The 110,963-nt window shown below is 46.3% G+C and overlaps 2 protein-coding genes across 3 annotated transcripts; both read left to right on the top strand.

Moving 5' to 3' along the window:
- The first annotated feature begins 5,194 nt into the window (after window positions 1-5,194).
- RNPEPL1 (arginyl aminopeptidase like 1) lies at window positions 5,195-46,472 on the top strand. The gene is made up of 12 exons (XM_063131820.1): window positions 5,195-5,524; window positions 6,206-6,394; window positions 19,147-19,287; window positions 21,437-21,588; window positions 23,138-23,254; window positions 25,065-25,300; window positions 28,219-28,332; window positions 30,903-31,015; window positions 32,407-32,515; window positions 34,386-34,613; window positions 38,089-38,231; window positions 43,861-46,472. Exons 1-12 carry the CDS (start codon window positions 5,198-5,200, stop codon window positions 44,131-44,133), a joined length of 2,142 nt encoding a protein of 713 aa, XP_062987890.1. The 5' UTR covers window positions 5,195-5,197; the 3' UTR covers window positions 44,134-46,472.
- Window positions 46,473-50,142: 3,670 nt separating this feature from the next.
- CAPN10 (calpain 10) lies at window positions 50,143-82,575 on the top strand. 2 transcript variants are annotated; one of them, XM_063131813.1, is made up of 14 exons: window positions 50,143-50,172; window positions 53,466-53,599; window positions 55,389-55,592; window positions 57,944-58,075; window positions 60,124-60,320; window positions 60,575-60,792; window positions 63,888-64,029; window positions 65,433-65,599; window positions 69,180-69,463; window positions 70,285-70,487; window positions 72,598-72,853; window positions 73,792-73,997; window positions 75,506-75,551; window positions 82,213-82,575. In XM_063131813.1, exons 3-14 carry the CDS (start codon window positions 55,449-55,451, stop codon window positions 82,240-82,242), a joined length of 2,025 nt encoding a protein of 674 aa, XP_062987883.1. In that variant the 5' UTR covers window positions 50,143-50,172; window positions 53,466-53,599; window positions 55,389-55,448; the 3' UTR covers window positions 82,243-82,575. The 2 variants fall into 2 exon arrangements, with proteins under 2 accessions (XP_062987883.1, XP_062987884.1); XM_063131814.1 differs by lacking the exon at window positions 50,143-50,172 and having other exon boundaries at window positions 53,478-53,512.
- The last annotated feature ends 28,388 nt before the right edge of the window (window positions 82,576-110,963 follow it).

Genomic DNA, 110,963 nt, shown 5'->3' with positions numbered 1-110,963 from the left:
AGACCAAGGGTCCATCTAGTCCAGCACTCTGTTCACACAGGGGCCAACCAGCTGTCGACCAGGGATCAACAAAACAGGACATGGTGCAACAGCACCCTCCCACCCATGTTCCCCAGCACCTGGTGCACACAGGCTTACTGCCTTGGATATTGGAGGTAGCCCATAACCATTATTATTATTTATTTATATAGCACCATCAGTGTACATGGTGCTGTACAGAGTAAAACAATAAAATAGCAAGACCCTGCCGCATAGGCTTACATTCTAATAGAATCATAATAAAACAATAAGAAGGGGAAGAGAATGCACCAAACAGGCACAGGGTAGAGTAAAACTAACAGTATAAAAGTAAGATCAAAATCAAGTGTTAAAAGCGTTAGAAAAAAGAAAAGTTTTTAGCTGAGCTTTAAAAGCTGCGATTGAACTTGTAGTTCGCAAATGTTCTGGAAGAGCGTTCCAGGCATAAGGGGCAGTGGAAGAAAATGGACGAAGCCGAGCAAGGGAAATAGAGACCCTTGGGCAGGTGAGAAACGTGGCATCAGAGGAGTGAAGAGCACGAGCGGGGCAATAGTGTGAGATGAGAGAGGAAAGATAGGAAGGAGCTAGACTGAAAAGATTTGTAGGTCAACAGGAGAAGTTTATATTGGATTCTGAGGTGAATTGGAAGCCAATGAAGAGATTTCAGAAGTGGAGTAACATGGTCAGAGCGGCGAGCCAAGAAGATGATCTTAGCAGCAGAGTGGTGAACAGGAACCAACGAACTGATGTGAGAAGAAGGAAGGCCAGTGAGAAGAAGGTTGCAGTAGTCCAACCGAGAAATAACCAATGCATGAACAAGAGTCTTGGCAGAAGAGACAGACAAAAAGGATCGAATCCTGGCAATATTATACAGGAAAAACGACAGCATTTAGCTACTGCCTCAATATGAGGAATAAAGGGGAGCGAGGAGTCAAATATAAAGCCAAGACTACGAGCTTCCTTGACTGGAGTAAGTGTAACATCATTGACAGTAAGAGAGAATGAGAGATGAGAAGGTTTAGGAGGAAAAACAAGCAATTCAGTAAGCAAGTGTAAGGTGATGCACGTTGAGGCAAAAAACAGAAACCCAACTTCAAGTATAACCTGATGGAATCTGAGCTGGCGGTGACCAAACAAGAAAGCAATCTTGGGGTTGTGGTGAATAAAAATGTCAACCCAGTGTGCGGCCGCTGTAAAGAACGTAAACTCCCATGTTAGGCATTCTAAGAAAAGGAATTGAGAGTAAAACGGCCAGTATCGTACAAATACAAATCTTTGGTGCAACCACACTTCAAATACTGTGTACAGTTCTGGTCACCACACCTAAAAAACGATTATTATACAGCTGGAAAAAGGGCAGAAAAGGGCAACTAAAATGATTAAGGGGCTGGAGCATCTCCCCTATGAGGGAAGGTTACTTCAACTGGGATTTAGCTTGGAAGAAAGGAGGCTAAGGGGAGACATGATAGAGGTGTACAAAATGATGCATGGTGTAGAGAATGTGGATAGGGAGACATTTCTCTCTCTCTCTCAAAATACTAGAACCCGGGCTCATCCCATGCAGCTGATTGGTGGGAGATCCAGGACAAATAAAAGTACCTCTTCACACAGTGCATAGTTAAATTATGGAACTCACTACCACACGATGTAGTGATGGCCACCAATTTTGGATGGCTTTAATCTTTTTTTTTTTTTTTAGTGTGATTGGTATTGCCACATGTCCTCATTCACATTCCTATATAACCTCATGTGTTCACATGTACTGATGAATGTAGGACTAAAGGGTCCTTTATTGGAAATGTAATGTCCACTCAGCAGACTTAGGCACTGTGATTCAACGAAGTAGGAAAATAGCTGCTTTTTAAAGTGGAGAAAGATAGCTCAAATAACCAAGTCCAAACTACAGACTTTATTTTTAATATGTGTGCACACACACATACACACATATCCTGGTTATTTTATTATTATTATTTATTTGTTACATATTTATACTGCCCATCAGCCAAAGCTCTCTGGGCAGTGCACAATTAAAAACCATAAAATACAACAAGTATAAATTTAAAACAATAAAAAGTTTAAAACGCAATATAAAACCAGCTACATTAAAGACCAGGGATAGCTTGTGTAAAAACGCATGTCTTCAGGAGGCGTTTAAAAGATATTATGGTTAATATCACAAAAATTGTGTGGCATAGCTAATACCCTGGAAGACAGAAACAAACTTCAAAGTGATCTTGATAGGCTGCAGTGCTGGGCTGAAAACAACAGGATGAAATTTAATATGGATAAACGCCAAGTTCTACATTTAGGAAATAGAAACCAAAGGCACAGTTACAAGATGGGGGATACTTGGCTCAGCAATACTACAAACGAGAAGGATCTTGGAATTGTTGTAGATCGCAAGCTGAATATGAGCCAACAGTGCGATATGGCTGCAAGAAAGGCAAATGCTATTTTGGGCTGCGTTAATAGAAGTATAGCTTCCAAATCACGTGAGGTACTGGTTCCTCTCTATTTGGCCCTGGTTAGGCCTCATCTAGAGTATTGTGTCCAGTTCTGGGCTCCACAATTCAAGAAGGATGCAGACAAGCTGGAGCGTGTTCCGAGGAGGGCAACTAGGATGATCAGGGGTCTGGAAACAAAGCCCTATGAAGAGAGACTGAAAGAACTGGGCATGTTTAGCCTGGAGAAGAGATGGAGGGGAGACATGATAGCACTCTTCAAATACTTAAAAGGTTGTCACACAGAGGAGGGCCAGGATCTCTTCTCGATCCTCCCAGAGTGCAGGACACGGAATAACGGGCTCAAGTTAAAGGAAGCCAGATTCCAGCTGGACATCAGGAAAAACTTCCTGACTGTTAGAGCAGTGCGACAATGGAATCAGTTCCCTAGGGAGGTGGTGGGCTCTCCCACACTAGAGGCCTTCAAGAGGTAGCTAGACAGCCCTCTGTCAGGGATGCTTTAGGGTGGACTCCTGCATTGAGCAGGGGGTTGGACTCGATGGCCTTGTGGGCCCCTTCCAGCTCTGCTATTCTATGATATACCGATGTTGGATTTGGGGCATCACAAAAGTAAGAACATAAGTGCCATGCCAGATCAGACCAAAGGTCCATCTAGTCCAGCACTCTGTTCACACAGTCGCCAACCAGCCAGGACATGGTGCAACAGCACCCTCCCACCCATGTTCCCCAGCAACTGGTGCACGCAGGCTTACTGCCTAGAATACTGGAGTTAGCACACAACCATCAGGGCTAGTAGCCATGGATAGGCTTCTCCTTCAGGAACTTATCCAACCCCCTTTTAATGCCATCCAAATTGGTGGCCATCACGACATCTTGTGGTAGTGAGTTCCATAATTTAACTCTGCGCTGTGTGAAGAAGTCCTTCCTTTTACTTGTCCTGAATCTCTCCACCACTAAGCTTCATGGGATGGCATATTGTGGTTGTTGTTTTTTTGCTATTTATTATTACTGTAGATAGTACCATCAGTTCTAACAATGCTAACATAAGATTTATTATTTATTTATTACACTTATATACCGCCCCCATAGCCAGGGCTCTCTGGGCGGTTCACAGAAATTCTAAAATTAAGATAAAAACGAGTATACAAAATTTAAAATTCTAAAACACAGAACATACACACATCAAGCATTTAAAAACCGTTAAAAAAACCCTAAACATTAAGATGTGCCGCCATATGCCTGGGCAAAGAGGAAAGTCTTAACCTGGCACCAGAAAGATAGCAGCGTTGGCGCCAGGCGAGCCTCATCAGGGAGATTGTTCCATAGTCTGGGGGCCACCACCGAAAAGGCCGTGTCCCTCATTGCCATACGCCGAGACTTTCTCGGAGTAGGCACCTGGAGGAGGACCTTAGATGTTGAACGTAGAGATAATGACAATTTGGGGGAAGGAGTAGGAAGAAGCCTCTATGGAAATGGCAAAACAGGCAATTGGGGACAGTGATGGGGCCTGGGAAAGCTCAAGTGCTGGTGAAAAAGGGGGCGGGCGGTGGGCGGGGGCAAAACAGATAGATTTAGAGGAGAACAGAAATGCAGCATGTGGTTATAGTTGCCTGGCTTCAAAGTAAGGGGAACGGAAAGCACTTCTTGGTCGGTCACAAATAGTTGGAAAAATACTGCGGGCACGGACAGACCTCCCAGCTTATGGGTTACGAATTCAAATCGGGGTAGTCAATCTTGCCTTGTGGGCAGTGAGGACGCACCACGTTGTCTACAGATGCCCAAGAGTCAGGCTTTGAGATGGGTGAGAAGAGTGAATAAGGTAGGGTGACCCTATGAAAAGGAGGACAGGGCTCCTGTATCTTTAACAGTTGCATAGAAAAGGGAATTTCAGCAGGTGTCCTTTGTATATATGGAGAACCTGGTGAAATTCCATCTTCATCACCACAGTTAAAGCTGCAGGAGCTATACTAGAGTGACCAAATTTAAAAGAGGGCAGGGCTCCTGCAGCTTTAACTGTTGTGATGAAGAGGGAATTTCACCAGGTTCCCCATATATACAAATGACACCTGCTGAAATTTCCTTTTAAATACAACTGTTAAAGATACAAGAGCCCTGTCTTCCTTTTCATAGGGTCGCCTTAAATAAGGTTTATTAGGGGGACACCCCCCCCCCCCCCACACACAAACCGGGCTTCTTCTGAGACCTAACTATACCACGGGACATAACAAGCATGAAGAGAGAGGAGACTGCGGAAAAGGAGCGAAAGGGAGCGAAGGCACCAAGCGCAGGCGACACGAGCCCAATCCGGATCCTTTCCCCCAGTCTGGAAAGCGCTGTTTCTGCCAAGCCAAGCCCGGCGCTGGAGCGCCCCCTGGCGGCCGCTACGGGCTGCTTTCTCGCTCTGGGCGGCTGCCTGCTTCTCTCTGGCGCCACCCAGCGGCCCACGCAGCCCCGCAAGGCACCCAAGCAGGCAGGCCCCGGCGTTGGGCTGGGCTGGGCTGGGCTGGGCTGATCCGGGCCGGGCCTCTTCCTGGCGCTGCTGAGTGGCCTGCTCGAGCCGCCTCCGTGAATCATCCGCCGCGCCGGGGCCTCCTTTGCCCGCCCATGGATTTCACATAGCCTCTGCCCACCGACCCACCCCTCCTCCTCCTCCTCCTCCGCGCGCTCCTCGCCCTCTCCTTCCTCCCCCGCCCCGCTCGGCGGCGGCGGCGGCCTCCATGGCGGGCCCCGAGACCCCCGCGGACGTGGCTTCGGCCTCCAGCTCGTCGCTCTTCCGCCTCCGCCACCTCCGCCTGGGGCTGGATCTGCGGCCTGAAGCCCGGGCCTTGGCCGGCTGCTTGGTGCTGGAGCTTTGCGCCCGGCAGGTGGTGGCCGGTGGCGGCGGCGGCGGCGGCGGCACGGAGGGTCACCAGCCCCACAGCCGCCGCCGCGCCCTGGTGCTCGACACGCACCCGGCCTTGCGAGTCGCCTCGGTCGACTTCCGACCTTCCTCGGCCGGGGAGAAGCGCTGCGGCTTCGTCTTCTCCTCCTCCTCCTCCTCCGCAGCAGCAGCAGCTGCCCCTGCCGCCTCCGCCGCCTCCTCCTTCTCCTCAGGGGGAAGCGGCAGGACGAGCCCTCAGGGTCACGGCCGAGGCGACGTCGAGGATGGCGCCCAAAGGTGCCCCGCGCTGGACCCCGCTTCGGCCTTCTCCTCCTCTTCCTCCTCCTCCTCCTCTTCTTCCCCATCCCTGTCAGGGCCGGAGAAAGCCGACCCGCCCCCCGCCCGGCCCTGGTCGGCGCCCCCGCCCCGCTGCCCTTCGCCCCACTGCCCCCCAGCCCTGACAGGCTGCCCTTCGCCCACGCCCCTCTCCGACCCCCACCCTCACTGCCCCCTCAGCACCCCCAGCGCACTTTCGGCGCTAGGCTCAGGCTGCCTGGCGCCCCCGGACCCCGAGCTGGCCACCCACTGCCCCTTCAGCGCCCTGGCAGGCCTCCACGGCCACTGCCCCACTGTCACCCCTGCTGCCCACCACCGCCGCCACGGTGGCTGCTCGTCCGCCGTGCTGGTGGCCGCCGACGGCACTTTGGCCCGCTTGCCAGGCTCTGGTTCTCAGGACGATGACCCCTCTCCGGACCCCAAGAGCGCCCCAATGTGTGCGGCCAACCCCCACTCCCCCCTCGCCGCCCCAGCTAGCCCTGTTCACCACTTGGCCTATTCCTTCTCCGACGTTCCTCTTGCTCCCGAGGTGCCCCCTCCACCCGTGCCCACCTTTCCAGAGCGTGCTCCGGCCTCCGCCTCCCCTTGCCCGCTTTTCTTCAGAGTGGACCCCTTTACAGATTACGGCTCGGCTCTCACCATCTCCTTACCGTCTTCTCTGGAACCTCACCAGCCTTTCCAGATCATCATTCGCTATACCACAGTTGATGCGCCAGCCGTAAGTATCCCTTTGGTGAACCTTGGCTGTTGTAACCCCAAAGATTGCATTGAGGGTGGTGGGGGATGTTCAAAGAGTGATTTATAATAAGAATGTCAGTAATGGAAGCTCAGCTAGAATGGCTTGGTTCACACGAAACGGTAACCCAGGTTTCTTTAATAACATGGGTTAAACATCAGCAAGCCAGTATGCTAGGCAATCTTTGATTTTGTTAGCGTGACATCCGAACCCAGAATCCTGGCTTGTCTACCGACAAGACAGAGTTGTAGCCCACAGTTTGTTTTTGTTACAACTCTGGCTGGTTGGTTCGGACATATCGAGATCTCTTCTTGATCCTCCCAGAGTGCAGGACACGGAATAACGGGCTCAAGTTAAAGGAAGCCAGATTCCAGCTGGACATCAGGAAAAACTTCCTGACTGTTAGAGCAGTACGACAATGGAATCAGTTCCCTAGGGAGGTGGTGGGCTCTCCCACACTAGAGGCCTTCAAGAGGCAGCTGGACAACCCTCTGTCAGGGATGCTTTAGGGTGGATTCCTGCATTGAGCAGGGGGTTGGACTCGATGGCCTTGTAGGCCCCTTCCAACTCTGCTATTCTATGATTCTATGATAACACTAACCAAGCCAGGGAAGGAGTGTCCTTGGCTGGTTTAAATACTCTCGTTGGTAGGAGGAGCCAAATAGGAGCACTTGAGCTGCATGAAGTAGCAGACTGGCTTACAGTAAAACAGGGTTTAAAAGCACCATGGGTCACCATTGCATGTTTTAATTGTGAACTGCCCAGAGAGCTGAGGCTATTGAGTGGTATAAAAATGTAATAAAGTAAATAAATGAATAAATAAACAAACTCAGCCAATATGTACCACAGCTGAGTAAAGGTACCACCAAGCCTAAGGGGATGCCAGCGTGGTTAATGGGCAGAGTCAAGGAAGGGATAAAAGACAAGAAAACTTCCTTCAGAAAATGGAAGGTCCCTCTAAAGCAGTCCTCCTGCTATGGATAGTTCACAAAGTCTTGTCCAAATTAAGGGAAGGAAAAAAAAACACACTCTGGCAAAATAAATGTAAACTGATAATAATAAGGGATGCCAGGGTAGTGGTTGGACCATTAGATGGGAAGTTAAAGCTGCACTGAAGAAGAGTATGGGGATTTGACAAAAGGTGAACAAATTCTTTGCATTTGTCTTCACTGAAGAAAATGTACAGCACATACCTATGCTTGAAAATACTTTTTCATGGAAGGAATCTTAGGGACTGCAAGAAGTAGTGGTGGCAAGAGGTGAAATTTTAGGATTTATTCAGAACAAGTAACTGGATCTGGATGGCATCCTTTTGACAGTTCTTAAAGAAATGCAAAATTACTGATCTTGTAACAAAAATATGTAACTTGCCCCTAAAATTGGCTTCCATACCAAAGGACTAGAAGGCAGCCAAATAATGCCATTAAAAAGGATTTGGGGATTTAAAAAAAGGTTCCATACAGTTGCAGGGCAATTGGTTTAACAACTGTTTCTTGTAAACAGATGTTAAACCAAGAACAGATCTTAGTGAAAAAGAATCGAGATGACTTCTGGAAAGGTAAAGCCTCCTTCATTAAGTTTTTAGAGTTCTTTGAGAGTGCCAGCATGCATATGCATGGGGTGATCCGACAAACACTGTGTGCTTGGACTTTCAAAAAACTTTTGACAAAAGGCTCTCTGCAAAAGCTCCTGCATAAACTTATCTGTCCTGGGATAAGAGGACCAGTCCTTTCATGGATCAGAAATGGATAAAAGAAAAGGAAGCAGAGAACAGGAGTAAATTAACAGTTTTTTTTTTGGTTGTTTATTCGTTCAGTCGCTTCCGACTCTTCGTGACTTCATGGACCAGCCCATGCCAGAGCTTTCTGTCGGCCGTCGCCACCCCCAGCTCCCCCAAGGTCAAGTCTGTCACCTCCAGAATATCATCCCTCCATCTTGCCCTTGGTCGGCCCCTCTTCCTTTTGCCTCCACTTTCCCTAGCATCAGCCTCTTCTCCAGGGTATCCTGTCTTCTCATTATGTGGCCAAAGTACTTCAGTTTTGCCTTTAATACCATTCCCTCAAGTGAGCAGTCTGGCTTTATTTCCTGGAGTATGGACTGGTTTGATCTTCTTGCAGTCCACGGCACTCTCAGAATTTTCCTCCAACACCACAGTTCAAAAGCATCTCTCTTCCTTCGCTCAGCTTTCCTTACGGTCCAGCTCTTGCAGCCATAGGTTACTACGGGGAATACCATTGTTTTAACTATGCGGACCTTTGTTGTCAGTGTGGTGTCTCTGCTCTTAACTATTTGATCAAGATTTGTCATTGCTCTCCTCCCAAGAAGTAAACGTCTTCTGATTTCCTGGCTGCAGTCAGCGTCTGCAGTAATCTTTGCGCCCAGAAATACAAAGTCTGTCACTGCCTCCACATTTTCTCCCTCTATTTGCCAGTTATCAATCAAGCTGGTTGCCATAATCTTGGTTTTTTTGAGGTTTAACTGCAACCCAGCTTTTGCACTTTCTTCTTTCACCTTTGTCATAAGGCTCCTCAGCTCCTCCTCACTTTCAGCCATCAAAGTGGTGTCATCTGCATATCTGAGATTGTTAATGTTTTTTCCTGCGATTTTAACTCCAGCCTTGGATTCGTCAAGCCCAGCACATCTTAGAGAAATGTAAAGAATTGGGTATCCAAGGATTGGTGGGGCTTTAACTTGTTCACAAATGATCAGTAGTTAGGGCTGAGCAGTGAGTCGTTTAAGTTTCTGGATAACACTGAACTATTCAGGATGATGAAGAGCAAAACGGATTGTGAAGAGCTCTGAATGCATCTCTACAAACCAGGTGACTGGAGAAAAACAGTAATAAATGTAAGACAGTGAAAGCAAGTATACATTCAGGCAGAATATCCTAACCTCACATGTACACTGATGAGGTCTGGGCTGGCAGTGACTAAGCAGAAATGAGATCTTGGTGTTGTAGTAGAGTGCTCAGTGGGAGGTTTCTCACATCACACTAAGACATGGTTTCTCCAGAGCAGTGTGCTCAAAAATACTGCCTGATCACTCCTGCTGCAAACAGGAATAGCTAAATAGACTATAGACCTTTAGTTTGCTTAGGGTGATGTGTGAACCAAGGTCTTAGGCTTGTCTTTTCCCCAACAAGCCAGAGAAATAACCCAACAACAAACCATGGATTACGTGTGAACTGGGACAGTGATGTGCGTCACTGGTCAATGAAAACTTCAATCCAGCGTGCAGCTGCTGTGAAAAAGGCAAATTCCATGCTGGTGATCATTAGAGGGAGAACAAAAAATAAAACACACACGCACACACCAAAAGAGAGAGGAACCTTAGGCCTAGTGGTCGGTCAGGCTCTCTTGGTGCCCCAATCTGGCCCTCTGGGATTCCTCAGAAGGCCACGCCCCTTTCCCCACTCACGCTTGTTTTGTGGCTTCCTGGCTCTTGGGCAGTTTTTTTCTCCAATCTAAAAAGTTGAGATGTCTCTCCTTGGGCTTAGTAGTAACAGCTTTAAGCTAAAATACGCTGGCATTTGGGGTATTTTGGCCCCACCCCTTTTGCCTTTGACCTCGCCCACTACAAATGCACACACACACACCCCCGAGCTTTTTCCAAAATTGAGTTTTGCCCTTGGATTTCTTTATACAAATCTGAGATGTGGCCCTACTTGGAATTGTACAGCTGGAAAAGGTGCGGAAAAGAGCAACCGAAATGTTCAGGAGGCTGGACTACCTCCCCTTCAGAGAGAGGTTACAATGTTTGAGGCTCTTTGGGCCTTGCTAGATGGCAGGTTAGCCCGGTGCGAGGCCTGGGCTCGTCCCTGTGCGTCCAGATGACGCACAGGGGATCCCGGGCTCAGGCAGGGGTCAAACCTCCCTGGGCCCAGGGTAACCTGCACCACTTTTGGCCTGGTTTTTCCCGCAGTCTCAGGCTGAGCTCGAGACCGTGGGCGTGTAGCCCGTTCTGCTGCTTTTCCCGGCTACCGCAGTTACTCCCGAGTAGCCTGGAAAGGCGCCGGATGGGCCGCAGTGCTGCACAGGAACGCTGCGGCCATCAGGGCTAAGGTGGGGACATCGGGGGGCGGGAAACAGAGGCCAGGGGACATCGGGGGGGGGGCAGGAAACTGGAGCCAGGGGGGGATGGGGGGGAAACCGGAGCCAGGGGGATGGGGGGATCGGAGATCGCGGGCGGGCGGAGGGAAATCAGGGGGAGCAGGGAACCCTGTTTTTTGGACTTCAACTCCCATCAGCTCCAGCCAGCATAGCCAATTGTCAGGAATGCTGGGAATTGTAGCCCCAAAATATTTGAAGGACCCCAGGTTGGGGAAACCTGCTGCAATGCATTATAGATAGGGCTGCCCTTGGAAGCTTCAAGCAGTAGAGAATGCAGCTCTCAGAATTCTAACTGGTGTGGCCAGGTGGACTCATATTGCACCTGTTTTGAAGGAGCTGCATTGGCTGCATACTTGCTTCCAGGCTGATTCAAGGTGCTGGTGCGTACTTTTAAAGGCCTAAGTGGTTTGGGACTTAAACACTGAAGAAGCACCTCCTCCCATACCATCCTCTCATGCAATAAGATCTTCAGTTGAGGCTCCCTTCTCTACGTTCCCTTGTTACAGTCCACAAGGGAGAGTGCCTTTTCTGTGTTGGCACCAGGTTTGTGGAATAATCCCGCCCCCGCCTCCAGAAGTATCACTGGCATTGACACCAGACCTTACCTTTTTTATTTGCCCAGGTATTTTAACTTCAATTATGTGTTCTACTCTGCTCTTGTAATTTATATGCCTCTGAAATTTCATTGTGTAGTTTGTTTATTTTATTGTATTTGAGTTCGACATGATTAGTTGAAGGGTGGTTTAAAAATGCTTTCGTTAAATAATGAAATAATCAGACAAAATGATGAACAAGAGGTCTATCAGATATTGTTAGCCATAATAGGTTCTGGGGCAGTTTAGAATCATAGAATCATAGAATAGCAGAGTTGGAAGGGGCCTACAAGGCCATCGAGTCCAACCCCCTGCTCAATGCAGGAATCCACCCTAAAGCATCCCTGACAGATGGTTGTCCAGCTGCCTCTTGAAGGCCTCTAGTGTGGGAGAGCCCACAACCTCCCTAGGTAACTGATTCCACTGTCGCACTGCTCTAACAGTCAGGAAGTTTTTCCTGATGTCCAGCCAGTTTACTTTGATTGGCAGATGATAGAGACAGAGGCCACAGCTAGACCTAAGGTTTATCCTGGGATCATCCAGGGTTCGCCCCTGCCTGAGCACTGGATCCCCTGTGTGTCACCTAGGTGAACAGGTTTGACCCCTGGACGATCCAGGGATAAACCTGAGGTCTAGCTATGGTCATCATCACCTTCTATTTATAAGCTTCCTTGAAACACGTGGCAAGTTTTGTTTGATGTTGTTTTGATTTTTTGAGCGTATGGAAGTTACCAGATTATAAATCGGATAAGAAAGTACTGCTTTTTATACTTTACCTTTTTTCTAAACCTTGTGGCGTTAAACTTCCTTTTCAGTTTGGTTCCCTGCTACATTCTGCTACCTTTTCTCCCTGCAAGCTTTTGGTACAACATAGTTCAGTGCTCTTTTGCCAATAATTCCTGTACCTGCCTATCTCTCCCCAATTTTCCCTGATTTTCAGAAGGTGTTTTGGATGAACGGAAGCGTTCTTGTTCCTCAGCAGTAATTATATTCAGTATTGGCTCAATTCAGTGCCTGGAGCAATTTGCTTCAGATGGAATGATAGATTGAAGTTATCCTATCCTTGAAGCCCAAAGAAGAGACTATTTTGTTGCAATAAACCTCATCTTCAACATCAAGGCATTATTTGACTATTATTTAATGGCCCCATTCAGAAGACGTCAAAATAATGAGGGAGAAACACTATGTGGAACCAATAAAAAAGAGAGATAGACTCTAGTGTTGAAAAGTAGAAAAGTTTTTAATCTCTTTGTCCAAATGTCTCTACTGTTTAAAAATATGTTTTTTTTAAAAACAAACAAACAGTTTTTTCTACTTTTCAACACTAGAGTCTATCTCTCTTTTTTATTGGCCCATTCAGAAGACACCTTAAACCATGGTTTTAACCATGATGGTTAAGCAAGAAAGCAGGGCTGTGTTCAGAAGACACCTTAAACCATGGTTTTAACCATGATGGTTAAGCAAGAAAGCAGGGCTGTGTTCAGAAGACACCTTAAACCATGGCTTTAACCATGATGGTTAAGCAAGAAAGCAGGGCTGTGTTCAGAAGACACCTTAAACCATGGCTTTAACCACAGTGAATAAGGCTTTTTCACTGTGGTTAAAGCCATGGTTTAAGGTGTCTTCTGAACACAGTCTGGCTTTCTGGCTTAACCATCATGGTTAAAGCCATGGTTTAAGGTGTCTTCTGAATGGGGCCACAGAGTGTCATCCATTTGCATGGTGCGTTACGGAATGCAAGAGGGGGCTGCCCCAAGGAACTTACAATCTGAAATTCCACGCAGGAAACAACAAAACGGCACGGGGAGGTGGAAGCAAGGATAAACAGGAGTCGTGTTCATGGACTGTGGCTGAAATGTAATTGCAGTGTGGAGGGGACGAGGGGGCCACTTGCTGGTCTTGCCCCCCACATCCCTGTGTGTGCACCCCACCTCAGAATGTTGGCCATTTTGAGTAGGAAGATCTGAAGGGAACTCCTGCATGTGCTTGACGAACCCTGATAAAGCACAGAAGCCTCTGCTCACGTTTAAGTGAACATGTGTAGAAGCTCCCTTCAGACCTCCCTATGCTCTGTGTGTGGCCCCCTGTGACCTGTACATTCGTTGTAGTTTCCTCCTCCTCCTCCGGCATCAGGCTTGAACAGGACTAGAGGAAGAATATTTAATGTGTTTGGTTAGAAACTTGGGTGTAGCCGGGCATAGGAATGGACTGTTGTTATGAGATGGTAGTTTTCCATGAAGGATTTACTTCAGTATTCAGTATTGCTTCATTTTATTAGGCTTATAAATTCATTCCATCTGGCTTGCTTGGGAAAGATAACAGTTTGCACGCCTAAAAATACAATTACTTGGCATGACATGTCACCACATTAAAATATGTTTGACCCCCACCTGGCCGGTTTCTCTGCAATCCGTTTTAGCTAGGGTCTTGCACTTCTGAAAGGCGTTGAGATTTTGACACTGCTGAGTTTTTCCCCCTTTGTTTTTTCCCCCTGCACAGGGCAGGAAGGGGAGATTCACGATTGGACACCCCTTTGCTTTTGACCCATTATACAGACAGTAAGGCTACACAGGTGTTAAAGCATAAAGCATCTGTCAGAAAAAAGAGGTGGTGACCTTATGGGAGGCATAGGTCTCTAAAAACGTAGGAGCTCGGAACTGGGGCATAGCTACACCACAGGGCTGGGCATCGCTCCTCTTGTCAGGTAATCTTGGGTGCTGCAGTTACGTGAGGGGAGTTTAAATAATCTCTAGCACAGAATTTTCAGCACCCTCACCAAAGTACAGCTGCCAGGATTCTTTGGATGTCACTATGACATTAAATTGACTTTAAAATGATGACATTAAATTGATATGCATTTGTAATACAGATCGGATGTGACGGATTGCCAAATACCTGTGCAGCTATCTTACCCTTTGAGCTAGCCTTTCTCAACTGCGTGCCCTCTAGATGTTTTGGACTACGACTCCCATAATTCCTGACCATTACCCATGCTGCTTGGAACTGGTGGGAGTTGTAAAACATCTGGAGGGCACTGGGTTGGGAAAGGCTGCTCGACCTGTGGTATATGGGCACGTTCGGACAACACAATAGTCAACCGTGCGTTGATTGTCAACTCCACGGTTGAGTCTGTAGGCATGTGACGTCAACGGACGTCGCCACACGACACGATAACCAACGGTTGTGCAAATAGTCAACTCTGCACACCGTTGGTTATTTGCGTTGGTTATTTCAGGCAAATAACCAACCGTGGTGTGGAAATGGCTCACCAGACAATAGTCAACTGTTGACTATTTAAACCACCATTGGCTATCATGGTTGACTATTTATTTTAAACCATCGTTGGCTAGTCAACGAATACAGCAGTGGTTGACTATTTAAACCACCGCTGGCTATCGTGTCGTCCAAATCCAATCATCGTCTCAGTTCTTGCTTTTTCTTCCATATATCATTGGGTTTTAATTAAAGGCTGTGACCAGCTCATAACCAGCGGCTCTGAAAATAGTCTTTGCTACAATCTGACCATAACTGCCAACCAGGCATCTCATAGCATCTAGAGCCCAAAGATTCTGAGAATTGAAGGTTTTTTTTTTTTTTTTAAAAAAAAAGGTTCTATTTGTCTTGTTTAAAGCGGAAAAGCTGAAAGCCTGACAGATGTTAACACAAGTCCTGTCCCCTGGAGGGATCCCTTTGGGTAGTGGCTATCTCCAGTGTGGTGTAGTCGGGAGATCCGGGTTCTAGTCCCCACTCGGCCATGGAAAGCCACTGGGTGACTTTGGGCCAGTCGCAGACTCTCAACCTAGCCTACCTCGCAGGATTGTTGTAGGGAGGATAAAAATGGAGAGGAGGAGGATTTTGTACACTGCCTTGGGTTCCTTGGAGGAAAAAAGGCGGGATATAAATGCAATAATAAATAATTAAATAAATCTCCGATCTGAGATTCCTCTGCTGGAGACCTTTTCATTCTTTTCTCACAATGACCTTGTGAGGTAGATGAAGCTGGGAAAATAGGGTAGATCTTGCAGTGCTTTAGAAAGATGCGTCCATACGTTGGCTATTTTTCTCCAATCTTGCGTGCCCCCCCTTGCCCCCCCCCCCCGGTGCTAATCCAGTAGAGGGCAAAGTATTCGTTGTCACTGCTGTTTTGTTTCTGCTTTATTTGTTTTTTGAAATCCCTTCAGTAATTTTGTACTAAATCTCTTATCTTTGCTGTTGTGTTCTTTTCTGGACAATGGAACAAGCCATACTTGTCCACCAGGCTATAAAAAGAGGCAGTGGGAACGTCCTTTTCTCTGTGTAGCATCTTGGAAAGCTGCCCGTGGTCAAGACAGCTGGAGACCTCTGTGCCATTTCGTTAGACATGTTGACGCAGCTCTGGATTAATTTGCCTTGGGTTCTGTGCACTCCTCCCTTCCGTTCTTCCAAGTGAGAGAGGGACACATTTCTTCTGCATGTTTCATTTCTTGTTGTGCTTTCTGGTGCAGAGCTGGGATTCTTAGTAAAGCCTACAGAGCCTTTACTGGAAAAGTCCAAGTCCATGGCTGCATGGCTTGAAAAATGAAAGAATACGTTTTGATCTAGCGAGATGACCATCGAGGGATGGGCACGTTTCACTTCTGTAGTATGACCCATGTGCTGTTTTGAGCTTGGAATTTTAAAACCGCAAATAGAGAGGGGGCGCAGAGAGATGATCGGTCAACTGACTGCTGATGCCACAACTGTCCAAACACACAACTAGGGTAGAGGGCCAAAAGGAGAGGATTGGCGTAGTGCAGGGGTGTCTGTGTATAGAGCCTGAGTGACCTTGCCTGGGATGATTCCTGAGTTACGCCTTCCAGCACAAGATTAATCATTGAATCAGAAAAAAAGCATGTGAAATGTAATTTGTTTCTGACCATGCAAGAGTTGACTAAAGGTACATGCTGCAGCTGCCCAAAGGCTGGGGGAGTGAAGCGGAATGGTAATGGCCTTGACAAGATTGCGGTGTGGCATCATTGCATCGCACAGTGAAGGTCATTTTACTAAGCATCTCACAGTCACTTTACTAAATGTGATGATACTATCAGGGTGTGCGTGTAACCCCTTGATAAGCTGCTGACCTGTGCTGTGCTGCTGAGTGAGAGAACTCTTACTATTTCCCTGGATTTCTCCCGATCAGGCGTAGGAGCGTAATGCAATTCTCTTCGCTATTTGCCAGGACAATATGGGTGACTGGAGGGTGCTCCCAGAGAGATGACTAGGCATACTACCAGTCAAAAGACATTGGGCTAAACCATGGTTAGCCACTAACCCTTTTGTAGCAAATGGGTAGTGGGCGTGTTTAAACCATGGTTATGTAGCCACCATGGTTAAGGATGGTTCACACAACACTCTTGAGTCATGGTTCACATGACATGCTAAGCAATAATGTTCAGCTCAAAATGCTTGACCACTGTGGCTAAGCGTGTTATCTGAACAGGGTCGTCCTGTCTTTTCCTCCTTAACAGATTTTTTTTTTTTTTTATGAGAAGAAAAGGACCATGCACACAAAAAGAAGTGGTAGTAAAAGCACAGGAAGGTTAGAAGTGGAAGACCGTGTTGTCTGGATTCCCTGTAAAAATCCCAGTGGCACAATAAAATGCTCATTGAGAAATCGAATGGAATGGGGGATGATACGCTAGATCAGTCTTCCTCAACCTGGGGCGCTCCAGATGTGTTGGACTACAACTCCCAGAATGCCCCAGCCAGCTGGCTGGGGCATTCTGGGAGATGCAGTCCAACACATCTGGAGCGCCCCAGGTTGAGGAAGGCTGCGCTAGATGTTACGTACTAACATAAATTATGTAATCGTTACAAACTTTTTAATGGAATGATTTGCCTATCCTTCCGCATGATGGAAAATGAACTTCAGATCCGTCTGTGAATGGATGCTGGAATGAATGATATTGCACGATCCCGAAATACACATGGCTTGGATTTCACAAAATCTGGTTATCCCTAGTTAACACATTGTAAATGCCCATTTGGATTCACGCTTTTATGAGTGGACATATACATAAGCCCTGTTTCTGCTGTTTTTGGCATTGCATTTTAATTACGTTTCTAAAGGCATTTTTACATATTGGGTCATGGGTCAGTTTGGACATCACATTAGTCAATGGTGGACTGTTTAAGCAACAGTTGCTTAAATAGGCCCCCTGTTGACTAACGTGTCATCCGTCAGGGAAAAAAACATGCCATGGTTAGTTATTTTCCAGAAATAACCAAGGGAGATAACACATGATGTGCAGAGTTATTTATCTACACAACTGTTGCTTATCGTGTCATGGGCTCCATGGATTATATCCCGTGTTTACAGAGTCACGAGGCAAGAGAGACAGAAAACCCTGCCACTCTTGCTCAGTAGGGCTCTATCGGCATGGGAAATAATCCTGTCCCTGGAAGCGTTTGGGCAGCCATTGACTATGCTGTCCCTTAGTTGGGCGGAGTGATCTGGGGCTCCCCAAACGCTTTCAGGGATGGGGGCATGCCATCCCTGGGTGGGGCACCGCCAATCAGGGGCCCCACGTGTTCCCAGGGACGTGCATGTCCCTTGCCTCCGCCCCATAACCCATCTGGAGATCAGCTTGAGGGGATAGAAGGAGCTCCTCCTATCCCTTCAAGCTGATCCCCAAATGGATCGCAGGGCGGGGGGGCGAAGCTGGACATGTAACGTTAAAGCATGGGAGAATCGGGGCAGGCGCGCAAGGATCTGTCCTGCAGCTATGACAAGCAGGACAGATTCCTGCACCTCCCATCCCCATTCGACAGGTGGGATTCATGTGCTGCCTCCAGCAACAGCTCCGGCGCATCCTCCCCCTACGCCCCTCCCCACGGACTGGTGGCGCCCCGATAAGGTAAGCACGAACCAGCGCCGCCATTCGGTGAGGAGTGGGGTGAGACAACTACTCAGCGGAATGTGCATACTCTACTCCACGGAGCACTACTTCCGTGTCGCCCAAGTGCGGAATGCAAATAGTAATTTGTGGAGTGGACTATTCCCACTCTGTGGACTAAAGTGATGTCCAAACGTACCCATTGTGATGGTGGCTGCAGGTAAGTCCAGTGCAGCGGATCCCAACTGTGAAGCACTTGGCAAGGGGAGAACAGTTTTCCCTGGTTGCTGCTGACAAGAACACTTAGTTATATGGACAAGGATTTATCTACTTCTACAGAGAGAAGTATTTATTCACTACAAAATCAAGCATAGAGGGGGGGGGATGATTCTGATTTGCCAAATCACAGCAGGAGCAGAGCACCAGGAAGAAAGTAAAAGGAAAGCTTTATTTCCAGGAATACAACACATGTATGATAAGGGTGCGGATCAAAGTCGGGGCTGCAGGACCCACGCTTTCTCTTTTTGGTAACCAGTGAATGTTTGTTTTCATTTATAAAGCTTATTGTCTCTTTTCAGTAAAATAACTGAAGTGATAAAACAGAATCAAAATACTTGTTGAAAACAAAGCAGTGTTGAAAACTAGCTGCAGCAACACACCCACACTAAAAGATGCTGTAATTTGCTTGCAAAAGATGTTCAGGGATGGAGGCTGGTATATTTCTTCCGGGCAGAAAATTCCATGGGGAGGGATGCCACCCTCCCTCCCTCCATCTCCTGGTTCTTTCTCACTGGGCTCTTGGTCTTGCATGGTTGTGTGTGGCAGTGGTGGCGCTGGAAGAGGAGAAGACAGTCCATCTTATCCAGGAACAGAGATGCAATGGTTTCTTTGCCTACCTGCCTGCCTGCCTCTGGCCCTTTCTACACCTAAGGGTTGTCCCAGGAAAATGGAGGGATCTTCCCTTACTGCTCCCAGGATACCCTGTGCATCATTTGGATGCACAGGGACGATCCTGGGGGAAAAGGCAGGTGTAGAAACGGCCTAAGTCTCTCTTCTCTTATGAGTGTTTATCTAACTTATTAAAATATACATATAGTTTGACAATCACTGCTTCCTTGCTGGTTTTGTTTTTATTTCGGTCACTTCTTCACATGCATTCCTTCTTGTTATTCCATCAGATCTGGTGGCTAGATCCAGAGCTGACGTATGGTAACTCCAAGCCATTTGTCTTCACCCAAGGCCATTCCGTGTGCAACCGCTCCTTCTTTCCCTGCTTCGACACGCCGGCTGTGAAATGCACCTACTCCGCCATTGTCAAGGTAGGGAGCCGGGAACATCATTGTTGTTTTCTGAGCGTAAGAAGAACCGTACCGCATCAAATCAGATCATTCTTTTCCCACGGTGGCGATCGAGGAACCTTCAGGAAGCCCACAAACAGGACTTGAGTGCAAAACAAACTCTCACTTGTGTTCCCAGAAGCGAGTATGGAGAGGCGTGATATTACCTCTGTGGCTGGAGGTAGCATATAGCCATCATGACTATATCATCCTGACATGATTGATAGTCTTATCCACCACGAATTTGCCTAAGCCCCTAAACAAACCATCCGGATTGGTGGCTTCGTGGAATGACTGTGGGTTCTGTCCACTTTCTCCACACCATATGATTTCATATCTATCTATCTATCATGCCCCCCCCCCAAATTACTCACCATTTTTAAACTAAAAAACCCCAAACTTTGTAAGCTTTCCTCATAGGGCTTGGTTCAGCCCCTTGATCATTTTGTTTGCCAGTTTCAGCGCTTTTTCTAGCTCGATATAGTAGAGCGTAGTATCTATAGTATATTACACTATAGTCTCTCTCTCTACATGCATGCATGCACGCAAACAAAGGCATATAATAGGCCATAGTAGCGAAGAAGCTGCCATTCCAGTTGCTGCGTTGTGTGAAATTTCGGGCCCCATCTGAACCGAGCCACTTGGAAAGGAATTGGTGCCTTCCCTTATATTAAACTGATAATTCTGAGGTAGAGGGTGCTAAAGGAGGAATTTGGCTCACAACTGGCCCCCTTAGCTGCAGGGTCTGTCGTCGTAGCACTCTATCCCCAGATCATGTGCAGCCTCTAACACCCTCTCCCCCTCTTTAAACTCAGGTTTTTTTTGTCTTCAGAAGGTGGACTTAGCAATTATCGCCCATTTGGGATTTCACTTGCTGCTGTCCCTTATGCCTCTTGAGCTGACATTACTATTGCATGGCTTTGCAATAGTACGTTCTTTGAAAGAACGTATTCTCCCTGATGAGCCTGCCCGTGCTTTGAGATCTTCTGGAGAAGCCCTTCTTTCAGTCCCACCATCTTCACAGGCGCGCTTGGTGGGAACATGGGAGAGGGCCTTCTCGGTGGCTGCTCCAGTGCTCTGGAACTCTCTTCCCGGGGAAGCTAGGCTGGCTCCCTCCTTGATGGGCTTTCGGAAGCAGGCTAAAACTTTTTTGTTCCAGCAGGCCTTTGGAGAATAATCTGGCCCTCCATCTATGTTAATGTCTTATAATTTTGTTGTGTATTTTAAACTATGTTTTTTCTTCTTCTCCCAATGTATGTTTTAAACTTTGTAAGGCCGCCTTGAGGCCCAGCATTGGGCAAAACGCGGGATACAAATAATAATAATAATAATAATAATAATAATAATAATAATAATAATAATAATTTTCTTTTATTATTATTATTAGAATCCCTGTGGCCAATGGATGGGTTTAAAATTTATAAAGCAAGAGTGCACATTCCGGATCTCTTTACAACTAAAGAATAGCTAAACTGTCTTAAGTGCTCAGGAGTATGGACTCTTGCTTAAGAATGTAAGGGTCTGAGTGGATCAGATTGGTTTTTAAGAATGCTAGCACAAGATGTCCATAGGAAACTGCCGTACACCATATATCATCCCAATCGAGGTCAGGGAGCATTTTTCTCTTGTTAGTGTGCCCTTTGCCTCTTGCATGCCCTTTGAGGTTCCCCCCCCCCCATGAATTCGTTTATAGCATCCTGAGACTCTTGTCTCTCTTTGTATGCCCATCCACCTTGCGCCCTTTCCAGACAGATCTGCCTGGCTACCTCAGTGATTTCTTTCTGTCGCTGGAGTTCACTTTAGGGGTGATTCTTGCTAAAGTCACGGGTGCCAGAGAGATGTTAGGATATGTTTTCCAGACATTGGGCTTTAGCACCCTGTGCTGATCTTCTGACCTGTCCATGACGAGCAAAACCAGACCAAGTTTCGCAAAGAAAGAGAAATTATACAGATCTGCTTAATTTGGATAATTTATGTACAGTGCAGAATTTAGGGTTTTGCAAAACCATGTTTGGATTGCCAGGGTGCAGATTTATTTATTTATTGTGCAGACGATACATATTGGATGTTGTTTAATCAGTCTCTTCAGCCCATGGAAGAGCCCTGACAGCTTTTCCATGTTCTTTTCCAGGCTCCTACAGGTATGCAGGTATTGATGAGTGCTACCCAAAGTACCTATGAAGAACAAGAAGGTGTATACCAGTTCTACATGGAGTACCCCATTCCTGCTTATCTGGTGGCATTGGTGGCAGGGGACCTTGTACCTGCAGACGTTGGTCCTAGGTAAGCCACCTTTGACCAATTTAGCTGGGTGCAAGTGAGACAAGGCTTAAGAAAGATGGGTCAGAAAAATTTGATCCTGCTAAGATGTGAAACTGTGAGCTTGTAGATCTGGCCTGCACAACGTCCACACTACTGACTGGTTGTGCTGCAGGAGATTTCTCACACAGCCCTTGCAACTATATATTCTGGGAAATGTGTGACATGCCTAATCAGCACGTACCAGAAGCTTTTCTTAGAAATTGAGATTATGTGCAGATTTCTTTTGGAACATACAAAATTTCATATTAGGGATCTACCCGAACACTACGTTCAACATTTAAGGTCCTCCTCCGGGTGCCTACTCCGAGGGAAGCTCGGAGGGTGGCGACCAGAGAGAGGGCCTTCTCTGTGGTGGCCCCCCAACTGTGGAACAATCTCCCTGATGAGACCCACTTGGCGCTGACATTGTCATCTTTTTGGCGCCAGGTCAAGACTTTTCTCTTCTCCCAGGCATTTAGCAATATGTAATGACCGTGGGTCTGTTTTTTTGGCTCATTGTTTTTAAAGTTGTTATAATGGTTTTAAACGTATGTGTATTTTGCTTGTTTTTGTGGTTTTTAATCTTGTATATTGTTTTTAAGTGTTTTTATCTTATGTGAACTGCCCAGAGAGCTCCAGCTATTGGATAATATTAGGGTGACCATATGAAAAGGAGGACAGGGCTCCTGTATCTTTAACAGTTGTATTGAAAAGGGAATTTCAGCAGGTGCCATTTGTATATATGGGGAACCTGGTGAAATTTCTTCTTCATCACAACAGTTAAAGCTGAGGTGCCCTGGCCTCTTGTAAATCTGGACACTCTGGTATAGCAGAAACAACGTACAATAAAAAGGCCAACTGCGTTTCAACATGAAGTCTTTGTCAGTGGCCAATGCGGGCTGCTGTATGCTTGCTGGAGATTTAATTGGGCTGACTTTACAATTCCCACAGATATGTGGTAGAGGGTGCCACTCCCATTTGAAAATAATGCAGGGCCTCAGCCTTTTCAAACCGCCTAGGTCGTGGTCTTTAGATAAACCACCAGGTCTATAACCATTTATAGAAACCATTGTTTCTGCTAAACATTTGTTTTTGTGCAATATGCTATTGCACTTTTAATGCAATGCTATTGTTAATCTTAACTTTATTCTTGTACATTAAATACTATTGTTCTACTATATATATATATATATATATATATATATATATATATCCTTTACTTTTTGTTTAGTGTTACATGGTGGTTTGTTAAGGACTTCACCTTTCCTTGCTCTTGGTACACACTCTAGTATAGCTCCTGCACCTTTAACTGTTGTGATGAAGAGGGAATTTCACCAGGTTCTCCATATATACAAATGACACCTGCTGAAATTCCCTTTTCTATGCAACTGTTAAAAGATACAGGAACCTTGTCCTCCTTTTCATATGGTCACCCTACTGGTGGTATACAAATGCAGATGATGATGATGATGATGTTCATGCTGGACTCAGCATGACATCGTTTGATTGACTATTGTATTCCTTACAACAGGAGCAAAGTGTGGGCTGAGCCATGCCTGCTGTCAACAGCTATCAGCAAACTTTCGGGCAGGGTTGAGGGCTGGCTCAGTGCTGCAGAGAGTCTCTACGGCCCCTATATATGGGGCAGGTAAGTTTGGATGCTGTAACCGAATCTCCTCATTCACCCTTGTGCGCGAACCCGGATGTGTAAATGTGTGCCCGACAAACATGGAAAAATAGGGATTTTGGGGGAGAGCCGTGGAGCGTAGACTATGCACTGTACTCCCAACAGAATGGGGAAATTAGCTCACTGAAAAAGATTACAAAGAAATAACGCAACTTTTACTGTATATGTTTAAACAAAGAAGAAGGTTAGATTAGTATACCAAGCTCCTAGCGCTAGACTGCAGAAAGAGGGAGGCAGAGAATTAGAGTTCGCCAGATAAGGAAATGGGAGGGTGGAAGGGAAATGGCGAGGCAGGGCTTGGGTGGCAGGCTTTATGCAGCAGGGGTTTCCGCAGGGTGGTCCATAGGAGGGGCAGAACGGACAGATTTATTTATTATAGTTTTACCTTTCCTTTTTCCCCTACAATGAACTTAAGGTGGCTTACGTGATCTTCCTCATCTCCAGTTTATCCTCATAATAACGCTGTGAGGTAGGTTAGGCCGACAGTCGGTGACTATCCAAAGTCACCCAGGGAGCTTCATGGCTGGGTGGGGACTTGAACACGGATCTCCTGAGTCCCAGTCCAGCACTCTTAATTACTATGCCACACTGGCTCTCTAGAGTGGTTTTTGGAAGAAGAGGAAGAAATAGATTCAAAGCGGGTATATTTACCTTATTTCAGTTAAGAGGAGCTCAAAGAACATCAAAGAACATTCAGCTTGTGATCTGCAACAATTCCAAGATCCCTCTCATTTGTAGTATTGCTGATACGTGGCTCAGCAATACTACAAACGAGAAGGATCTTGGAATTGTTGTAGATCACAAGCTGAATATGAGACAACAGTGTGATGTGGCTGCAAAAAAAGCAAATGCTATTTTGGGCTGCATTAATAGAAGTGAAGCACACAGAAAGCTTCGGCTATTGGGCGGTTTAGAAATGAAATAAATAAATAAATATAGCTTCCAAATCGTGCAAGGTACTGGTTCCCCTCTATTCAGCACTGGTTAGACTTCATCTAGAGTATTGCGTCCAGTTCTGGGCTCCACAATTCAAGAAGGATGCAGACAAGCTGGAGCTTGTTCAGAGGAGGGCAACGAGGATGATCAGGGGTCTGGAAACAAAGCCCTATGAAGAGAGACTGAAAGAACTGGGCATGTTTAGCCTTGAGAAGAGAAGACTGAGGGGAGACATGATAGCACTCTTCAAATACTTAAAAGGTTGTCACACAGAGGAGGGCCAGGATCTCTTCTCGATAATCCCAGAGTGCAGGACACAGAATAAGGGGCTCAAGTTACAGGAAGCCAGATTCCGTCTGAACATCAGGAAAAACTTCCTGATTGTTAGAGCAGTACAACGATGGAACCAATTTCCTAGGGAGGTCGTGGGCTCTCCTACCCTAGAGGCCTTCAAGATGCAGCTGGACAGTCCTCTGTCAGGGATGCTTTAGGGTGGATTCCTGCATTGAACAGGGAGTTGGACTCAATGGTCTTTCAGGCCTCTTTCAACTCTTCTACTTCCTGGTTGGCCTCAGGTGTCAGGAAGGAGCCCTCCTCTTCCCTGACCACCTCGTATGCATTGCCGTTTCATAGAATCATAGAATCATAGAATAGCAGAGTTGGAAGGGGCCTACAAGGCCATCGATTCCAACCCCCTGCTCAATGCAGGAATCCACCCTAAAGCATCCCTGACAGATGGTTGTCCAGCTGCCTCTTGAAGAGAGTTTGCTTTGAGAATTATGCCTCCAAGGTCCTGAGAGTTATCTGGGTTCTTTCTTCCTCCTGCCCTTTCCAGGTACGACATAGTTTTCCTCCCTCCCTCATTCCCCATTGTTGCCATGGAGAATCCATGCCTGACCTTCATCATCTCTTCCATCCTGGAGAGCGAGGAGTTCCTCATCATCGACGTCATCCACGAGGTGGCCCACAGCTGGTTTGGCAACGCAGTCACCAATGCCACGTGGGAAGAGATGTGGCTGAGCGAGGGGCTGGCTACTTACGCTCAGCGACGGATCACCACTGAGACTTACGGTAGGCTCTTTGGGTGGGCAGTGCTTCCAGGGTGGGCGGTGCTTCTAGGACACTGGAGAACTCATTTGCTTAATCTGAAGAGAGAACCTGTTTCAGTAGGCAAAATCCACTGTGACCTCAACCCGGGTTGTGCCTGGCACCGTGAGCAGGGGCTCTGGATCACTGCATAGCTGCAGTTCTACTGCAGATACAGGACCAAATACAGTGTCTAGCAGCGGTAGTCTTGATAGGCTGTACTCCTAAGGCCAATGCAGACGTAACGTTGGCTCCCATTTAACTCTTCTGAATGGATTGGAAGCAGGCCTTGGGACCGTATGCTCCTTTTCTGCAACCACTCCCCAGCTGGGAGCTAATTTCACCCTTCCACCCTTCCCCAGTGTCAGTAATGCATTTTGCCAGTATATCAATGTTAGCCATTGTTAATAGGAGGGTTCTCGTTTATCCAAAGATCTGAAACTGTGATATGAAGTGGGTTTTAGATCCTGCCTTAGGTGTAATTCTAGTTAACTGTAACTAAGGAGAATATCAGGGCCACTTAAGAACTATTCTAATAGCAAGAAGAAGTACGCACAGCTAATCTGGAACAGTTCCCCTTTTAAAGAAAAGTGTCTTTTTTCCTATATCTTCATTGTTTCATTTTAGCTGGCTATTTATAGCAGTCATGTTAATCTGTTGTAGCAAATCAACAAAGAGCCTTAAAGTCTTAACAATTTCTTTGTTAGTGTTTTTTTTTTTTAAGCATATGATACTTAGCAATGAAAACAGGCACACACACAACTGTAGCATCAAGGAATATATTTTCCCCATCCATACATTCACACTCACAACCAAATGCCCCTTTCTGGGTTGTCCATCCATGCTGCTCACCTTAAACCTCAGAAAGGGCAAACAAGACGAGTTACTTCAAAATAACAGTGGGCCTGTTCAGACAACACGCTAAGCCATGGTTAGGCCACTAATGTTTATGCAACAAAGGGTTAGTGAGCATGTTTAAACCGTAGTTATGTAACCACCATGATTAAGAATGGTTCACGCAACATGCTAAGTCATGCTTCATATGACACGCTAAGCCAAAACTTTTAGCTCAGAATGCTTAACCACCGTGCCTTAGTATGTCATCTGAACAGGGTCATTGTAGATCACTGAAACTGCAATCACTTAACATCAATTTATTATTTATTTATTTATTTAAGGATTTTTATGCCGCCATTCAGCCAAAAAAGGCTCTCATGGCGGCTTACAAAAGTATTTCTTGACAGTCCCTGCCTACAGGCTTACAATCTAAAAGACATGACACAAAAGGAAAGGGGATTGGGAGGGAGGAGGAGGAGGGGGGAAAGGAAAGCAAATTCAGGCACTACAATCTTAGTTGGAAAGTTCAGCAGTTACAGTTGACAGCAGGAGGAGGGGGCTCTCAGCTGGAGCTGGACCCAGGCACGGTGGAGAGGTGCCTGGCTGCTGCTTCCTCCCTCACTGGTGGCCTCTGCAGAGACAGTTGGTAGCAGGAGGGAGGGGGCTCTCAGCTGGAGCTGGACCCAGGCACGGTGGAGAGGTGCCTGGCTGCTGCTTCCTCCCTCACTGGTGGCCTCTGCAGAGACAGTTGGTAGCAGGAGGGAGGGGGCTCTGAGCTGGAGCTGGACCCAGGCACGGTGGAGAGGTGCCTGGCTGCTGCTTTCTCCCTTCAATAAGACTACTCTGGAGTAAGTGAGCTGTGGGTGGCAGCCGGAGTCTTGATTAACTGACACACAAAAAGAGAGGAAATCTCCCAGTATGTGTGATATACTGAACGGCTCACCAGGTGACGATGGCAGCTACATTGAGTGATTTCAAAGTGGCCTTCTAGTGGTGGCCATAAGGTGTGAACCAGCCTTTCCCAACTTGATGCCTCCTAAATGGGTTGGGCTGCAATGCCAATGAAATGGGGGTTGGAAAAGGGAGTGGTCCAGAGGAAAGAAGACCAAAAGAGAAGGCCAGGGGCTTGTCTATACGGCTTGTTTACCCCGACTTAAATGCACATATTCGCATTTTAGGACATGTGATGCAGCTGTCCATTCGCAGTAGCGCAGGGTTTTTTACGTGATATGCACATCTTTGCATTCATGATTTACCGTGACTTTTAACTCACATCTGAGTTTGCACCATGTTATGGTTATGTGTCTTTGGGGGAGTTAAATCGCATTTTGACGTGTGGGCGGTGCTTTGAGGGTAGGACAACGTGATTGGCTGATTTCCCACCAATCAGCTGCCTCTGTTCTTCGCTCTGGTTTTAGTTTGAATTTTCTGATTTTGCAGAGCACAGAGAAAGCTACTTAAAACATTTTTTTATTTTTTATTCTGTTATTTATTGCATTTCTATACCGCCCAATAGCAGAAGCTCTCTGGGCAGTTCACAGAAACAAAGAGGGGGAAATGGGCAGCCAGAGGAAGGAGACGTGTTCTGCTGCCTCGTTCCTCTCTCTGTAGCCTCGTTCCTTTCCGTCTGCTGCCTCATTCCCACCCACCCCCGCTCCCGGTTTGTCTATTATATGAATCTGCGGAGCTCCACATATAAAATTTATAACTTTGCTCCTCTCTCCTCCATAGCATCGTATATGCGATAAGGCGCATGTGCACATTTATAACTCACAAAAAAATAATAATCAGGAAGTAAATCGGTGTTGCTGCTGTAGTGTAATGCTCTTTAGCTAGATTCGAAACAACGAAAATTCGGGTTTATATTTAATGAAGAACAATCCCGTTGTCGTATAGACGGAGAGCAGGGTAGGAGCCCGAGAGGGCAGGATGATCAGAGAGAAAATAAGCAGAGGGGTGTGCATGGCTAGGACCTGTGATGGCAAGGGAGGCTGAAGATTTAAAATACCAAGCCGAATTTTTGGTTGCAGACCACAAGTCTAAATACATACATTTTTGGGGGACAGGTGCTGCCTTCACCTGCTTGGAGACTGCCTTCCGCCTTGATGCCCTCCACAGACAAATGAAACTCCTTGGAGAGGATAACCCTGTCAGCAAGCTTCAGGTGAAGCTGGAGCCAGGTATGTCTGGAGTTGAGATGAGCAGGTTGGATGTCAGCTTTCATTAAACAAGTCAGGGAGACAGTCGGGAGCCGGCTGTGTAATGTGTAGCTTTGTAGCTGTGTAATGTGCTTTGGCTGCACATTAAAAACTTGTGAGGGGCTGTGATTTTTGCTACAAATTACTCCTGCCCCACCAGCTGATTGAATTTGTCAGTAATGTAACGTTTGAAAGGGAGACCAGCCATGAAAGGTTGGCAGCATATTGAAAGCTGCTTGTCTTCAAAATGTCACTGTAAACTAGGAGCAGGCGATGAGCTTGTGTTAACAATGAACAGAAATGAACAGAATTTCAGCTCAGCCGTCTCTCCCCTCTCATATCTTCCGCATGCAGGGAACCTCCTTCTTTACAATTCTTTGACTCTGCTCCTTTTCCAGCAGTAGCACGTAACCGCCCCTTACCTGGAAGGAAGCCTCATTGAATTCAGTGGGACGTACTTCTGAATACTGCTTTTAAATTATATATCTCGTTTTAACTTGGTTTAGGGTTTAATTTGTTATTAGCTGTGTATATTTATTGTTTTATACTGTATGCTTTTATCTGTACGCCGCCCTGAGATCTTATTGATATAGTGTGGGATATAAATGTTTTAAATAAATAAATAAATAAATAATAAATAATACATGTGCCTAGGATTGCACTGTGAGAATCCCAGGAACTTTGGTCGGGCTTAACCTGTAGATTACTTGATGAAATAAGTAGAGGGACATCCAGCCCTTCTATGCTCAGTTGTCCAGAGGACAAATCCCCCAAGTTTGCCTAAAGCACGCCAATCCCAGCCTGTGTGGTATAGTGACTAAGGTGTTGGACTGGGAGTCGGAAGATCCGAGTTCTAGTCTCCACTCAGCCATGGAAGCTCACTGGGTGACTTTGGGCCAGTCACAGACTCTCAGCCCAACCTACCTCACAGGGTTGTTGTTGTGAGGATAAAATGGAGAGGAGGAAGGTTTTGTGCGCCGCCTTGGGTTCCTTGGAGGAAAAAAAAGTGGGATATAAATGTAATAAAATAAATAAATAAATCCTGTGGGCTGCCTAATTCTGCCAAAGAAGCTCACTCCCAAACTCTGTGTCGGGCCCAATTGTCAGAGATGAGGCAGGAGGCAGATCGACCAGCCAGTCCATCAATTTCTCCTCACTCCCGCAGACCTAATAAGCACCACGTTTCCTTCCCTCATCACCAGTGAGATCTGTTATGAGCATCTCCAAAGAGGAAGCTGCTTCTACGGCTGAAGCCTGGAGGGGCAGAGGGGGGGGCACCTCCTTTTTCTGAAGCTTCTTTCAGCTTCTTAAGAGGGGCCTTAGGAGGACTTGTAAGGAGCCAGATGGAAAGATGGGAACCCCAAGTTGTCCTGCACACGTGAGATTCCTCAGCTGTTACCCAATTTTTCTGTTGAAGATTAGAGCAGCGGGGCTCTCTCCGCCCTTTTAAACCCCACCAGCTGAGTCCATTGATCTTCATCCCCAACTGTATTCATGTTAAAGAACGTGTAGCTGCACTCGCTCAGTGTTCAATGTTCATCCCTCCTTCCATTATCTTCCCCTTTGTCTATTCTAGATTGTAAGCTCCTGGGTGTCAGGGGCCTGTTTTGCTTATGAAACTTTATAGAGCACTAGGTACACGGACTGTGCTGTGTAAGTAAGCCATAAAAACCAATCATTTGAGTGGGAAGAAAACTATAAGCTCCATCGCACTGGGGGTTAACACGCTCCCTTCCTTCGTGTTTTCATTCCTCAGTTGCTTCCTCTTTTCAAAAGAGGAAGGACACAACGAGCTCAAGTTGAGTCCGCTGTTCAGGCAGAAGTAACATCGGGGCCTGCTCCTGCTGGACTCTTCCCCCCCCCCCCAACAGGGCAAACTGCCATCTTGGCCCTGTGGGGAAGAAGAAGGACCGAGGGGACAGGAGCAGGCCGAGGAAACATCGGGGCCTGCTCCTGCTGGACTCTTCCCCCCCCCACAGGGCAAACTGCCATCTTGGCCCTGTGGGGAAGAAGAAGGACCGAGGGGACAGGAGCAGGCAGAAGTAACATCGGGGCCTGCTCCTGCTGGACTCTCTCTCTCTCTCTCTCTCTCTCTCTCTCTCTCTCTCTCTCCTCCCTCCCTCCTTGACTCCTTTTCCTTGTGTGTCATGTCTTTATTAGATTGTAAGCCTGAGGGCAGGGACTGTCTTTTTTGCTAAGTGTAAGCCGCTCCGAGAGCCTTTTTTGGCTGAGGAGCGGGGTATAAGTATGATAAATATAATATAATATAATAATGGCTCTGCTTCTCCTGCACACAGCAGGAGAGAGCAGCGATTCCGAGTTTTAAAAAAATCAGACTTAAAGAGGGTTTTTTTTCCCCGTGCAAGGAGGAGCAGAAGGGATGACGTCAAGTGAGGGACCTGAGCGAACTCCATGAATGCCCCGTATCGAGCGTGCAATAAAACACATGTCGGACGGAACTTTATGTCTCAAAAAAACCTTTGCTAGCATTTCCCTCCTACAGTTTTACCAAGATACTATTGTGTCTCTCCCCACCCCCTCCCCGATTACAGGTGTGAATCCTAGCAATCTCATGAACCTCTTCACATATGAGAAAGGTTACTGCTTTGTTTACTACCTGTCCCAGCTCTGCGGAGACCCAACGCGCTTTGATGCCTTCCTCCAAGTTAGTAATTTGGAATTCAGGGTGGGATGTATCCGTGTGTGTGTGTGTGTGTGTGTGTGTGTGTATAAGATTCTTGCCTGTGTGCATTTCAGTTGCAGTAACCAGTATAAAAAAGAGCCGCAGTACCAAAGGGAGGGGAGAGGGAGGGGCAGGCCTCAAGCAACTGCCTGAAAGTAGGAATTTATAATTCGAAGATTACCCTTCCGAAGGCCGCTGAGCCTTTGTGTGTATTACTCTGGGGCACTAATTAAACTACTCAAAAGTAGTGAGAAAGTCGAAAGAGAGACAAGGGATGTCACAATAGTTGGTTGGCATGGTAACACATCCCAGATAAATCTCTATCGTTCTTCTCAGAGGTGCCTTCTGGCTCTTTCCACCTCTAACCTGAGTCACATGCTCATGTTTGCCCGGAAACCCCCACCTGTAGCACATCTGTGTGTGGTTTCCCTACAACCCACCTGCTACCAGCTTCTGGAGCATTATGTACTTTATTTCAATGTTCAACTAACTCCTAAAGGCTTAGAGTGCACAGTAATTTAAAGAAAGAACTTGTGACAGATGATTGGCCTTTGGTAAATCTCCAGGTGAAGAGAATAACATGATTTGGGATGGTAATGTGTGTCATCAATATCCTTGGTTTATTTATTTATTTACAGTATTTATATACTGCTCCCCATTGAAAATTTCGGAGTGGTGTACAAGATAAAATGAAAATAAAAACAGAAAAAAACACTTAAAACAGATTTTAAAAGAAGCAAATACAGTGACTCATGACTGGACATAAAGGAAAGGCTTCCTGGAATAATGATGTTTTCTTGAGGCTCCGAAAGAAGTACAAAAGTTGGCACCTGCCTGACCTCCAGAGGCAGGGAATTCCATAGGAGGGGGGGCCACCACACTGAAGGCTCTACCCCTGGTAGACTCCAATCGGAAGATGCATCTGTGTGGAACCACCAGGAGCAGATCCTCGGATAACCTCAGTGACTGGGCAGGTTGTTAGGGGCGAAGGCGCTCTCTCAGGTATCCTGGTCCAAAGTTGTTTAGGGCTTTGTACACCAGTACAAGAACCTTAAACCTGGCCTGGTAGCAAATAGGCAGCCAGTACAGTTCCCTCAGCAGAGGAGTTACATGTTTTTTTACATAAACTTTACACCTTCTCTCTCTGTCCGTCTGTCTTTTTCTATTTTTAGCTGTCCCTTCTTTGGGAAGTTGACCTCCCTTGATTTTTACATTTCACTTTGTGCTCTAGCATGTCTTTCTCCACTCCTGTTTCCTTCCTGCTAATTCCCTATATCTCCTTTCCCCTATTTCCGTGACTTCACTTCTTTGCTCTCTTGCTCTCTCCATGAAACTCGCCAACTCTTTAACCCATTCTCCCGGTTCCCTTGCAGGCCTACATCGAGAAGTACAAGTTCACTAGCGTTGTGGCCCGAGATCTCTTGGATTCCTTCCTGGCTTTCTTCCCAGAACTGAAAGAACAATGCATCGAGAGCAAAACAGGTGGGAGAAATAGATATGCCACATGGGCTACTGTGCCATTCTGGCCAGGGTTCTTTCTCACCCAGTTGTTCCTCATCGTATGGACCACTTTAGCACACAGACTCTGTAGTGATTGATCATAGCCCAAGAGAAAGGGAGGGGATGGGGAGAGCTGTCAAGAGGGTTTGCCATGCTTCCCAGGCACAGACTTGGGTGTCTGCTGCTCTTGCACTATTGAATTTTAAGCCAATCCAAATGGCTTAAAATCCATCGCATTGTGTATGTTAATAACCAGTCCATTTTCATAGGTACTGCAAAAGGTTCCTTTTAACCATGTTATTTCACCAGTCATAGGCTGTAGAAGGCAGCTGGACTTGCTCTGACAAGTCCTTTCCTGGGCCCCAAGAGATCCTATGCTGAACCCCACTTGCCTGAAAAGGAGTCTCTCCCAACTCATTATACCCCAGACCAAGGTTACAGTAGCGTACATTTACTTGATTCTTCAGCCAGGAGTGAGAGGCGTAACTCCTTGCCTTGAAAAGGAATTGCTTTGTGTGGGGTGGGTGGGTGGGGGCAGTGCTTGACTAACTAGTGATATAACTAGCAGTTGGATGGCATCCAACAATTACCTGAGCATAGTGTCTTAATGGAGACATCAGGAAAAACTTCCTGACTGTTAGAGCAGTACGACAATGGAACCAGTTACCTAGGGAGGTGGTAGGCTCTCCCACACTGGAGGCCTTCAAGAGGCAACTGGACAACCATCTGTCAGGGATGCTTTAGGGTGGATTCCTGCATTGAGCAGGGGGTTGGACTCGATGGCCTTATAGGCCCCTTCCAACTCTGCTATTCTATGATTCTGTGAGATGCTAGAAGATGGAGGCTGCAGCGTGTCCCTCCCAGGGAACGCATAGCCACACAAACAACATACATAACATTTATGTCAGAACAATATAGTCATATAAAAAATAAAACCCTCCACAGCGACATTTCAGTAGCAGTGGCACAAATATTTCAATAGACATATAGTGCAGTTCAATATAAGCATAAAAGAATTCAAAATAATTTATCAGAAATGGCTGCTTAGCGTCAGCTCAATGTCAGCTGACAGAATCCACCTGGTCAGGGGTTTCCTCACCCAGTGGGCTCTGCTGACTCTGCTTTTCCTCTCAGTAGCATGCACGCATAAGCGCACTGCCCCCCCCCCCCAGCTACCACAGCTAGTCTGGCTCAACCCATTAAACATGCTCAGTTCCTCACGTGTAATATGGGAACAACAATACTGACCTACCTCCCGGATAGTAGCAAGACTTACTGAGATAATGTATATGAGGCATGTTATGAATGAAAAATCATCGTTAGTCATATTGAGTAATTTAGTATTATTATGTGGGCAGAGCTGGCACGTTGTGACAGTCGTGGTTGTCTTATGACCCTCCAGTTCAAAGCACAGGATCTGTAGACTTGAGACCTGTGCTGTGCGTTACTCTGGGGTAGAGCACAAGCTATGAATAGAGACGGTCCCAGTTTCAGTCACCGGCGAAACGCATCTCAGTTAGCAGGCCTCAGAAAGATGTCCGCCTTTGACTTTAAAGAGCCAACGGTCGGTCAGCGTAGGCCAGAAGTGGGCAATTTGCAGGCCAAAACAGCTGGAAGTCCAGAACTCCCATCAGCCCTAGATAGTATAGTCTGGTGAAGGATGATGGGAGTTGTAGGCCAAAACTTCTGGAGGGCTACAGGTTGCCCGCTCCTGGCATAGCCAGTGCTGTGGTAATAGTCTGACTTGGTAGACTGCAGCCGCAAATGTTCTTTGGAGCCTGCCTGCTTTTAGATTGAAAAGAATTGCAGGCGATGTCCCTACTTGATCCTTCTCGGTATGTGTGTGTTGCAGGACTAGAGTTTGAACGTTGGCTCAATGCAACGGGCCCTCCTTTAATCGAGCCAGACTTATCTCAGGGATCCAGTCTGACCAGCCCAGTGGAGACACTCTTCAATCTCTGGACCACGGAGCCTCTGCATGCTGCGGCCACTGCGAGCAGCGTCAACATAACGGAGTGGAGGACATTCCAAACGGTGCTTTTCCTGGACAGGCTATTGGATGGGTCACCGCTGCCTCATGGTGAGTTTCACGGAGTTGGCAGGTGAGCCCATGTGAGGCAGCCCCTCAGCTAGAAGATGTAAAGGCTAAGAGTATAAAGTGGGGGAGTGAGACCCAAAGTATTGGATTGGAGGATGTGGCCCTGCAATAGTATTGCTTTCTTCGTATATGATCAGTAATCATCTCCGATAACCAGGTGACTTAACCGAAGGTGAAGCCCTACGAACTTCTCAGCACTTGATTTCCCAAGAGAGATAGACAGAAGTCATGGCCAGTATAGCATATCCCTTTGTAGCTGAGAGAAGGCTAAAACACACATCTTTTTATAGGCTTTAAGAGACATTTCATGTCCTACAAGGAATCTGCATGCCTGTGGGGAGTTGAGGAAGGGCCATAGCTCAGTGATCAAGCTTTGCAGGCAAAAAGTCTAAGGTTTGGTGCCTTCAGAGGGCTGGGAAAGCTGTCTGTTGGAAATCCTGGAGGGCCATTGCCGGTCACAGTGCTGAGCTAGAGGGACCAATGATCATAAGAACACAAGAAGAGCCCTGATGCTGGATCAGACCAAGGGTCCATCTAGTCCAGCACTCTGTTCACACAGTGGCCAACCAGCCATCGGCCAGGGACCAACAAGCAGGACATGGTGCAACAGCACCCTCCCGCCCATGTTCCCCAGCAACGGGTGCACACAGGCTTACTGCCTCAAATACTGGAGATAGCACACAACCATCAGGGCTAGTAGTTATGGATAGCCTTTGCCTCCAAGAATTTATCCAAACCCCTTTTGAAGCCATCCAGATTGGTGGCCATCACTACACCTTGTGGTAGGGAGTTCCATAATTTAACTATACGTTGCGTGAAGAAGTCCTTCCTTTTATTTGTCCTGGATCTCCAACCAATCAATTTCATGGGATGACCCCGGGTACTAGTATTTTGAGAGAGGGGGAAAAATGTCTCCCTGTCCACATTCTCCATACCATGCGTAATTTTGTACACCTCTATCATGTCTCCCTTTACCCTCCTTTCTTTCAAGCTAAACAACCCCATTTCATGTAACCTTCCCTCATAGGGGAGATGCTCCAGCCCCTTAATCATTTTGGTTGCCCTTTTCTGCACTTTTTCCAGCTCTATAATATCCTTTTTTAGGTGTGGTGACCAGAACTGTACACAGTATTCTAAATGTGGTTGCACCATAAAGCAGCTTCTTATGTCCCTGTGATTCTTATGTCCCTATGAGTTTCCTTTCCCCAGTCATATTGCAGAGAACACAGATGGGCAACTTTCAGCCTGCGGGGCAGATTTGGCCTACTAGGGCCACTGTGGCTGTGAAGGCCTCAGGTGAAGCCCTTCCCTCAAAGAAAATCCATCCCCCATAAACACGGTCATGAGAAAATCCTTTCATAATTTACAGTTTTCTTTCAAATATGAGCTTGCATGATAATTTTTTGCAATCTCAGTTGACATGCATGCCCCTAAAGTTAGAAAGAGTGCATTTATTGAACTTAAAGTGTTGGCTTTTCTTTACAATATTAATTGACTGGCTTTCAGCAGAAAACGGTTCACAAGGCTGTTCACAACAATTGGAAATACACACAAGAAAACAAGCCGTGTAGAATAGAAAAATAACACAACTAAGCTAATAAACAACTGAGAGCCTCCACTAATGCCCAAATGCACCATGGAAAAAAAGGGTTCTCAGCTGCCTATGGAAGAAGACCAGGGAAACTGACAGCAGCCTTTCCCAACCTGGTGCCCTCCAGATGTTTTGGACCACAACTGAGCATTCCTGAAAATTGGTCATGCTGTCCAAGGCTGATGGGAGTTGGTCCAAAACATCTGGAGGGCACTGTGGCGTTACACCGCACAAGTCAATTCCAAATGTATGTCTGCGGTTTATAAGTCTGTGGTTTTTAGAATGTTGGCTTGAGTGGGCAGAGTTAGAATGTCTGGGGAGAGGAGAGGAGTGATATATATAAGGGAAGGACTGAGGGGATTAGAGATCTTTTCAGAAAAGCTTTTCAGGGAGACTTGTTAGGTCCTCTTAGAGTCTGTAGTGCTCTCTGTGTTTATGGTACTTAAGTTCTGGGAAATTTGAGAGTCAGGGTAGTGAGTGGTGTCTTTAGGGTGTGGTGTGCACGTAGTGGAAGGATATTAATCAATACTGATAATAAAGAAAGTTCAAGAGTGATTGTGTGAGAAAAAGGAAAGCGCGAATGTGAATGAATGACCGGATTGTATGAAAGGTTTCAAAAAGGTTTTTAAATGTCGTTATTTGAAACAAAGCTTATGAACTTTTAAAAATAAATTTTGATTGTTTTGTTTTTAAACTACCACAAAAGTCCCACGTGTCTGTTTGGCATTTATCATCTTAAGTTTACACATTTAGCACCCACTCTGACAATCATTCATCTAAGCAGATATAACTCACAGCGCATTATTATATATATTAAAATCCATTCTCCATTTTAAACCCCTTTCTCCACATAGTTTGGAGGAAGGCGGTTCTTATCCCTTGCCTCAGGCGTATCAAGCGGTGGTGCTTGGCTTGAGCAGGGAGTAGCCTCGGCCGGGTCTGGTGTTCAGAGCCTGTGTCACCCCATAATAAGTGGTGGCAGCCGTGAGGCCTGGTGTTCAGAGCCTGTGTTTTGGCATAGGCCCCAGCTCAGGAAAGGCAGATATATGGTTATTATTTCTCAGCATATGTAGTGAAAACGTATGGCAGTGAGTGTGCGCGCCCTTCATTTATATGGATTTTAGAGCAAGCCAAATTTCGCCTAAAATCTAGGAATACTTTTGCATTTTGGTCTGGTTTGTTTGTTTATTTATTTATTTATTATACTTATATACCGCTCCCATAGCCAGGGCTCTCTGGGCGGTTTACAGAAATTCTAAAATTGAGATAAAAACAAGAATACAAAATTTTAAACTCTAAAACACAGTACATACACACATAGAGCATTAAAAACCAATTAAAAACTAAACATGTGGGTAATTAGGATGTGCCGCCATATGCCCGGGCAAAGAGGAAAGTCTTAACCTGGCTCCGGAAAGATAGTAGTGTTGGTGCCAGGCGAGCCTCATCAGGGAGATCGTTCCACAGTCTGGGGGCCACCACCGAAAAGGCCCTGTCCCTCGTTGCCACACTCCGGGCCCCTCTCGGAGTAGGCACCCGGAGGAGGACCTTAGATGTTGAACGTAGTGACCGGGTATATTCACGTTGGGAGAGGCGTTCCGTCACGTATTGTGGTCCCAAGTCATGTAAGGCTTTATAGGTCAAAGCCAGCACCTTGAATTGGGCTCGGAAACATACAGGCAGCCAGTGCAAGCGGACCAGAGCAGGTGTTATACGGTCGAACCTTCTGGTTTGGGCCAGGCTTGCAAATTCAGCCTTCAGAAGGCTCTTCTGAAGGTTGGAGCAATTCCTCTCTTTTAGGTGTGCTTCCTCTGTCCGTGGCACCATGGTTCCTGTTCTGACCCTTTTTTAATTTGTGCTCTTCAGAGGTGATTTCGAAGCTCTCTGAATGCTACTCAGCCCAGCTGGACAGCATGAACGCAGAGATTCGTATCCGCTGGCTGCAGATCATTGTCCGCAACGACTACTACCCCGACCTTCACAAAGTCCGGCGCTTCTTGGAAAACCAGGTACTAACCACTGGATTAAAAAGCCCTGCACCGCTCAGGGCATGAGATTTGAGCATGAAACATGCGACGCGCAACAGACCCAGGAACACCACCTGCTGCTTGGCCAAGTGTGTAGATAAGGTGTGTGGTGTAGTTTGTCTGCTGGGCTGCGGGGGGTGGAAATGAGACAGGACAGTATCGTCCAGAAAGGGCTTGCGTTTCCTTCCCTCGTGCCAGCGATGCTGTTTCCACCGCCATCCACTGCTTTGCTGCTCCTTGCTTTGCTCTAACACAGCCTTCCTCAACCTGGGGCGCTCCAGATGTGTTGGACTGCATCTCCCAGAATGCCCCAGCCAGCGGCTGGGGCATTCTGGGAGATGCAGTCCAACACATCTGGAGCGCCCCAGGTTGAGGAAGGCTGCTCTAACGGGTCTGGGCCTCTGCTCTCAGTCCAGAAGAAGCCAGTCCTCATAATTTCTACTGTTAGTTTTTCCCTACCCTGTGCCTGCTTACCCTTCCCTGTACCTGTTGGCATTCTCTTCCCCTCCTTATTGTTTTACTATGATTTTATTAGATTGTAAGCCTATGCGGCAGGGTCTTGCTATTTACTGTTTTACTCTGTACAGCACCATGTACATTGATGGTGCTATATAAATAAATAATAATAATAATAATAATAACTGTGGACGTTTTTCTCAAACGCTGTCCTCAAGGGGAAACAGAACACACTTGCCCCCTTTGCCTTTTTGCAGTAACCCTCCCGGTGGAGCTGAAGATTTGCAATGGGATCTTGCACCCTTTCAGCAATGTCTCTTGAAATGACTATGAACAGAAAAAGCCTTCTGCATTAAACTAGCATGAAGGTGCGCCAAAAATCTAAGCTCTGCTTTGAAGAATGTAGTAGTGCTTGTGATTTTGTGGACACATTTTCCCCTGTGGGAACATCCTGAATGTCAGATATTTTGGTGGTGTACAGAATAATGTAAGCCTATGCGGCAGGGTCTTGCTATTTACTGTTTTACTCTGTACAGCACCATGTACATTAATGGCGCTATATTAATAAATAAATAAATAAATAAATAATAATAATAATAATAATAATAATAATAATAACTTTTTTTTAAAAAAAGAAAGAACGGGATGGAGAAGTTAAATCCCCACAGTCTATTGATGTGTTTAATTTTTGTGAACCGCCCAGAGAGCTCCGGCTGTTGGGCAGTATAGAAATGTAATAAATAAATAAATAAATATTGATGTGTGTTTAGATTTTCAACGCGAGAGTGAATGCTCCGAATCCCTTTAAGGTAATGCATAACTAATCTGTGTTAAGTAATCCCGACATCCACTCTTGCTGAAGAACCCAAGTGCAATATGGCATAAAACCAAAACCTCGCTTTCCGTTGGTTAAGATACTCGCCACTTTCAGGAGTTTCTACAGGCAAGATCAAAGTTGTCTTCCTGCAACATTCCCGGTTACACAGTTTCTCAAATTCTGTTTACAAAGTGGTCTCTTTCAACCACGGAGGTCAGAGCCTAAAACATATCTGCATATACATGTTTCTATTAAAGAATATCACCGCATTTCGTTACTGATGAAGATGGAAACGGCGTTTACATTCCGGAGTTCCCATTTAGTAGATTGAATGAAATGCTTATAGCTGATTGTTTGAAATGCTTAGACAGATGGTCACATTTGTTAGACAGATAGTCTTCGGCTTGCAAATGGGTCTATCTACGTCTCTTAATTCAGACTGATTGAAGTGTGATATGTATATATTTTGCTGTTGAAAGTATTTGTATTGATAGTTCATGCATTTATAAGTCTATCATACGACTCTTATTGTATGTATTTGATGTCATATAATCTGGTTTCCTGTACCGTTGTAGATAGTTTTACATTCGTGAATGTATTGGTCTGCATCTGCATTCCCTAATATATTTATACAGCATTTATTTACTGGTCAGACTTCACTACTTTCAACAGGTCCCCCCACTCACTCCTGATAAAACCAAAGTCCAGCATTCTTTCCAGTAATCCCGACAGCCAGAAGGTGCTAGGTTATTTGACGGAAATTGGCTACCTGTAGGTGCCCAAGGCTTTCTGTTTGCCCATCCCTCTTCAGCTGGTAGATGGAGTTGGACTTTGCAACATGGGGAACTGGATTCTAGCCTCAGCTCTATAATGGACTCGCTGGAAAACTTTCAGAATCTTTCAGCTGTATCTGTAAAACAAGGAGCATCCCATAGGATTCCAATTAGATTGTAAGCCTATGCGGCAGAGTCTTGCTATTTACAGTTTTACTCTGTACAGCACCATGTACATTGATGGTGCTATATAAATAAATAAATAAATAAATAATAATAATAATAATAATAATAATAAGGGAATGCTAATCAAATATTGTAAGATGTCTAGGAGATTCAAGTTGTAAACCAGAAAGTTCCCAGTTTAAATCTAACCTCAGTAATGAACTCTGGGTGGCCTTAGGCAAGCCATTATTTTTACAGATTTGGCTTTTGCTGAATGTTTTCAAACCATAGTTCAAATATTTAGGAAACCTTTTGCTGCCAGTTAGCTACCCATAGCTGATCAATACACTTCAAAGAAAGCATACACCAAGACTTGTTTTAGGTGCGTTCCATTTTGGTTTTGTACTAACAAGACATTTTTATTAATGATTTGGACGAGGAGGTGCAGGGAACGCTGATCAAATTTGCAGATGACACCAAATTGGGTGGGATAGCTAATACCCTGGAAGACAGAAACAAACTTCAAAGTGATCTTGATAGGCTGGAGTGCTGGGCTGAAAACAACAGAATGAAATTTAATATGGATAAATGCCAAGTTCTACATTTAGGAAATAGAAACCAAAGGCACAGTTACAAGATGGGGGATACTTGGCTCAGCAATACTACAAACGAGAAGGATCTTGGAATTGTTGTAGATCGCAAGCTGAATATGAGCCAACAGTGCGATATGGCTGCAAGAAAGGCAAATGCTATTTTGGGCTGCGTTAATAGAAGTATAGCTTCCAAATCACGTGAGGTACTGGTTCCTCTCTATTCGGCCCTGGTTAGGCCTCATCTAGAGTATTGTGTCCAGTTCTGGGCTCCACAATTCAAGAAGGACGCAGACAAGCTGGAGCGTGTTCAGAAGAGGGCAACGAGGATGATCAGAGGTCTAGAAACAGAGCCCTATGAAGAGAGACTGAAAGAACTGGGCATGTTTAGCCTGGAGAAGAGAAGATTGAGGGGAGACATGATAGCACTCTTCAAATACTTAAAAGGTTGTCACACAGAGGAGGGCCAGGATCTCTTCTCGATTCTCCCAGAGTGCAGGACACGGAATAACGGGCTCAAGTTAAAGGAAGCCAGATTCCGGCTGGACATCAGGAAAAACTTCCTGACTGTTAGAGCAGTGCGACAGTGGAATCAGCTACCTAGGGAGGTTGTGGGCTCTCCCACACTAGAGGCCTTCAAGAGGCAGCTGGACAACCATCTGTCAGGGATGCTTTAGGGTGGATTCCTGCATTGAGCAGGGGGTTGGACTCGATGGCCTTGTAGGCCCCTTCCAACTCTGCTATTCTATGATTCTATAAGAATGAGTAAAGCAAAAATCTTTTGATCTATTTTTCATTTTTATTAGAAATAATACTTGTAACATCACATTGAAATATAACTTGCATAAAATTACATGAAACCATTTGTTCTTGTGGATCAGAGCATTGCTAAAGATTCTTAGACCTTAATAGCTTACCAAGAAATAGACTTTTCTAAATATTTGTTGTTCTTAGACTTTTAGTCCCAATAGCTTAAAAAAGGAGAGATCTCATTCTAAGCACCAAGTTCCCCATTCAATATTGAATTGGCTATTTAGCTGATAAGTACACAAGCCTGGTCAGCTTCTAATAAGAAGCCTTTGCATTCTAAAAACATGAATGTATTTATACCTTTTTGTGTAAAATTTACCTCGTAATTAATATATACTTTCCCACAGATTAGGGCTCACGGTCTTAATTATCTCATTGTTATTAAACATTCTTTAAAAATTAGAACATACAAAAAGGGTTACACTTTCAGGCTAGATAAGATCAATTTTGAATTATAACTTTGAGAACATAACTCTTTACTCAAAATCTGCCAATTAAACCTAAGTCTATATATTTTTCTAGATGTTTATATATCAAGATTTTTGATGTGTATAGCTTATACAAAGGGTGGGTTTAGACAACATAATGTCTAAACCCAATGGTGGTTATCGTGTTGTGTGGAGGGAGCTTTTTAACTAATGGTTCATTATTTGACTGAAATAACCAACGCAAATAACCAACGCTGTGCAGAGTTGGCTAATTGAACCGCCATTGGTTATGTTGTGTGGAAGGTACCATTGGATATTTCCTCAGCCACTGTTGGTTATTTCAGATGCCTCAGAGTCGTAAGACAAGAGTGGTCAAAGTGGTGGCTGCCGCTCTAGTCTAGCTGGCAGGATAGATTTTTGGCAGCAATGGCTGATGGGATACTAGCGGGAGGACTGAAGGCGAAGAGAGGGCAGGGGATGAGTGAGTCAACTCAACATGGACTAATAGTCAACCCTTATCCTAATCCACACCACGGTTGATTATTATCATGTTATGTGGGTAATACACCCCAGATAACCAACTGTCAAGTTGATTATTACCCCACTGTTAACTATTGTGTTGTCTGAATGCAGCCAATATCTTTTGCTCATTAATTGATAAGCAAAAACTTTAAGTACACTTTTGATCTGGATCAATACAGTTTCACACTTGTTCATTACTCAAATAACTGTTTGGCCCAACTGATAGGGCTTTAACGCAGCATTTGGAATCCATCCAGGTCACCTTGACAACATTTGTTTTTATGCAGCATCCAGAATTAATTTTGAATCTACTTGCGTCTGCGTATTTTCCCTTTAATACAATTACTACTTTTTATTTATTTACATGTTCAGATTCTTAATTATTTATCATTAACATTTGGAGTTTGCATTTCGTAATATGAATATCCTCTATTGTTTTAAGAGAGCTGGGTTAGCATTTTTTCAAGTCGTCTTCCCAGCAAATCCAGAAAGCAAAACCAGCTATTTCCTAAAAAACCAGGACATTATAATCTCTAGGTCTCAGTCCCTGTCATAGGATTTTTAAGGACTCTCCCTAAAAAGGCAGGGTAGAAATAAAACGCAAATCAATAAATGGGCATTGCCAACTTATCATAAAGAGCTGTTGTAAGGACTGAAATAAAATATATGAGATACTTTAAACACACTTGAAGCACTATATAAATGCTAACAGTTGGCCTTTACGTATAGCTTTTGGCTGTCCAAAGCGCTTCACATAAATTATCTTGCTGTAATCCTTACAACAATCATGTAAGGTAGGCCAGTATTATGATCCCCATATTGCAGATGCAGGGGCTGAAGCTGAGAAAGAGAGCAGCTTACCTTCGGCCACCTACTGAGTTCAAGGCAGAGGAGAAATTCACACCAAGACTTCCTGACTTGTAGCTCAGACTCTTAGCCCTTATGCTAAATCAGCTCTCTCTTATTTTTGTTTGTTCGTTTGTTTTATTATTTACAAACTAGAGCTCCGGATATTTGTGTGGTGTTCATCTGGTCCTGTTTGTATTGTAGATGTCCCGGATGTACACGATTCCATTGTACGAGGACCTCTGCACTGGCACCCTGAAGTCCTTTGCCTTAGAAGTTTTCTACCAGACCCAAAACCAGCTGCACCCTAACTTGCGGAAAACCATTCAGCAGATCTTGACCCAGGGCTTGAACCCGTTGCTTGGCATGGACACAACAGCTGTTGCTGCGGACGCCCCGGCTGCGGGGCTTGAGGACAACCCCCCCGAAGCTGCACATGGTGCCATTTCTCTCAGGGACGTAAATGTGTCTGCTTAGCTCACCAGCTCATGCCGGGTGTTTGAAGCTGGAGGGGCAGACAGGAAGGGGCGATGTTAACAAAGGGCTGCCGCCTTATCCTTCGTGCCACTGCCGGGGGACTGGATTTCTTGATTTCTCCCTACACACACACGCCCAAATGTGCCTTCAGGTGCCTGTCGCATTGGCACGGCCAGATATCAGGGATGTATCTCCTCCTAGCTGCAAGCAGGAACTGTTACGGGATGGATCTTTTGACTAGCTGCATCATGAATGTGAATTCCAGGGTGACTTTCGTTCTCCCGCTGCAAATGGAAAGAGTTCTGTTCCAGGCACTTGGCAGATGTTTTGCCCTCCGGGCAAAGACGAAATCACCACTGGCTGCACCCTGTCGAGGCAGTAGGGGATGATCAGGATCATGGAGATTTGAAGGTGAGACCGTGCTCTGCAAAGGACATGGCCATTGTCAAAACAAAGGAAGCGGGTTGGTGGGGGGTCACCTGTTCTGTTTTGTGCTCTTTACTGTGTGATTCAGGAGGTGGAGGATCTTGAATAATGAAGAATCTCTTTCAAGCAGTGCCTGGAATTCGTCAAGGTGGCTAGGTCTCGGAGGTTAGGAGAATTGGGGAGGATTCCGTATCCTCTGTCAGTTCTGTTCTGCCATGCCTTTCTCCTTTGCAAGACGTTTGATGGCAAAACCCTGCTAATTTGCAAAGGGGCGCAGGGCCAGGTTCTTCAGCTCTGTTGCAAATCGAGGCCTCCACCTTCATTAGTGCCTGGGAAGCAGCTCTGAAAAGAGGTAGGGTGATTTGGGTCCGTCTCTTCTTGCGAATTAGTACATGTATTGGCAAACATGGGCACAATCCACCAGTAGCTTTCCACGTGTGCTATTGTGGAATTTCTGCCCATTTTTAAAGAGGCCAGCATAAGAGAATCTCCTGGTGGATTGCGTTTCTGGTCTCTCGGTGCTGCCCAAAAAACATGGGATGAAGGACGGGCCTGACCTTTTTATTTCGGAAATGTCTACTTTATGCCCGGATAGGTTTGCGCCTTGCTGAAGACATTTTTTAAGTCTCTCTCTGGTTGAGAAAATGACTGTTAGGTTTGAAAGCCTGCTTCTTCCAAGCCTGGCCCTTGTGTTCAGTGCTATGCTGCTCACCAACAGTGTGCACCAACTATGATGTTCACAGAAGCTGTTCCTCACTGACCCTTAGGCAAAAAGAGAGAGGGACTTTGCAGTGCTTTTCTGGTGCAGAGGCAGCCAGCTTACTTGGCCTCAATCAAAATGAATGAAGGGGCATTGGTGCACCTTTTAGAAAACAACTAAAGGCAGACAAAAGAGGGCGAGGTCAGGCTTTTCTGCCGTGGGAGCGACTGAGTTTTTAAAGTCTCTCTGAGGGCAGGTTGCAACAGCCAGAGAGCTGAAGATCGATCAAATAGGTCTACAAAGGGGTTGCAAAGAAGATCTACCTGTTTACCTATCGAGTGATAGATGGGCTGAAGGGCCGCTTTACACTTTGTGGCCAGGCGGGATCCGCCGATGCGAACGCCAGTAATTCTGCAGAGCGTAGAGGAAGACTTTTGTCCCCGTGCACTTGGGAACATGCGGTGGATTTGCACCTGGGAGCTGCAGTTCGTGGCTCCTTGACAAGTGTTCCCTGCACGTTTGGACACACACGGCTCCCCTTTCACGTGTTTTACCTGGCTGCAGCACAAAGCAGTGAGAAAGCAGCTGAATGTAGTATCCTCAACATTCAAAAGTAACATTAGCTAATGTTACCTACTCTGGGGAAAGATGGCAGCTGCATCATGTCCAGGACAGGCAGGGTTGAGGAATCTCAGGCTACACGTGGCCATATAAAAAGAGAATTTGCAACTGCATGCAGGTGGAGGTGCCTCCTGCTAATATACTCCCCCCCCCTTAGCCATTCCCTGACTTTAAATTTATTTTAGTTTCATATCAGTCTTCGCTTCAGGGATAAAGCAATAATGAAGTTGAGCCTCAGAAAGATGCTTCATCAGTTTCAGCAAGTTCTGCTGTCCTTCACAACAGGGATTAATTTTATTTAATTATGGGGTTATGGTGGGTTTCACGCACAGCCCCCCTCCCCACCTGTAACATTGCAAACGATTGCCCCCCCTCTTGGTATGCAGCACCTTCGACACCAGTTCCAGCCTGGCTGAGACCAGCAACCACTAGCCTCGGCCTCCTGCCGCCTTAGGCCTCTGTTTTATTGCATTTTTATTTTTCCAAGAGAATGTACGTAACCCTAATGGGAATTCCTTTAAAATGTACATTGATGCCTTACAATAACATGACTGATAAATGTTGAATTAAACTAAACTTTGTGACTTTCTGAGCCTTTTGTCTTGTCTTTTCCGCGCTGCACCATCCCCGCTGGCCTCATTCTCACCGTCCCTTTGCCATGGCTCCCAAGTCTGTATTAGGGCAGGAGAATACGGATGCAGGATACTCGGTAGTTTTGCAGAAGGCAGAAGACAAAATTGCTGCTCCACGTCACTCCAGGTCCAGAACTAACCAAGAGCAGTTTTTAAAGCAGGCGGAACACACAGTAACAGATGGGGAGCCATAGGATTGCACATCTGGTTCAAATTTATTCTGCCAGTTCCCTCTTACCCATGAGGTACTGGTTCCTCTCTATTCGGCCCTGGTTAGGCCTCATCTAGAGTATTGCGTCCAGTTCTGGGCTCCACAATTCAAGAAGGACGCAGACAAGCTGGAGAGTGTTCAGAGGAGAGCAACCAGGATGATCAGGGGTCTGGAAACAAAGCCCTATGAAGAGAGACTGAAAGAACTGGGCATGTTTACCTTGGAGAAGAGACGATAGAGGGGAGACATGATAGCACTCTTCAAATACTTGAAAGGTTGTCACACAGAGGAGGGCTAGGATCTCTTCTCGATCCTCCCAGAGTGCAGGACACGGAATAACAGGCTCAAGTTAAAGGAAGCCAGATTCCTGCTGGACATCAGGAAAAACTTCCTGACTGTTAGAGAAGTACGACAATGGAATCAATTACTTAGGAAGGTGGTGGGCTCTCCCACACTAGAGGCCTTCAAGAGGCAGCCGGACAACCATCTGTCAGGGAAGCTTTAGGGTGGATTCCTGCATTGAGCAGGGGGTTGGACTCAATGGCCTTGTAGGCCCCTTCCAACTCTGCTATTCTAGGATTCTATGATTTGAAAGCAGGATTTCAGGAAACTTCCATTGTTAAGAAGGAACCTCATTAGTTTGGAGGTGCAATTCTATATCCCCTTGCAGTCTCATAACTGTACTTTAAATATTCGGAGTGCTGTGCCTTCTTTTTTGTCTTTGGCACTTTTTTAATTCCCCCAGACGTTTTGAACAACCTTGCATTTTTATTTTTAAATCAGATTTTAAGGTCTGGGCTGGGAATTTTTCCACTGCGTAAGGGGAAAATTTAGGAAAATTAATTAATCAGACTCCCTTACTTCTTGGGTTGGGTTTAGAGAGATGTGATTTGTTTTGTGGTTCAAGAAAGTACTGAGTCATGCACATATACAGCACAGTTACTTTATAAATAGACGCTTATAGATTATACTTTAAAACATTTATTAAGAGAAAGCGGATGATATCATGGAACTTGCTGACACAGGTTAAAATATAAAAAGAAAAGAAGGCCTACATTCTGCTCGCTGTAGAGCAGCCTTCCTCAACCTGGGGCGCTCCAGATGTGTTTGACTACAACTCCCAGAATGCCCCAGCCAGCTGGCTGGGGCATTCTGGGAGATGCAGTCCAACACATCTGGAGCGCCCCAGGTTGAGGAAGGCTGCTGTTGAGGTTACCCCTGCCAGGGAGGGTCACGCCCAGTCTCCTTTCTTGTAAAATTTTGCCCTTGAGCATGATATGTGATGCGATTGCTTACTGCACTCTGATTGGCTACTGTACTTTTAATCCCACCTCTTCATATTTATTCACGTTGCTGACATCTTGTTTACTGCTACAGCTCTTCAAAAACTTTCCAACTTGTTCTCTGTGGTTTTACCCAGCGTGAGGCCCTTATGAACCTTTTTGAGCGATAAAACTTTCTTGTAATGTTGTTTCCCCAGGTCAACCTGCCTGCCATTAATAGGCCGAGAACAAACCCTGGCTCAGAAAGCAGCCTTTTTAGCTATAAGCCTCTAATATGACTACTGCCTTAAATATACCTTTTTGCGTTAGTAATTTAAATTTGTCAATAACCGATGGGGAACATTCTAGGACTTGCTGACAACCTAAAAATTAACCAAACCCTGAGCCTGATCAGAAGACCACTTAAACCACAGTGGTTAAGGCTTTTTTGTTAACAAAAACACACATTATTATTATATTTGTATCCCGCCTTTGGCCCAATACTGGGCCTCAAGGCAGCCTTACAAAATTTAAAACATTAAACATTTAAAATACATGGCAATTTTAAAAGTACTTTGCAGACGGAGGCCCAGATTATTTGCCAAAGGCCTGCTGGAACAAAGACGTTTTTGCCTGCTTCCGAAAGCACATCAAGGAAAGAGCCAGTCTAGCATCCTTGGGAAGAGAGTTCCAGAGCACTGGAGCAGCCACCGAGAAGGCCTTCTTCCGTGGGAGAGCCCACAACCTCCCTAGGTAACTGATTCCATTGTCGTACTGTGTGAACAGAGTGCTGGACTAGATGGAGCCTCAGTCCGATCCAGCAGTGTTGCAAAATGTCTAAGAGAAGCCATGAAATTCTTAAGATAACCGAAATCAAGTAAAAGTAGCCCCAGGGAACAGTGAATACTGAAGTAGCGTAGAGGCTACTGTGTCTCTGCTAGAAACCTGGAATGAAAAGGGTTATAAGGTGTCAAGAGAAAAAGCCCAATTGTGCCAAAAAGAAGTTGTGTTTTGGGGCAACAAGTTAACCAAAAGGACTCGGACTTTGGGGCGTGAAAGGGTGCAAGCTATTCAACAAATGCCCCGCTCAGAGAACCCCAAAGCCCTGACAGCTTTCCTAGGACTTACTGGTTTCTGCAGGCTGTGGATTCCAGATTATCGGGGGAAAGCTAAGCCTTTATATGAGTCCCTTACCAAAGAAAATATCAGTAGCTGGAGATGGAATAACGAAAGGAAAAGGGTGCTTATGTTCTTAACTGGGGAGACCAGGGTTCAAAACCCCACTCAGCCCTGAAGCTCAGTTGCCTTGGACCAGTTACTGTCCCTCTGGCTAACCTACCTCACACCTGAGCTTCGTGGAAGAAAGGCAGAATATAAATAGAACCATTAATAATAACAACGGCCAATTTAACTATTTGTACCAGCCACTCACAACCGAACTGACCTTATAATTTATCTTAGCTAGTGAGATGTCTGTTTAAAAACTGGCCTATTTTGCCGAAGAAAATAATCATAATGGAGACAAACGACAGGAAATCAATCACAGAAGTGGAAGCGAAACGTTGGGATTAAAGGCAATTTGAGGGCCAAATTTGGATTACATTTGGCAGTTTGAGTCCTAAATTTTGCTACAGGCAGCGACAGAGTTAAGGCTGCTAATAAAAACCCATCAGCCAGAATTACTAATCCTTCTCATGTCTTGCACTCTTTGCCAGAATTTGCTCTTATATTTAAATAAATAAATAAATAAATAAATAAATACGCGTGCGTTAAAACGCCTCCCCCCTCCCCCGCTGCGCTTTACCAATATCAAAATAGATCCTATCTAACTTTCTTGGAACCTGGAGGATGATTTTGCTTAAAGTGGGGGGGGGGGGGGGGGAGAAGAGGAATGGAGTGGGAAAGTTCCCAAAGGCATGCTGGGACATGTAGTTCCTTTCTGCCAGCAATGGATGCCGGGTACCCGGTGACCCGTTGCTACCAACGCATGATGGGAACGGTAGTTTCCTCGGCTACAAAGGTGGCGCCCTGGAGATGCACGTCTAAGGTCCCCACGCGCGCACATACCCGTGTTTATTAGGCGGCATAAAGGGGTTTTGCCATTGGTGGTGGCTGCGTCGTGTGCTGCGGACCTTCCTTGGGGTTGGCTGGAGAGAGAGGAGATCCTGGCTGCAATCTTGATGAAAGGTGGGACCGGTGGGGAGGGATGGATGGTTGCGCAAGGGCTTGGATGCGGGAGGTGGGGTGGGCTGGCATTGGGTGGGTGGCTAGCTGGGGGGCTTTGTTTGCTAGAGGATGGGGCGGTGGAGGAAGCTGATGCCAGGCAGGGCCTTTCTGGGCATGGCTTTAGGGTGCTGCTGCTGGGTTGGGGATTAGGATTGGTTTCGCAGGGACCTGAAATTTTGCTCTCCCAAGAGGTAGGGCTGAGATGCTTTTCAAAGCCAGGAGTTGGCGAGGATGGGCTGATCAACAGCTGTTGGGCACGAGAAATTAAAGAAAGCCTCCATGCTTCGTGGCCCTGTACTACTGAGTGCTAGATTTGGGGGAGTGGTGGTGGGGAATCGAACAGCCTGACCGAGCTGTTGACTACCTGCTTGTGACTTCCTGAAAGACAACTTGCTGGCCGTTGTTGGAGGCAGGGTACTGGGCTGGAGAGGCCTCTGGCCTGATTTGGCGGCGTTTGTGCTTGGAATAGCTTCAAACTGGGAAGTTTCTCCATTCGGGCAGCCTTCCCCAACCTGGAGCCCTCCGGATGTGGATGGGGCATGCTGGGAGTTGTAGTCCAACAGATCAGAAGGCACCAGGTGGAGGAAAGGTGGCTTAGGGTGATGAGTAGCGATGTGGGGAACGAGGGCTCCTGCGCTTTTGATGGGTGTTTTGGCCAGTGTGGCTTGCATTCAGGGGATTGCTGCTTTTGTTTGTAAAAATAAACATCTGGTACCTAGAATGGAGTGCCTTGGAGCATGTATAGAGTGTCTTTCCTTTGCGCAAGTGGAGCATGTATAGAGTGGCTTTCCTTTGGGCAAGTGGAGCATGTATAGAGTGTTTTTCCTTTGCGCAAGTGGAGCATGTATAGAGTGTTTTTCCTTTGGGCAAGTGGAGCATGTATAGAGTGTTTTTCCTTCGGGCAAGTGGAGCATGTATAGAGTGTTTTTCCTTCGGGCAAGTGGAGCATGTATAGAGTGTTTTTCCTTTGGGCAAGTGGAATATGTATAGAGTGCCCTTGGCTCGTGCTCACTCACGGTGGCTGTGGGCCCCCCGTGGATGTGACACTGGGACTGAGGTGAGATTTGAGGCAGCCATTCTGGCCTACCAGTTCACAGCGGCAGACATGGCTCAACTCTTGACAAACGCACCTTGTGGGGCCTGTCTCCTGACACATTTCGATTGAGTGAGTGGTTCAGCTCCGTGTGCCTGTGCATTCATTGGCGCTGCTTCCTTCAGCTGTGCTACACCAGAGGTGGGGAGAAAGTAAATGGGATCTCCTGGTAGATAGATCTCTGGGTGATTTGTGTTAGACCCACAATAATTTCTGACTCGCAATTGTTAGCAGCAGCAACAGAATGACCCTTACTTAGGCTGACCATGTGAAAAGGAGGACAGGGCACCAATATCTTTAACAGTTGTATAGAAAAGAGCCAGTGTGGTGTAGTGGCTAAGGTGTTGGACTGGGAGTCCGGAGATCCGGGTTCCAGTCCCCACTTGGCCATGGAAAGCCACTGGGTGACTTTGGGCCAGTCACAGCCTCTCAGACCAACCTACCTCACAGGGTTGTTGTTATGAGGATAAAATGGAGAGGAGGAGGAAGATGTACACTGCCTTGGGTTCATTGGAGGGGGGAAAAGGCGGGATCTAAATGCAATAATAAATAAATAAATTAAATAAAAGGAATTTCAGCAGGTGTCATTTGTATACATGCAGCACCTGCTGAAATTCCCTCTTCATCACAAAAGGTAAAGCTGCGGAAGCCCTGCCCTAGAGTGACTAGATACAAAAGAGGGCAGGGCCCCTGCAGCTTTACCTGTTGTGATAAAGAAGGGATTTCACCAGGAGCTGCAGGCATACAAATGACACCTGCTCAAATTCCCTTTTCTCTACAACTATTAAAGATACAGGAACCCTGTCCTCCTTTCCATATGGTCACCCTACCTTACTCCACCCTAAATTATACTGCTGAAATGAAGAAAACTTAGGGTAACCAGGAGTGGATTTTTCATGTTAATCACTATGGTTTTTATTTGAATGTGGTTTTTATGTTCTCAACATTTTATAAACCCTGAAAGGTGGTATAGAAATACAATAAATAAGTAAATGTCCGGCATTGCCCCAGCTTTCTTTTTCAGGTTTTGGATTGTTTGTTGGTTTTAAATCAAGTTACTAGCCCTTATGGGTGGAAGGGTATCTTTATTTTTTCAATTTTTAAAAAAGATAACCTATCTTTGGGCCTCAACATGTTCCTGAAGGCAACTCACAAGAATATTTTATTTATTCATTCATTTCATTTCTATACCGCCCAATAGTTGAAGCTCTCTGGGTGGTTCACAAACTCTAAAATCATAAAGTACAGCTTAAAGTATAAAATATGAAATTTAAACCACAATATAAAAGTACAACCAGAATAAAACTGAGCAGAGATTTAAAATTCAGATTTAAAACAGCAGAGTTAAACGACAAGGATGGTAAAATGCTAAAATACTGGGAAAATAAAAAGGTCTTAAATTGGTGCTGGGAAAAGTACAACTTAGGTGCTGGACAAACCTCTCTTGGGAGCTCATTCCACAACCAAGGTGCCACAGCAGAAAAGGCCCTCCTCCTGGTAGCCACCTGCCTCACTTCCTTTGGCAGGGGCTCACGGAGAAGGACCCCTGAAAATGATCTTAGGGTCTGGGCAAGTACATATGGGAGGAGGTGATCCTTCAGATAACCTGATCCCAAGCTGTTTAGCGCTTTGAATGTTAATACCAGCACTTTGAATTGGGCCTGGAGTATGCTTATATACTAAAGTATGCTTATCTCTTTCTTCAACTGAAAAGGCTTTCAGAACAGCTGACAAATCAGTAAAAGTGTGTCAGTCCTTACAATCAGGTTTATAGACAAAACATCAATTGAAAACAACATCTAACCCATAAAACAAACTGAAACCAAACAATTGAGCTAAGTTTTAGCAACAAAATATTAAAGTCACAAAACGGGGTGGGGGAAGATCAAGTTGCTGAATCAATTGTCCAGATGCCTTAACCGGCCTGCACGGCTTCATGCCTCTGACGTTCACATGATGTAACGTAAGGGGAAAAAAATACATCATTTATATCGGGGCAGAAATTGGGGTTATCCAATGCAGAATTTTGTTTCCGTTTTGTTTTAAAAGCCCAGAGTATACATAACTGTTCCTCCCTCTTCTGGTTGTCTCCGGTTTTCTCAACGCAGAGTGGCGTTCCTTCGCACCTCTTCTCTGATTTAGGCATGCAATCTACTTGCAGGATCGCCAGGAGGGAGCTGTGATGTCTGAACAAGATTGCAGCTGAAGGTGAAGGAACGAGCGAGAGCAAGAGAGCGGACAGGCATGATCCGTGGTTTGCACGTTCCTATACACCAGGGGGAGGAAGAGTGTCCTGTAAGTGCTCTTGAATATGGCTGCAGGAAAGCACCAGCTTGTGCCGTGACTGGACATCACAGTAGGGCGTGAAATGTTGTCACAACCTTAAGCAATGTGCTGGAGTCTTTGATCTCTCTTCCTCCTTAAGAATCTGAGAGGAGCCCTGCAGAAGCAGGCCAGAGGCCCATCCAGTTCAGTATTCCTTTCCCCACAACATTAACCAGCCAGTTACTGTAGGGCCCTTCAAGCGTTTTCCTGTTAGATGCTGCCAATGTAATGTGAACGATGCCTTGTTGAGGCATGTGATGTGGTGGCTTCTTTCTGGTGGGTAGTTATTGCTCGGATACGTTTTCTTTGCCCTAATTGTTTTTATGGTTGTTTTGCAATCGTAAAACCATTAGCCGGATAATAAGGCCAGGTACGCCATCAGATAAGGTAAGAGGAGGGAGTTTCCACCTTGTACATGCAAGAGACATGGGCTGAGAAGACATTCTTGAAAGACAGGATGAAATGGGAGAAAGAATTCTCGTGTCACAAACGCGCCTGTAACATGCCAGGGCATTTGTTTGATGTTGGAGTCATTTGTCTTGGTAAGTTGGAGCGTGTTCAGAGGAGGGCAACGAAGATGATCAGGGGTCTGGAAACAAAGCCCTATGAAGAGAGACTGAAAGAACTGGGCATGTTTAGCCTGGAGAAGAGAAGATTGAGGGGAGACATGGTAGCGCTCTTCAAATACTTAAAAGGTTGTCACACAGAGGAGGGCCAGGATCTCTTCTCAATCCTCTCAGAGTGCAGGACACGGAATAACGGGCTCAAGTTACAGGAAGCCGGATTCCGGCTGGACATCAGGAAAAGCTCCCTGACTGTTAGAGCAGTATGACAATGGAACCCATGACCTAGGAAGGTCGTGGGCTCTCCCACACTAGAGGCATTCAAGAGGCACCTGTACAGCCCTCTGTCAGGCATGCTTTAAGGTAGATTCCTGCAATGAGCAGGGGGTTGGACTCGATGGCCTTGTAGGCCCCTTCCAACTCTACTATTCTATGATTCTGTAAAGTTAGAAATTCAACATTGGTATCTAGACATAAGTTGATTTAGAATAGACATGAATCCAGTTTAATGGATGCCAAGTGAATGTAGCAAAAACAATCTGAACATGTTGAATAGCCTCAAAAGAATATATAAAGGGGATTCCGAACACATGAAACTGGGAGTTCTCTCAAGGAGAACTTACCTCCGTCTTTTAATTTCCTGTAGGAAGAGGCTGGTAAGGTTCCTGCTGTCTTATCATTGCACTATTATTTTTGCTCTGCTTAGGAGCCTTGACTTGAGATGCTGCTGAATGTATTAAGTGTTTGAATCTACGCATGTGAAAGCTTTGTAGTCATTATGCAGATATTTTTATAGTAGATACAAAAGAGCAATTATGTCTGAGATGGTGATTTCTGGAAATGAAAGTTCTATATGACCTACATCTAAAGTAAAGCATTCAATTTTACTCTTAAGGTGGCATCTGGTTTGGGGAGGAATTAAAATACCTGCGGTCAATTAGGTAGGCCAAGGTTGCTTACATACTGGTAACGTATTTTGAATAAACCTCTGAACCAGGACATATACCACAATAGAACTTCTTTTTATCTAACCCACATCTCCCACCAAACACTTTTATGACCTCGAATTCTTGCATTATTAAAAGTTTCTTTTCTGTTCATCTCTTCTTTACTGTCCTCCCTGTGCGTGTGCCTCCTTATAACTATGAGGATCTTAATTTCTCCTCCTGCCATATTAATTCCCCAGTGTTTTGCAGGTTTAAACTGAAGACCTGCAGTCTCTGAGTTAGCTGCAAGTACTTCATCTTTTGTAGAAGATGCTGAGTGATAAGGCACTGTCGGATGTCAAGGGAGATCTTTACAAGGACCTTGCGTTTCCGGCTAATGACGACTCCCTCTTTTTTAACTACTCAACTCCACTGGCTCATTTCCGAGGGGAGATTTGCTGGCTGAGACCTCAGGTTCGTTTTCGATGTTTTGGCAAAATCCTACGACCTCAATGACTAGTGAGTAGCCAAAGACACTTTTCATCCGTCACCCAATAATCGTAATAATCCCAGGATAAAAACAGGCGTAAGATGGCCTTAAGAGCCATCTCCGTTGGGATCTTCGCGATGTGAAGCTGGGTTCTCATTGATAGCTGCAAATAAGATCCTGGATCAGTCTTGTTCCTGTTCAGCTGGGCTCTGCCACCTCTCTCCTCTTTTATATTTAATGTGGCATAGATGTGTTTATAGTACTATATAAGGTGCCAGAAGGCACACAACTACTCCAAACACCAATAAAAAGTGATAATGATCAAATAACCCATTTATTTACAATTTGTAAAGATATGTAAAACAAACTGATGTGTCTCAAGGTGGTTAACAATCACGATGTTGGATACTATAATAATCAATAATATATACCATACATGAAAGAGTACAATTATAATATAGTCCAACAATATTACAGACTTATATAACACTTAGCACCTGAGACAATCACATCAGAATAATATATATACACAAATAGGGTTTCTTCTCATTTGCTATTCTTTTCAGCGTTGTCAATGCATTGAATGACAGGAATTTGCAATTAAACTTCCCGTTTTCGCTGTTCCAGCTTCTTCGGACTCAACGCGGCTCCATTATTTGTTTTAGTCTTGGACAGACCGCGAGCAGCAGCTGAAAAGAATAGAAAATGAGAAGAAACCCTATTTGTGTATATATATTATTATGATGTGATTGTCTCAGGTGCTAAGTGTTATGTAAGTCTGTAATATTGTTGGACTATATTATAATTGTACTCTTTCATGTATGGTGTATATTATTGGTTATTATAGTATCCAACATCGTGATTGTTAACCACCTTGAGACACATCAGTTTGTTTTACATATCTTTACAAATTGTAAACAAATAGGTTATTTGATAATTATCACTTTTTATTGGTGTTTGGAGTAGTTGTGTGCCTTCTGGCACCTTATATAGTACTAATTAATAGCTACTGCTTTCTATTACTTGTATAGATGTGTTTATACACACACGCCTCACAAAGATTCATAAACAGTTGAGACGTTGCTCTGGAGAACGGAGGTTGGGGGGGACGGGACGGGACGGGATGGGAGATGTGTTGTTGATCCAACATGGGGGCTGGCATCAAGGGTCGGCGTGGTTGGGCACCTGCTGAGGGCCTACACCCCAGCAGGGTCCCTTGAGCAAGAGCCCCCAGGATCTGCTCTGCCTCTTCCCCATTGCAACCTGCTGCTTCATCTGCTTCTTGCTCTGGCTCAGACCACAGAGGAGTAGCATCAGATGCCCCATGGCCTTGTTCCCTGGCTCTTTGCCTGCCAAGCAAGCAAGTGGTAGCCACGATGAAAGGAAAGGGATGTTGGAAGTTAACTCTTCTCAAAGATAAGCAGAGTTAGAAGCATCTCTCAGCAGGAATGCAGCAAAGACTCAAAATAAGGCTCAGATACTTTGTTAAGATAAAACAAAGCCTTTACTGGCATAGGAACTTGATTGAATAAATTAGTTACAGCATCACACGTATACTCACAACGATCATATCAGATACACAGCAGTAGCAGTAAAGATGGGGTAATAAAAAATCTACAGTACACAGCCATATATACAGGGCAAAAACTGTACAGTCATCCCAGCCACTAATTGACTAATTGAATAATCATCTCATGCCAATAATTCAATAATTGCATTGTCCAGCTGTGGCCTTGACATTTAGAAAGCATTTCTTCATATTTCTTCATGTCTTCTGCCAGTAGGTTTTTCTAAAGCACAGGAATAAAGTAAAACAGATCCATTCCAGGATCCAACAAGGGAGCCAGAGCAACTGGTGACAATGGCGGTCAGAAGTCAGAGGCCCTGAGAGAGGGGGCCCGTGGAAGGTGTTGCAGTGGGTTACATGGCGAGGAGTATAGTGAGTGTCCAGTCATGGTCATGTAGGCCACGGCTATGGAAATGGACATGGACATGGCTGTGGAAACTCTCTATACTCCTCGCCATTTAACCCACTACAGGAGTCTTGCCCCCAAGGGCTCTCAAAAAGCTGGAGCCGGCACTGACGTCACAGATACCAGCCAATGAGTGCCTACCACAACAGACTTTTCTCCCAGCATACTGCAAACTTGCAGTAGTGTTTTCCCTGCCAGCTGTGACATTCCACCAACTCAAGTAGTGCTAGTGGAGCTCAGCCGAACTCTTCCGTTGCACAAGCGGTTGACCCGTTACTCTTGTGCAAGATCCCATATGCCATGGATGGATACGACGTGATGTTTCCTTTTCCCAGTTTCGCTTTTCTTTTCCCCCCCTCCAGGAGATTTGTTCGACACCTCGCTTATTTTCAGATAATCAGTATGAGTGGCAAGTCAAGCAAGGGATGCTGGGGGATTGCTGGTTCCTCTGCGCTTGTGCGGCTTTACAGAAGAGTAAATACCTGTTGGCCAAGGTACGGGAAGGCACCGTGATGTGTTTTTATTTTTTGCGTCGCAGCCAAACCCTTTCTCCTCGTCAGGACCAGGTCCCTATTGTGTGTTTGGGTGGCATCAAGCCTATTATTATTATTTATTTATTATTTATTTATTAATTACATTTCTATACCGCCCAATAGCTGGCGCTCTCTGGGCGGTTCACAAAAAACCGCCCAGAGAGCTCTACGTCAACTCTCTGTTGTTGGAGGACCATCAGTGTCGCTGTCACTGCCAATTTCACACTGAAATAGATATGTATGTCAGTGATACGAATGTATTCTCTCACATATGTATTGCGTCCAGTTCTGGGCTCCACACTTCAAGAAGGACGCAGACAAGCTGGAGCGTGTTCAGAGGAGGGCAACCAGGATGATCAGGGGTCTGGAAACAAAGCCCTATGAGGAGAGACTGAAAGAACTGGGCATGTTTAGCCTGGAGAAGAGAAGATGGAGGGGAGACATGACAGTACTCTTCAAATACTTGAAAGGTTGTCCCACAGAGGAGGGCCAGGATCTCTTCTCGATCCTCCCAGAGTGCAGGACACGGAATAACGGGCTCAAGATAAAGGAAGCCAGATTCCAGCTGGACATCAGGAAAAACTTCCTGACTCTTAGAGCAGTGCGACAATGGAATCAGTTACCTAGGGAGGTTGTGGGCTCTCCCACACTAGAGGCCTTCAAGAGACAGCTGGACAACCCTCTGTCAGGGATGCTTTAGGGTGGATTCCTGCATTGAGCAGGGGGTTGGACTCGATGGCCTTGTAGGCCCCTTCCAACTCTGCTATTCTATGATTCTCCTAGAGTTGGAAGACCTAAAGACGGTTGTGCATGTGCTGGCAACTTCGAGGCTTGACTTCTGCAATGCGCTCTACATAGGGCTACCTTTGCGCCTAGTCTGGAAACTAGTGCAAAATATGGCAGCCAGGTTGGTCACCGGTACACCCAGGGGTGACCACATTACACCAACTTTAACATCACTTCGCTGGCTGCCAATTAGTTTCCGGAAGAAGTATAAAGTGTTGGTTATCACCTTTAAAGCCCTACATGGTTTGGGTCCAGGTTACCTGTGGGATAGCCTTCTCCTATACACTCAGGTCCTCTGGGAAGAATTTACTCCAGTCAGTGAAAACTAGGCTGGCAACGGTTTCCCAGAGGACCTTTTCTTCTGCCGCCTCCAGACTGTGGAATGGCCTGCCGGAGGAGATTCGTCAGCTTAATGCTCTCTCTAAGACAGCCATAAAGACTAGTCTCTTCCGGCAGACCTACCCAGATGAATGTTAAAGCTAAGACTTTTAAGCTGTTGTGATTGTTATTTTAATATTGTATTGGTTTTATATGCTCTTTTAACCAGTTTTATGTATTATACTGTATTTAATGTTCCCCGCCTCAATCCAGAGGGAGAGTTGGGGAATAAATAAATATTATTTATTTATTTATTCATTTAATAAATGACTCTGGGCCCCCCAATTATGGAATGATCTCCCCGACGAGGCTCGCCTGGCGCCAACATTGTTATCTTTTCGGCGCCAGGTCAAGACTTTTCTCTTCTCCCAGGCATTTTAACAGCATTTAACAACGTTAAGTTTGTTTTTAATGGACCCCAGAATTGTTGTTTTTCAAATGGATACTGTTGTTTTTATACTGTTGTCTTTTATGTTTTTGATGATTTTTAAATTTTGTGTACTTTTTAATGTTTACCATTTTTAACTGTTGTAAAGCGCCCAGACAGCTTCGGCTGTGTGGCGGTATATAAATGTAATAAATAAATAAATAAATAAATAAATTAAATTTTCCTTCAAGCTCTTACTTGCAGTTTAGAAGGGCCTGGTTCTTGTTCCTTTATTCAGAAACGGCAGGAAGAAAAAGAGTCCTGGGACGCTACACCGCCCAGTCGCAGGGCCACAGGCGTGGAACGTCCGACCATCTGCCTGCTTTATTTATTTTATTACATGTATATACCGCCCCACAGCCGAAGCTCTTTGACTCCCTTCGGTTTGTGCTGACTCTCCGCTCTTCTGCCTTCGCAGGTGATCCCTCCGGGTCAACCCAGCTGGAGAGACGAGAAATACAGAGGCGGTTTCACTTGCCGGGTTTGGCAGTTTGGACACTGGGTGGAGGTCACCATAGATGACCGCTTGCCTTGCCTTGCCGGCAAACTCTGCTTCTCCCAGTGCCAGACCGAAGATGTCTTTTGGCTCCCGCTGCTGGAAAAAGCCTATGCCAAGTGCGTGAAGGGGGGTGGCGTGCACCTAGTTTGAGTGCTGTGCTGCTTTCGGAGCGCGCTTGCTGGGTTTTCTTTGCGACCAACCTTCTCGGAGCCCTCCAGGTTTTGGGGGGAACGCGGCTGCCAGGGTTCCTGACCGTTGGCCAGGCTGCCTGGGGCCGAGGGGAGTTAAAATCCCAGACTATCTGAAGGGCACCAGCTTTGGGCAAGTGCTGTTATGATACCCTAACCCTGTCCTCCCCGTACGTATCTAGGGTGCATGGATCTTACGAGCAGCTCTGGGCAGGCCAGGTTGCAGACGCTCTCGTGGACCTGACTGGTGGCCTAGCGGAAAGGTGGGCCTTAAAAGACCTGGGCCGAAGCACGGAAAGGGAACGGGCCAGCAAAGTTCTGGAGAAGGCCGTATTTAGGCGGCTGATGAACCTGAAGGAGAAATGCGTGATGAGCTGCTCCGTCTTCAGCTCACGGCAAGGTAAGCGATGTGCGGTCCTGATGACCGTGCGCTATCTCCAGTATAGCAGAGGCAGTATGCCCATGGGCACCAGTTGCTGGGGAGCATGGGCGGGAGGGTGCTGTGGCATGTCCTGCTTGTGGGTTTCCCGTGGGAAGCTGGTGGGCCCCTGTGTGAGCAGAATGCTGGGCTAGATGGAGCCTGGCCTGATCCAGCATCAGGGCGCTTCTTAGGTTCCTAAGAGAAGAATTCTGCAGGGCTTATTCAGTCTCCGCTTGCTGCCGTGCAAGCAGACTCTGGGCTGGCCTTCCAGTGGCTCCGTTCAGAAGACACCTTAAACTAGGGCTGTGCACGGACCCCCCCCCCCGATCCGCCCGCGTCAATCTGCCTATGGTCTGCTTCGCTCCAGGTAAGGCCCCCCTCCCTCCTCCCCCCTTACTTTGCTCCGTTGCGGTCCGGCTGCTTCTTCAACTGAGCCGCAGCCTGGTCTTCCGGTTTGAGTCCTTGGGCTCAGTTGAAGCCGCTGCCGGAACGTGACGGACTCAGGTAAGACTCCTCCCCTCTGCCCCCTTACCTGGCTCTGCCGCCGTCGCCGCACAGACTGCAGTGGCGGCGCCAGGTAAGGCCCCCCTCCCTCCTCCTCCCTTACCTGGCTTCGTCATGGTCCGGTGGCTGCTTCAACTGTTTGAGCCTCAGTTGAAGCTGCAACAGAGGCAGGTAAGGCCCCCCTCTCTCCTCCCCCCTTACCTTGCTCCGTTGCGGTCCAGCTGTTTCTTCAACTGAGCCGCAGCCTGGTCTTCCGGTTTGAGTCCTTGGGCTCAGTTGAAGCTGCTGCCGGAACGTGACGGACTCAGGTAAGACCCCTCCCCTCTGCCCCCTTACCTGGCTCTGCTGCCGTCGCCGCACGGACTGCAGCAGTGCCAGGTAAGCCCCCACTTACCTTTTCTTCGTAGCTCCGGATCGAGGCGAAGGAACTGCTTGGTCTCGATCCTCTTCACCTTGATCCACAGCCCCCCTGACCCGCTTCGTCTCCGCCTTTGTTGGAGGTGAATTAGGCCGCCTCGCTATTGCTTCTACGCTCCGAAGCGAAGCGGAGCACAGACCTACCTTAAACCACGGCTTTAACCACAGTGAATAAGGCTTTTCTGTGGTTTAAGGTGTCTTCTGAATGGAGCCACTGTCTGGCACCACAGATAAAGCTGCTCGTCTCTTCATCCAACCCCTCTCTCGTCTTTCTGTACTTGCTTGATCCTGTTCGAGAGGACTCCCTCCTCGGGTTGAGCGTGCCTGTCAAGCTCCGTTTCGACCAGCTTTTAAATTTTCCAATCAATTTGGTTGCTTATTTATTTATTAAAACATTTATATCCCACCCTATAACACAAGGATCTCAGGGTGGCGTACAGAGAAAACCATACATATCAGAACAATAAATATAGAGTTCTAAAACGAATTAAACCATTAATATGTTAAAGCCAATATGAATTTTTAAAACTGTAAAATCCAATTAAAACAAGACAGTGTGCGGGCTGGTGGATTCAGCCCTCAAAGGCTTTGTTAAAAAGCCATGTCTTACCCTAGCGCTGAAATGAAGCCAGTGCCTGCACCAATCGGGCCTCCAGGGGGAGGGCATTCCACAGCCGGGGTGCCACAACAGGGAAGGCCCTCTCCCGTGTCCCACCATAGCGTATATCTCACATTGCTTCATCAATTCTTGCCCATACGTCTGATTGTTTTATTTGTACTGTTCAATTGTGCAATCATTTTTGTGTTAAAATACTTAGATTTGGGGGCGGGGAGTGTGTTTCATGCCCAAAGCCTGTGGCAACCACGTGGCAACAATAAGCGGTACCGTGAAACCTCCGTGGATGGTTTTTTCCCCCTGAGGTAATTTGTCCATTTTTGTCTTCGTTGCCCCCGCATCCCATTGAAAGCAATCGGCTTTCTCTTGTGCACAGAGAAGATGCGATAATCCTTCCCCTGTGGGCATGGGTGTGGAACTGAATGCTGTATTTATTTATTTATCACATTTTTATACTGCCCAATAGCTGAAGCTCTCTGGGCGGTTCACAAAAATGAAAACCATTAAGAACATAATAAAACATCCAACAATCTAAAAACCCAAATACAAAATACAATATAAAAACCACAGCCAGGATACAACCGCACAGCAGAAATTGATATAGGATTAAAATACAGAATTAAAACAGCGAAGTTCAAATTTAGGTGGTAAAATACTGAGAAAATAAAAAGGTCTTCAGCTGGCGACGAAAAGAAACAGTGTAAGCACCAGGCGGACCTCTCTGGGGAGCTCGTTCCACAGCCCGGGTGCCACAGCGGAGAAAGCCCTCCTCCTAGTAGTCACCTGCCTCACTTCCTTTGGCAGGGGCTCGCAGAGAAGAACCCCTGAAAATGATCTTAAAGTCTGGGCAGGTACATATGGGAGGAAGCGTTCCTTCAAATAACCTGGCCCCAAGCCGTTTAGGGCTTTGTATGTTAGTACCAGCGCTTTGAATCGGGCCCAGACCTGGACTGGCAGCCAATGAAGTTGTAAAAGGACTGGCGCAATGTGATCTCGCCAGCCAGTCCCTGTTAGTAACCGGGCTGCCCTGTTTTGTACTAGTTGAAGTTTCCAGACCGTTTTCAAAGGCAGCCCCACATATAACGCATTGCAGTAATCCAAACGAGAGGTTATCAGAGCATGGATAACTGTAGCTAGGCTATCTCCGTCCAGATAAGGGTGCAATTGGTATATCAGCTGAAGCTGATAAAGGGTGCTCTTTGCCACTGAGTTCACCTGTGCCTCAAGTGACAGTTCTGGATCCAAGAACACCCCCAAACTACGGACCCGATCCTTTAGGGAGAGTGCAACCCCGTCCAGGACAGGGCAAACATCACCTCGCCGGACAGATGAACCACCCGCTAACAGTACCCCCGTCTTGTCTGGATTGAGTCTCAGTTTGTTAGCCCTCATCCAGTCCATTACCGTGCCCAGGCACTGGTTCAGAACAGCCACTGCCTCACCTGGTTTTGATGAAAAGGAGAGGTAGAGCTGGGTATCATCCGCATATTGCTGTATGTGTTTTTTCCTACGGCGCTTTGCCTTTTCTGCATGCCAGGAACCAGCGAACTGGGGGAATTCCACGCCTTCATCGTGGTCGACATGCAGGACCTTTCCAAAGTGTCCATGAAGGAGATTGTCCTGCTGAGGATACGCAACCCCTGGGGGAGACGCTGCTGGAAGGGGCCTTGGAGGGAGGGGTGAGTGGCTTGCCTCTGAGTAGCCGGATCCTGAGGGATGAATATACGCGTCCGTATGCGCCCTGCGCGTGGGGCGATTCCTGTTTGGCTGTACCAGATGCCAGGTACAAATTGGAACTCTTCCCGGTCTGTCGCCACAACAGAAAGCAGGTTGCTTATTCAGTGAGGAAGATCCAAACGTATTGGCGGAGAAGGTGGGATCCTTCGTTGATGCTCTGCCTCTCTCTTTCAAAGACCACAAAGGGGGCTAGATATTGACTCACAAAATGGCCACTCAGTGCTGGACAGTGCATAGAGAATAGCCCCGCAGTTTGCTGCCGGCCTCTGTGCCTAACTTCATCCTTGGCTTTTGGCTTCTTGGCCCGTTAAGGCCGGCAACGGTTGCCCGTTGCCATAGGGGCAAAGTAAACATGACAGGAGAGGCCTGTGAAGAGGTTCTGCCTCAGGCCTGCTATTGGCCCACGGCGCCCTCAGACGCCATTTTGATGTCCATTTTGATGTCAACGCCCCGGACGTAACATTGCTTTGGAGCATTTCCGATGCCCCATTTTAATTTCCCCACCGTGCCCCGGAGGATGCTGAGAGGGCATTGTGGGAGGGAGATTACAATGATGGCGCCATGCTGCCTGGCAGGGATCATAGCGCTGCCCTCTGGTGGTCCGCTGTCACCACCAGGTAAGCCCTCTGGGAGCCACCAATCCCTCTCACGCCTGCCGCTGTGCCTGAGAGACTGAAAGAACTGGGCATGTTTAGCCTGAAGATGAGAAGATTGAGGGGAGACATGAGAGCACTCTTCAAATACTTAAAAGGTTGTCACACAGAGGAGGGCCAGGATCTCTTCTCGATCCTCCCAGAGTGCAGGACACGGAATAAAGGGCTCAAGTTAAAGGAAGCCAGATTCCAGCTGGACATCAGGAAAAACTTCCTGACTGTTAGAGCAGTACGACAATGGAATCAGTTACCTAAGGAGGTTGTGGGCTCTCCCACCCTAGGGCCTTCAAGAGGCAGCTGGACAACCATCTGTCAGGGATGCTTTCGGGTGGATTCCTGCATTGAGCAGGGGGTTGGACTCGATGGCCTTGTAGGTCCCTTCCAACTCTGCTATTCTATGATTCTATGATTTCTTGTGTGTGCATGTGTAGGGGAGAAGTGGGTTTGAATCAGGCCGGCAGGCCTGAGGAGAGGGCATAAAATCCCTCTCTCTATGCCATTTCCCCCATTTTGAAACAGCCCTCCCCATGCCTAGACACACACACCCTGAGTCTTCCTTGTTTCGTTTTTCTAGATTGTAGTCCCCTTGGGGCAGGGACCTACCCGCTTCTTCTTTGTAAAGCACGTGTACATGGATGGTAATGTATACATGATAACGTCCGTCTTTGATTTGCATTGCTTTCGTTCTTCAGGGGCCCAGGGTGGAGCCAACTGGATCCGGTGGTTGCCGCAGAACTCTTGTCCCAGATACAGGAAGGAGAATTTTGGGTTGAGGAGGAGGAATTTTTCGCAGAATTTGACGAAATCATAACGGGGTACCCAATTACTGAAGAAGGGCAGCTTCAGAGCCTCTACACTGGTACGCTGTGGCCCAAAAGAACCTCTTCTTTTCCCTCCCAAGGCTGTCATGGTCCTGCCTTAACTGCAGTTCTTTTCATTTCGTTCCCCATCTCTCTTCCTCACACCTCTGCCTTATATCCTGCTTGCAAGAAGGAAAAAGTTTCATGGCTTATGAGTAGTTCGCACATCACAGCCAATTCCTGGTTGTTTAAGCCAGGAATTGGCAGGGGCACACTTGTCTCCTTACTGCTCGCTGCTTCCACTTTCATTAAAAAACACACACACACACACTTTCATTCCTGGGTTGTTTTGTGATGTCTAAACTGGGAAACTATGCATTCTTAAGGGTTAAACAACCCAGGGTTCACCCAACAACAAACCGTGGGGTTGCATTGTTAATTGAAAACAGAGGTGTGCGAATGGCCAGGAACAGCATGCTCCCACACTTTGGCGCTCTCTCAAACGACCCATGGTTAACAAACCATGGATTGTTTGATCATGCGAATTCAGCCAGTAGCTCTTTAGTGCCCCCCCCCCTCCCCGCCCCATTCCATATCCTCATTCTGGGATGTGCTGAAGAATTGTCTCAGAATTCAGTATCTGGAGATTCCCAGCTTTCAGCTTTCCTTTTCAAAAAGTTGCCAGAATTCCCTGGGCCATTCCCATAGCTCCTGTGCCCTGCCTTCGCTGGACACGTTACCCTAATTCCTATTGCCTTTTTTTGCCCCTTTTTTACCTCCTCTCTAAAATAACAATTTCTTTGAAAACAAATCTTGGAGCCAGACTCTCATAAATGCTTACAAATTTATCTTTAATCTTTTCAAATGATCAGAATAGCGGGAAATGCCAGCAAAATAAAATGCAGTTGAAGTGGTCCCCTGATCTTCGAAATACTCTCCAAAACGAAGAGTTTTGGAGGCTCCCCTGAGAACGCCTGCGGTAATGGGGGCCCGGCGCCCCTCTCTTGGGTTTGCCACTGAAAGGCGGAAGGTGGCATCTTTGGAATCTCTGCTGTCGTTGAGGATCTGAAAGGCTTTGATTTTAAACTTTGCCCTGATCCAACAGTGACAATAACGTAAGTGTCAACCCTGTGAATTTTTTGCTATGCTTCTGCAAAATAAGGGCTTGCGTCTGATGCTTTTGAAGCTGGCTGATAAGTCCAGATCATGAATATGGGAAATGGTAGTCATGAAAGATCACAGCAACCTCTTTGGGAAACAGCATGGAAAGGGGAAATCCCTTTTCTTGGACAGAGCTGCTGGGACCTTCTGGAAGTACCTCCTCACAGACTGTACCAATTGTGCAAGTGGGCTTCGCCCCATGGTCAATTTTGGCACCCAGATACGCTTTGTTGTGTTCCTCAAAAACCTCCTGTCTTCTTGGGAGACAGTAACGAGGCCTGCTAAGTAATCCACAAAGCTTTATTCAAGCAATAAACATATGTTCCCACCTGAAGAGAGGCTAATCTCTTGGAACTTTCCCCTAGGCAAAACTATGCAAACTAAGCGAGACAATTGTCCTTTCAAGAAGAAGGGAAAGCCTTTTCCCAAGACGCGTTAACTTCAGAGAGACTAGTTCTGAGGCAGCTTCTGACGGGATGCCAGCCGGGCTGACTTTCTCTCGCTTTCTTTTAGCTCTGCCTGTTTTAGTCTGCGGCATACTCTAGGACCAGCTAACCTGTCGGTGCTCCCTCCCTCGGAAGAATGTTGGCTTCCCACTGACTGTATATTATTTGCCCTTGAGGAAATAAGCTCTGGAGAGGGTTCACTCCCAGCTAGTAAAGAGCCCATGAGAGCTTCCTCCCCGACTGGTACAGGCTGGCCTGTTTCTGGCGCCGACTCCTCTACTTCAGAGTCTGATTCTGAATGATCACCTGAAACACCTTCTTCCAACTCGGGGAGCAAAGCTAGACATAGCATGCTTTCTTCTTTGCTTGCCCACTGCATGCACAGACTCTAGGGATGGATGAACCAGGCCATATCCTGTCTGTGTCTGGTTTGCATGTATTCCATCATCCATCTATTTCTTTGCATAATTCTGCATTGTTAGAAAGAAACGCATGGAAATTCACATTTGGTTTCTGACCGATCTTTTCCTGAGACGTGCATTTTGTGCGCCTCTTTCCCAACGACGTGCATTTTGGGTATGCAGTTTTTGACTGGAGAACTGCCTAGCAACGTTCAGAAGTGTGCAAATCCTCAGGATAACTGTGTTCCTCTCTGTGGCGTTACAGCCCACAAGTCAGTTCCCAAATGTATGTCTGCAGTTTGTAAGTCTGTGGTGAGTTTAGAATGTGGGCCTGAGTGGGTGGAGTTAGAATGTCTGGGGAGGGGGAGGAGTGATATATAAGGGAAAGACTGAGGGGATTGAGGGGGACTTTTGAGGTCCTCTTAGAGCAGTGGTTCTCAACCTGTGGGTCGCGACCCCTTTGGGGGTCGAACGACTCTTTCACAGGGGTCGCCTAAGACCATCGGAAAACACGTATTTCCGATGGTCTTAGGAACCGAGACACCGCTCCTCTATCCGTCTCCAGGAGGGTCCGCCCACATGCAGATACGCCCACATACGAGTGCCCGGCGTGATGACAAATATGTATAATTACATATTGTTTTGTGATTAATCACTATGCTTTAATTATGTTCAATTTGTAACAATGAAAATACATCCTGCATATCAGATATTTACATTACGATTCATAACAGTAGCAAAATTACAGTTATGAAGTAGCAACGAAAATAATTTTATGGTTGGGGGTCACCACAACATGAGGAACTGTATTAAAGGGTCGCGGCATTAGGAAGGTTGAGAAACACTGTCTTAGAGTCTTTAGTGCTCTCTGTGTTTAGGGTACTTAAGTTCTGGGAAATTTGAGGTTCAGGATAGAGAGTGGTGTCTTTGGAGTGTGGTGTGCACATAGTTGATGTATATTAATCAATACCGATAATAAAGAAAGCTCAAGACTGATTGTGTGAGGGAAAGGAAAGCGTGTATGTGAATGAGTGAAAGGATTGGATGAAAGGTTTCAAAAAGGTTTTTAAATGTTTTATTTGAAACAAAGCTTGTGAACTTTTAAAAATAAATTTTAATTATTTTGTTTTTAACTACCACAAAAATCCCACGTGTCTGTTTGGCATTTATCATCTGAGGTTTATGCATTTAGCACCCACTCTGACAATAATTCACCTCAGCACATATAACTCACAGTGTTTTATTTTATATATTGACATCCTTCTCCATTTTAACCCCTTTCTCCACATAGTTTGGAGGAAGGTGGGTTTTATCCCTTGCCTCAGGCGTATCAAGCGGTGGTGCTTGGCTTGAGCAGGGAGTAGCCGCGGCCAGGCCTGGTGTTCAGAGCCTGTGTCGTGGCACTCTCTGCTTATTCAGCTGGGAAGTGTGAAAAGGCCGGTTCGCTTCAAAATGTGGATCCAAGAAAATGTTCCCCTCATTCTCTCACCCACTCCTTAACTGGATCAGAGCAGAGAGCCGGTAGCTATCTGCTGCTCTTTGTAGAGGCTCATTTCGCACTTTCTGTACACAGAGATTTCCATATCCAAATAAGTGAAGTGAATTGTGTGCGTTTTGCTCCCTCTTGACAGACAAAGTCCTGAGCCATACCCAGAAACTGTACGGGTCGTGGGTGAGGGGGCAGTCGGCAGGGGGTTGCCGGAACAACAGCACTTTCCCCACGAACCCCAAGTTCTGGCTGAGGGTCTGTGAGCAGAGCGAGGTGTGCATCGCCCTCCTGCAGAAACACCGGAAGTACGGCACCGATTGGGCGGGGAGAATCCGGAACTGGCCCCGCTTAGCGGAAGCAGATCCGACTTTGACGGATGGCCTCCGAGGGAAGAACTACCATGCTGTGGGACTGCATATATGGAAGGTAATCTCTAGGTCAGCCGGAGTGGTGGGGCGGGAAGGACGTTGGGCTGTCTTATTTTACAAAAAAGTAAAATAAAGATTGCAAAGATGTGCGAAAATGTGACATGGACTTGAATAGTTCTTTTCCCCCCCACACACTCCAAGTGGTTTGTTGTCCTTTCACATTTGAGGGTGACGATATCGGAATCTGAATATTGTAGAAAGTTCCTCAACTATGGTTTTTGTGTTTGTCAATAGCCTTCTTCAAAAGGAAAGGATGTATGTTAATGACATGCTGAGTCATTAACATACATTTTAATGACACTAACATACATTTATGTTATGTGTGTATGTGTCATTAACATACATTTTTCTTGCATTTATATCTTGCTTTCCCTCCAAGAAGCTAAGAGTGGCATACATGGAGGAGTTGGCTCTTTTTATCCTTACAACAATCCTGTGAGGTAGTTTAGCCTTAGAAGGCATGAATGGCCCAAAGTCACCAAGAGAACTTTGTGGATTCGGACCTAGAGCAAGACCTATGCACCCCAATCTTGCTGGGTTTGTGGGCACACTTAAAACGTTGAGAGAGTGTTGTGGGCACATTCGCAAAATGGCTGCTAGGGTGGGTGTGGCCAACCACAAAACACTCATTTCCCATAAGGCAAAAGGGTGAAACTAAAAGAAAGGTAACCAGACCAAGAACCTAAGTACAAGGCATAGTTGGGGGTCTGAGTTCCAAAACACAAGACTTGGCCACCTGACTCCTCTTTCTGATTTTGTAAAATCTTAACAATTTCCACATATAACGCACAGCCCCATGTTGACTTTTTCATCCTCTAGGTAGAGAAGAAACAGTTCAATCTTCCGAAGACGCTCTGTGCACCCCCGATTTCGGGCACTGTTTGTCATTCCTACAATCGGGAGGTGCACCTGCAATGCGACCTTTCTCCTGGGTATTACCTTGTCGTCCCCAGCACCTTTCTGAACGATGCTGAGGGAAACTTCCTGCTCCGAGTCTTCTCCAGTGGAAGAATCTCCCTCAGGTGCCTCCATCAGAAGGGAAATGGGAGGTGCGGAGGGAGGAACCTTGCCATGGGCTTCACAGGAAGCTCCCTTATATGGAGTCAAATACTTGAAAGGTTGTCACACAGAGGAGGGCCAGGATCTCTTCTCGATCATCCCAGAGTGTAGGATACAGAATAACAGGCTCAAGTTACAGGAAGCCAGTTTCCGGCTGGACATCAGGAAAAGCTTCCTGACTGTTAGAGCAGTACGACAATGGAACCAGTTACCTAGGGAGGCCGAGGGCTCTCCCACAGTAGAGGCCTTCAAGAGGCAGCTGGACAGCCCTCTGTCAGGGATACTTTAGGGTGGATTCCTGCACTGAGCAGGGGTTTGGACTTGATGGCCTTATAGGCCCCTTCCAACTCTTTTATGGTGTAAGTCTGCCTGCGATGAGTTCATGGCAAAGGGGGGAATTTGAACCGTCGGCTTCCTGGGTTACAGCTTGTGCTCTTAACCTCTACAGTATGCTTGCTCTTAAGCGGTTGCTTACTTTTATTATGTGTTTTTATTTATTGATTACATTTTTATGCTGCCAACAGACAAGGCTCTCTGGGCAGTTCAGAATTAAAACTATAAAGCGTGATAATAGTATAAAGCTTTAAAACTTTAAAAGTACAAAATAAAAGCAGAGTAAACCCAGCAGCAGGGAAAGACTGTGTGGGAAGGTGTGTTTACAGGAGGCCTTTAAAAGATGTTACTCTTTTTGCCTCCTGAACTGCAGCATTATTAGTATTAGTATCCTGCCTTTTGCCCAATGAGGGAGGGTTTTCCAGAGGGTGGGTGTCACTAAGAGCTTAAGAGCCATGCTGGATCAGACCAACGTTCCATTCAATCCAGCCAACCAGCTGTTGACCAGGGACCAACCAAGCAGGAGACGAGTGCAACAGCACCCTCCCACCCATGTTCCCCAGCAACTGGTGCATATAGGCTTACTGCTGCTGATATTGGTGGTAGCACACGACAGCAAAAGCCCTTTACCAATGAGACTTTCCGCACACCCAGTACCAAACCAGGGGGGAATCCGCACATCGTTCTGAAATCGCTTCTAAGCGACCCCAGTGTGGCGTGAAAGTGAGCTTGTAACTTGCCTTTTGAAGAGCCGATGAAGAGACGTCCTTCCCGCCGCCGCCGCCGCCGCCACCCAACTCCCTCCTCGCCGGCTGGGACGGAAAGCTCGGGGGAAGAAGGCAGGGTGGAGAGCTTCTTCCGCTCTCAACCCTGCCTTCTTCAGCTGAGCTCTCCTCGCTGGTCGGCGAGGAGGTCTGCGGGTGGCAGCGGCAGCGGCGGCGGCAGGAAGGATGTCTCTTTGTCGGCTCTTCAAAAGGCAAGTTACATGCTCGCTTTCACGCCGCACTGGGGTCGCTTAGAAGCGATTTCAGAACGACGTGCGGATTTCCCCCAGGAACGTGGAGAACTACCTTTTGCGTTATCCTCTATAGTCCGTGTTCCGATTAGAGAAATCGCACGGTGTGGCTGAGTTTGGACGATGTCAGTCAATGGTGGTTTTAGAACTCCACGGTGGAGTTTTTACACCACCGTTGAGAAATGTGTCATCTGGCGGGAAAACTCCATGCAACGGTGGAGGTTTTTTTACCTTTGGAAACCACTCCATGCAGAATATCAACCCTATGCAGAGGAGAGTTCCTGCACAACTGGTGTGTTGTGTGGTGGGCCCTGTGGAGTTTTCCAGTGCGTTGAGTTGACTTTTCCCATGGGCTACAGAGTTCCATGGCAAGAGTGACGAAAGGAGCGAGTTCTGGAATTGTTTTTTTTTTTGCACCAATGGCTGATGGGATACCATCGGGAGGACCGGGGGAGGAGAGAGGGCAGAGGAACTGTCAATCAAAAGTCACGATGGATTTTACTCAGCTCCACGGTAGCCCACAGTCACACAACGGTGGAGTTAGAACATGTGTGGGGAGTGTCCCCTAAAAACTCAACCCCTGAGTGAAGTTTTCACACTGCGTTGACTAACATGTCCGAACTGAGTCGTGTGTTAACGCCTTGTCATTTTCTCTCCCTTTTCTCTCTCTTGCTCCCTCCCTGGCCTTCCCTGTGTCCTCCTCACCTCGTCTTCCCTTCCGGTAGTGAGATCAAACTGCCGCCGCCTGATAACACCGTCCGTGAAGAGCTCCCAGGGGGCGAATGGGAGACAGCCCAGCTGGAAGGGTGCTGGAGAAAAGGGCAGAGTGCAGGGGGCAGCCGGAATTTCCCCTCCTTCCACACCAATCCCTGTTTCCCCCTGTCTGTTCCGGCAGGCGTGGGACAGAGCAGCATCAAGGTCGCCCTCCGCCAGCACTGCCCAGATAACAAGTGCCGCCCGATAGGGTTTCACATCTTCCAGGTAGGATATAGGTTCGAGCCTTCTGAGTGAAGCTTCCTTAGACTGAGTCAGACCATGGGTCCATCTTTTCCAGTATTGTCAACTCTAACTGGTTGGGCCTCTCCAGGAGCATCATCAGGCGGGAGGAAAATCGTGTTTTCCTACCGTTGCTTTCCCCCTGCTTTTGTCCCACAATGCTTCCTTTTTCTTTACATGGGGAAGAAAGAGGAAGTAAACAATGACCCTGTGGCCCATTCATTGTGCGTTTTTACCCCACTGCTTCTCCTGAACACAGCTGGAATGATGGCATGTTTCGCTACAGCCAAAAAGGTCGGATTTCCAGGTCTTTTTTTGTGATGGGAAAACAAGTAGAAGGGGCGGGAGACATGCGGGAGGCAGACAGCGTCATCCGTGAAAAACCTCAAAGGCCCCAAATGTCGGGAGACACAAGCGTTCCTTCTTGGGCAAGTCAACATGAAACGTATTCTCTGAAGACTGAAAGCATGGAAGTACGAAATGGACCCCCCAATATCCCTAGTTCAGATCTGATGCGAAAGTATGGTTTGTGCAAATCGTAATTAAGGATCCACAGCACAGTTTGAGCGTCTGGGTGAACAGCAGCCAGACCATAGTTTGGAGCGGCTTGTCTGCTTTTGTTTCCCATCCTCTCAGGGCTCCGCTTCATAAGTCCTTCCCTCCTGTCTCTGTGATGCACCAGTTCTTTGCGCATTCAGACATCTAACAGCAAGCCACAGTTAGCACAAACCGTGGTTTGCAGACTTGCTTCAGACGGTGGTTTCAGATCCTAATTTTTCAGCACTGAATAGACAAGTTCGTGGGCAGGCTCAGGTTCACGATTTATGTTATGCCTGAACCCGGCCATTGACTGAAGAGAGAGAGACCTGACATACATCTTAAGATCACAGGGAATTCTTCTAATCAGCCTACAATCCTTTTAGGTCCCCAGTGATAACAACAATGTGAAAATGCCTTCAGCTTCTTTCCTGCACATGGAGCCGCTGGTGAGCTGCGTTCCTCATTGCTACTCCCAGGAAGTAAGCCAGCTGTGCCGACTATCTTCAGGAAATTACGCCGTCGTTCCCTCGACATACTTGCCTGATACGGAAGGCAGCTTCACGGTGATCGTAGCAACCAAAATAGACAGGTAAAGCTACGCTTGTTTCGGTTCAGATAGATGAATATATCCAAAAAAGCAGGACTTGAGCGCCGGTCTTGTCTGAAGTGTTTCTTTCAACCCCCCATTTTGGCTCAAAGGTTTCCTTGGATAAAAAGAAATGAGCGTGTGTCCTCATGGGCAATGATGGCTCTAACGTAACAAGATGCCTTATACTGAATCAGACCTGTGGTCCATCTGGCCCGGTATTGCTGACACTGGGGCTCTTCCTACAAGCAACATAAGGCGTGCTTGTGACTGGCCACTCATGGAAGTTTGCAGGTCCTTTTGATATTGTTGTCAACCTCCTGCACGTGCCTTCCCCTAGTTTTCTATTACAAACACACCCCTGGACATCCCGATTCTTTTGAAATATTGTGGATTTTCTACCATGTGCAGCTGAAGTTGCGCTACAAAGCACCCGCTAGAGGGCGCTGTTCCAATCAATACTATGAGCACCAAGAGGAGGGGAAGTTTTCAGTTACCTTTTTTCAGCTTTGGCTGATATACCAACTGCGCCCTTATCTGGGCAGAGATAGCCTAGCTACAGTTATCCATGCTCTGATAACCTCTCATTTGGATTACTGCAGTGCGTTATACGTGGGGCTGCCTTTGAAAACGGTCCGGGAACTTCAACTGTTACAAAACAGGGCAGCACGGTTACTAACAGGGACTGGGCGACGAGACCACATCACGCCAGTCCTTTTCCAGCCTCATTGGCTGCCGGTCCAGGTCCGGGCCCGATTCAAAGTGCTGGTATTAACATTTAAAGCCCTAAACGGCTTGGGGCCAGGCTATCTGAAGGAACGCCTCCTCCCATATGTACCTGCCCGGACCCTAAGGTCATCCTCAGGGGTCCTTCTCCGCGAGCCCCTGCCAAAGGAAGTGAGGCAGGTGGCTACCAGGAGGAGGGCCTTCTCCGCTGTGGCACCCCGGCTGTGGAATGAGCTCCCTAAGGAGGTTCACTTGGCACCTACATTATATGCTTTTAGACGCCAGGTGAAAACCTTTTTATTCTCCCAGCATTTTAACAGTCTATAAATGAATTTTAACTTGGTGTTTTAAATTTGTAATTTTACATTGCTGCTGTTTTTATCTGGTTGAGTTTTTATATTGTATTTTATATTATGGTTTTATACTGTTGTTTTATACTTTGAATGTTTTTAATTTTTGTGAACCGCCCAGAGAGCTCCGGCTATTGGGCGGTATAGAAATGTAATAAGTAAATAAATAAATAAATATGTGCTCTACCACACTGAGCTACAGCCCTCTAACCTAAACATGACATTCTCAATTCTCTGAAGAACGAGTTGTCTAGAGCCATAGCCATTTAGCCTAGTTTCTAGGTGCTTATGAACTTGTGTTGAATAATGATGTACAGTTGGATCCAAACTCCTGTGGCTGACTATGTGTTGCAAAATAAACCGCAAGCACCCAGAAACGTTATAGCCACAAACGTCTTTTGCTGTCATAATAGATCTGTCTTTGCTTTTTCACAGAAAAAGCATTCGGAGCAAGGAGACTTTGGGGCAGAGGCTGCAGGAGGTGAGTGTCATGGATTAATTTGATGTTAATTAACTACATTTTCATTTTATTTTTAAGAACACCACTCTGACTTGTCGTTTTATCATTCCAAAGAAACCAAAGAGGCTTAACAATCTTAAAAATAACTAATAAGAAACCATCACATTTACAGTTATCCATGCTTTGATAACCTCGTGTTTTGATCACCGCAATGCGTTATACGTGGGGCTGCCTTTGAAAACGGTCCGGAAGCTTCAGCTGGTGCAAAAAAAGGGCAGCCCGTTTACTAACAGGGACTGGACGGCGAGATCATATTACGACAGTCCTTTTACAACTTCATTGGCTGCCAGTCCAGGTCCGGGCCCGGTTCAAAGTGCTGGTATTGACATTTAAAGCCCTAAAAGGTTTGGGGCCAGGTTATTTGAAGGAACGCCTCCTCCCATATGTACCTGCCCGGACCTTAAGATCATCTACAGGGGCCCTTCTTCGTGAGCCCCTGCCAAAGGAAGTGAGGCAGGTGGCTACTAGGAGGAGGGCCTTCTCTGCTGTGGCACCCCGGTTGTGGAATGAGCTCCCCAGAGAGGTCCACCTGGCGCCTACACTGTACTCCTTTTGTCGCCAACTGAAGACCTTTTTATTTTCTCAGTATTTTAACACTTAATTTTAACTTAAATTTAAATTTTACTGTTTTAACTCTGTATTTAAATTTTATATCAATTTTGCTGCGTGGTTTTTTATTCTGGTTGTGCTTTTTATATTGTATTTCGTATTTGTGCTTTTAACCTGTTGGTTGTCTTATTATGGTTTTAATTTTTGTGAACTGCCCAGAGAGCTTCGGCTATTGGGCGGTATAGTAATGTAATAAATAAATAAATCACATGATAATAGAATCATAGAATAGTAGAATTGGAAGGGGCCTATAAGGACAGCGAGTCCAACCCCCTGCTCAATGCAGGAATCCACCCTAAAGCATCCCTGACAGATGGTTGTCCAGCTGCCTCTTGAAGGCCTCTAGTGTGGGAGAGCCCATGACCTCCCTAGGTAACTGGTTCCATTGTCGTACTGCTCTAACAGTCAGGAAGTTTTTCCTGATGTCCAGCCAGAATCTGGCTTCCTGTAACTTGAGCCCCTCATTCCATGTTCTGCACTCTGGGAAGATCAAGAAGAGATCCTGGCCCTCCTCTGTGTGACAACCTTTTAAGTATTTGAAGAGTGCTCTCATGTCTCCCCTCAATCTTCTCTTCTCCAGGCTAAACATGCCCAATTCTTTCAGTCTCTCTTCATAGGGCTTTGTTTCCAGACCCCTGATCATCCTGGTTGCCCTCCTCTGAACCCGCTCCAGCTTGTCTGCGTCCTTCTTGAATTGTGTAGCCCAGAACTGGACGCAATACTCTAGATGAGGCCTAACCAGGGCCGAATAGAGGGGAACCAGTACCTGACGCGATTTGGAAGCTATACTTCTATTAATGCAGCCCCAAATAGCATTTGCCTTTGTTCAAAAGGTTGTTCAAAACGTCTGGGTGAATTAAAAAAGTGCCAAAGACAAAAAAGAAGGCACAGCACTCCGAATATTTAAAGTACAGTTATGAGACTGCAAGGGGATATAGAATTGCACCTCCAAACTAATGAGGTTCCTTCTTAACAATGGAAGTTTCCTGAAATCCTGCTTTCAAATCATAGAATAGCAGAGTTGGAAGGGGCCTACAAGGCCATCGAGTCCAACCCCCTGCTCAAGGCAGGAATCCACCCTAAAGCATCCCTGACAGATGCTTGTCCAGCTGCCTCTTGAAGGCCTCTAGGGTGGGAGAGCCCACAACCTCCTAGGTAACTGATTCCATTGTCGTACTGCTCTAACAGTCAGGAAGTTTTTCCTGATGTCCAGCTGGAATCTGGCTTCCTTTAACTTGAGCCTGTTATTCCGTGTCCTGCACTCTGGGAGGATCGAGAAGAGATCCTGGCCCTCCTCTGTGTGACAACCTTTCAAGTATTTGAAGAGTGCTCTCATGTCTCCCCTCAACCTTCTCTTTTCCAGGCTACATGGTAAAGCCAGCAGGAAAACCAATAAAAAGGGCTTAGCACCATTGAAACAGGAAGAGGACAAACAAAGAACATAATCAGTACCAAAAAACCCCCTCTAAAGGGCCTTTTCTGTGGTGGCCTCCCAATTATGGTACCATCTCCCTGATGAGGCCTGCCTGGCGCCAACATTGTTATCTTTTCAGTGTCAGTTTAAGACTTTCTCCCAGGCACTCAACAGCGTATGCTGAGTTTTAACTGACTCCAATAGCTTTGACCTGGCTGAGTGTTTAAAGAATTGTTTTAAATGTTAACTGTTTTTTATGCTTTTTAATTTTTTTATATTGATTTTTAATGTTCCGTCTTTTTAATCCAATCTTTGTAATCTTTGTAAACTGCCCAGAGAGCTTCAGCTATGGGGTGGTATATAAATCTAATAAATAATAATAAATAGTAATAAATAATGAAAAACTAGGTTTACATTAAATGTTGGGAGAGGAAATTTATTTATTTATTTATTACATTTATATACTGCCCCATAGCTGAAGCTCTCTGGGCGGTTTACAAAAGTTAAAAACAGGGATCATTAAAAAGTATACACAATTTAAAACATTAAAAATTTAATGTTTGGAGCCTATAAAGCTTTTAGGAACATGGTTACCATCCCTAGCCTACTTGTTAACTAAAGAGTAAATTCCATTGAATCCATTCCCCCACCCCCCCGCTCTGAGTAAACTGGAAGAAGGCCTAGTAGGTGCAGTTCATCAGTTTAACAAGTCTTTCCATAAAGAATGTTGTGTTTCCAGTTCATCTTCAAATACTCAATCCATTTTCAATCAAAACTGTTCACACTTCGGCATAGCCTGGTGCTGTTTATTTTATTTATTTATTCATTGCATTTCTATACTGCCCAACAGCCGAAGCTCTCTGGGCGGTTCACAAAAATTTAAACCATTCAGAGTATAAAACAAACAGTATAAAAGCGTGATATAAAATCCAATATAAAATCACAACCAGGATAAAATCAGCAACAGTGCTTAGTTAATTTCTCCATCAATGTCAGTAACCACAACCTATTGGCCCAGAGAGACAGCAGACTCGGTTGGCTCAAAGCCATTGCAACCTCTAAGGCTGGGTGTACCAGTTGCTGGGGAACATGGGTGGGAGGGTGCTGTTGCACCATGTCCTGCTTGGTCATCCCTGGCCTACGGTTGGTTGGCCAGTCTGTGAGCAGAGTGCTGGACTAGTGTCGTGTCTCTCAGTTGCTCATGCCTTCAATGGGAGGAGAAAGGCAACTTACTAAGTGATCTACAAAGTTTTATAACAAGCAACAAACATTTCTTTAACTTGTATAGAGGCCAGCGCTGTGAAACAACCCCCTAGGCAAAACTATGCAAACTAAGCAAGACAATAGTCCATTCAAAAGAAAAGAAATAGCATCTCAAATGTCTATAACTTCAAAGCGTCTGGTGCGGTGGTAGTTTCTGGTGTAATTTCTCTGACTTTCTCACGGCCTCTGTCTGTGCTGAGCGTTTTACCTTCTGGCGGATCTTAGCATCCATTAGCGCTTTGGAATGCTCGCCCCCGGAAGCGCCCTCCCTTTCCACTGAATTTGTAGGATTTGGCCTTGAAGAGATAAGCTCTGGAGGGGGGCAACTTCCAGCTGAGGTCTCTCCCGTGAGAGCTTCCTCCCCCACTGGCACTGGCTGGGCGGTGTCTGACACTGCGTCTTCTAGTTCTGAATCTGATTCTGATTGATTACCTGAAACACCTTCTCCTGACACAGGGGCATTAGGGTTAGACATGACACCTAGATGGACCCACGGTCTGATCCAGCAACAGGGCACTTCTTCTGTTCTTGCTCAGCAGCTGTGATTGATGAGTGAGATGAGATCATCAGATTTGCTTTATTGAGCAAGACAAAGAGCAGCCAGATAAAATGTCTAGAGAGTGGGGAAGGGTTGAGCAGAGTTGTTTTTAAAGCATTCTTGGCCTTGCACATTTCCTTCTAGGTTGTGCTGATCAGTGGTTTTTCTGTTAAGCCCTCAAAGCTACACCAGCAGAATAGGTTGGACTGGGTCTGGGAACACTCCTACATGCGTAGCCCTGCCCAAGATTAGGTTTCTGTTTCTCACATTAGCGCAAGGAGTAAGTGAGCCAGTGCCCTCCGGATGCATTGGGTGACGACGCCCATAAGCTCTGCCCAGAGGCCATGCTGGGTGGAACTCATTGGAGCTGTAGCCCAAGACATCTGGAGCGACCCATGTTTAACCCTCAAATAACCCAGAACACCCATGTTCACACGACACAACCGGCCAGTTAAGGCTTTTGGTTAAGCAGCAGGGTTTAAGGCATCTTGTGCAATGCGTTTTGCTAAACCCTGCTTACTTACTAACCACAGCCTGCGGTAGGGTTAGTGGCTCTAACCGTGGCTTAAAAGTGTTGTGTGCGACAGCACGGCTTGTGGTTAGTGCTAACCCCAGAGAACCACAGTTTCGCTAACCACGGAACTCGAAGTCTTGTCTGAACAGGCCCATTGTGTGGTATACCCCTGCCATAGCAGGCATATTCAAAATGGCAGTCGGCATGTGTCTTGGAGCCCCGCAGGTGAATTAACTCACAGTGGCTTATCATTTTTTTATTAAATCTTCACATATGCCATTTGTGTACGCAGGTGTAATTCGCAAGAGCAGGTCCTTGGCTCTTGATTTGTATGATGCTGATCCCAAAGAGTCATTATGGGACCCTGCATGCCAGGGTGCATTGTCATCAGTATGCTGACGACACGCAGCTCTACTTCTCCTTTTCATCTTCATCAGGTGGGGCTGTGGATGTGCTGAACCGGTGCCTGGCCGCGACAATGGACTGGATGAGGGCTAATAAACTGAAACTCAATCCAGACAAGACTGAGATGCTGCTGGTGGGTGGTTCCTCTGACTGGATGGGGGGGTGTTCAACCAGTTCTGGATGGGGTTGCACTCCCCCTGAAGGAGCAGGTTCGTAGCTTGGGGGGTTCTCCTAGAACCATCTCTGTCTCTTGAGGCCCAGGTGGCCTCGGTGGCACGGAGTGCTTTCTACCAACTCTGGTTGGTGGCCCAGCTACGCCCCTATCTGGACAGGGATAACCTAGTTTCAGTTATCCATACTCTAGTAACCTCCAAATTAGATTACTGCAATGCCCTCTACATGGGGCAGCCTTTGAAGACGGTTTGGAAGCTGCAGCTTGTGCAAAATGCGGTGGCCAGATTGATAGCTGGTGCAGGGAGGTCTGAGCATATAACACCGATTCTGGCCCGCTTGCATTGGCTGCCTATATGTTTCCGAGCCCAATTCAAGGTGCTGGTTTTAACCTATAAAGCCCTACATGGCTTGGGACCGCAACACCTGATGGTACGCCTCTCCCGACATGAACCTACCCATACACTGCGCTCAACATCTAAGGTCCTCCTCCGAGTGCCTACTCCGAGGGAAGCTCGGAGGATGGCAACAAGAGAGAGGGCCTTTTTGGTGGTGGCCCCCCGACTGTGGAATGATCTCCCCGATGAGGCTCGCCTGGTGCCAACATTGTTATCTTTCAGGCGCCAGGTCAAGACTTTCCTCTTCTCCCATGCATTTAAAGGCATTGAACGCTAAGTTTGTTTTTTAATAGACCCCAGAATTATTGTTTTAAATGGATGCTGCTGTTTTTATACTGTTGTTTTTATGTCTCTGATGGTTTTTAAATTTTGTATATTTTTAATGTTTGCTGGTTTTAGCTTTTGTGAACTGCCCAGAGAGCTTTGGCTGTGGGGAGGTATAAAAAAAAATGCAATTAAATAAATAAATAAATAGGCAACCATTCACTTGAGTTGCGTTGTTATCCATGATAAGATGGACCCCTGTTTTCCAAAGTCTCAAAGCTCCGTTATCCAAGAGCTTCAACACGGTTATTCTGTTTTCCTCATAAATCTAAGGATTTTTTTCTCTCTTTTGTGCAATTCCCTTCTGCTTTCTTTTGTTTTCGTTATAGTTGCAAATAAAAATAGGGAAATGTTTTGAAGGGGTTGCTTTTAGTTTTTGGAGAACATTTTATTGAACTTCCATTTAGGATTTAACCTATTTTAGTTACTAACAGCGCAAAGTTTGTTTTGATGAGAGCGAATGGAGCTTTGAGGAGGGGGGGGAAAGGTGAGGGGGACTAAGATTCATGCTAAATAATCCCTGAGCGACCTGTTCCAACCCCGGACCTAAAAGCTCCATCCAGACCTTTTTCTAGTTGGCAACTATGTATTGCAGCCTTCCTCAACCTGGGGCGCTCCAGATGTGTTGGACTGCATCTCCCAGAATGCCCCAGCTGGGGCATTCTGGGAGTTGTAGTCCAACACATCTGGAGAGCCCCAGGTTGAGGAAGGCTGATGTATTGGGACTTCTCTTCACACTTTATCACAGGGACTAGACGCTCGGCGTATTTGTGAGAGTTCACGTTCTCCAGACTGCTTGGCAGCCCTCAGGGTCCGTGTTGGAAGTCCTGACCACGTAGATTTGATCTTCTGACTGTAACTTCCTGAAGACTTTTTAATTTTTTAGGATTTATTTTTACGGAGCACATAACATTGTCTGTTTCTTTAATGCCTTATATGGGTTTGGGTTTTGTCCCTATTCTTACCGTATCCCATCCCTTTTGCAGGTCTCCTTTAAAGCTGTGATGAAAATGTAATTCGAAACGGGCACTTCCAAGCCAGGAGGAAGCTGTAGGGAGCCTGGGAAAATGCAACGCTGTTTTCAGCTTGAACTGAAATGATTCGAACGTCCGTCAGGCCCAGTGTTTCCTTTGAGCACAGTAGCGTCCGGCCGCTCTTATCCAACCTCACTGTCAAAACAAACGGACGAAATTCCCAAATCAAATCCTTCCTCTGTTTTTCTAAGAATGCGCCTGTAGGACCTTCAACCTGTATGGAGACCTTTTGCAGTATTTCATGGACTTTGCTCTGTAGGTTCTTCTTTATCTCCCCTTATCACTCAACCTGCCTATAAATATCATTGTGCTGTACACGTGCTGTGTTCAAATCCGTTTTAATGCTGTGGTGGTCAATACTTTTGCCCTGTGTGTGTGTGTGTGTATGTATGTGTGTGTTTTCCTTGTGAAAACCGGCTGTGGAGAAGAATACATTTACCTACAAATTTCAGAGGCTTGGGAGAAGAAAGGCAGATTGCAATCATTTCTGGAAGGAAATCCTTTTTTTTTTTTTAAGAAGAGCATTGGAATATGTGACCGCCAGATAACTTTTCACATATGCAAGATGCCACGAGGTCTGGCTTGCATGAAGCTGAACGCAGCTCTCCACGGGTTTCATACCTCCCTGCCATCTCCGCCCAGTTTTCGCAGCCCTAGTAGGGCAATAAATACAGGAGATTTATCGTGTCTTTCAGGGAGGGGACGCCATAGATTAGGGTGGCCCTATGGAAAGGGCTCCTATATCTCTAACGGTTATATTCTCTAACAGTTGTATAGAAAAGGGAATTTCAGCAGGTGTCATTTGTAGGCATGCAACACCGGGTGAAACATCATTATTATTATTATTATTATTATTATTTATTATTATTATTATTATTATTATTATTATTATTATTATTGCCCACCTCTCCCTCTGGATCAAGGCGGGGAACAACACCAATTCCTTCTTCATCCCATCAGTCAAAGCTGCAGGAGCCCTGCCCTCTTTTGTATCTGGTCAATCGAGGGCAGGGCTCCTGCAGCTTTAACTGTTCTGATGAAGAGGGAGTTCCACCAGGTGCTGCATTCCTACAAATGACACCTGCTGAAATCCCCCTTTTCTATGCAGTTGTGAAAGATACAGGAGCCTTGGCATCCTTTTCATTTGGCATCCTACCATAGATGGTTTCTGGGCTGAATTCAACATGGCAGGTCACCAGTTGCGCAAAATCTGCTCCGGAGGTCCATGCCTTCAAATTCATACCCCAATTAAACCTTCACACTTCTCCTTTATGCTGTAGCTGTTGTCCTGAGGAACAAGATAGCGTGGAAGGAGATATCAGGGTGGGCGGCAGAGACGAGACAAAATGTTCTAGCTAACCAGGCCTTGATGCATCTACCTTCCCGGTTCCAGACATGTTCTTGCTTCTCCCAAAGTGAATTCATTTGGCACTTTCTCAGCTTCCCACTCTAATGCTCCACAGTGTTCATGTCTTGCAATCTACATCACCTGGCTTCAGTGGTTTTCTTCACCTGCCTTGCTAGCCTCACAATTGCCAGGCTCAGATGAGGCCTGGACAAAAAGTGCCCTGGTGATGTCAGCCCCTTCTGCTAGAACACATTGGCATAGCTTTCCATGTGGTGGGTGGAGGTACCTGTCGTCAGGATTGATCTTGCAACAGCTGGGGCGCAGCCTTTCTGGATAGTTATTTAAATTATTGAAGTAATCTGTTCGGAAAGATTTTAGGGAGCTTATTTCGGGAAAACACGTGAGGGAAAGGGTGAGAATAATATCTCGTAAAACTTAATCGCTTGAAGCAGATAGTGTAGGGGAAAATTCAGGGGAGCTATAATTTTAAATTATTGTTAAATTATTTGGAGGGGGGTTTGCCTCCCCTGGATGCAGGGAACTGTAGTTCAAACTAATGTCTCCCCCCTCCCCAGTTTTCCTTGGAAAGCATTTCTTAAGTGAGATTTTAAAATACTGTATTTTTTTTTAATAAGGGAGATGGTGGATGAAATGTCTTTTGGAAAAAAAATTAAAATGTTAAATGGCATCCTTTGTGCAAGCTTTTTATTTATTTGCACCGTTTTCTTCTTTTCCTTTGCCTTCTTTTTGTTAGTTTTTTAAAAATTGTGTTTGTAAGGTCATTTTACTTCTTCATCGTGGTCTCTGTGCATCACACATATGGGCTCTGCGCCTGCGCCGAGCTCGTTTCGGGAAACTTCTAAAGCCGAGGCTAACGTTTTAGGCGGGAACCCCTCCCCCACCATCCACTGCGCATGTCCAGGGGTTCCCGCCGTTCCCCTCAGTTCTCTTTCGACCGCCTTGTTTGCAAGACGTCTCGTCGGGAGCTTCTGCGATCTCTTTGAGAAAGCTAGCCGAGTGTTTTTTCCTGAGTATTAGTGTTAGATAGTTAGTAAAAAAAAAAAAAAAAAAGTTCCTTTTCGATATATTCGTTAATAAGCTTCGTTGCTTTTCCCCAGCGACGACTGATCGCATGGCCGTTAAGGCCCCTTTCCGCAAGTGTTTGCAGTGCGGAAGCAAACTTCCCCCAACCGATGGACATTCCTTATGTTTATTGTGTCTGGGGGAGACGCATATTGTTGAATCTTGCCGCTTTTGCATGAGATTCACGAAACAAACAAAGCGCCATAGAGCGGATCGCCTCAGAGCCTTACTCTGGCAAAAAGCCTTAGAGGCTGCTGATCAGGCAAAACTCCCATCAACAGCAACTGCTTCTGCCCAGCGCGTTCCTCCTCAGGGTTCCAGACCCCCAACGTTGGAGATGAGTCACCCAAGATCCCCAGGATCTATCCGATCCTTGACTACCACTACGACGAAAAAGATATCTAAGAAGGCAAATAAACCTTCAGATAATGGGCATAAAAAGAAAAAGAAGATTAAAACCGCCAAGGCGACTTCCGTTAGCACGGTGCCGAGAATCCCAACTCCGCCACCACTGCTAGAATCTCCTATTAGACAATTACCTTCGTCGATACCGACAGCTCAAGCAGCTACATTGGTACCGAGGATTGAAGGTCCGCCCGCAGTATCGATGTCGGAAGGAGAAATACGCGATACGTCACCTTCTAGATCGGGAACGGCACACGGAATAAGTGGCCGATATGAATGTGAACCTCGGGTGCAGCATCAGGCTTACTCACCCAGGTCACACTCTTCCGACCGTCGCAATCGAGACCTATACACCAGGTCTGATTACCACGACCGAGATTGTCATCCTAGATCGGCATGGAGCCATTACCCAAGATCTCCTGATAGAGACTGGGACAACTATTCCAGCTGGTCCGGCCCTCCTAGAATATCGTATCAGTATCCCAGTTGGCAACGGGAATCCACTTATTACAACGATCCACCAAGATTTTATACCGACCATCGACCTCAATATCCGGTCAATCCGCCTCGATATCGATCGCCGCCCTCAGCCACGGTTTCGCGACCGCCGCAGACTGACGACACAGCGCTCCCTACTGACCAACTGCCGCTACCGACACCAGCGCCAAGAATAGGAAATCCTGCAACTGAGCCTACCAGATCTCGCCAGGGAGAGGCAACCACAAATAGAGGGCAAGCGAGTAATATATCACAGTTGAGAGTGATTCAGTTACCGCAACCTGCTTCGCCGCAACAACCGCTAACATCAACGGAAGCTGATCTCCTGCCACAGTCAGAAGAGAGACAGCCCGACTCTCCTGTGAGACCAACTTCATTGTACTCTGGGGATGACTATCACTCCGACACCTCTTCCTATTCAACGGTTGCTCCATCGATACCGTCCCCGGATGATATAGCTACAGCACAAGAAGGTGCTTCTCCATCCGAGGACAATTACCATTTCGCCGATCAAATCCTGCGTATGGCGCAATCCCTAGGCATAGAAACCCAACAGCCATCAGAACAGATTTCGGACCCGGTCTTCGATGCCGTTTACACTGAGGCAGCGACCCCGGTCGCGATACCCTACTTACCTACTTTGTTGCACACAGTAAAGCAGTCTTGGAAAAATCCAGCAACCATGGGTGCAACATCAAAACGCTTAGAAACCTTATACAAAGTGCAGGACAAAGGAGCTGAATTCCTTTTCACCCACCCTAGACCCAATTCTATAATAGTAGAATCTTCACAAGGAAAGAGCCAGAAAATTCACGCGTCTCCAGCGGACAAGGAAGGCCGTCGCCTTGATCTTCTTGGCCGCCGGATTTATTCCTCCACCGCATTGGGTCTTAAAGTAGCGGATTATTTGGCTATGATGTCACGCTATCAACTTTTCCTATGGGAAAAGATGGATGCACTTTGCAATCACCTCCCTGAAGACCACAGGGAATTAGCAAGGGTTTTTCAAACAGAGGCCCTTCGCCTATCCCGCCAGCAATTAAACACAACCCGTCATTTAACAGATTGTAGCGCCAAAGCTATGATAGGCTCGATAGCCCTACGCCGCCATGCCTGGCTACGTTCTGCCGGCCTCACCCCCGAAGCAAGGGCACGTATTGAAGACCTCCCCTTTGATGGTGAAGGGCTTTTTAATGCAAACACAGATGAAGCCATGGAAGCGATACAAAAGGCAAAGACAACCGCCAAGAAAATGGGGTTGTCTCAACAGACCCAGCAGCCAGCCATACGACAACGTCGTTGGACAAGACCACAACCATATTACAATCCTCGCCAATATACAGAACGTCCACGTTATAACCAGCAATCAACGAAAAAACCACAAGCTTATGGGAAATTCCGACAGAATCGTCAAAGGTCGGACCAGAACCAAAAGCGGCGTCTTTGACTTTCACAACATATCCCTTTCTCATCGGAGCATTCCCAAAATATTCGGAACGCTCCTATCGAAATTCCTTTTAAATTGGCAACTCATTACCACGGACAAGTGGATTCTAAAAATTATCCAATTCGGCTACTCCATAGAATTCGAAGTCCTCCCTCCCCTCGGTACCGTGAGGATAACACCCCCGTCTCAGGCCCTGCTTTCGGAGACAGACAGCCTGCTAGCAAAGGGCGCCATTCGCAAAGTCCAACCATACAACACCGAAGACGGGTTTTTCTCCCGGTATTTCACGGTACCGAAGTCGGACGGAGGACTTCGACCTATTATGGATTTAAGAGAACTGAACCGTTTTATAAAAACCAAGCGATTCAGAATGACAACACTGGCAGGACTTCTCCCCCTCCTCCGAGGAGGGATTTGGTTCGCGTCCATAGACTTGCGAGACGCATACTTCCATATTGCCATCGAAAACACGCATCAGAAGTACCTCAGATTCATTATCGGTACCAACATGTTCCAGTTCAAAGTGCTACCTTTCGGGCTTTCGACAGCTCCAAGAATATTTACAAAGTGCATGGCAGCAGTTTGTGCTTTTCTCCGTCTAAGGGATATAGAGGTTTACCCATACCTAGACGATTGGTTGCTGGTGGCATCCACAGAGGAGAGACTCAAGACAGCGATAAAAACAACATTGAATCTCCTCGACGCCCTAGGCTTACAAGTCAACAGCAAAAAGTCTTGCCTTGTTCCTACACAGACAATCGTATTTATCGGGGCAGTAATCGATGCAACTACCGAAAGAGTGTACTTACCACGGAAAAGGGCACGCACACTCTCGAAGTTAGCACGCAAACTACACCGCAACGGGAATACCACGGCATTCCAGATCCAAAGGATCTTAGGCTTAATGGCCTCTACCATAACAATGGTGCAGTGGGCACGACTACGGATGAGGACCCTACAAAAGTGGTTCCTCAGCAACTATCATCACGATCGCGATGCTCACACGGTATTGCTGACAATCCCGAAGAGGATACAGGACGGCCTAAAGTGGTGGACAATTATAGGCAATCTCCTACAGGGCATGCCATTTTCCCCTATACCAGTAATAAAAGTATTGGTAACGGATGCCTCCCTCTTGGGTTGGGGTGCTCACTGTGGACCCCTTCGGGCCCAAGGACTTTGGACACGCTCCCAGAAAACTCTGCACATCAACCTCTTAGAACTGACAGCAGTTCATTTAGCCCTGCAATCTTTCGAGAGTTACCTGACAGACCATCATGTCAGAATACTAACGGACAATACCGCTGTGCTCTGGTACCTCAACAAAGAAGGCGGTACACATTCGTCAACACTCCTACAATTGACAATTCAGATCTTCCTTTGGGCAATAGACAGGAATATCCTGATATCAGCCCTGCATATTGCAGGAAAGGACAATCGACTGGCGGACACGCTAAGCAGACACCACTCGACTTCCCACGAATGGGAAATCGACCGTCGGGTTCTGAACACAGTATTCAGCAACTGGGGATCACCTCAAGTAGACCTGTTTGCAACTCCTCACAATACAGTCTGCCCACAATTCTGTTCCAGAGCGGGAGTAGGTCACCAATCATTGGGAGACGCTTTCCAGATCTGTTGGCACGGAACGATGTTCTATCTCTTCCCACCGTTTCCACTCATCCCGAAGTCGCTGCACAAAATCTTGCGCGATCGGACAGACTGTATAATAATCACCCCTTGGTGGCCGCGACAACACTGGTTCAGCCTCCTCAAGAAGCTATCCAACAACCAATTCCTACGTCTACCGTCACACCCATCTCTCCTCACCAGAGATCAGGGCAGCACACGCCATCTCGACGTCCGTACGCTCAACCTGACGGCTTGGAGAATAATGCTGCGATAGGTGTCCTCAATAACAACATCACTACCATCCTCCTGGCAGCCCGGAAACCGTCCACCAGAAAATCTTATGAGGCAAAGTGGAGGAAGTTTTCTACCTACGTCGAGTCGGAGGGAACCCAGCCCTCTAAGGCGTCATTAGCAATGATACTCTCTTTCCTTACAATGCTTTATGATAAGGGACTTAAGCTTTCATCCATAAAAGTTTACCTCGCGGCAATCTCAGCCCACTATGGCAATTTTCAAGGATCCTCCTTGTTCACTCATCCAATTATGAGACAATTTTTAAGGGGCCTAAAAAACCTAGCCCCCACAGTGAAGCTGATAACTCCGTCTTGGAGCCTTTCAGTAGTATTACAGGCTTTAACCGCAAAACCGTTCGAACATATGGCAACCTCGGATCTTCGGCTCCTATCTTGGAAAGTAGCGTTCCTGGTCGCCATAACCTCTGCACGTAGGGCTAGCGAACTGGCTGCCCTGCGAATGGACGAACCTTATCTAACTTTTCATAAAGAAAAAGTCGTTCTCAGACCGGACCTTGCTTTTCTCCCAAAAGTTGTATCCGATTTTCATATGGCTCAGGACATTATACTGCCAGCCTTCTTTCCATCGCCCTCTACGCCGGTAGAGGTTAAGTTGCATTCACTAGATGTCCGCAGAGCCATCGCCTTCTACAAGGCGAGAACGGAATCTTTCCGTAAAACCAAAAGACTCTTTGTATGTTACGGAGGCCCGAACAAGGGAGACCCAATCTTCTCGCAACGCCTAGCGCGTTGGATTGTCAATACGATAAAGTTGTCGCATGATTTAGCGGGACTGACGATTGAAGGGACTGTAAAATCCCACTCTACCCGTGCAGTTTCCACGTCCACGGCTTTCCTCTAAGGTGTATCTATACCGGACATCTGCAAGGCAGCGACGTGGGCTCAACCCTCGACTTTTATCTCGCATTACCGTTTAGACGTCCGCGCCAGAGCTGACTGTTCTTTCGGGCGCGCCGTCCTATCATCGGTTCTGCATTAGGACATCTCCACCTACCCTCCACCGGTAAGTGAGCTAATCAATCGCCCATATGTGTGATGCACAGAGACCACGATGAAGAAGAACAGGTTGCTTACCTGTAACTGTGGTTCTTCGAGTGGTCATCTGTGCAGTCACACAACCCACCCACCATCCCCACGTCGGTGTCGATGTCGATACCGAGTGTTTATCCTCTCGTTATGGGATCGGCAATTCGGTCTCAGAGAACTGAGGGGAACGGCAGGAACCCCTGGACATGCGCAGTGGATGGTGGGGGAGGGGTTCCCGCCTAAAACGTTAGCCTCGGCTTTAGAAGTTTCCCGAAACGAGCTCGGCGCAGGCGCAGAGCCCATATGTGTGACTGCACAGATGACCACTCGAAGAACCACAGTTACAGGTAAGCAACCTGTTCTTCCCCAACCAATTTTCCCCGATGTATTTTGGGGTGCTAAAATACCCCACAACCACAAATGTGTCAGTGGTATCAGAAGAAATATGTTTTCAATTCAGGATATTAGAAAAGTTTCATCAATTGTCAAAGTAACATTTTAGGTAAAACTTCATTATTACTAAGAACTAATGATTTCAGTCTTGTGGGGTATTTTTCTAACCGTATAAACAAACGTCTCTAGTAAGATAAATGTTCCCCAATGAAATCCCATGGCTTGCTCCAACCTACTGACACCCAGAGTACTTAAGTCTCCTTCCTTAAACCAATTTGGCTTAGAAAAAACCATGTGAACATTTTATACACCCCAAAAGTTTGATGTGTGGCGGCTTCTAGATGTTTTAATGATAAAGGAAACCATCAAGGAAGAGGCTTTGGAGTTATTGCTTGGCGGTCAAGGTCTGGGGTGAGCGGCAGGCTGAGCAGGTAAACTCACCCCTACGGTCCCTATGCCCAAGGGATACCTACGGTATGGATGCCTCCAGGCTCAAACGATCTCCCTCCCCCGCTCTCTCTGCCAAAGCCTCCTGATAGTTCAGCTGGGCTGCACAATTGTGGATATTGCTTATTGCAGCTTATTGCTTGGTCATGTCCAGTGACTCTTACTTTAAAAACCTCTGCCACCAGCCGCCTCCACCTCCTCTCCCCCAGCACAACTGCTTGACTCTGATGCACTCTTAAAACACTCTGGGTGGCAAGCCAGCCTCTCAGGGCCCAGCTAAAGGTGCATCTGGGTTCCCCTCAGCCTCTCTGTCTTATGCCAGCCAGCCAACATCTCCAGCCTCAAACAATCCCCTCTTCTCTCTGCCAAAGTCTCCCAACAGTCCAGCCGGGCTGTGCACTTGTATGCTGTGGCTGGGGGTATGGTGCCAGCTTATAGCTTGGTTGCATCCAGTGACTCTTGTTTTAAAAAAACTCCGCTGCCAGCCACTTCTGCCTGCACCATCTCTGGACTCTCAGATGCTCTTAAATAGGCTCTGTGTGGCATGCCAGCTTCTCAGGGCTAAGCTACAGATGTCTAGAATCATAGAATAGCAGAGTTGGAAGGGGACTACAAGGCCATCGAGTCTAACCCCCTGCTCAATGCAGGAATCCACCCTAAAGCATCCCTGACAGATGCTTGTCCAGCTGCCTCTTGAATGCCTCTAGTGTGGGAGAGCCCACAACCTCCCTAGGTAACTGGTTCCATTGTCGGACTGCTCTAACAGTCAGGAAGTTTTTCCTGATGTCCAGCTGGAATCTGGCTTTCTGTAACTTGAGCCCGTTATTCCGTGTCCTGCACTCTGGGAGGATCGAGAAGAGATCCTGGCCCTCCTCTGTGTGACAACCTTTTAAGTATTTGAAAAGTGCTCTCATGTCTCCCCTCCATCTTCTCTTCTCCAGGCTAAACAGGCCCAGTTCTTTCAGTATCTCTTCATAGGGCTTTGTTTCCAGACCCCTGATCATCCTGGTTGCCCTCCTCTGAACCCGCTCCAGCTTGTCTGCGTCCTTCTTGAATTGTGGAGCCCAAAATTGGACACAATACTCTGGATGAGGCCTAATCAGGGCCGAATAGAGAGGAACCTATGAGTTGTGTCTTCAGTCTAACTTAATCTAGTCCCCGCATTATACCCCCGTAAAAAATTTCTCTGCTGAAATATGATCTTGAGGTATTTGATTAACAATTTCTTGGGTAGAGATTCTGATTCTTGCGTGAAATTTTTTTAGGCGCTGTTTTCAAAATGGCGGACAATTTTCTTTAGGTCACTAGTTTTCGTCCACCACAGAAGTAACTATCTTGTGATTTGTATCAAATTATAGGTTTTCAGGGTCAAGGAGTTCAAAGAATATGCTATTTTAATTGTCAGATTTTCTGCCATTTTCCAATATGGCACTGAAATGTCTCATTTTCGCAACAATTCAACATTCAAATGTGATTTTGGCTTTAAACTATAGTTTTTGGGGGGTTGAGCGGGTCAACAATGACATTAATTTTGATGGAAAGACAGTCCTTCCACCATTTTTAAAAATGGCACCTAAGCATCTATTGATATATGCAATCAGACATTTTTCTGTCTTGTCCAGAAGAATTCACTGATTTGTAATCCCACGATGGGCATGTTCCATATGACAAAAGCAGTATTAAGGTGTGCATGAAAATACATCAGTGGAAGTGGCATGGATGATATCCTTATTGGAGCAGACATTTTTGGCAGAAAAACTATCCAGTCAGTCCTGAATGGAAGTCATTATATTCGGTCTTTCCAAGGTATGTTAATAATATCAGAGGCAATACAAACATTACAGTGGAATGCTTTTTGGTGCAGAGAGGAAAAATCAGTATTTTTGGAAGTCATTCCAGAGGTAAAAAAGCTACAGAATATACTTGACCTAACAGACACACACACACGCACGCACACAAAAAGCTGACAAAATGTTTGATGCACTAAGCGGGAAGGTTGTATATCTGAGAACCAAGTTTGAAGCTTTTGTTAAAGAATGTGGAGAGAAATCTGAACTGTGTAGGTACTGGGAAATCTTCCTCAGGATAGTTTCACTAGTGAAGAAACTTGATTGTTGCTGATCATGATGGTAACTGGAATCGTCATGTTGACACTGGCCATAGCTAGACCTAAGGTTTATCCCTGGATCGTCCAGGGGTCAAATCTGTTCATCTAGGTGACACACAGGGGATCCAGTGCTCAGGCAGGGGCGAACCCTGGATGATCCCAGGATAAACCTTAGGTCTAGCTGTGGCCACTGTTGACTGTTAGAGCAGTACAGCAATGGAAGCAGTTACCTAGGGAGGTTGTGGGCTCTCCCATACGAGAGGCCTTCAAGAGGCAGCTGGACAACCATCTGTCAGGGATGCTTTAGGATGGATTCCTGCATTGAGCAGGGGGTTGGACTCAATGGCCTTATAGGCCCCTTCCAACTCTACTATTCTATGAGTCTTTACTTCCAATTTTTTTGTGAATTTGACTGCATCATTTACCTACAATATGGCAGGGAGGGAGAGGGTAAAGTAACTGGAGCATGACAACACCTTCCTTTACCAAAACTTCATTTAAGGGCATTTTGTTGTGAAGGATAAAGAGGGGAGGTTCAATGCTGTAGCACCCTGATATGAAGTTGGAGCAAACCATTCAAAGACCTCAGAGAAGTTCAAAAGGTATTGTTGGGCCTTGATGTCTTAAGACATGGTTCACACCTGTTTCAGCACCTCAGGCGGGAGAGATTTAAATCAAAAAATAAAAAGCTGTCAGACACAATCTCTAAAGTGAAGCTGCCATCTTTTGCTACAAAAAAACATCACAGAGCCTACCGCACCCAAGCTGATAACTTACGGTGACCAATCGTCCGGATTTGGCCGGACATGACAGGAAATTAGGGGGGGAACACCGTCCGGCCGGAAATGGCCTCCCCCCCCTTTTGCCCGGGAAAAAAGGCTCCCCCAGTTTCTATCGGGGCCTCTCCTTGGTCGTCGTCACCATGGCGACCAAGGAGAGGCCCCAACAGAAGCCGGGGGAGCCTTAACACGCGGCGCTGGGGCCTTCTATCGATTGGAGCGTCCCCTCCATGGAGGAGACGTTTCAATCGATAGAAGGCCCCAGTGCCGCGTGTTTCCCAAACGCAGAAACACGCGGCTTTAAGACCCGCCCACCTCGGGTCTCTCCGATGGGCGGGTCTTAAAGCCGGGTGTTTCCGCGTTTGGGAAACACGCGGCGCTGGGGGCCTTCTATCGATTGGAGCGTCCCCTCCATAGAGACGCCGGCGTCTCCATGGAGGAGACGCTCCAATCGATTGAAGGCCCCAGTGCCGCGTGTTTCCCAAACGCGGAAACACCCGGCTTTAAGACCCGCCCACCTCGGGTCTCTCCGATGACGTCAACGTCATCGGAGAGACCCGGATGGAACAGGGGGGCGGGTCTTAAAGCCGGGTGTTTCCGCGTTTGGGAAACACGCGGCGCTGGGGCCTTCTATCGATTGGAGCGTCCCCTCCATAGAGACGCCGGGGAAGGGCAGGTGGGTGGGTGTCTGGGAGAGCATTGCACTAATCTAATTAATTTTTTAAAGGAGAGGAAGGGCAGGTGGGTGTGGGTCTGTGGGAGAGCATTGCACTAATCTAATTATTTTTTTAAAGGAGAGGAAGGGCAGGTGGGTGTGGGTCTGTGGGAGAGCATTGCACTAATCTAATTAATTTTTTAAAGGAGAGGAAGGGCAGGTGGGTGTGGGTCTGTGGGAGAGCATTGCACTAATCTAATTATTTTTTTAAAGGAGGGGAAGGGCAGGTGGGTGTGGGTCTGTGGGAGAACATTGCACTAATCTAATTAATTTTTTAAAGGAGGGGAAGGGCAGGTGGGTGTGGGTCTGTGGGAGAGCATTGCACTAATCTAATTATTTTTTTAAAGGAGAGGAAGGGCAGGTGGGTGTGGGTCTGGGTCTGTGGGGGAGCATTGCACTAATCTAATTATTTTTTTAAAGGAGAGGAAGGGCAGGTGGGTGTGGGTCTGGGTCTGTGGGAGAGCATTGCACTAATCTAATTATTATTTTAAAGGAGAGGAAGGGCAGGTGGGTGTGGGTCTGTGGGAGAACATTGCACTAATCTAATTAATTTTTTAAAGGAGGGGAAGGGCAGGTGGGTGTGGGTCTGTGGGAGAGCATTGCACTAATCTAATTAATTTTTTAAAGGAGGGGAAGGGCAGGTGGGTGTGGGTCTGTGGGAGAGCACTGCACTAATCTAATTAATTTTTTTAAGGAGAGGAAGGGCAGGTGGGTGTGGGTCTGTGGGAGAGCATTGCACTAATCTAATTAATTTTTAAAAGGAGGGGAAGGGCAGGTGGGTGTGGGTCTGTTGGAGAGCATTGCACTAATCTAATTAATTTTTTAAAGGAGAGGAAGGGCAGGTGGGTGTGGGTCTGGGTCTGTGGGAGAGCATTGCACTAATCTAATTATTTTTTTAAAGGAGAGGAAGGGCAGGTGGGTGTGGGTCTGTGGGAGAGCATTGCACTAATTAATTTTTTTAAGGAGGGGAAGGGCAGGTGGGTGTGGGTCTGTGGGAGAGCATTGCACTAATCTAATTAATTTTTTTAAGGAGGGGAAGGGCAGGTGGGTGTGGGTCTGTGGGAGAGCATTGCACTAATCTAATTAATTTTTTTAAGGAGGGGAAGGGCAGGTGGGTCTGGGTCTGTGGGAGAGCATTGCACTAATCTAATTATTTTTTTAAAGGAGAGGAAGGGCAGGTGGGTGTGGGTCTGGGTCTGTGGGAGAGCATTGCACTAATCTAATTAATTTTTTAAAGGAGAGGAAGGGCAGGTGGGTGTGGGTGTGGGTCTGTGGGAGAGCATTGCACTAATCTAATTATTTTTTTAAAGGAGAGGAAGGGCAGGTGGGTGTGGGTCTGGGTCTGTGGGAGAGCATTGCACTAATCTAATTATTTTTTAAAAGGAGGGGAAGGGCAGGTGGGTGTGGGTCTGGGTCTGTGGGAGAGCATTGCACTAATCTAATTAATTTTTTAAAGGAGAGGAAGGGCAGGTGGGTGTGGGTCTGGGTCTGTGGGAGAGCATTGCACTAATCTAATTATTTTTTTAAAGGAGAGGAAGGGCAGGTGGGTGTGGGTCTGGGTCTGTGGGAGAGCATTGCACTAATCTAATTAATTTTTTAAAGGAGGGGAAGGGCAGGTGGGTGTGGGTCTGTGGGAGAACATTGCACTAATCTAATTATTTTTTTAAAGGAGAGGAAGGGCAGGTGGGTGTGGGTTTGTGGGAGAGCATTGCACTAATCTAATTAATTTTTAAAAGGAGAGGAAGGGCAGGTGGGTGTGGGTGTGGGTCTGTGGGAGAGCATTGCACTAATCTAATTATTTTTTTAAAGGAGAGGAAGGGCAGGTGGGTGTGGGTCTGGGTCTGTGGGAGAGCATTGCACTAATCTAATTAATTTTTTAAAGGAGGGGAAGGGCAGGTGGGTGTGGGTCTGTGGGAGAGCATTGCACTAATCTAATTATTTTTTTAAAGGAGAGGAAGGGCAGGTGGGTGTGGGTCTGTGGGAGAGCATTGCACTAATCTAATTAATTTTTTAAAGGAGGGGAAGGGCAGGTGGGTGTGGGTCTGTGTCTGTGGGAGAGCATTGCACTAATCTAATTATTTTTTTAAAGGAGAGGAAGGGCAGGTGGGTGTGGGTCTGTGGGAGAGCATTGCACTAATCTAATTAATTTTTAAAAGGAGAGGAAGGGCAGGTGGGTGTGGGTCTGTGGGAGAGCATTGCACTAATCTAATTAATTTTTTAAAGGAGAGGAAGGGCAGGTGGGTGTGGGTCTGTGGGAGAGCATTGCACTAATCTAATTAATTTTTAAAAGGAGAGGAAGGGCAGGTGGGTGTGGGTCTGTGGGAGAGCATTGCACTAATCTAATTAATTTTTTAAAGGAGAGGAAGGGCAGGTGGGTGTGGGTCTGGGTCTGTGGGAGAGCATTGCACTAATCTAATTATTTTTTTAAAGGAGAGGAAGGGCAGGTGGGTGTGGGTCTGTGGGAGAGCACTGCACTAATCTAATTATTTTTTTAAAGGAGGGGAAGGGCAGGTGGGTGTGGGTCTGGGTCTGTGGGAGAGCATTGCACTAATCTAATTATTTTTTTAAAGGAGAGGAAGGGCAGGTGGGTGTGGGTCTGGGTCTGTGGGAGAGCATTGCACTAATCTAATTAATTTTTTTAAGGAGGGGAAGGGCAGGTGGGTGTGGGTCTGTGGGAGAGCACTGCACTAATCTAATTAATTTTTTAAAGGAGGGGAAGGGCAGGTGGGTGTGGGTCTGGGTCTGTGGGAGAGCATTGCACTAATCTAATTAATTTTTTAAAGGAGAGGAAGGGCAGGTGGGTGTGGGTCTGTGGGAGAGCATTGCACTAATCTAATTAATTTTTTAAAGGAGGGGAAGGGCAGGTGGGTGTGGGTCTGTGGGAGAGCATTGCACTAATCTAATTAATTTTTTAAAGGAGGGGAAGGGCAGGTGGGTGTGGGTCTGTGGGAGAGCATTGCACTAATCTAATTAATTTTTTAAAGGAGGGGAAGGGCAGGTGGGTGTGGGTCTGTGGGAGAGCATTGCACTAATCTAATTAATTTTTTAAAGGAGGGGAAGGGCAGGTGGGTGTGGGTCTGTGGGAGAGCATTGCACTAATCTAATTAATTTTTTAAAGGAGGGGAAGGGCAGGTGGGTGTGGGTCTGTGGGAGAGCATTGCACTAATCTAATTAATTTTTAAAAGGAGAGGAAGGGCAGGTGGGTGTGGGTTTGTGGGAGAGCATTGCACTAATCTAATTATTTTTTTAAAGGAGAGGAAGGGCAGGTGGGTGTGGGTTTGTGGGAGAGCATTGCACTAATCTAATTAATTTTTAAAAGGAGAGGAAGGGCAGGTGGGTGTGGGTGTGGGTCTGTGGGAGAGCATTGCACTAATCTAATTATTTTTTTAAAGGAGGGGAAGGGCAGGTGGGTGTGGGTCTGTGGGAGAGCACTGCACTAATCTAATTAATTTTTTTAAGGAGAGGAAGGGCAGGTGGGTGTGGGTCTGTGGGAGAGCATTGCACTAATCTAATTAATTTTTTAAAGGAGGGGAAGGGCAGGTGTGTGTGTGTCTGTGGGAGAGCATTGCACTAATCTAATTAATTTTTTAAAGGAGGGGAAGGGCAGGTGGGTGTGGGTCTGTGGGAGAGCACTGCACTAATCTAATTAATTTTTTAAAGGAGGGGAAGGGCAGGTGGGTGTGGGTGTGGGTCTGTGGGAGAGCATTGCACTAATCTAATTAATTTTTTAAAGGAGGGGAAGGGCAGGTGGGTGTGGGTCTGTGGGAGAGCATTGCACTAATCTAATTATTTTTTTTAAAGGAGGGGAAGGGCAGGTGGGTGTGGGTCTGGGTCTGTGGGAGAGCATTGCACTAATCTAATTAATTTTTTTAAAGGAGAGGAAGGGCAGGTGGGTGTGGGTCTGTGTCTGTGGGAGAGCATTGCACTAATCTAATTATTTTTTTAAAGGAGAGGAAGGGCAGGTGGGTGTGGGTCTGTGGGAGAGCACTGCACTAATCTAATTAATTTTTTAAAGGAGGGGAAGGGCAGGTGGGTGTGGGTCTGGGTCTGTGGGAGAGCATTGCACTAATCTAATTAATTTTTTAAAGGAGGGGAAGGGCAGGTGGGTGTGGGTCTGTGGGAGAGCATTGCACTAATCTAATTAATTTTTTAAAGGAGGGGAAGGGCAGGTGGGTGTGGGTCTGTGGGAGAGCATTGCACTAATCTAATTAATTTTTTAAAGGAGGGGAAGGGCAGGTGGGTGTGGGTCTGTGGGAGAGCATTGCACTAATCTAATTAATTTTTTAAAAGGAGAGGAAGGGCAGGTGGGCGTGGGTATGTGGGAGAGCATTGCACTAATCTAATTAATTTTTTAAAGGAGAGGAAGGGCAGGTGGGTGGGTGTCTGTGGGAGAGCATTGCACTAATCTAATTTTTTAAAGGAGGGGAAGGGCAGGTGTGTGTGTGTCTGTGGGAGAGCATTGCACTAATCTAATTAATTTTTTAAAGGAGGGGAAGGGCAGGTGGGTGTGGGTCTGTGGGAGAGCATTGCACTAATCTAATTAATTTTTTAAAGGAGGGGAAGGGCAGGTGGGTGTGGGTCTGTGGGAGAGCATTGCACTAATCTAATTAATTTTTTAAAGGAGGGGAAGGGCAGGTGGGTGTGGGTCTGTGGGAGAGCATTGCACTAATCTAATTAATTTTTTAAAGGAGAGGAAGGGCAGGTGGGTGTGGGTATGTGGGAGAGCATTGCACTAATCTAATTATTTTTTTAAAGGAGAGGAAGGGCAGGTGGGTGTGTGTCTGTGGGAGAGCATTGCACTAATCTAATTAATTTTTAAAAGGAGAGGAAGGGCAGGTGGGTGTGGGTGTGGGTCTGTGGGAGAGCATTGCACTAATCTAATTATTTTTTTAAAGGAGAGGAAGGGCAGGTGGGTGTGGGTCTGTGGGAGAGCATTGCACTAATCTAATTATTTTTTTAAAGGAGGGGAAGGGCAGGTGGGTGTGGGTCTGTGGGAGAGCACTGCACTAATCTAATTAATTTTTTTAAGGAGAGGAAGGGCAGGTGGGTGTGGGTCTGTGGGAGAGCATTGCACTAATCTAATTAATTTTTTAAAGGAGGGGAAGGGCAGGTGGGTGTGGGTCTGTGGGAGAGCATTGCACTAATCTAATTAATTTTTTAAAGGAGAGGAAGGGCAGGTGGGTGTGGGTCTGTGGGAGAGCATTGCACTAATCTAATTAATTTTTAAAAGGAGAGGAAGGGCAGGTGGGTGTGGGTGTGGGTCTGTGGGAGAGCATTGCACTAATCTAATTATTTTTTTAAAGGAGAGGAAGGGCAGGTGGGTGTGGGTCTGTGGGAGAGCATTGCACTAATCTAATTATTTTTTTAAAGGAGGGGAAGGGCAGGTGGGTGTGGGTCTGTGGGAGAGCACTGCACTAATCTAATTAATTTTTTTAAGGAGAGGAAGGGCAGGTGGGTGTGGGTCTGTGGGAGAGCATTGCACTAATCTAATTAATTTTTTAAAGGAGGGGAAGGGCAGGTGGGTGTGGGTCTGTGGGAGAGCATTGCACTAATCTAATTAATTTTTAAAAGGAGAGGAATGGCAGGTGGGTCGGTGTCTGTGGGAGAGCATTGAACTAATTAATGCACATGATAATAATAATGCATATAAAAATGTAATAAATAAATAAATGTGACCGAGGCCACACCCCCTTGGGGGCCGGACATGTTGAGTTGGCTCCGCCTTGGGGGTGGGCATGTTGGGGTGGCCACGCCTCCTGAGGGCGGCCATTTTGTCCTCCTTTTTGGTTTCCAAAATATGGTCACCCTAGATAACTAAGGAAGTAATTGCTCAAGCAGACAGAGATAAGGAAATTGCGAAAGAAAGGGGAGAATCAGTAGAGATGGAGCATGATATACTGCCAACGAACTTGCTGCACCTACAAATCCAGCAAAACACATTCTCACAGCACGGGTTGAGCAGCATCTCTCCCCTGAAGATTTTGAATTCAATGCATCTTCGCCATTGAAAAGCACTGGTGTAGTTGACTTTATATCCCAAGTACAAATGGTTAAGATGTCAGCAATGAAGAGCTTTGGAGAAGTTGTTAACAACATAGTGAAGGGATCAATATCTGTCTGTTGTCTTCAAGAACTTCATTTTGTTTTCGACAGCTATTTGCAGCTGTCAGTAAAGGAATGTGAGAGGATATGAAGAGAATCTACCAGTGGTTCAGTAGATCTGGGTGTAATTGAAAGCAATATAGTGATACCTGTTCAGCTTGGAAAAATTCTGGTCATCTATCTCAAACAAGACAAATCTGCAGAAGCTAGCACGAACAAAATTGCAAGAGGAAGCAGGAAACGCTATACTTCTACTGATATTTACCAGAGCAGTTGTCCATGCTCTGGTAACCTCCAAGTTAGATTACTGCAATGCACTCCACGTAGGGCTGCCTTTGAAGACGGTTCGGAAGCTGCAGCTTGTGCAAAATGCAGCGGCCAGATTGATTTCAGGAACCAGAAGGTTCGACCATATAACACCTGCTCTGGTCTGCTTGCACTGGCTGCCTGTATGTTTCTGAGCCCAATTCAAGGTGCTGGTTTTGACCTATAAAGCCTTACATGGCTTGGGACCACAATACCTGATGGAACGCCTCTCCCGATGTGAATATACCCAGTCACTACGTTCAACATCTAAGGTCCTCCTCCGGGTGCCTACTCCGAGAGAGGCTCGGAGTGTGGCAACGAGGGACAGGGCCTTTTCGGTGGTGGCCCCCAGACTATGGAATGATCTCCCTGACAAGGCTCACCTGGCGCCAACGCTGCTATCTTTCCGGCGCCAGGTTAAGACTTTCCTCTTTGTCCAGGCATATGGTGGCACATCTTAATCACCCACATGTTTCGTTTTTTTAACGGTTTTTAATGCTTTATGTGTGTATGTTCTGTGTTTTTAAATTTTAAATTTTGTATACTTGTTTTTATCTTAATTTTAGAATTTCTGTAAACCGCCCAGAGAGCCCTGGCTATGGGAGCGGTATATAAGTGCAATAAATAAATAAATAAATAAATAAATAAATATTTAGTGGTTCGGTTGTTGATGATGAGTTGGAACCTGCTGTTCTATTCACAAGAGAAGGGACTCATGTTCTTGAACAACTAATGAATAGATTGGAAGAGGCTGACCTTAGAATTGTTCCACATGTAGCCTGGTCAGTTCGCGACAGTACAGAGAGAGCTGTTGTGCTTTTGAATGATACTGATGTCATTGTTTTGCTTCTTTGATTTATGTCCAATTGGGTTTCCAAAGGTTTGTCTCACTTGAGGATGACCTTAAGGTCTGGGCAGGTACATATGGGAGGAGGCATTCCTTCAGATAGCCTGGCCCCAAGCTGTTTAGGGCTTTCAATGTCAATACCAGCACTTTGAATCGGGCCCGGACCTGGACCGGCAGCCAATGAAGCTGGAAAAGGACAGGCGTGATGTGGTCTCATCAGCCAGTCCCTGTTAGTAACCGTGCTGCCCTGTTTTGTACCAGTTGAAGTTTCCAGACCGTTTTCAAAGGCAGCCCCATGTATAACACATTGCAGTAATCCAAACTAAAGGTTATCAGAGCATGGATAACTGTAGCTAGGCTATCTCTGTCCAGATAAGGGCGCAGTTGGTATACCAGCCTAAGCTGATAAAAGGTGCTCTTTGCCTCAAGTGACAGTTCTGGATCTAAGAGCACCCCCAAACTATGGACCCGATCCTTTAGGAGGAGTGCAATGAATAGAGAAGGTCAATGAATAGAGAATTTGGGGAGAGGGAGTAGATCTGAACAAAGAGGAGGACTCTGGATATAAATGCAAGCCATACAGGAGCGGGACAGAAAGAGAAACCAATAATGAACACAACACATTCATGCAATCCTGACTCCTGAGGAAACTTTTACTGCAGGTACCCTCCGCTGTAGAAGGGAAATGCCTGGCATGGCAGCAGCAGGCTGTGAAACAGACCCCAATTTGGGAAAACTTTATTTCTGTACCTGCTGTGGTTGAAATTATCCCAATTTTTGTTTTTTTTAAAAGATTTTTTTTACATATATCCCAAAACTGAAATAGTTAACCATTGCTTACTGTATACCTACCTTCTAATGAATTATGTATTTATTTGTTATTTATTTATTTACAATATTTATATACCGCTCCCCATTCAAAATTTCGGAGTGGTGTACAAGATAAAATAAAATAAAAACAGAATAAAAACTCATTAAAATAGTTTTAAAAAAAACAGAATGCAAAGTAAACTGTGGCTGGTCATCAAGGGAAGACTTCCTGGATCAATGACATTTTCAGGAAGCACTGAAAGGAATACAAAGTTGCCGCCTGCCTGATTTCCAGAGGCAGGGAATTCCATAGGAGGGGGGCCACCACGCTGAAGGCTCTTCCCCTGGTGGACTCCGATCGGAGGATGGGTCTATGTGGAACCACCAGGAGCAGGCTCTCGGATGACCTCAGTGACCGGGCAGGTTGATAGGGGAGAAGGCGCTCTCTCAGGTATCCTGGAGCGGATCTACACAGAGTCGTCGGGGTGCCCTGAAGGCGCTTGCGTGCGTCTCCAGGGCGCCCCGAAACTCCTAGTGTAGATACCTGTAGATACCTGTCCAGAAGAGGCGGCGGAGGCGGCGGCGGCGGCGGCGGCAAAAATTTCCCAGGGCTCACCTTCTTCCGCCAAGCTCTCCAACCCGGGTGGCTCTTTTGCCGGCAGCAGGAGGCCGGCGGGGAGGTGGGCGATGGCGGCAAGGACGCTCTAGGCACCCTCGCATCTAATGGGAGCCCTGGGAACTTTTCGCCGCTGCCTCCTCCTCCTCCTCCTCCTCTTCTGGACAGGTATCTACAGGTATCTGCACTAGGAGTTTCGGGGCATCCTGGAGACGCACGCAAGCGCCTTCAGGGCACCCCGACGACTCTGTGTAGATCCCCTCCTGGTCCCAAGTTGTTTTGTACACTATTACAAGAACCCTAAACCTGCCCCCATAGCAAATAGGCAGCCAGTGTAGTTCCCTCAACAAAGGAGTTACATGCTGGAAAGGAGCATCTCCGGACAACAGCTAAGAGGCAGCATTCTCTATTAAGGTTATATTAAACAATAATTTACTTCTACTTAAAAAAAATAATTAAATAGAATCTTCCTCACTTGTGATTTAAACTGTGACTTAAATCATTAAAATTGAGACCTTCAGAGAAGCCAATTAAATCATGATTTAAACCATGATTTAAATCAATTTGATTTAAACCATGATTTAAATCAATTTGATGTAAATCAAATCAACCCTGTTAACTTGGTCATGGTGTCTATTTCTGTCACATATTGGTCACTACACCTGTTGTGTCCTTGTGTTTTCTTGACTGTTTGTACCTCTTCCCTCACATAGGGTTGCCATATGTCCCGGAAAACCGGGAATGTCACAGTTTCCAAGCATTTCCAAAATGCCCCGGCCAGTCAGTCAAGAATCCCAGATTCCTGTTCCAGCCGGCCGGAGAAATTCCAGCCTCCGAAACGGTGCCTTGAGCCTGCTCAGTGGAGTGTAAGCCTCCATATTGAAGTCTCCTCTAGCTTTTGAGAACTAGTAGAGAAATGTAATTTAGAGGGGATCTACACTAGTCAAGTTAGAACATGTCTTACCGTTTTTAAATGTGTGTTTGGTAGTATTTCGCCACATGACGTTCAGTTTGTGACGTTTTATTGTTGTCTGTTATCTGGTTTTTATTTTGAACTTCTCTGAAATAAGTCGTTCTATTTGGTATGATGTGGCCGATTTCATCGTATTAAATGGGTTTCCTGTAGTTCTTAATTAGCCAATCCCATTCCTGGGGGCATGTTTATGTAATTATGTAATTTCCGTGTTCAAAGTTGGAGCTGTTTTTTTCTTTCAAGCCTCTTTTTTGCAGACATTTTTTAGTTTCACTTTTGGGAGGCTGCTTGCCAGTGGAGGATTCTCGGAGAGAAGAGGAAGTGGGAGGGGAAATTGGCACACGGGGGGAGGGGGGAAAGAACAAACAGATTTCTTTCCTTAGTGTGGCCAAAAGGAATGCATTCCCACAGAAACAGAAAAGTAAGTAAATGCTTTAAAACTGCTACGTTTTAAATTGTTCAAAAACAAAATGTTCAATGACTGTAAAAACAACGTTTCATATACTAGTGTAGATCCCCTCCTGGTTTTGTGGATTCAGAATATGGCAACCCTACCCTCACATCACTTATTAACCTCTGTCTCCTCGTAACTCTTGTATTTTCTGCCAACCGCCACCCCCAAACTTCCACATCAATGTTATATTCTTGCATTTTAGCCTTAACCACAAGAGAGACATTTTTGTATCTTTCTGGAAGCCTCTGTACATATACAAAGCTATACGCTACTTATGCTAAGCTTGACAACTAAGCTGTAGCAGGCCTTCATTTACAGGGCTTTATATTCTCTGACCTATACCTCAACACCCACCTCTATACCAACTCTGTGCTGCCACCACCAACATACATGTAAGTGTAATATATGTGCACAAGCTCTACATACCTTTAACTCAAACATATCCTTCATTGTGCCATGGTACTTGTGTGTTAAGTTTCCTGACTCAATACGAGAAAATGGCTTCCCTCATTCGGCTTGGAGCACTGGGGAACTTCTTCACACTGGCACCCAAAAATTCCCTTTGAATGAAACTGGGGACTGAAGAGGTAAGTACTGTGACTGGAGAGAGATCAGGATGGCAGTTCAAGATGGATAAGGGGCTGGTCGGGGAATACTTAGCTACCTTAAATGAGTTCAAGTCTTGATTTGATGGATTGATTATATTTATATCCCAGCTTTCATCCAAGGTGGCAACATGGGATTCCCGGGTGATCCCCAAGCCAGGCACTGACCACACCCATTCCTCTGTAGCTTCAGCAAAGTGGCTGCATTACTGTATGTACCATCAGACCATGCCGTGGAACCAGATGAATGGCCATGCCCAGGGACCAGATGGATGGCATCCTAGGATACTAAAGGAACTCACTGGTGTGTTTTCAGACCCTCTGTCTATCACTGTTGAGAAACCAGAGCAGACTGTGACAGGTGATCTGTGCACCTGCCTACTCTGCTGTCCAGGTGCTAACAGTTGATGGGCTACTTCAAGCTCCCCCCCCCCCAGCTCTTCCTTCTGTTGGCTCTTGATCCTTAAACCACACTTGGACTTGACAGCTTCCAACAGAGGACAGCTTCAAATGGAAAACTGTCTCCTGTAAATTTGCACACATGGCTAGCCTAGATCCTTGCCATAGCTAGATCGGGTGAAATCCCGGGGTGATCCCCGGGATCATCCCTGTGCGTCCACATGATGCACAGGGGATCCGGGATCAGGGAGGGATGATCCCTCCCTTGCTATGGGATCTTGCCCTACCCTTTAGGCCCGTAATGTGTGGCTAGGCACCGTGGTTTGTCCCGGCTCCTCGCGAGGAGCTGGGACCTGTGCCCATTGGGGTGGGGTGGGGTGAGCAGGGGATTTTTTAAAAAATAAAATACTTACCTTCTGCGCACAAGCACTTCGGTCTCTTTTTTTTAAAAAAAAGGCAGGCGTGACACCTCTCCCTCTGAGGTCGTCGTGCGCCACATATAAACAGGGGGATCTCGCGATAAAAACATCGTGAGATCTTCACCCCTCCATCACGCAACAACAAGTAGGTCTAGCTAAGGCCCCTGTCTGCAACCTTTCTAGTATATCGTGAGGTGTGCCTTTAAAAACCTCTTACGGATGTTTGGATGTGATTGTGCCGTGACGGCAGCGCCCTGAAACTTCTCCCGGTCTGCTTATAACCTTGCAGTCAGGGATCTGACTGCATTAGGCAATTATGCTTACAACTTCAGAATTGTATTATATAATATAATTTAATATATCCATTTCTTACCCGCCTCTCCCTCTGGATCGAGGCGGAGAACAACTTCAAATACAAAAATACTAAAAAACAAATAAAAACTGATTAAAAACATATAAAACTAATACATTATTAAAATAACAGCCAGACACCTGTGGGAATGGCATGATTCCTCCTTCTCTGTAGATTCACTCTAATATAACTGGGCGAGTATGATTTAATTTGGATCTGAGACTTAAACATGTATGTATAATTGGAGATCACAAAAAGGAGTGTTCTGGTGTTTTAAAGGCAAACACATTTCTAACAGACTTCCGTGATTATCTATCTAATATAATTAAGGGTAGGGGGGAAATAAACATATACTTTGGAAAACTAATATTTTGGAGTAAAAAGGCAGGTAAAACAGGACGGATTGGAAAGTGGGGAGAACCATGGTGGGAGAATTTGCACAAGACAATGAGAGGGAATTGGAAGGACAAGATAAAACTGGGGGCAGAGTTTACACCACTTTTTTTTTTTTTGCCAGTTTCCAATTTTTTTAAAAAAAGAAAGAAATGAACCCACAGAATGATTAAAGGCAGAAATTATAGGTCATAAATGCTGGTTGTTGGTGACTGATTAGGAGCTCCATCAGATGAGCGTTTTATTGCACGCTCATTACTGGGCACTCATGGAATTTCACGGGTCCCTCTCACAATGTCGTCTGCCTCCCGCCCCTTCTAGCCTTCTTCATGCGACAAAAAAACAGCCCAGTAAGTCCGACTTATTTTTAAAGACGGAATTTGCCGCTCTCTCCTGTTGTGTGCAGGAGAAGCAGCGGGATCGAAACGGCCCACGGAATGGGCCACGCGCACGTTTACTTCCTCTTTCAAAAGAGGAAATAATGAGGGACAAATGGGCAGGTGGAGAAGCTACGGTGAGCAAACACGATTTCCCCCCCGTGTGATGATGCTCAATGTCAGTCACCGTGAAATGCTGATATTAAATGCTGCTGGCTATAGGTTGGTTTTAGGGTTGAATTTATATCTATTTGTTGTTGTGTCTCCTTGGTTGTTCCACTGTTAAATTTGAATGTTTTAAAAGATAGACAGATAGATAGACAGATATGCACGTTCTTAGTGACTGTTGCTGCTAGGTAAACTGGTTTGTGGGTCTGCTACAGAGCATAAGTGGGAGAGATAGATAGTGGAGTATCCCTTGGGCATAGGGACTGTAGGGGTGAGCTTACCTGCTCAGCTGCTGCTCACCCTAGACCTTGACGGCCAAGCAATAACTCCCAATCCTCTTCCTTGACGGTTTCCTTTATCGTTAAAACATCTAGGCAGAGCCGGTGCCAGACTATTTTGCACCCTAGGCAAAGTGAGCTACTTTCACACACACACCCCACCCCAAATGCCAACTTTGATTTTTAAGAACATATGTTTCCTGGAAAAAATAAGAAGTGCAAAACTTCAAACTGCTAAATTTATTTTAAAGTGCAAGAAATACGTCATGCCAATTATAGCAAACAAATTGGAAAGGAACGTCTATGGGTCTAAAATGCATTGTTTAAGATGAATATCACCTCCAAATCATCCACCCCCCAACTCAAACATGCGCGCACACACACACTCAGCATTACTCACTCCAAATAAATGCACACATGCACACATGTATTCACCCATACATTCTCTCTCTCTCTCTCCTTTTCCCTCTCTCACCCCCCCCTCGGTCTTACCTTATTCGCTTCGTCTCTTTCTTCTTCTCCACCTCCTGGTGCTTTGCTGATTGCTTCTTCTTGCTTCTTCTTCCCCCTCTTCTTTAGCGCTTGTGGGGGGCGTGCTGGAGGCCCAGCCGCTCGTGACAGTGAGCAAACTGAGCCCCACCCCTTCATGTTGACAAGATGGCGCCCCACGCCTGCCCAGCCGAAGCGAAGCCAGGGACGCTGGGGTGGGGGTGGCGGCTCCACGTTCGGGCTTCCAGGTGCATTCTGGAAGTCCGAACATGGAGCCACCCCCACCCCAGCGTCCCTGGCTTTGCTTTGGCTGTGTGGGCGTGGGGCGCCAACTTGCCCGACCAGGCCCGGCTGAATCCTCGGGCCGGGCCGGCTCACAGCCAAGGGACGTGAGTGCTGCGCTGTGCCCGGCACCCCTCTTAGCTTGGCGCTCTAGGCGGCCGCCTGAGTGGCCTATATGGTAGCACGGGCCCTGCATCTAGGAGCATCCATACGTCACACTGCCTGCTTTAGAGCCCACACCAAGAAGAGCATAACAGAGAAGCCCTGCCCATGCCTTCGAGGAGGACCTGGGGACTAACAGCTGCAGACCTCTTAAAGATACATTCACATGTCACATGCCCCCTTCTCCATGAAAACAACATCTTTCGTTCAATTAAGTCTCAACATGTCAATCTTAACCCTTTACCACTATCCCGTAACATAGTCCTTAAACTTCGCTGGTAATCTCACTTCTCGCCCACTCCGTATCCGTTCACATTCAAATGTCACTGATAGCACGATAATATTAAGAAATATATTATTTATTGACTTGAATAATGTTTCTTTGGCTCCAGCCTGTCTCTGTATCTTTACCAGCAATTCCTCTCCACTATGCACTTAATGTCCAGGATCCATAACATTCAGCAGGGTGGCAAACCCATTTAAGAGAGAGAGAGACTAAAACCAGGTGTGTATTTAGGCTGCCCTAAAGTAGGGTGACTGTATGGAAAGGAGGACAGGGTTCCTGTATCTTTTTGTATTGATTTATTGATTTATTATAGTACTTTTATCACGCCCTTTAGCCAAAAAGGCTGTCAAGGTGGCTTACAAAAATATTTCTTAAGACAGTCCCTGCTCACAGGCTTACAATTGAAAAAAAAAACATGACACAAAAGGAAAGGGGATTGGGAGGGAGGAGGAAAAAGAAGAAGGAGAAACAAATTCAGGCACTTGATTCTTAGTTGCAAAGTTCCGCAGCTGCTTCCTTTCCCTCTGATGGCCTTAGTAGCAACAGTTGGAAGCAGGAGGGAGGGGGCTCTCAGCAGGAGCTAGACCCAGGCACGATGGAGAGGTGCCTGGCTGTGGCTTCCTTTCCCTCCGATGGCCTTAACAGTTGCATAGAAAAGGGAATTTCAGCCAGTGTTATTGGTATGCATGCAGCACCTGGTGAAATTCCCTCTTCATTACAACAGTTAAAATTGCAGGAGCCCTGCCCTGTTTTGTATCTGGTCAAGAGGGCATGGCTCCTGCAGCTTTAACTGTTGTGATGAAGAGGGAATTTCACCAGGTGCTGAATGCATACAAATAACACCTTCTGAAATTCCATTTTTGGTATAGGAGCCCTGTCCTCTTTTCGTCACCCTGTCTAAGATTATTTGTCTTATGTTCTCACTTTTAGTTATGTTGTTAATATTTTATCCACTCTTTTGTTATCTTTTAACCCTGTTTATTGGTTTTATTTTTGAATTTGATACTTTTGCTGTTATCTTTTATTAATTTGCCTACCTGAATGTAAAGAAAATCGTCTGAGGCCTTTCTTCAGGTGCCCCTGCCAAATAAGGTAAGACGGGTGGCCACACGAAAGAGAGCCTTTTCAGGGGTGGCACCCCGTTTTTCTCCCCAGAGAAACTCACCTGTGGCCTTCCTTATGGTCTTTTCAGTGCCAGGTGAAGACCTTTTTATTCTTCCAGGAATTTTAAGAACTACTTTTGGTGCTCTAGTCTACTGGCGGTTTTAATCAGGTTTTATGATGTTGTAGTGGTTGTATTTTTTGCTGCTGATTTTGTCTTTTTTTCATTTTACTATTTGTACTGTATGTTTTTTAATTTATTTATCTATTAAAACATTTATATCCCGCCCTATATCACAAGGATCTGTAGGTTTTCAACGACCCGGAGAATTTCGCTTATTGGGCAGTTTAAAACTACAGTACGTAAATAAAATAGATAATTGTGACTTACGTTATCGATGTTCGAATGTATTGTTGTTGTTGGCTAGCTGGGGAGGAGGGCATGATTTATAAGCAACCACCCAGATAGACAGGCAGATAAGGGTGCAACCAATTTCTTTTCCCGGTCACAGGGTTTGACGGTTTCCTGGTCACAGGGTTTGCAGATTATTTATTTATTTATTTATTTATTTATTTATTTATTTATTTATTTATTTATTATGGTATTTATATCACACCTTTTTTTCCTCCAATGAACCCAAGGTGGCGTACATCCTTCTCCTCCTCTCCAGTTTATCCTCACAACAACCACCCTGTGAGGTAGGTTGGGCGGAGAGTCCGTGAGTTGCCCAAAGTCACCCAGTGGGTTTCCATGGCCGAGTGGAGACTGGAACCCAGATCTCCCAACTGTTAGTCCAACACCTTAGCCACTACACCACACTGGCTCTCACTTGATGCATCATGTAAAATGAACTGTGTGAGCTGTAGTTTTCGCCTTAAGCCTTACATGTGTTGGAGGAATTATTCAACTAAGCATGCTTTTCATTGATGAATATACATAATTATATTTATTGAACATGGTTCAAGCTAGAAAATGCCTTGAGCAGTTAAAGATGGGACCGGGAGAGAGCGTTCCAAAGAGGGAGGGCAGATGGAAATACTGTGAATAGGGGAACATCCATGAGAAAGAACTACTTGATCAAAAGCCTTC

This window comes from Elgaria multicarinata, chromosome 8 (genome assembly GCF_023053635.1).
Source record: "Elgaria multicarinata webbii isolate HBS135686 ecotype San Diego chromosome 8, rElgMul1.1.pri, whole genome shotgun sequence".
In the NCBI taxonomy this organism is placed as follows: Eukaryota; Metazoa; Chordata; class Lepidosauria; order Squamata; family Anguidae; genus Elgaria; species Elgaria multicarinata.
The sequence above is the reverse complement of the archived record's forward strand: the minus strand, read 5'-3'. Positions and strand labels throughout refer to the sequence as shown.

Coding starts and splice junctions, on each gene's coding strand:
- RNPEPL1 (XM_063131820.1), top strand. CDS start 5,198: ATGGCGGGCCCCGAGACCCCCGCGGACGTGGCTTCGGCCTCCAGCTCG. Junction 25,301..28,218: donor GATCACCACTGAGACTTACG/GTAGGCTCTTTG, acceptor TTTGGGGGACAG/GTGCTGCCTTCACCTGCTTG. Junction 31,016..32,406: donor GCTTTGATGCCTTCCTCCAA/GTTAGTAATTTG, acceptor GTTCCCTTGCAG/GCCTACATCGAGAAGTACAA.
- CAPN10 (XM_063131813.1), top strand. CDS start 55,449: ATGCTGAGTGATAAGGCACTGTCGGATGTCAAGGGAGATCTTTACAAG. Junction 55,593..57,943: donor TTTGCTGGCTGAGACCTCAG/GTTCGTTTTCGA, acceptor CCCCCCCTCCAG/GAGATTTGTTCGACACCTCG. Junction 58,076..60,123: donor GTAAATACCTGTTGGCCAAG/GTACGGGAAGGC, acceptor CTGCCTTCGCAG/GTGATCCCTCCGGGTCAACC.